Raw genomic sequence first — 144,179 nt, 5'->3', positions numbered from 1 at the left:
TTGTATAGATTAAGGGTAACAAGCGGCAATGGAATTATGTTAAAAGGCGAGTTCATTTGGCTCATGTAAAGACTGAGATATTTAACCTATTTTGTAATGTTTTTGTCCAGAGGCCATCACAGGAATTAAATTTAGCTTGTATCATGGTTGAACAATTCATTTCTATCCTTTATTTTAATTTAAATGTAACACAGCCTTTGTGGGTTCTGTCAGCCTCTTGGAGGTAATTACGTGTCAAAGTTTATAATTTTAAGAAAAATAATGTCCAACTGGAGGAGTGTTCATGGTTCTTTTTCTTTTCTTTAAATGTACTTTTAACATTCTAAAGTAACTTATAAGGTCATTAATTCAAGAGAAAGTAGATAAGTAAACATGTGAGTTTATCGCAGTCTATTCCAATTAGTTTAATAAATTGATTATTTAATTTCAATTGATGTGCAAGCTTCTATATTTATGAATTTCAGACTTAAATTTACGAGTGTTGAGTCTAGCCTGGAATGCTACAGGTTTTTGCATAAGCGTCTATCGACGAGTATTTTGTTTATTCACAGTGTTTATCATTTAATTTTCAACTAACCCATCTAATTAGTGGTCTATTTTTGCAAAACTTTTGAGTTTTATTTTTAATTTTAGCTAATTACCCTTTAAATCCAGTTTGTTTTTGTTTTCACTTAATCTTGCTATTGCAATTTTTGTTAATAAACCATATTTCATTCAATTTCGATTCAGTCTTGGGTAACTTTAATTGTAGATAGCTAGATCCGTTGTTATTTCATTTCCTCGCCCCTTTATTTTTGGCCCTACGACCATGAGGAAATCCATGGGACGTACCACACCCGAGGAATGTGTTTATGTGAGTGGTGAGTACTTTTACTTTCAGCAGCAGCCGGAGCAACAGTCTATCAAGAGGAAAACTGCCACACATGCTTTGAAAAGGGCAAAATATGCATTGATAAAATAAGATTTGTAAAATATAGTGCAGTTGTTGCTTGATTATTTTTTAACTTATCCCTTGTCCAATACTATTCCAAATCTTAACTTAGTACTGATGTTGAGTAACCAGTTTATGCAATCTTAACGAGTAGCAGTAATGTTAACTAACAAGTTTATGCAATACGTGTCGCCTACCTTCAAGGAGGTATAATTCGACAATTGTTGGACAACGCTGGGCAGTATGAATAAGAAAATTCCCAATAGAAGGTCGTACCAATGCGTGAAAAAAGCTAGGGCCCACCAAGGTCAGGTGGATTAGGAATAAATTTTATTACCGAGAAAATAAGTTACTACTGACTAAAATAAAACAGGTATTAAAACTCAAAGAACTTTAATGAAAACTAAGAAACAGAACAGACCAATTAAATAGTAAGTTCCAAATTAAATCAAAGGAAAACAAGAATTAAGTGAAATGGGACCATCAAAAATTAATAGTTTTGAAAAGATAGAAACTGTTTTCACCTTAAGGTACTTAAATTCAGTTATAAACTTTTCATTTAAGAAGAAAAGAAATAGGGCTAATTAATTTAAATCCTAAATTCAAGGCCTTGTTTCTATCCTGCAGTATGAGAGCGGAGCAGAGAAATGTTTCTTAATCACGGCTTTATAATAATCCGATAGGAATCACGAAAATCAGTATTAGTTCCAAAGTCCCACCAAGAACGAATCGGGAACCAATCAAAACACGAATGAAAAGTCAATTACAAGATAATCAGAGTTAAAACATCCCAGCAAAGTGTAATTAATACTTCCGAAAACTCAAAACACAGAGATACCCGAGAACGTTTTCAGTATTACACATCAAAACCCAAAACAAGCACATCCCAAATCAATTGACGTACGTCAGATGTTCACTAGAAACAGAGCATAGAAATGTCAAATGACAAACGTAGTGCAGAAAACACCCACCCATGTATAGAGAAGGTCGCCATGGAAACCGGGTCACACGACCAAAAAAATCAAAATGGCACCCCATCCAAAGGATAACTTTCAAAGGGAAAATTAGCCGTTAAAGAAACAATTTTCCACTCTTACTTTAATTTACCTTTACATTATAGTTCAACTAGTTAACAGAATTATCCCAAAAGAATAGATATGAGGAAAAACACAGGAGGTGTTATGATACACTTTCTTAAGTATCGTAGTAAAACATACTCTCTATGACAACACCTTTTAAGCCATAGCTTGGTTAAAGGAGACATTTCCAGAGTGATAGGTGGACAAACATAATTTCCTAAATTATTACAATACGCCCCTATAAGAATCTGATAATTAATCACATCCAAGGTAATTTTAACATAGTTACTTTGATAATAAAAATTCTCACTCACGGCGATGTTTAAATAACACCTAAGGAAATTCAGTCGAAGGTATACCGAACAACACAATTCAGTTCCACTACGTTTAGTGCTTCACATTTTCATGTACCTCCGGGTTGAATGAATTGAAAAGGCTACTCACAGTTTCTGCAGGAAATATTAAAATAAATTTCAACCAAACATTTTGTGGCCCACGCCACGCGGAGATCGGATCACCCCGTATCAAGGTGATACATCATCTTCTTTCTGCTTTAACTCAGGAATATAATTAAAAACCCAACAGTAACAGCAAGAGCTAACTTCTTCTTCCAATAATTTGTTCACAGCTCCGAGCTGACGATCGCTTATTACTGTTATCCACAGAGACAATCGCGTGTTGGTTTAGCTCAGCTAAACGCCGCAAGATTGTAGCACAACAGGTTCCCTGGAGGCTAGCGCTTATGGTAGACATCCGTAGAACTACTAGCGCATTACGGAGGCGATGTTTCAAATACTTTAAAGTGTTCAATTTCCATTATATACGAGAGGTAGAGATTTTTAGAAAAAAAAAGAACATTCAACAAACATTTTATAGTACGTCCTCTTCATAAATTTATGAACTGAAGGTGTTATTAAAACCAAGCCATTTGACATACAGTTTATTACCACGACAACGAATAACACGTTCTATTAAATAGTGATTAGGATGTTTTGTTTTCTGCAGCTCTTCGATGTAGAATCCTTTGATAGACTGTCCTGAAAGATCGAGAAGTAAATAGGTAAATGAATTAGTAAGCTTAACTTTGATGATTTGGAAAATTTCTGTGCTGCAGTGAGGGGTGTATCCTTTTGCGAAGACAGACTTTTATTTGCTGATGCGAACAAAATCACATTTTTGAAAGCGACGGCGACGTGGATCAGCTGTTTTGATTATGTGATGAATAGCGTGTAAGCGTGGTGTATTCTCGGTAACAAGACGGCTTTTTACCGATAGTGCGATGAGGCGTATCGTTTCAGGTAGACACAAGTCTAGGTAGGAGGTCAATCCAGCGATAAAAGCCTTGAGCTGTAAATTCTCACCACATCATAGTTTTGAGCGTACGATTAAAGCGTTCCACAATGCTAGCTTTGTGATTGTTGTATGTAGAACAGTGATGAATGCTGATTGACTTCAGATACCGTAAAATGAAAAACATTGTTGTAAAACTGTTTACCTTGATTAGTTTGAAGAAGCCGTGGGCAGCGTTTTCATTGTTGAGCGACACGTTGAAAAGCGTCTTTGAGATGAGGTGCTGTTTTAGAACGCACTAGTTGTGCAAAGCGAACTTAGAGTAAAAACCGATGACAGTAAGTAGCTACTTATACTGTTTATTGCTAGAGACATTCGGAATCATTTATACTAAGTCAGCTTGCCATTGTTCATCCTTTCCACTTGTAAAGACACGTCTGCGACGGTAGGTGCGTCGAGGTGGTGTATGTAGCTAGTGTGAGATGCTTACCTTTACGGACGAGGTCTTGCCTTGAGGAGCCATGACTCAATAATACCAGCAGGAAGTAATTCCTCTTCTATTTCTAGAATGTCTGATTCATGAACGGCATCTTGAGAATCTCTTAAAAGTTGCAAACCTTGTACGAATAAATTAGGATCGTTCCAGTACCTTACGTCTATATAGGGTAACAGAGGCTTGTAGACATTAAGACCACGTGCAGACAGCTTTTGCGAAAGGAACAGCTTAGAAATAAAATCGCGTACTTGATATTATATATATATATATATTATATATTTGTCAGGTATCCGAGAAATATGCGTTTTAAAAGACCTTTAATAGGTGTATAAACTACATCCTTTACTATGAGACTGTTAGCATCATTCTTTACATTTGCATTACCTATCGGAAAAAAGAAGTCTTCATAGCAACGAACAGTTTGGTGATGAGAGTTTTAGTAACAGTAATTATAAGTTCTCTATTTCAGTAAGCAGCATTACACATAAAAGGGTTATTGAATCTTCTTTCAAGATTGACTTTAAATCATAACCCAGTTCGATTGGACCGTTGCTCGGATTTTCAAGAGAAACAATATCGACTTACATCATGAGTCTGATCAACCTATAACAATTTTCGATGACCATCACGTAAGCATTGCTTGTAATATTATTACAGACTTGTGTATTAATGAACAAACTTTGCACGCCCTGCACGACTTTATCATTAAAGAAGAAGGTGGTTAAAGTATTTGTGAGAAACCGTCAGTTGTGCTTTATCATCCAGTGACTGTAAAACACATATGTAGCATAACCCTTAGACTTCTGAATTAACGTAACCAGCTCATTAATTTAGATCGTCACACGTTCGTAGCTTAAAAACTTGAGCTTAATTCGATAAGAAACAAATCTACAAAGCACGGTGTATATTCAGGAGACATGCCACATGTCTGGAGGAGTTTTCGAGTTAACAGATGTGCATAGCAAGGTTCTCTAAGACTTAGGTTATACGTTACTACAACAACATTATGGAAGAGATTTTACAAACAATGAACACAGTAGAAACTCAAGAAGGTGTTGTACGAAGTGACTTCCATTCTTATCAACCTTTTACGTTTGGACTTAATAACAATAATGAAATTTTATCTCTCTGCTCTGCTAGTTGCTTTACGTCGCACCGACACAGATAGGTCTTATGGCGACGATGGGACGGGAAATGGCTAGGAGTTGGAAGGAAGCGGCCGTGGCCTTAATTAAGGTACAGCCCCGGCATTTGCCTGGTGAAAATAGGAAACCATTTTCAGGGCTGCCGACAGTGGGATTCGAACCTACTATCTCCCGAATACTGGATACTGGCCGCACTTAAGCAGCTATCGAGCTCGGTCGCATGATTATCAATCATCAAGATGTATACATCCTCCCTCATGAAAACTATCCGTATATCGAAGGACGAATAGATAAGCAGATGGGAGTAGGTCGAGCACGTATCAACTAAACAACCATGGTCTACCTTTTCTTTTTTCGTTAGCGCGTTATGAACTAAATACTGTTGAAGTTGAGAGATCGAAGAATGTTGGTATTACAAATGGAATGAAACTCTACCCTTCTTTCAGTGTTGAAGAAAGTAATCTTTTACGGATGGCAGGATGGTGTAGAAAAGCTACCAACAACTGGATGATTAATGATGATGGTACTTTTATAGGTATGTTACAGGTATTGAAACATATTCTTGGCTTCGCTGAAGACAATAGACATATTATAATCAACGGAAAACGGGAGTTATCGTAGTGATTACAATGCTCCTAAAGCAGCAGCGATACATGTAGACCCAAAAATTACCCTTCAACGTATCCTGTGGAGGATTCCACATGTAACATTATGTGATCGAGAAAAACTTCGATTGCTCAAGTTTGTGGAAAATGGTACACCATTAACAGTATGGTTTCGAAGTTGGGAGCTGCATGAGTATCCTGTGTTACCACCTACAAACTAAAATAGTTGGACAGTAAAAAAATCACGTTTCGCTGAAAAACCTCTCTACATTATTTATGGATTCAAAACGGATCGTAAATTCAACCATGAAAAAGATAGCTCTGAGTTTGATTAGACTGTTCCTCAACGGAGTTAATTACCCCTACGAAAACATGGATATTAATTGCGAAAATAAATTTGGCTTGCTCTATGACATGATTTGTAAATTCCAATCATCATATCACCAGGAAAAGGATTGCCCGCTATTTTCTCCTGATGAATTTAAGAATAAAGCACCGATTGTTGTTATAGACTGCTCTTATTATGAACAGTCTATAAAAGAATCTCCTGTCGATATTCATCTAGAATTTGAGACAACTGAAATTATTCCTTCTAACACTACAGCCTACTGTTTCATTATTCACATGACTGATGTTATATAAAATCCAATATGGAATATCGTCACAAAACTATGAAAAGAATATTTTACTTCATTATTATAAGTGTTTGTGTGCTTCTACGTCGATGATCATGGATAGGTAAGATAAAGTAGAGACCATGAAGTAACAAAAACTTGTTTGTGCAAACCTTGCATTGAACTTAATGATACACTAGTAACTAAGGCTACCGAGCTCGATAGCTGCAATCGCTTAAGTGCGGCCAGTATCCAGTAATAGGGAGATAGCGGGTTCGAGCCTCACTGTCGGCAGCCCTGAAGATGGTTTTCCGTGGTTTCCCATTTTCACACCGGTTCCTTCCAATTCCTAGGCCTTTCCTATCCCATCGTCGCCATAAGACATATCTATGTCGGTGCGACGTAAAGCTAATAGTAGAAAAAAGTAACTAAGGCTATTACAGCCTTCTATAAACATAAACGCTTACGCTATATGCAGCAGCATTTCATTACGTATTTACCACCTGGTTTTCTATCAACGTACGCTTGCTTACCATATACTGTTCATTCCGCCTGGGGAATGCTACCTTTCCATTGTAAGACGTTATTAGAAGTAGCCGCATGCATATGCTGCCAGCAACTCCACAACAATCGAGGTACAAACGGCAATATCGATTGGGATGGATTAAATCCAATGATTAAGGACTGTAGACTGTGAATGCGTGAATTGAGCAATGTATTTTATAGCTGTATCTCAGATGTGTTAATATATATGTGATAAACTAAAGAAACGTTCTTTATTTTCTCAATAATTTCAATAAGCCTATCCCTTTATTCACCACTCCTAATATCGCAATCTACTTTCATCAATGAACATACGCACAGCTGTCCAGTATAATATTTTGCAACGTGCTACGGGTAAGTATTATTTATGTTCCAGTTACATGTCTTGAAAATGTCGTCAGTATATAACACGTAAGTCTTCACCTCTCTTGCTAAGTACCCGGTAAGTAGCGCAAAACAGTTTTCAGTTTTAAACACGAGGGTTTAGTCTCCGCTAATATTAACAATACGTTAGGCTACTCTACGTCTCTACAGTTCAAATCTATAAGCTCTAAGGTTCAAGTAAAAATTTGAGTGTTCCAGACACTAAAAAACTTCAGCAGAGGCACCTTATGTTTCCAAGTTCAGCTCCAAGCTCCCTTAAGTCGCTTTCGAACGTTAGGCTCTCCATGAATAAAGTACATTTATTAAGCCTTACACCATCTCCCTAGTCCCGTATACAGATGTCATCTTGTTCTTAGTTCAGCTCTGAGCCCCTGAAGTCACCCTCCGATATTACGGCCCTATAGTCTTATAACCGCCATCTTGATCCAAGTTCAGTTCCTAACTCCCTTAGTCACTTTCCAATGTTACGCCCATGTGAATAAAGCATACATATTAAGCCCTATAACCACCATCCTGTTCCAAGTTCAGCTCCAAGTCCTGGGAGGTTAGGTTAACTCCTGGTCAGTGTGAGCTTAAGCCTGCACAATTAACTAGGGTATAATGTTATGTCCAAGCTGGGGTACGGCAGGACAACTGGTTAGGTTAACGCCTGGTGAGCGTGAGGCTAAGCCTGCACAATCAGCTAGGGTGTATTGTTAGACACACGCTGGTGTTAGGAAGGGCAACCGGTTAGGTTAACGCCTGGTAAGCTTGAGCTTAAGCCTGTACTGTTAACCTCGGCATGGAACTTAGGTCTGTAAGTTTAACACCCTTAGACCTGGGGTCGAATCCGGAATCCGCGAGGTAAAGTCTAGACACGTCATGTTTGTTAGGTTAAGCTTACCCTCTTAGCCACAATAACGTTGGCTATTAGGGTAAGCTTGTACATTTTGGCATCGAACTTGGATCTGTAAGGTTAAGGCTCTTAAGCCTTGGGTCGAAACCGAGGTCTGTAAGGTCAAGCCTGGACATGTATCCAGCGTAAGTTCATGTAAGGTTACGAGCGCGCTCTTAGCCAACCGATCTAGTGAGGTCGTTTGGGGTTAAGCACGTACTCTTAGTCAGCACACTCAATGAGGGGGATGCCTCGTTCAGGGGGCTGGAGGTGGAGGTGGCCACGGAACTCTCAAAAAGTACACTACTCAAGAGATATTCGAAACTGTTGTCATAGACTTTATACGTTTTCAAACGAAGAGATAGCCAACAGCCATTTCACGAAAGGATGGGTCAACGTGTGTGATGCCATGACCACTGCTTCAAATGTCGGCACACATACGAGACGTTGTTCACATCCAATGTGGGGCCTGGTACCTGGAACATTAAATCACGGATAACGTTGTAACAGTGACAGATGTAATTAATTACGTAATTTTTCAGAAACGGTCTCCAGACCTTTGTATTTTAGGGGATTTTAACTTGTTTCATTGCGCTGTACACATTCCTGCACTTTGTAGTTCAAATTGTGAACCTCGCTCTATGATCCACGTTGATTGAAAGACTGTATTCTACATCATGTTACATAGCAATCACCACTTAACACTTAAAATTTTCTAGAAAATGAAAGACGATGTTCTGCAGCATCATTATTAATCACAGGTAAGAAATAATGTTAATGAAGGTGGAACTCGATGGGAAAAGGAGTAATAGATCATCTCATGATCGATTACTGAAGCACGGAAGAATATATTCATACAGTTTATAGGTTAGTTATATTTCCTGCTCTAATATTATATCGCACATTGTTAAGAGCGTGCTTGAAAATTTTGTAAAATATATGGCTGAGACTAAAAGAGAATTCAGTATTTCAATTCATTAAATTAACGAATCCACAACTCCGAGCAAAATGTCTGAGATTTGCTATGACTAATGACAGCATAATTATTTTAGACGACTTTTTGTATTAGAATTAGGGAGTGGTCCCTAATATTCTTGATAGATTTAGCAAGCTTTTATGTATTTATTTATTTATTTATTTATTTATTTATTTATTTATTTATTTATTTATTTATTTATTTATTTATTTATTTATTTATTTAATTTATTTATTTATTTATTTATTTATTTATTTATTTATTTATTTATTTATTTATTTATTTATTTATTTATTTATTTATTTATTTATTTATCAAATAATGGGGCCTGTGCACTGATGGGCAAAACGTGGAGTATGATTTGAAATAAAAGAACTTTCGCCATCCATTGCAATATGGCTCTGAAGTAACCAAAGTTACTCGGTGAAAATGATTTTATTAAAGAAATATATGGTATAGACCACTTTTTCCTCCGGGTACTCCGGTTTTCTCTGTCATCTTTCATTCGAGCAACACTCTCCATTAACATTTCAGAGGTGTACGATAGGCTTCGGCAGCCGGCACATTTCCTGTCCCCGTCGCTAGTTGGGGGCTTCATTCATTCATTCCATTATTGACCCGGTAGGATGACTGAAAACAGGCTGTGGATTTTAATTTCATTGTATAGGCCACTTTCACATATTTATGGAAAAAATTGTACGGTGCATATATCTAATTACAAAACAAGCGCTACAGTTGTATAAACAAGAATTTTAAAAACTGGGAGATTATTCACTATACTTTGAAATTCATCTAGCCAAAAAACTGTGTTAGATGCGTGAGAAAACTTTCAAAACTTGTTTTTATGAAGCACAAAATGATGATTCACGAGATTTGAAGAAAAGACCACAATTGGCTTTAAAAAGAATATAATATCATCCCCCGTTTCTCACACTTTGTTTAACAGCGCATCGGCACAGATGGGTCATAAATTGACGGGGAGTTGCCCTGGCTTTCATTAAGGTACCACCTCAGCATTCACTTGGTGTTAAAATGTGGCACAACGGAAAACCATTTTCAAGGTTGCCAACAGTGGGATTTGAACCCACTATCCCCCAAATGAAAATTGACAGCTACTTGATCCAAACAGTGTAGCCTCTCGATCGGTTTATCATCTCTTCATTTTTTAGAAAATATAGGAATAATATTCAATTCTTTAACAGAGTTGGATGACCTGTTAAGCGATCTTTCTACCGCTGATAAAATCATAACGAGAAGTAATGCAAGAAATTCATGTCATAAACCAAACTCAAACTCTGTTAAAATTACATGAATTTACATTATTTTCCAGTAACTAATAACAACCAAATTCAATCCATTAATGACAGACAGCTCTACAGAAGAAATCGATAGTGGAGGTATATTCGGTTTCCAGTTTCTCAGCTAGATGTGCTATAAACTCTCAAATACCAGCTGAGAAATGATATAAATTTCCGGATCTGTTTCAGTGCGCATGCAAAGTCATTTGCCAGTCAGAATATGATTCATATCGAAAACGAGCAGAGGTGCCAGAGAATTTAATTAAATTCTCAGTTCAATAATCACTTTCAAGTATGATCTCATTTTCCACACCAACTCCTCTAACTGCAGTTTCATTCCTTCACTGTCAGAGACATAATCTTCCTAGTATGATCATCTATAAAATTCATACTACGTACTGGAATGTCTAATAAGTAACATGGTGTCCACACAGCGTTAAAAAGTTTCAAAGATTTTTCAATATCAGGTATGCCAGGAAAATGAATTTTAATTAAAGTATGTTGGCATGAAATTAAGTACAGTTCACTAATAGTACTTCCGTTGAAGTCTCAGTTCTACGCATACTGATTGCCTTCATCCAATGACTAGTTACACACGAAATTTGGAGGCAACCGTGTCATTCGACACGTGTTCACCTTTACGAAAAATGAGCTGCCTGTGGTTGTGAGTTGCAGTCCATCAACATGTAACCAATGGGTTAATGTTAAACAGAACGCGTTATTATTTTAATGAATGAACTATGAAGAAAATCATCATATCCACTACTGTCTAGAGAATATATTGTATGTGTTCCCGGGTGGCCATCGATTACACGAATGCCACTGAACCAGATAAACTGCGGAACATTTACGTTTTATACAGATGGATTTTGTGAAATACTAACTCAATTGTGCCCTCAGAGCTCATGAATGGCTTGAGTCTGTAAAATTGCATCGGCGTAGGTCATTATAAATTGTTTAACCTCTTTAGTTCAAGAGCTATTTTGGACATTGTTATGTGTGCTAAGACATATCTAAAATACCATTTTCAGAAACATCTCATGATATGATACATATGTTAAATAGGCTGATATTTTGTTGGAGGATGCAATCACTGCATACCAGCTACCTGTTGTGGACGAATCGAGCAATGTACGAGACCCAAACGCTATGCTGCCCCAAGTCTATACACCATTTCTACACTGGTCGTTTGCAACGATGTTAGGTGGTCTTTACCTACACCCTCTCGTAAATCTGGACGAGAATCACACTGGATTATGAACTTGTTCTTGTCGGTGAACAGTTCGACTCTTCCCTGGTCCATTTTTTTGATGTTCTCCACATCACGTTCATGCAAAAGTGTTGTGCGTAGTGGTTAACATCACACAGTCCTACGTAGCACGTGAGTCGGCATTAAGAAAACCCTGAAACACTCGTGCCTGTGATTATTTAGTGAAGTTGTCTATTATACCCTGAATGATTGAGGTCGAAATAATGGCCATCTGGTTTATTTGGACTACTGATGAAGGACTGGCTGACACTTTCATTCTATAACAATTTCTTCTAGACACAGGAAATGAAACTACATAGTATCTGCTGGGCACCTCGGATCATCCGTTGATTCTTCCAGCCCTAGTACTTTCAATATTGGATTCTTGAAGATCAAACCAATTTGACGTCAAGAAGACTAGGCTAAATGGAACATTGTAATTCGTCGATTGTCACCATCCATCCATGACTGAGCGTCATAATGTTGCCTACTAAATCACCACTGTTGAAGTACCAAGTACTGTCACTAGAAATCATGGAAATCCTTGGCAGAGCCTTTATCATCTGAGGAGTGATTAAAATATTGGAGAATAACTTCACTATATAATATCTAATCTCGCTTGTAATGAGAAGTTTCTACTAATTCGCAACAATATATAATTTTAAAATTATGGAATTATTTTATCTCGAGTACTTCTGTTCATTTTGTACTTTTGTCACCAATGAGAAAGCATTTTGGCGATCGTTTTTCTAGCACCCAGAAGCATTCCACCAAATCGTATGTCGCTGACATTGTAGGCTCTGTTGAAATAGAATATTGCTGACATGCATATACACATTTTTTGCTATGTCGTCTGACTGGGAAAGAGTTTTCACACCTCTTCATATTGCCAATGATTTCTGCTTCGTTTTTCCTTCGTACGTTAGCATTTATGTCAAAACGACGCTTACTTCCACCTTTTGATAAACAATGGACTTGCTCACGAACCTGAAGGCTTTCTCCTTTGAGACTACTGACCAATAAAGGTCTTAAAATGTTATGAAACTTTATGAGGAGAAACTCTCTCTGAAAGCATCTCCCGAGCACATGTGGTAGGGTTTCATACTCACTACAGAGCCTGCCAGTGGCCTGTGCACGTGGAGTGTTTAGGTAGAGTGCGCAATGGGTGATAATTGCATTTTCAGCATGTCTCTTCATTCCAAGGATGAAATCCCTTTGCAGTTCACCACCCATGAGTTATATTTCTGCGAATAAGGAAACTCCACACTCTCTTTGTGCGGGTAGTTATTCCAACCATAAAATTACTACACTTCTTCGTATCTGTCAAAATGTTAACGGCTTTCTTTCATTGAGGAGCGTTGCAATTCTTAGTGAGGGCAACGAGTAATACATTTGATGAAGGAGTGAAAATTACTTCTCTAACCAAAAGTACAATATACATACATCGAAAAGAAATTTTATGCTTTGTCCAGAATTTATGGATAATAGTTCAATCAATGCAATAAAGGTTGCACTGGCATTAAAACAGCATTATATCAAACACCCCATATGTCTGAAGAAATACACTGACGACACCTCTCGGCCTAGGAAGTTGCAAAGAGATCTTTATCCTCGCTGTCAATCACGTATTATGTCACTTATAAAAGCAATGATTTCAAAAACATTTCTTCTTCAGATAATATCTAGAACACATTCGAACAACTTTAGAGCTCCGTTTCTAAAGAGGACTTACAAACGGTTGTCACTGAGCTAGATTACATCACTATATTAACACCCAACGGTCTCAATACAAAACTACTCTGTCATTAGGGCTGCCTACTTGGAAAGATTAAGGCGTATTCGGCTCACTCAGAAGAAAGTGTGTTCAATTCCCCGTCAGGTAAGAGATCTATTTAAAAGTGACTTCCATTCTTTTGAGAAGCACACGACCCTGGGTTTCACTCACATACAACAGAAGCGAATATCCGGTCAGTTCCTAAGGAGCGGACGGACATACTACAAACAACTCCATCTCACTATGCCGATGGTATGGACAGCGGAAGACTTTAGAATCTACTTCTTCAGTAGCTTTCAAGGCCGTAAAAGTTATAGACTTGCTTTTAATTAGGAATTAATAATATATTGTGTATTTATATAGTTCATGTGTGCTGCTCGTACCTTAAATTGATTAGTGATATGTTATGATTTATTTCAGTAAATATCTTTGTTAATGATGTACTGTACGCGTTCTTCTATATTATTCAACCAAAAAAGTCTTTATTACTTTGTAGTGTGTATACTGAATTATCATTATAATATATGTATATGTTTTTAAAGTTCTCATTATCGCCTTCTATATCTGCCTTATTCTGAGTGATATGTATTTTATTCAACATGTTAATTAGAAATTGTATTGGATGTTAAAACACAACATATTTCAGAGAAATACGAAACTAAAGCTTTACTCTTTGATATCGAGCCCCAGTGAATTTTGGAATGCCTTTACCTGAGATACATAATACCGTTTTCAGATCGCTATAATTCGTTTTAAATCCCAATAATGTTTACGAAGGTTTATGTACACACGTTCATTAAATGGATATGGTAAACATTATACTTAAAATTTAATCAATTAGCAATTTGCTCACTAGATATTTTCAATGTTATGCAAAGAATTCAATAGTAATTGTTTATAGTATTAAGATTCCAGGTTAGCATTTTCATGTCTATGTTATGTTTCCTATTATTCTTGACAATAATAACCATCATGCGTGTGATATTTCCAATTACATGAAAAGTAGAAGAAATAACAGTAAGTACCTTATCAAGTTAAAATCCTCGAATTACGTAAGTCGTGAAAATGTCCAAGATGCAAGCAGAGTTTGCATTTATAAACAACCACAATTCTTTTAGGAATTATTTTGGAAATGTTTTACTTTGTCGACTGGGAACAATGATGAAATATCCATGGTAATACACAGAATATTATTCCTCGTCAGTTTTCTTATGCAGAAGAACGTGGATATACACCATTCTAATCTCGGTGATTGACAGTAAGTTACAATCTCTCTCAAAGTCACAACTAGTATTTCTCAATAAGACCCCAAAATAATATTCTATAGACAATATAAGAAACGAATGACTTTTTCTACAGCTATGTATTTGACATGCAAAAGCTCTAGGTCTCATGAGCAATAAATGTATTCATCACAAAAAGAGAAATGCGAAGTATCAGGCCACTTTTAGTATAGTCTCATTATAACGTAGGCCTACAATAGAGGCCAGCTTTTCAGGGGTTATCAACCTGACTACAAGGAAAACTTAGGTCCCTGATGATTACGAAGAAATAGGCCAGCTTCCCTAGCGGGCGCTCCTAGTCAACGCCCAGCCAGTTGTAAAATGAGCACTGGAGAAACGTACACCAATGGACAGCTTCCCTTTGTTGTAAATGCATGCCTGAAAACATCACCCTTACCATCAATATGGGAATCTTCTACCATCCAAAGCTCAAGGGACTACCTTATCTGAGAGGATACCGATTGGGCGCAAGTTGAACTGTTACCTGCTTTATAGCGCCCAATTCTATGCAGGTTTAGTACGCGCGGGCATACCCCTCCACTTTCCTTCTCATTTTTGGAGACATAGGACTGCACTCCAAGGCCAAGAAGATTCTTTTTAAACATAGCTATCGTTTTCCGACTCGTTGGCTGAATGGTCAGCGTACTGGCCTTCGGTTCAGAGGGTGCCAGGTTCGATTCCCGGCAGGGCCGGGAATTTTCACCATCATTGGTTAACTTCCCTGGCACGGGGGACTGGGTGTATGTTTTGTGTTCATCATTTTCATCCTCATCACCACGCGCAGGTCGCCTACGGGATTCAAATAAAAAAGACCTGTACCTGGCGAGCCGAACCCGTCCTGGGATATCCCGGCACAAAAAGCCATACAACATTTCACATTTCATAGCTAGCGTTAATTTGCCGAGATAGTACTTACTGTTTCTGGAACCACATTTCTATATTCTTACTGAGAATAGCACCAAAGTGCTACTTTCGCTATTTAGAAGATACTCAGTTTCAATATTTTAAAATCATAAACAGCGTTAATCTGTAGAGATATTTATGGTTACCGGATCCACATTTTGATACTCTTATCACATTAGTGATTGTGAACAGAACCAAAGTGTTGCTTTCGCTGTTTGCAAGGCCGAGAATTAGGAAGAAAACATGTTCACGTTCACCTCCTCCTCAACTTCAGCGAGATACTATGTTTAACACTAGTATCTAGCAGAAGTGGAGTCTCTACCATGTTTCACCTTAGCATTAGTGAGGAAGGACTACCAATGTAATTAGTAATTCCCTTCACAGTTTCACTGGCAGAAATCAAGAGAGCATGCAATTTTGTTCAATACTCGCCTAACCGATTGTGTTTGGGATAGGCAAGTGTGCCCGCCATTATAAACAAATTTACTCATCTAAAATGTGACTGGCATTAGGTATAGTGGCCTTGCTATTAAAATGGAAACTCACCAACTCAGTGTTACTGTCATTAAGAAAAGGAGTCTGTCATTATACTGTAATTATAACTGCACAATTTACTTTTGGCTGGCAGTAGGGAAGGTGCCTGCTATTGTAATAAAAGCTTCTCACTGTAATATATATGAAAGTAGGAAAGGGTGCCTGCTATTGTAACGAAAACTCCCCAAATCGATTGCGACCGCGCAGTTGGTAATGGGGCCTCTCATTACAATGGAAACGTACCTATTCGATTGAGAATGGCAGTAGGCAAGTGAACCTGCCGTTATCATCACAACTTGTCAACTCGCACTCTACATTGGAAAGAACGTGTGGGAACCTCCCCCTGCTGCTTGTGGATAACGCTACGGGACATGCAATTAAAAACACCTTATTCACTGCATGCACAGTAATTTACTTCGATATCCTTATACAATATAGAATAAAGCAGCGAAGCACAGGTACACATTATAGTCTTGCCTTATAACCTTCCCAAAAGCCAGCCTGATAAAGCTTATAAGTACTAAGATACAAGTTGCGATCCCCTGAGGTAGCTTTCTAGGCTTAGGTCCATAAGAATAGTGTATAGCAGCCATCTTACCATAGACCTTGTCTCAGTTCCCAAAATTTAGATCGACAATACCCAATAGGAACTAAGTTGTAATTTTTGAGCCCCTGAGGTTGCTCTCTACATTTAGGCCCATAATAATAGTGTATAGCAGCCACCTTGCCTGGTTATGTTAAGCTTGCTCTCTTATGAAGTTAACCTGGGTGTCGAAATTTGAGTCTATCAGGTTGAGCTTGCACCCTTGTGTACCAAACATGGGTCTGCAAGGTTGGCAAGCCTGTTCAGCACCTGCGCTGTCGCCAAACTAGTTTTCAAATCGGCTGTCAGGTAGCAGCACCTGGCCCCGCACGCGCGTGCTTTCCTCGCACCCTCCTGAGATGCCCATTCCTGATCTAGAATGAATATAAGTTTCTACTGTTATATAATATTCTTCTTATGCTGTCATTACATAAGCTGCATATTTGGTCGAAAATCAGATGCTTTGGCATGTGAAATATCGTTTCCTGTTCATAAGAAGGGTTTCTAGGATGTCTACTCACGAAAACCATGTAACTCTCTGCGCTATTTATGTAATTTCTTCTCCTGTTGTCATAGTAGAGGTAGCATATTTAATCGGTCTGTCACAAGCATTACCCCATTCAGGGTGAGGACTCTTTCAAGCTCATAGTTATGAAAAAAATAGCCTGCAGTGTTGGTTGTTGTTAAACTTGTTAAGTCACCACCCTTCTATGGGAAAGTAGGCTACGTAGCAACAGGTTATCCTAAAAAGTAAGCTACTCATCTACGTTATGGTCATCTGCTCAAAATCTTTACGGCACATACTTTTGGGTCCTGGGAAAAGGCAAGCGTAACGGGTGACGGTATCATATTGCCACGGGATATCGGAGTTGTTTGCTTGTGGCCGCCAACTTCTGCATTAGTCCCTGTTCCTGCTCCTGTAGTGTTAGCCCCATAAGACCAATGTATAACAGCCATCCTATGCATTTGATACTGCGCCAGTTTACTGTGCGTTGTACCAAATACTTGCTCGCATGGCATCAAACGACTTTCTATCCATTTAAGAGATATCTGAGTGAAATTATATTGCCAAGACGGAGGCGTGTAAGATTTTGAAATTAAAAATCACATCCCTGTGGTTTGAATTCCATATGGTACAAGTGGAAATGGCGCATGTATTTTAGTGCCGGGAGTGTCCGAGAACATATTCGGCTCGCCAGGTGAAGGTATTTCGATTTGACTCCCGTAGATGACCTGCGCGTCGTGATGAGGATGAAATGATGATGAAGACGACACATACACCCATGCCCCTATGCTACCGAAATTAACCAATGATGGTTAAAATTTCCGATCCTGCCGGGAATCGAAATCGGGACCTTTGTGACCAAAGGCCAGCACACTAACCATTTACCCCTGGAGCCGGAAATAATGCTAGGAGATACCGTTGTTATGACTAAAATATCAAAATCATATAAAACTTCTTCGTTCTTCGTTTAAAGTCAGTGCTATTGTGTTTAACCTTTTGAAGAGGGTTTGGCTAGTCGAGGCGATAAATGCGTACTAAATTCACTTAGATGAAAGTGGGATCGATTTGCCGTCAGGAAGTCAAAAAATTAAGTAACGTGATTTCCACTTCCGGATGTGCACATGGCCTTGAGGCCCACTCAGACTGTAACAGGGAGCCGATGACCTTCGATGTTAGGCCCCTTAAAACAACAAGCATCATCATCATCAAGCCTGTACCAGGTTAATTCCTGTGAGCAAAGGCGGCCGGGTGTAGAGCTAATCACTCTACCCTACCAAGTGCCGAGATTATGGATAACGGAATCCTTTACCTTCTATTCCTCCAAGTGCCTTCATAGCCTGTAAGGAGATATTCTTGCTTTCCTTAAACTTTTCAATGTTAAATATTTTCAGAAGAACAAACAATAATGTTCTTAATTATTTTCATAACCGTGTTCTACGTGTACCACGTCATTGTCTTAAGGCCGAATGAACCTATTCACTCTTTAACTACTGGTTTACGTAACTCGATATTGTTTATAAAGTAACCTTTAACACACATTCACACATATTTATAGTATATTTGTATCTGTGTATAATAATTTTTGGTCATTTACTCATTTTCAAGTGGGTACGGTTGCAAAAGCAATTCGCTGCTGAAACCTGGCAAAAATGTGATTTTAAACTACTGGAAAAGTTGTCAAAGTCATCTTCCGGTTCTGAGTAGGATAATTGTTCAATTGGTCTGAAGGCAGATTATTAAAATATTATGTTGTTTGAACATTTATGCATACGTCAGCCATTTTGCACACCAATAAAATATTTATTTCTAAAGACCGTCACGAGACGCCTGGTTAAATATACTCCCAAATAATATCACCTCTACCTGCAATAGCTACAGTAAGTCCAGCTCCTTGGACTTAGTGTACCGACCCTCCATTCCGGCCGAGTAAGGGATTTTAACTCCGTATGGTTAATTTCTCAGGCTCGGGAAATGGATATTTGTGTTCGCATTCTCCTCATCTACACACAGTACACTATACCAACAGCCACCACAAAAGTAAACAATAGCGAATACATCCCTCCACGTAGAGTTTGTGTCAGGAAGGGAATCTGATCGTAAAAATAGGGCAATTCTACCGATTTCATTTAAATTGAGAAAAAGGCTAAGAAAAAGGGAGTAGAGGAACCAGCAATAGCTAAACAAGAACGTCGATGGTTATGAACATTTTCGTCAACAGTATTCTAAAGGTTAAGAAATGTGAATGAAAGCGAGAACGCGGCAAGAGGGGCTCAAGTTGTGACAATCAGCGGAAGTTGAATAAAACGCTCCTTTCGCTTTCACTTAAGGGTATCCCACTCCTCCCTTCTGTCCGACTACTTTTAGATGGCTCTTCATCTTTTCTGACCCTCTTTGCGAAGCGTACGGTACAGGTGCAATAGACAAGGAGGGTTATAATCTCACTCTCCCTGTTCCTCTCTTAAACTGAAGATTAATGCCAAGCTGATATCTAAATACAGACTTTGGAAGATTCTTTGCCAATTCTAACCACAAGGAATTACATTGCATTAGACTAGAGACAGCACAATCGCACAGATATCAGACAGATTTCGCTTTATATGAAGCGACCAAAATAATATTTAACAACGAACATTAATTTATCATGCCATGGTAAGATTCTATATCTTCATTCGAGACTCGATTCTATCTCTTCCGTGTTGTTCCAACGTTACTTGAGGACTTGTGTTCGGTCCGGTCCGGCTCCCTTCGCCTCTCTTTGACCATACTCAACACTCAGATATAAAGGGACTGTCTAAACTGCTAGCATTGATTGTGACTTCTGAAAGCTTGTACGCTGCTTAACCGAAAGTACTTTGAAATGTAAAATTATCTGGTCGGGAGTAAGTATAATGCAAGCTGCTCTGACTTCATCATTCCACCAAGGTGTTCGTTTTCTTCCGATCTTTACACGCTGATGTTCCTTAGCGTTCCCTTTCCGTTTCTACTACAGCATCCCAGTAAGCCACCGATTCTCTTTCTATACCCTGAGCCTGCTAACTGCCAATTCTTCGGAACGTTTCACAAATCATAACCGTGTATTTCCCTCTAAATTAGAAAACCTGAAAATGTTCGACACTTGTTCGTCTCTACGCATAACTTTTTCCTTCCTATGCCTAGTGATACCTTGATCAATGCAGACTGGGAAAGCATCTGTATCAACAGGAAACCCTCAGAGTACCCACACATTTCTAGGAGATATCCTGAATAAAAATTTGGTGTTGATATAGTCAAGTACCCCTACCCTCCCGGGGTGAATAGCCCAGTAACATAGCCAGGAGCGACCGATGGTGGGGGTTATAATATTACAAAATGATGATGGAACATAATGGTGTATGTGCGTGTGTAGTGCGTGTATGTGCGTGTGTAGGCCACTGATACAAGTGAATTATGTTAATACTCAGACAGCAGTACACTACAAAATCCTACATTAAAATACAGAACAATAACAATATGATGAATGTCAACAGTTTTGCAGCGAATGGTACGTTCAGATTACAATATAAAATCCAACTTTTGAGGCCTTAAGATAATTGATTCAAGAGATCTTTTGGTTTTACAATTATGTCTCCGCGAATGTTCAAAACAGCTAATCCATTGAGTCGACTTAAACTTGTTTATTAACAGTTCCTGTTTATTTTCTTTTGTAAAAATTCAATCGGGCTAGGGGTGGAGGGGGGCTAACCTTGGCAACCCCCCTGGAATAGACTTATGCTTGAAGAATGAATTAGTAACTGCTTATCCCATTCTAGCACAGAGGTCCAGTAAACACTTCTTATTCCTTTCTAGCTTCCGTACCTTCCTTACATTTACCCATTATATTATCGTATCCTTCAATGCTATTCCCAATTCTCGCACTGGTATCACTCTTTTTTCTTGCTAGTTGTTTTACGTCGTACCGACACAGATAGGTCTAATGGCGACGATGGGATAACAAAGGCCTAGGAGTTGGAAGGAAGCGGCAGTGGCCTTCATTAGGGTACAGCCCAAACATTTGCCTGGTGTGAAAAAGGGAAACGACGGAAAACCATCTTCAGGGCTACCGACAGTGGGATTCGAATCCACTATCTCCCGGATGCAAGCTCACAGCTGCGCTCCCCTAACCGCACGGCCAACTCGCCCGGTAGGTATCACTCATTAGCACTATCCTATCCTTACTGTTGACCCATACTACAATATCACCCAACGCTTCATAAGACTTGTCAACTTCATCCTTGTCTGTTCCCTCACATGGTGAATGTATGAAGATTACTCTCGAATTAATTCCTACGACAGATACATTTATCCACATTATTTTTTTCATATACATGCCTAACAGAAACTAGGTTGCGTGATATCGCTTTCCTAATGAACACTTCTATCCCACACTCTGTCCTTACTCGTTTGATATCTGTTAAGGACACCCTACAATCTCTTCCACAGCACATGCAGACGCATCCTCTCCACTGAATCTGCCTGTTTATTCTCTTTCTTCCATAATTCCCGTCAATAATGATAGTTACCCACTGAATTACATTGCTTTCGCGAAGTTGTCTCCAAAGAGTCCCTGGCCTGTCAAGTGGATGTGGGACTCAGTCACCCCCGAAGGCCCGAGACTTGCGTAAAACGTTATTCGCGTGCTCAGTAAATTTTCTGTGAAGTAGAATGCCAGCCTTCTTACACATAGTCCCAGTGAGAATTTATACTCTAATAGGTAGGCAACCTGCGCGTCGGGATGAGGATGAAATGATGATGAAGACGATATATACACCCAGCCCCCGTGCCAGCGAATTTAACCAATTAAGGTTAAAATTCCTGACCCTGCCGGGAATCGAACCCAGGACCACTGTGACCAAAAGCCAGCACGCTAACCATTTAGCCATGGAGCCGGACATAATAATAATAATAATAATAATAATAATAATAATAATAATAATAATAATAATAATAATAATAATAATAATAATAATAATAATAACAGTATGAAAGTGACAATAGTGGTTTCCCACTTCTCCTCCAGGCGAATGTAGGATGGTACCTAACTTAAGGCCACGGCCACTTCCTTCCCCCTTCCTTGTCTCACCCTATCTTCCCCTTCCCCCACAAGGCCGTTGTTCAGCATAGCAGGTGAGGCCGCCTGGGCGAGGTGTTAGGCCTCCTCCCCAGTTGTATCCCCCGACCCAAAGTCACACGCTCCAGGACACTGCCCTTGAAGAAGTGGAGGTGTGATCCCTCGCTGAGTTCGAGGGAATAACCAACGCTGGAGGGTAAACGGTAAACAGGTTAGGTACCACCGGTGAATTGTTTAGTGCCAGCCATCTGAACATAAGGATGGCCACGGCTCAGAATATGTCCGAGATTCCCACTCTTACTCTGTAGCAACTGGTATCCCGATTTCCATGACCACTTACTAGGCCACTTAGCCGTTGCCCATGGTTCACGAACTGGAAAGTGACAACAGCAACCTACACCACATATTAAGAACAGAAATTCTAGCGTCCTACATGTAACAAGAAATTATTAGGTCTATTTAGCAGTAAGCAAGAAGGAATCTACGGAATTCTCTAGCTAATTATTCCGTTCTCTTTTCTTCTGAAACAAGCCATCACAAGACTTGCGTGATCAGATGTAACTTGAACTGAAGTTATCTACCAAGGTTATTGAAACCCCTGCGGATAGGGACGATCAAATATATCTACAGCATCCCCTACCTGTCGTAAGAGACGGTTAAAAAGGGGGTCCCAGACACTCTCAACGTGCGAGAATGAACTGGCGACAACGGGGCCTTCCTGAGTCTGACATTATATCCTCTTACTTTCGGTACACTCCTCACTTTTATCTTTCCTATCTAGCCTCCCTTGGTCAACTCTTGTTCTCATCCTACCCTTGGGATGCCTAAGGAGCCTTTCATTTACGTGTTCTTTCTCTCAATTTTTTCCGATGCTCCAATTCTTGGAAGTGTCAAAATTTCTTCTTTGTTTCTTCTGATTGATGTTAAATGAGCATGGGAATTCATTTGTACTTCTTCTTAAAACAACAATCACTACCACCGCCACCAAGGTTAGGCTATTGAATGTCTAGAGCTGATCTTTGTGTAGAAGTCTCTTCCACAATATTTATTTCAAGTCATCCTCTTCTGACAGTAGAGTCATGAAAATTATATAAGTTCAAATAAACTGGCTTTACGTCGAACCGACACAGCTAGGTCTTATGGCAACGATGTGATAGGAATTGGCTAGGAGTTACAGCCCCAGCATTTGCCTCATGTGAGAAAAGGGAAACCACGGAAAACCATCTTCAAGGCTGCCGACAGAGGAGTTCGAACCCACTATCTCCCGAATGCAAGCTCACAGCTGCGAGCCCCTAACTGCACGGCCAACTCAGTCGGTTTATATAAATTCGAATGCACACTTCTTATATTATGACTAAAATGCAAAGCCATCTGTGTACAGGAGTGCAGGTCATGAAAGACTAGAACGTAAGAATTGCCACCACTTGTCACCTAGGCGTTAGAATTGGTAGTCCAATTCCTAAACCACCTTTGCCTCGTACTCGATTCCAGTGCAGTGATTCAGGTTAATGTTCCTTCCCAGAAGTGAAAGCCTCGTTTCCAAATGTCTCCACTCTCTGCTAAGGAAGCACACACACGTCCTTTCTATGAAACCTGGAACATTTTATCACCTCACAGAGGAAGGTTCCAACATCTTTGTGACCAGAGACTTTATTTAAATTTACTAATACATACTTTTCCTCAACAGAACTGAGGTAACCATGTACGACAGAAGTCCCCGATTCAAGGAACTGAAGACTGCAACTCCAGCAGGTGTTGGTCCCGGCACATATTTATTACCGTATACCATACGGTATGAAGACAGACGTAAGTACCTGTTTCTCTTAGTAGTAAGGTTTAAACAGTAGAATCCAACAAGAAGTACAGAACTCGAATCTTGAGCACAACCTAGTTATGTCCTCTGAAGTGATAAGATTTTCTTATTTCTACGATTCGCCTTCTGTGTGTGCTCGGTAAAATTGTAAAGCCGCGATCTCGTAATTGCGATCAACAGTATTCTGTAAGAAAATAATGAGCACTTGTAAGAAACTATTTTTACATCGATCTGTTTTCAGACTGATTTTGTCGCGCGGGAGTGAAAGCAAAGTTTGGGCTGGGGAAACTTGGGAGAAAGGAGACGAGCTGCTCGACTAAGGGGCATATTCCAAGCTGTAATTGGAAAGATGGCGTGTAGTGACATTAGTAGACGAATAAATCTGAGCTATGTTTCTTTCTAAAGTAGGGAAGATCGCAATATGAAAATAAAATCGGAATTCAAGAGGACAAATTTATAGAAAGAGGATTATGGTTTGCAATAAAGTACCGAAGGAGGTGTTCGATAAATTTCCAAATTCTTTGAAGATTAGGTAAAAAACTGATAGGGAATCTGCCACGTAGGGGAGTGCCTTACATGAAGATCAGTGGTGATTGATTAAAGCTCAGGATATCTTATTCATAATTTCGAAGTACCAGATGTGAACGTAGCGGGAATGATTGCTGCTGCAACCAAGTGAGGAAACTGGCAGGACGAAATTCGGAATGAGAAAATAAAGGTTAAATTGGGATTAATCTCAATGGATGAAGCAATAAACATAAACCAGCACTTTTTGGCCCAGCGAGGAAAGGTATCACAGCAGCACGATTGACCCTTTGGATAACAACTTTCATAGTATGGAGACGCACTAGTAGTGGTCTGAATACCACTATTCAGCACCACCCATACATTAGAAACTTCCATACTGTTACAGCCATAAATGAGACTTCAATAAAAGATCAATTTTGCTCTGGCATATGCTACGTTAATAATAATAATAATAATAATAATAATAATAATAATAATAATAATGAAAATGAAATGGCGTATGGATTTTAGTGCCGCGACTGTCCGAGGACAAGTTCGGCTCGCCAGATTCAGGTCTTCTGATTTGACTCCCGTAGGCGTCCTGCGCGTCGGGATTAGGATGAAATGATGATGAAGACGACAAGTACACCCAGCCCCCGTGCCAGCGAATATAACCAATTAAGGTTAAAATTCCCGACCCTGCCGGGAATCGAATCCGGGACCCCTGTGACCAAAGGCCAGCACGCTAACCATTTAGCCATGGAGCCGGACATAATAATAATAATAATAATAATAATAATAATAATAATAATAATAATAATAATAATAATAATAATAATAATAATAATAATAATAATAATAATGACCTTTGTGGTGGACGCCCGAAATTTGAAGAGTGGTACTGAGACTATTCCTAACTGTCTGACTAAATTTACCAACATATAAAACTGCTTTTATATTGAAAAATCTGAATATCTGCATTTAACATGAAAATTATGAAAATTAACATTCATTAAATAAAATACACAATCGTCGAACCCTAGACTCACACTTACATCTTACCTGCTTACTTACCCACACGTTATTTGAAGGGCGCCAGCTACCACTCAGTGCAGCAATAATAGAATGAGAATCTTGACTATCTCTAGGGTGTGGGGTAATGAGCTTACTTTTTGACAACATACCATATAAATTCTGGGAAAAGGAGATTGGCGTTCGGTTTCCCCATTAATTTTGAGGTTAAGATATTTTACTGTCATTGAAATAAAACTATGAATTCGTTTGATAGAACAAAATATATTCTTTAAATAATATATAAAAAATAGTGAGTCTTGTTGCGATAAAACAGCTGAGAATATGAAATTATGACATTGCAACTGAAAGAAACTAGGCATGAATTTGAATTCTTCTTGCCCGGACTTTTAAAAATTTATACGAAATATTTCCCTCACTGATTCACTTGACTGTACCTTCAATACTTTGAGTATAATTACGACGTAATCCTTTGATCTGGTGTTTACTGTAGATGTGTCACGCCTAACTTGGTGATACATCCTTGTGACTGCTTCTTCTCCATATCATCTGACTTCTTTGTAAGTCAATATGGTATTACCTCATAGCAGGTGGTATCCCTCTCTGACTCCATGGTAATCCCTTGCGTCCGTGTCTTCAACTAAGTAACCGACCAACCTTTGGCCTCACTCTCTCAATGACCAATAATTAATGGCACACTGAGTCTTCTCCATCTCTCGTTCACACTCGTTGACTGACCGACTGAGGCCTCTTCATCTCGTAGACTTCTTCACTGTTCAGCTTCCGTTTAACTAATGAATGTTCACTTATCCATTTTGGCTTCTTCACTGTACTGCTTCCGTTTAAATAATGACTGTTCACTTATCCATTTTGGCTTCTTCACTGTACTGCTTCCGTTTAAATAATGACTGTTCACTTATCCATTTTGGCTTCTTCACTGTACTGCTTCCGTTTAAATAATGACTGACGCTACAAGATGTATCCACCTTTTATAGACGTTGGTTGACACAGCTACGTAATCTCCAGAAATAACAATGACATACTCCCACAACGCCTCAAACTGTTGCATGTAATGGTGAAATCCCCTGGGGCGGCTGAGTCTCTGAGCGCATTACTAAAAGCTCACGATGACGTAGCCATGACGTAGCAATGACTTGGCAGAATCGCCAGCAATATTGCACAATGTAACGATGCCACATCCAACATCTGATATATAACAATTCTCACTGTACATGTATTGAATGTTATTTTACACACACGTATATATGCATACATCTAAGTACAATCCTGCAAGCGACAAGCATTGCAAAATTGAATTGAATAAGAATTATAACAAAATAATAGTAATCTCACAGATAAAATAATAACAATACGGTCATAATAATAATAATAATAATAATAATAATAATAATAATAAAAATAATAATAATACAGATATTATCTTGTAACGGGATTTGAACCGTTACAGTACGAAAACTGGAACGGGGTCCACTCATCCTCGGGGGTCAACTGAGTAGAGGGGGTTCTATTCACACCTCAGCCATCCTCGAAGTGGTTTCCCGTGGTTTCCTACTTCTCCTCCAGGCGAATGTCGGGATGGTACCTAACCTAAGGCCACAGCTACTTCCTTTCCCCTTCCTTGTCTATCCCTTCCAATTTTCCCATTCCCCCACAAAGACAGCATACCAAGTGAGGCCGCCTGGGTGAGGTGTTAGTCCTCCTCCCCAGTTGTATCCCACGACACAAAGTCACACGCTCCAGAACACTGCCCTTGAAGAAGTGGAGGTGGGATCCCTCGCTGAGTCCGTGGGAATAACCAACCCTGATGTGTAAACGGATTATGAAGAAAAGTAAGAAAGGTAATAATAATAATAATAATAATAATAATAATAATAATAATCACTTACAGACACAGTCTCTAAAGTGAAATTTCTGGGAAAGATATCACAGCCTTTCAAAATAAAAACTGGTGTACGACAAGGTGACGGACTATCCCCAATTCTTTTTAATTGTGTCCTAGAGAAAATAGTGAGAATTTGGAACGAAAAACTTATTGAACTCAACATTTCACCGATAAGGTTAGGAAGCGGAAACAAAAGGATCGAAATAAATTGTCTTGCATTTGCAGATGACTTTGCAATACTTTCTGAAAATGTGACATCTGCTATAACCCAAGTAAATGTCTTGGAAAGAATCGCCAGCAGAACTGGCTTAAGAATTTCTGCAGAAAAAACAAAATTTTTAACAAATATTTGGGATGCACCAAAATTTCTGAAAACAGATATTGGCCAAATAGAGATGGTAAAACAATTCAAATATCTAGGGGAAATAATCCAAGAAAATGGTTTAGAAAAATCTGCAGTAGAGGTGAGGGTACATAAAATGGAGAGACCTTATGGTGTCACCAAAGATATCTACAATAAAATATGCCTATCCAAAAATGCAAAAATAAGGCATTACAACACAGTAGTGAAGCCAGAATGCCTATATGCAAGCGAATGTCTGTCATTAAACTATATTTTAGATAAACTAGAAATACTAGAAAGGCGAATCATGAGGAAAATATTAGGCCCACAAAACACAGCAGAAGGTTGGAAATTACGAAGTAATGCTGAAATATATCAAAAAATAGAAAATATATCAGATGTAATGAGGAAAAGGAGACTTATGTTTTTTGTACATTTATATCGAATGCAAGATAGTAGATTAACCAGTAAGATTTTCAGATATTTGTGGGATAAGAAATCAACGACAAGCTGGGTCAATGAAGTAAGAAAGGATTTAGAAAAAACAATATAACAACAGAAGAAATAAATAATAGAGAAGGCTTTCGGGAAAAAGTATTGAAAATAGAAGGATTCCAAGGTAGGAAAGTAAAAAAGACTGGTTCAAAGTGGTCTGAAGACAGAAAGAAGAAACATAGTGAACAGATGAAAGCGTACTGGAAGAAAAGGAAAGAACAAAGAAGAAGGAATTGAAATTGGCACGTGGTCCTCTGGTGGCCCATTCGAAATAATAATAATAATAATAATAATAATAATAATAATAATAATAATAATAATAATAATAATAATAATAATCCAGGCAAGAAGTATAGTCTAAGATAGAGAAGATCACGGACACAATGCGTAAAGGCAGATATCGCTTCTACGGTCATATACAACGGATGATCGACTCTTGATGGACGAAACGTATCTTCAGTATATTTTACTCAAAAACAAAAAAAAAAAAAGGCAATGCCATTGTACGTTATTGTCAAGAAAGATCTTTAAGAATTGGGCCTGCAAGCAGAAGATGCACAAGACAGAAATCTTTTCAGAGGCGAAAAATGGGCAACTGATGGTAAATGGACAGAAGAACGTTGTGCTAAACACAGTGAGGTAATGAAGACGATGTGGATTAAGCGAAAAATAAACAAATGCCAGAATGTAAAGTGAGACTTATCGTGATCCCTAGTTGACCGATTAGCGAAGTTGAATAATAATAATAATAATAATAATAATAATAATAATAATAATAATAATAATAATAATAATAATAATAATAATAATAGATGCTCTTTGAATGGACTAGTACTAGAGTACAATGCTGCATATGACCTTGGAATGTATAACGAACGTTAGCTGGAGCAAGAAATTTAGTGTCCTATTCGCTACCTATTGTGGGGAATTTGCTTTATCTTGTGAGCAAGTAAAGCAGACTCCAAACGATTTGCCATCTGTTATAAAGAATGTTTCAAGACCAGAAAAGGATGACACTAATAACGATTGTCTGTTGCCAATAAGAAAGCTTTTTCATTCCTCAAGGCTGGACGATTTGGAGAGCAATGCTCTGTACAAAGTGCTCGCTTACCCTTACTTCTCGCACCATTAATTTGGCCGTGCTTCTTATCAGAACACTGCCTTGCGCGTGTGGATCTCAAGGAGACAGAGAGGAGATTAATGGTCTAATGCGAGATGGGCTGGCAGTTTGGCTCGCCTCAATTAAACTGCACATTCCACTGCTTGTTCAAGATTAATCATGGCTTCATTGAGTTAATTAACTTGGTGCAGTCAAAAGTGTTCCATACACTAGAGAGAAGGAGGTAGTGACACTCGTATAAGCGAGAGAGAGATGGAGGAATTGTAAAGATACCTCAGCTTGTTTATGTGGTCAGGGTAGACAGAGGTCGGTCGCCTTTCCACAAGAAGTCACGAGTGAGATGGCCTCGGTTGCCATAGAAACCAACTTGCAAGTGACAAGGGGTTAAGTATGGACCGCACAAACTACCATCATTTAAATGGCTGTCAAAAGAGAGGAAGCAGGAAGACGACAGACGTGAGAGCGAACGGCGAAGCACTATAGCTCAAAAGAATGCGCTGCGTGTCACATCTTTCTTTCTTGAGCTCCTGACGATCAAAGGAACCCATAGTAAGAATTACTGACCTCGTCACCTCAATAATCGAGTGGTAAGTCGGGATGGTTCTCCTATATGGATCTCTAATCTGGTCGTCCTGGAGTGGAGATGAGTGCTTCAACTCACTTTTCAGAAGCCACGTTCCTGGGTTTGATTCCAGTACAGTGTGTTGTTCTGTCGTTAAGAACATGTTTCGAGATAAAATTCCAACAGATTAGCATCTTCCAAAAATCATGAGGAATAAGAAGATAAATTTATTGAATATAATTTAGCTGGGATGGTTGTCTCAGACAGTAGCCCAAATTGCCGGGTTCAGTAGCAACTAAGTCCGGAAGTATATTGTGCTCAAATATACCGGATTCGTGTCTAAAAATATGCCGGTACGAGACTTAATTTCGGTCACTTCGATGATTTTGAAGAATATAGTGATACGTACTCCAAACAATATTATTATTATTATTATTAAATTGGTTCTTTTAGTCCGACTATTGACCGTGCGGGTCTTCACTTCGGTGGGCTTTCTTCCCATCTCACTACTCGCTCATCCTCGTGCTGTGAGAACCTTTTCGTTCTTGTGCCCTCACTCCAGGGCTCAGTGTTTGGCTATTAATGAAGGAAGAGAGTCTGTGGTTTTGATGAGCATTCTATACTTATCTCTGGTGTGGATCTAGCTGGGGGTCAATTTCTAGTGGCTCTATATTTTTTCTAACTAGTCTCATCCACTTGGCGATAGTATCTTTGCCTCTAGAGATGGCATAGCAGACTCTCGAGGTATTTCTCTGGTTGTCGCAGTATGTGATTAGAAAGGTACGTGCAGCTCACCTCCATGGTGGTGTGAAGAAAAAAGCTGCACCATCTCGAGGATAAGGAGACACGAGTTTACTTTCCCTAGTGTACTCGGAAGATTAATATTTAACAGTACTCTCTGGCTCGGCGAAGAAAGTTACACGTAACCGCCTCACTCCTCATTTCCCTCGGACGGTTCTTCTAGTGATGTCCAGGTTGTCTGTAACAGTTGATGGTGGGGCTTTTCAGGATACTAAACATACTCACACATACTGACATCTATTACTTGTGCTAGAAAACTGGAGAAGAATTCACAATAAACAGGTAACAACGTTCGTAATGCGTTTGTAACCCTTCACAATCCCCGTTAACAAAGTTGAAGTATAATCCAGAACATTTTCATCACTTTGATAATAAAGTGATGCACAAAACACGATTTTATTAATTGCTTGTTTCATTCTATTGGTACAAATATTTCACTAAGCTTACTTCTACAAGTATATGAATAAAAATTAATGCTTTTCTAATTCTCTCCTCGTCTTTGTACCGGTCATGTCTGAAGCCTGCCCCCTTGGTGTGAGTGGGTACTTTGGTGATGATCGGTGTGCTATGACAGTTAATCCCAGGATTTTGTCCGCCAGAATACTAGGTCTTTGATCGAAATCTGATGGCCAATCCCGCCACTTGTAATAACCGTGTCACGCAGGCTGACGTACCACGTTCGATCATCATAGTTTTGTAGATAAGCCGACGTCGTCATCCCAGTGACGTCAACCTATTGCAATTTGGTCGCTGCCTCACAGGTTCCCACCTGATAAATACCGATGTGTCCTTTAGAAACTACATTAATTTTCAAATCTATTACCACATTACTCGTCGTGCTGACCACACGACACCTCGTAATCTGCAGGCCTTCGGGCTGAGCAGCGGTCGCTTGGTAGGGCAAGGCCCTTCAAGGGCTGTAGTGCCGTGGGGTTTGGTTAGGTTTGGTTTGGTTTGGTTTGGTTTGGTTTGGTTTATTACCACATTAGAACTTATCTCTTCTGCTAGTCACAGTTAGTCGTAAAGTAAGGATAAATACCTTTACGAAAAGTCCGGCTTCATAGCTTAATGATAAGAGTAGTGGTCTTCGGGTCATATAGAGACCTGTGTTCTACTCCCCGTCAGGCTGGGGATTTCAGTCACGTTTGGTTCATTCCTCCAGCTCGGGTCTGGGTTTTTGTGATCATTTTAAAATATCTTCAATTACATACAACACATCACATTACCAACTTTCCGGCTCCATAGCTGAATGGTTAGCGTGCTGGCCTTTGGTCATAGGGATCCCGGGTTCGATTTCCGGCAGGGTCTAGAATTTCAACCATAATTGATTGATTCCCGTAGCATGGGGAATGGGTGCATGTGCCGTCTTCATCATCATTTCATACTCATCACGACGCGCAGGTCGCCTACGGGAGTCAAATAAAAAGACCTGCACCTGGTGAGCCGAAGTTCTCGGACACATCCCGACACTAAAAGTCACACGCCATTTCATTTTTACATTACCAACTACCACAGAAACACGCAATGGAAGTTAGAATAAGGCAAAGGTTGTGCACACACTGAATAAATGTATTACCATAATTAATTATTAAGTGAAATATTACGGAATGTAAATATTATATATTGAAATTACGTTATCGTAGTGTACAGCGCCCTTCATAAGACTGATTAATGAATAATAATCTGAAATCACACATGATTTCTCATCAGTTTCCTTAAACCTCTCTCTCTCATGTTCTAGAGAACCATGTTCCGTTTTTGTTCTCTGACTACATCGGGAAAAGCTTTGAATTATCCAAGCATGTCGCTGAGGAGCCGGGCCCTGCGAATTATTATCCACAAACACCAGCGAAACATATCCCGGTAAGTAAATCATGAACTTATAACTAACAGTATGCCGAAAATTCATATGCAATTAAACATTTTACCTTTTACAAAGTCTCAGTGACTGATACGTTTGTGTTAATGACAGAAAATGGAATAAGAATCAGAATTAGCCGAGAACATCCCATATAAGGCAAAGGTCCCTTTGAAATCCTGGAAGGTGGCTTGTTTAGCCATTATTGCAAGTGATAAATTTCATACTTCGGTTCCGTATTTTCTTATACAATTCTTTAAAAATATTATTATTGTATTACCCCACCTGTTCAACACAAGGTTGATACAAGCGACTTGTACACTCATGAAAACTAGTAAGACTAGGACTAGCTTAAAATTTTCTAAGGGAATGTGTGGATAAAAAACGTGATTTGATCGAAAAGCTTGATGTTCACATATTAAAATATGTTGATGTTTTATAACATGTTTTAAAAACAGTTGCACAGTTTGCGCTTTCTCAGTGCTCCCAATGTTCACTCACACTCACTTCCTCAGCTGACACAGTCTCACTCAACTATACTAAAAATTGTCTCTCCAGCCCTAACGGCCGCACAGTCCACTAACTTAAATCTAGCTTAGGAGGCATAAATGCACGGAAGAGGCTAGGATGCATTTTCTTGGCAAATGATAAGCAATAACAATTTTAAAAGATTTAATTACTCTTGTTAAAGCACATTTTATATTCCCGATAATAAAATAAATTCATACTAATGAAGCATTTAACACTCAATGAAGCCATGGAGATCCAACTGTCAAAATCAAATAAAATACTGAGTGCAACTTTCACGAGTGCAATTAACTGGATTAAAAAGTTCATTCGTTTCAATTATCACTTAGATTGTTGATGAAATTGTTCATTAATTTGTTAATTAAGTAATTGAGTCACTCTTCTTTCAATTATTAAATGTTGATCAACCCTCCTTTGAATTATTAATTGTTGAGTAAGAATTTAAAAATCCTATCATAAAAACATTCAAACACATCATCTATTTACACATAATTAACGATCTTGTCAATGCGAAGGTATTCCCCAGGAATATTCCCTATATACATAATCCAAACAACACTTATTTAATCTGGGAATAGTCTCAGAGTGGTCGCCTAATTTAAATATAACACAACTAAATTATACACAAAACGTGAAATGAAGAAAATCCAAAAATCACTTCCCGTATAATGACGTCACATAATCCAATAATAATAATAATAATAATAATAATAATAATAATAATAATAATAATAATAATAATAATAATAATAATAATAAACAGAACTAGGGTGAACCACATCTCACCACATATGATGACCAACAGTACAAGGTCGAGAGGGTCAGAACTTCTTCACATCAACAAACACTGCAAATGAATCTCACGAAGTCTTATTCAAAACAAAAGCAGCATTTACATAAAAAGTACATTGAAATCTATAACTCCTGAAAAATAATGGCATTTGACATAACCACTGGCTGTATTCTTGTAGTAAACACGTCGCTGTGCTATTGTAATCCTCATGTGCCCTGGGACTCGAACTAGTGGCCTCGATTTCACCATCAGTAGGGGATCCTGAAAATCCCTGGCTATCGCCTCAACAGGGGCAATAATTACTCTAACATTAATTTAATCATATCTTCGTTACTCAAATAAGGAAACCAAATATTAATGCCTCTTCTACAATAAGCTGAATTTGTGTGTAGAAACCCAGCATCGTATACAACATTGAGACTTCTATTCGCCTGACAATCCCTTTAAAAGCTAGCCCTCGTTAAAGGCCGAGCCGTAGCAACAAATCTTCGTCTGGACCGCACCCATGACAGAGAAGGTTCTTTCCTGCAAACCATGTTTCCCTACAAATAGATATATTCCCAGTGCATCTCTGCGGCTAATTACGAATATTTCAATACAATAACACTGACGTACACTCTCAATGCTCAAATCAACTTGTGCGTTCATTGCACTCTTCAAATATCTCAAAATATCTTGCCGCTATATCACTTTATTTCATCTCATATTCACACAAACCGTAAGACTGTGTCGGTGCGACGTAAAACAACTAGCAAAAAATATTCTCACAAATCCGGGGTTCAGACCCAACTCATGGTATCGGAGAATTCGCTACGGTTTCCTCTGCACACAAGCTAAAAATTATCATTACTTCAAACAAAAGATATGTAACTGTAAAAAAGCAAAGCATTTAATCTCAAATAATAATAAAACATGGGCCTATCTACAATTGGGAGGATAGTCTTTCGAATCCCAGGCACGTCGTTTTCTGCACACACTGGTTGTACCGCCATTTCTTACTCTAAACATGCAATCTAAACTACAAAATGTGTCATGCTATTCTGGCTCATATTGAATATTTAAGTTGGAAGAAGGCTACTACGTTAACACCAAAGCTATGCAATCACCCCTTTCTAAAGCATTCTCAACCACAAAATTATTAACACATGCTCATGCACTTAAATGAATCGGGCTAAAGTGTTTGAAATTATCCTCACTTGTTTCCATCCCAGATATCACACATACTTAAAATAAAATACTACTGACCACTCTAAGTTAATCTAATCTGACAATTTAATATTCATCAAATTATACTAATTCTATCCTGACTATATCTACATATTTACAATAAAGAATACCCACATTCACAAAATCACAAAATTTGTACTCAACACTGTCGGGTTGTCCATCGTTCGAACCTCGGAGGGCTCGCAGCGTAGTTTACTCCATGTTGAAGCTGCTGTTGACCATGGGTTCCAAGCGTCCTATGTCGACTCTTGAAGTCTTCATGGTCCTTGAATTCACGAACACTGGAACAATACTAACCACACCACGTTCACAGAGAATCCTTCTCCACACGTCACAGTTATATTTAGTCGAGACTGGGAATTCTACAATTGCATTTGCTCTCAGTAGGAGAATTAAATATTCATTAATATGGTTTCGGCAAAAGTATTCGTACTTTAATCAGACAACGTTAATCCACAATAGACACTGCTACGACACTGCTACAGTTTAAACAATTTTAAAAGAATTCGATAGTGGATTCCTATGTTCAAACTCTGTCTCGGATATCTGTTTTCTGCACACAAAGACTATCACTACGTGATATTTCAGTACAGTTTAAACTTCAAATTATAATCCTATTAATTTACATGGAATTTCCTACTTATCTACCCGCGTGTTTATCCGCATGATTTCACAGTTTATTCACGAGCACACCACGGGCTTCGATTCTATCACAAGGCATTGTCTAGAGAATAATTTCTCTCTCCCGATATACGATCTCGCGACACGAATGTACGGCACAGTCTGTTCATATGCGTCGCGAGCAGCCTGTAATTTGTACGGCACTACCGTTTCTTCAAAGTTTTGCACCGTTAATGTGCCATTAATGGTACTTATTTACCGCACTCCTGTTCACTTGCACGGTTTCACATACAAATAAAGCAAAGTCCGATCACAGATCGGTCGTGGAACCGTTCCAAAGACTTGTCGACGACTATCTTTCCACCCGCATAGGCGGATGCTTATATGGTTTCACCAAGGGTGGGAGGTGAACAGAGAGAAGGTTCCTACTCCAATGTTTAGATCTCATGATCTACAAGGTCTACGGTAATAGCGATGCGATAGATTGTGTGACCCTACAATCACTATTACTTGCTGTGACGCGGAACCCAAACCGATCGGTTGTTTAATTATAATTTGCAATCTAAATCAGGCCTCCAGCGGGGAATTTCATAAATAGTGTTATATTAATCTGACTTATAATTTTGCTAAGGGCCAAATATTCTCAATTTTACTTTGACGTGTGTTTTATATATAACTTAGATGACGTTTTACCAAATATTCTTCCAAAATCACCTTCTCACGTTGGCTCTACTGTGATCCGGCATTTGTTTTAGGGGCGGAGTTAACAAGATACATTCTTCTTCCTTGTCTTTCCTCGTCGTACGCTCTCACTTTGGGGGTTCCTTTAGCTACGCAACTCTTGAGTTCGGCGCCAGCCAGTCAGGTATTTTGCGCAAAATTATGCAACCTAGCTTCCGTACAGACAAAGAAGCTCGAAGCATGTCTTCTTCCCGTATATTCATTTCATAATAAATATTCATAACACAGATGCGGTCACAATATGCATTGTAAGTATTGGTAATCGGGCTCACTACGTATGGTATTGTTTTAGGATTATTGAATGTATAAAAGGAGTCTTCCAGCAGTTACAAATATTTATTGAGTGTGTTGTTATTTTGTATTTATTGTGTGTTGATGAAGTGCTAATGTACAGGTTATGGTTAGATTGAAGTATAGATACTTATTTTAAATTAGTGGAGAAGATATTGGAGAACCTAGGTGCAGTTCCTACCAGTTTAATCATTACGGGTTAGGTATAGCCCGAAGCAGATGTAACAGTAAGCAGCTATAAATACAAGCCCTGGCAGAGAGAATTATCATCCTTTATCAAAATTTGAGCGATACACTTAGGTGAACTCTGGCATCCAAATTCCTGACATTTCAATTAATTATTTCATTTAATTTATTTTATTCATTCCAAGGTTATTATGTTTATTTATATTCATTTAATATTGCAAATGGCACGCAACAGTAGGGCACAGTTTATTCATATTTTACATTATATATTTATTTATATAAATTACAAATGGCACCCAAAAGTAGGGCAATGGTTTTTAATAGTTATTTGTGTAACAATATTACTTAGTCCACACACTGTACTACTCGGGCTACGTACTGGGGGACTATGGGATTAAGGGTAGATTATTAAAATCAATCATAAGCATTTAACAATTGGGCTGCAGTGAGGACTGATGGTAGAATGAGTTCTTGGTTCAAGATAATTTTAGCTGTGAGACAAGGCTGTAATCGTTAAGCTTTGTTGTTCATAGCTTACACGAATCGTCTGCTGAAAGCCTAGAAGAGTACGACAGTCTTCGGCAGCCGGCAAAATTCCTACCCTCGCCGCTAGATGAGGCTTCATTCATTCCATTCCTGGCCAGAACGAATGACTGCAAACAGTCTGTGGAATTTCATCTGCTGAAAGGTGTAAAGGGGCAGGGAAGGATTCAGTTAGGTGACGATTTGATCTTAATGGCAGACTGTGCCGTTAACCTGCAGTTTAATATCTTCGAACTTCAAAAGAGGTGCAATGAGTGTGGAATGAAAATTAGCCTTTTCAAATCTAATTTGATGTCTGTAGGTCAGAAATCCAAGAGAATCGAATTTCAGATTGGGGTGTAATGCTGGTACAGGTAGATAATTTCAAGTATTTAGGATGTGTATTCTCCCAGGATGGTAGTATAGTACGAATAAGTGAGATTGAATCAAAGTGCAGTAAAGCTAATACATTGAACTCGCAGTTGTAATCAACAGTATTCTGTAAGGAGGAAGTCAGCTTCTGGACGAAAATATATTTACATCAGTCTGTTCTCAGGCCAACTTTGCTTTATGGGAGTGAAAGCTGAGTGGATTCAGGATACCTTATTCATAAAGTGAGGGGCTGCCTGGCCGAGGTGGTAAAGGCGTGCTCGGTTCGCCCAGAAGGACGTGGGTTCGAATCCCCGTCAAGAAGTCGTAAATTTTAAGAAACGAGATTTCCACTTCTGGAGGTGCATATGGCCTTGAGGTTCACTCAGCCTACACCAAAAATGAGTACCAGGTTCATTCCTGGGAGCAAAGGCGGCCGGGCGTACAGCTACCCATCAAGTACCGAGGTTACGGATAGCGGAAGCCTTTACCTTCTACCCCTCCAAGGGCCTTCATGGCCTGTACGGAGATGACTGCTTTTCTTAATTCATAAAGTAGAAGTAATAGACATGAAAGTAGCAAGAAAGAGTGCTGTACAGACAGGTGAGAAGAATGGAAGGATAAGTTGGGATGGATGAAGCTGTACGCATTAATCGGCTTCGGTGTTTGGGTCATGTGAGATGAATGGGGGAGGATAGGTTACCTAGGAGAATAATGGACTCTGTTATGGAGGCTGAGAGAAGTAAAGGGAGAGTAAGACGACGATGGTTAGACTCGGTTTCTAACGATTTTAAGATAAGATGCATAGACCTAAACGAGGCGACAGAACTGGTTACAAGTAGAGGATTAGTAAATTCACAGAGGCCTGAAGACAGAAAGCGGGCGAAAATATGCTGTACATTATTCTTTTTCTCCGGGCGGAAATATATATATGAGTGGGCGTGATCCGTTCGAACTTTGCGGTTTTACAGTACTAGCCGAGGAGGTACACAAATATGCTCATAAACGGCAGAAGTTGTTCCATTAGTTCTACCGATGAGGAAAATCTCCTCAGTATCTTGCAATACTTTTCGTCATGGTAATGAGAGTAGCATCACACACACACGTTGCGTGATGCAGTTTTATTGCGCGCGTACCTGTTACGTATTTTCGCGGTTTTCCGGTGGAATGGTGTAGCAGAAACAGATTAGTGATACAGATATAGTGTCAGTTTTGGATGATAAAGACAAAGAAATCTCGGATTTTAGTGTATGTTACAGTGAATTCGAAAATTGCATCTCGAGTTCATCTGAGAGCAACGACCACACAAGTGACACTGGCAGAGACAGAATGGATCTGACGTAATAATAGTCGCGGAACTTCGACAACTATTCCCGTTCGTAATACTGATGAAGAGCCAATGCTGCCGTCAAACTTTTATACTGAAACACACCCTATAGAGTATTTATTTATGTTATTTGAGTGAAGCGTGGATTCAAATTCTATGACAATTCTTTGACTAATTATTCCAATTTTTATGAACAATGAGACAAAACACGAAACCCAAACATCATTGAAAGTAGCTTTCTGTCCATATGTTTCTTAATAGTGGACCAACGTGTACCGAGCGGAGTAGCCCCGCTACGGCTCTGCATTCGAGAGATGCGTGAGTTCGAACCCTGCCGTCGGCTTTTCTAAGGATGATTTTCCGTGATTTCCACTTTTCACCTCCAGGAAATTGCCGAGACAGTTCCTATCTGTAGGCCAGAGCCATTTCATTCCAGCTAATTACCCAATTTCATTCACGATCATTCATTTCATTTTCAATAGCCCCTCAACTGAGGTTGACGTCGGGAAGGGCATCCGGTCGTATAAACGCCCATTAAAAATTCTTCTTACCTCATCCCCAACCCCGTTTCAGAAACTGGAAATAACGGTTACGCATTCAGAAAATAACGTGCACTTAAAATTAACCATTGTCAGATCATATAATGGGGTGTCCCTTGTGCCATTCTTCCATTACAAAAATGATGAAACAATATTTACTTTGTCTTCTGACCACTTCAGATTTAGATTTACACTCTTAAATAAGGTATACGGTTAATATTGGTATGTTTTCATCGTTTTAGTTAATTTTCCGAAATTGTCGTTGCAGTATTTGTTTTTCAACTTTTTCGTCGCCTACAGCCATTACTTGCCGCCGCCCGCGAATGGTGAACCGTCTATAATTAAGACGTATGTATTGCACCCGTAGGTGTCATTAAAGTACGGCGGAGAAACAAAACTGAATGCGTCCGTACCTCGCATAACAAAAGAAAATTGCCCCCGATTGCTCTGCGGCTCCTCCAAAACCGACATCATGGCTGCCATCTTATGGCACGGAATTTAAAAATCCACGTGCTTTTTTGACAGCTGCTATCTTTGAGCAGGTGGGCGTGGAATTCTAAGTATCTCTAACCTCAGTGCTGCCATCTTGACCGGGCTAAATCTCATTGCGGCCACCTTATGCATGTGGTGGCGGGAAATTTGAAATTCACGTGCTTTCTTGACAGCTGCTATCTTTAACCACGTGGGCATGGAGTTTAAACAGGCTAACCTGAGTAAATGTTTATGCTTTATTGAATTTGGGGGAGTAGGGGGCTTAAAAAGGTAGTCCTCTTTTCCCTATCTCCCCTTCCAAATAATTGGGATGGAGAGATGTGCTCTCTCCCTAGAGGTCTACCGCCTTGGTAGTCCTCTACCAAAAATTATTGCCCGGCTAAGGAGCTAGGCAAAGAATTTGCACTGTGCACCGCCTTTTTATTGCATCGGTAAGCGGATGGGAGGTGCGCAGATCGATGAGCAGTGGACAGGAGAGATGCGCGCGCACAAGCGATGGTTGCACACTCTGGTGGAAGAAGTTTAGTATGATAGTCGATGCATGCATATCGATAGGCAATGGATGCACACTCTGGTGGAAGATGTTTAGTACGATAGTTGATGCATGCATATCAATAGGCGATGGATGCACACTCTGGTGGAAGAAAATAAAAACTTATCTTACTGCTGCTTTCTTGGCGGGATTTTAAACGTGGCTAACGTCAGTGCTGCTGTTTTGACAGACCCTAACCATTTGCTGCTACCTTATGGCACTGAATTTAAAATCCACGTGCTTTTTTTTTACAACTGTCAAGGTGATAGCTGACATCTTTAACTACGTGGGTGTGGAATTTTAAGCATCGCTAACCTCAGTGCTGCTATCTTGACGGAGCTAAACCTCATTTCTGCAAACTTATGCACGTGGTGGCGGGCAATGTAAAATCCACGTGCTTTTTTGACAACTGTTAAGGTAACAGCTGCCATCTTTAACCACGTGGGTGCGGAATTTTATAGAAGTAAACATTGCTAACTTCATTACTGCTATCTTTATAGACCCTAACCTCATTGCTGCCACCTTATTCATGTAGTGGCGCACAATTTGAAATCGATGTGCTTTTTTGACAGCTGCCACTTTTGACAACGTGGGAATGGGCTTTAAACAAGTAAACATGGCTAACCTCAGTGCTGCTATTATAAAAAACCTAAACCTAACTCCTGCCACCTTCTGCATGTGGTGTGGCTGGCAATTTACAAAACTACATGCTTTTTTGACATCTGTCGAGATAACACCCGCCATCTTTAACCACGTGCAGTTGTTACGTGTCCTACTTCAGTGCTGCAATCGTGACGGTGCTAAACCTCACTGCTGCCACATTATGCACGAAGTGGAACGAAATTTAAATTGATTTTGACGGGACTTAGCGTCGCCGCGGAATTTTGAGGATATAGCTAAGGGGGTCTAACTAGAGGCAAGCTTCCCTTCTCAACATACCTTTCTCCTCCTCCTACTACTACTACTTATGCTTTTTGATTGAGGAGAGAGCGGTAGGAATATCTTTATTCGACATCACAAAACATGTTAACAATTAGTGTTGAGAACAGAAAAACGTATAACACAAAACATTATGCAATTAATCTCTGTTTGTTGATACAAACGCACTTATACGCAATTAGCGCGCACACATAGAAATGCAAATGTTGTATATCTCTATCTGACATACTTTTTTCCGTAATTACTGCAGATAAAATTATTACTACAGAGCAGGGGATATATTCATCCTAAGAAGATGGAGGGATCGGAAATTTATATTGTTAACTTACCTTGATTTTAGGGACAAGTACTTAGGCGAAACTCTTTCTTAGTCGACAGGTGTTTTAAATTCATGTAAATTCCAAGGATTTACTTTTACGAAGCGAATCCTTAGCTTTATAAACTATGACTGAATGCCGATACTTTCAACAGGTGTTTCGTGATTGAAAAACTGAATCACTAATTAAAGCGTGTTTGAATATATATTTAAACACTGGAGTTTATTTTATGGCCTACTGTAATGTTTAGAAGACTGGAATTGAACACTATAGTCGATGCCGACACCTACAACAGGTGTTTTGTGTTTAGAACAGTCAATAACTGATTGAAACATAATATAAATATAAATTTAAACACTGGAGTTATTTTAACGCCTACTGTAATGTTAACAAGACTAGAATCGAACACTATAGTAGATGCCGACACCTACAAGAGGTGTTTTGTGTTTAGAACACTGATTGTCTGATTGTAACATGTTATGAATATAGATTTTAGAGTTATTTTGGGGCCTACTGTATTGTTAACAAGACTAGAATCGATGTTGTACCACGTAGTATTTGACGTTTAAACAATAATCACCACTAAAGTATGAAGGCTTTCACGGCCGCTGTCAAAATAATAAAAATCTTCCGGGCTAGGACGAAGTGAGAAGAGTGGACCACGGCATAATAGCCCGGAAGATTTTTATTATATAATAATCACCACTACTACATAGTTTGGTTGGAGGGCTGTGTATGAATCGAACTCCCGATGTCACACGCGGTTTTACATTTGTAAAACAACAATCACTACTACTCCTAAGTGTACCTGCTGGCACATCGCTTGCTGCTTGCCGGAAGTTAACAGGTCAGCATACTGTACACGCGTAGTACTATATTATTATTATTATTATTATTATTATTATTATTATTATTATTATTATTATTATTTTAGAGAAGACTCCGCAGCAGCGCACCGCCTTCTTACCGCTGGATAGCGCAGTTTAAATCCCGGTTACTTCATGTTAGATTTGTTATAGTCGATAGATGTATGCACGAGTCGAACCCACAGCCTCACGAACTAGGTTATAGTAGGACTGTATCGATTATTATTTTCGTTACTGCTGAGCAGTGGTAGTTAATGTGAATATCTATTATCGCTAACTCCCTCCCGACGCACTAAAGTACAGAGCTTCCTCTCCTGGCTGCCTATTAGTCGACACTTACATCACGTGTTTTCTGTTTAGAAGACTGAATGTTTGATTGTAACACTTTAAACCTTATAAATTTGTGCACTAGAACCTTATAAATTTGTGCAGTAGAAACACTTAATTGTCTACTGAATGTTCAAATCACTAGAAGCGAACACTATAGTTGAACAAAGAAAAATAAGGGATTTACTTCTTCTAACGACACAATAAAAATACACAGCATGCAACCGCTAGCTATGTACAACTACTACAGTCGTGTGCAATGAGAAAATCGGTTTGCATGCTGGTGTTTAGTGATAAAAACCCCCGAGTTCGATTCCCGACATTGTCTTGCAAATGCACACATTAGATATTACTTTTTCAAAAAATGTGAAAACACGGAAAATTATAGTAACAACAGTACAGCACCCGCACACAAAAATATAAATTTAAATGTAGAATAAGCAAAATGCCGTGAGTTTACGCGCAAGTTCCCGAGTTCGATTCCCGACATTTTCTTGCAAATGCACACAGATAATACTTTCTGAAAAATGTGAAACGACGGAAAATTATAGTAGCAACAGTACAGCACACGCATACAAAAATATAAAATTGATTTTCGAACAAGCAAAATGCTGTGAGCTTACGCGCACGTTCCCGAGTTCGATTCCCGACATTGTCTTGCAAATGTATACATTAGAAAATACTTTCTGAAGTAATGTGAATCCACGGAAAATTATAGTAGCAACAGTACAGCACACTCACACAAAAAATATGAAATTGAATGTATAACAAGCAAAATGCTGTGAGCTTACGCGCACACGAGTTTTAAATTCTCTGCACACACACTTGATTCACAGATGTAGCAATTATTTTTATAAATATTTATTACCTAAAATTCTTACATGTCAAAAGGGGAGAGAAAAATCATATATTAAAATTTGATGCATGTTCTCTGCTTGATGCGTTAGAAGTGAACGAGGTGACGTGTTCGATTCTACTCGCCCGGATGTGCGAGGCAAATCTGCCGACGCGAAGCTTTACTCTGACCTTGACAGGGAACATGGGTTTTCTAAGTACAGTACAGGTGCTCCATATAGTGTGACCTCAAATAATAATAATAATAATAATAATAATAATAATAATAATAATAATAATAATAATAATAATAATAATAATAATAATAATAATCTTCCGCCTGATGTAAAAAACGGATTATCATGAACCCAGGCATTCGGGAGTGGTAGCTAATCCCGCTAACCACTACACTACAGAGGCAGACTGGGAGTATCCTATTCTATAAATTTTGTAGAGTATTTCTCTAAGATGTTTGGAAATATTCAGGACGACCTATCTGTAAGAGAAATATTGTACACTGATAAAACGCCTTAAGAACAAAAGACAAAACGATTAACTCATTCTCAACTGCAGGACTGATTATGTTTAGCATCTCGTTGGACATCACTGAACTTCTGTGTAACACTGAATCCCAAAAATCTTATGAACCTCGCAAGGGTTCTAAAACTTATTTATTCATAATAGAATAGAAAGTCCGCCTATGTAGTATAATGGTCAGCATAATTAGCTGCTACCCCCCTCCCCGGAGGCCCGGGTTCGATTACCAGGCTAGAAATCGATTAGCTGCCACCCCCTAAGGGCCCGGGTTCGATTTCCGGCTCTGCTACGAAATTTTTAAAGTAGTACGAGGGATAGAACGGGGCTACACAGCCTCGAGAGGTTTACTGAGTAGAGGTGGGTTCGATTCCTACCTCAGCTATCCTCGAAGTAGTTTTCTGTGGTTTCTTACTCCTATTCCAGACAAATGCCGGAATAGTACCTAACTTAAGCCCACGGTCTTAAGCCATTGTCTGACTCTGCTCATGGAAGCACGCAAGTAAATCGGCTCTCCGTTTAAGCGAATTTTGTAGGTGAACGGAAGCAGTGTGTGGTGTGTAAAAGTGCAGATCTGTGGAACGTGTGCCAGGGTTCAAGTTGAGACCAGTTTTTAATCGATATCGTTGTGTATATCAGCATAATATTAAAAATGGGCCGTCATCCTAATAAAGCTAGCAGCGGTAGTGCCAGCAGTGGTGCCAACGAAATCGAACAGGCGGTGAGAAAGGTACTGGACGAGGCCGTGCTCTCCGAACGCTTCGTGGAAAGTACTGTAAGTGCAGTGGCAAGACAGGTGACGGAAATTGTGGTGAAAGAACTTGAGCGTAGTCTCCAGTTCAATGCTGAATTGGTGAATGACCTAAACAAAAAACTCGAGTGCCGCGAAAGAGAAATAAAACATCTCAAAGAAGAAGTTGAGGCGAAGTGCGACTTCCTGGAACAGTACCAAAGGAGGTCAAGTTTACGTCTGTTTGGTATTGATGAAAGTGAGGCTGAGAACACAGACGACATTGTTGTGAGCCTCTGCAATAAACTGGACGCCAAGGTAACCAAAACTGACATTGACAGGAGCCACAGAGTAGGACCGAAGGTGCCAGGAAAACCTCGACCCATCATTGTGAAGTTCACGTCCTTCCGCTCCAGGCAAGAGGTTTTCACACGGAAGCGCCAACTGAAAGGAACACCTACCACGATACGAGAAGACTTGACTGCAACTCGTCTAGCAATTCTGAAGGCAGCCATCACTGTTCATGGACTAAGGAACACTTGGACTGATCACGGGGATATCATAATTAAGTTGGCAGATGGTACAAGGCGTCGTATCAACCGCATGTGTGATATTCCTAGATTGTAATCTGCAAACATCACCACATCAGTACAGAACTACATTCGCTTTTAATGTGAGTACCGAAATATTGTCTTCCCTTGCTTTCATAGTAGGAATTCACTACAGTTAAGTTTCACTTTCTCTTTCTCCTCTCTCTCTCTCTCTCTCTCTCTCTCTCTCTCCTCTTCCTCCCTCCCATTCATCAATCTCCCATAACACACTTCCTATCACATCTTTTACTATATCAGGTATCTGTTTTCCAAGTATAACATAGCTAGTTAGAACCCTCTAATTTAAAATTAGATTCATTTGTGTGATTTACCTTGTATAATCTGTTTTTAGTGTGTTCTGTCATTGTTATTAGCCTTGCACTGTCTTTTATTTCTCCAGTGATCAGTATTGCTTGAACTGTACTTAACCGTAGTTCTCCCGTTGGTACTGTTTTAGTTTTAATTTTCTGTTCCGAAGTTGGCATACCATTTAACACAACAAGGGCATGCTTCTGACGACAGCAGGTCTAAGCGCATTCCTTTAATTTCATCCCCTTGCTCCCCTCTTCCGTTAACCGCTCCCTTCACTCACATAGGTGCTACAGCAAACCCAGGTCCTATTTCAGCCGCTACTATCTTGAAGGAAACCGTGGACCAATTTCCAAGAGCTCTTAATGTTTGCCACTGTAATGTGCAGTCTTTGCTCTCCCAAACGCGCATGGATGAAATGCATAACCTGTTTTCTACGCGCCAGTTCCATGCAATTCTTATGTCTGAAACGTGGCTGAGCAGCAAATGCCCCAGTTCAGCTGTTGACATAGACGGGTACGTCCTTCTACGAAATGACCGCGAGGGGAAAGGCGGTGGGGGGGTGGCTGCTTATGTTGCCAGAGACCTCAACCCTCAAGTAATTAGCCATTCACCTTCACAGTATGAACGTAAACCAGAGTTTTTGTTTATAGAGATAACACTGTCTAGAACGAAATGCTTGCTAGGAGTAGTTTACAAGCCTCCGAAAGTAGGGTATTTGACCGACCTTGAGACTGAAATACTAAACCTTCTGCCAGACTATGAACACGTTATTGTAATGGGCGACTTCAACACAAATTTGTTAGACAGTACCGCAGCTTCAACTCGACAGTTTCGTAACATTTTCGAAGCATGTAACATGACAATTTTACCTCTCGGACCAACCCACCACACTAATAGCAGTCACACCCTTCTCGATCTAATAATAACAAACAATTCAGCGAAAGTCCTGCAACATGGACAGACATCAGCCCCGGGGCTATCTGGACATGACATAATCTACCTGTCCTACCAATTACAAACTCCGAAACCAAGGTCGAAAATATTATCATTCAGGGACCTCAGACGAATTGACGCAGATAAATTAGAAGAAGATGCTCTTTCCGCGCCGTGGATGGAGATAAATCGCGCCAATAATCTACAGGAAATGGTCTCAACATTTAATAACCTAGTAACGCAACTCTACGATCGGCACGCCCCAGTGCGTACGGGAAAAGGTTCCAGAGCTCCTAAGCCGTGGATAAATGACGAAATTCGCCACTTAATGGCTAAACGAGACGCTGCTCATAGACGATACAAGCACTACCCAACGGAAGTGAACCACCAGACTTATAAAACACTGCGTAATAAAACGACCTCTAAAATTCGAAGCGCTAGACTACGTTACGCCCATAACTTGATTAGACCTGACGTACGCCCTGCGACGATGTGGAAATCTATGAAATATTTTGGTATCAATAACCAGAAATCTAACGATGAACTAAATGTTAACGTAGATGAATTAAACGACCATTTCATCTCGCCAACGGGAATTAATCCGGTCGTAAAGGAGAAAACTATTAATACATATGATAATACGCCATCTCCACAAAGAGATCAATTTTACTTCAGTCACCTCATACCGCAAGAAGTGATTGACTCAGTAAAACGCATCAAGACCAGGGCTAGGGGCGTAGATAATATAGGCCATGAAATGCTCATGAAAATTCTCCACCACATCATTTATCCATTGGTGAATATTTTTAATTACTCACTGCAACAGGGGACTTATCCGGAAATATGGAAAATGGCCATAGTTCGCCCGCTTCCGAAAATAAGACTTGCGAAGGACGTCGGTGACTATCGGCCGATTAGCATCTTATGCATATTGTCAAAAGCTTTAGAATTCATAGTTCACAAGCAAATTACCGACTATCTTATTCAACACAATCTTCTTGATATCCACCAGTCCGGCTTTAGACCGAAACACAGCACCTGCAGTGCATTAACACATGTGACTGATGACATAAGGCAAGCTATGGACAACAAACAACTGACAGTTCTAGCGTTATTGGACTTTAGTAAAGCTTTCGACACTGTTGACAGGGACATACTTATATCCAAATTAAATAGTTTAAATTTTTCCGCGAGTGCACTCCAGTGGATCAGATCCTATCTCACCGGTCGCCAGCAGTGTGTACTTAATAACAACAATGAATATTCAAATTGGCGTACGGTCGACGTAGGAATACAACAAGGATCTGTACTGGGTCCCCTATTTTTCTCTTTGTATATAAATGGCATATCTTCCGGATTAAAACACTGTAAATACCACTTATACGCTGATGACCTACAGATATACAGGGTGTTAGGTGTATACGTGCAGATATTTATTGTAGTAATAGAGAACGATGTGACGAACCACTATATATCAAACTTTTAGTAATCCTCGGAAGTTATTTTCGAGAGCAAAGGGGTACGATGTTTTTAGAATAGGTAGTATGCCTTGTTCTTGTGAATGAATAGCTTTCCTTTGATAACAGGCAAGTCACGCGCCATCCCTGCCAAACTGGTTTCTGTTCTGTTTATGTTTAAGAGCAAATGTACTACTGTGACAGCTGAGCGCTCCCTACTCAATGCCACGAGATGTTACGTAATATACTTGCCAAACTGGTTTTATGTTTACGAGCAACTGACCTACGGTAACAGCTGAAGGCTACCAGTCTACAACATGTTACGTTATATTATCGCCAGACTGGTTTGTTGTTGTTAGTATTTAGTTTCCGTCTTAGGGGTTTCAGACAACACTAGTTATCGGTTTCGGACCCTGGAGATGTATTGAATTCTCAGCGTTAATACTGGTTCATTTGCTGTTACGTCCTTTAGGGGATAGGGATATCTGTGGTCGTCAGCCCTGTGGTCTAGTGAGTATGGAAATGACCTGAAAACCTGTGTCGGTGCGCGACCTGTACGAGCGTGTGATATAATTATTGGTTGGGATACGCACGCCGGGACGTGAAATGCGGTACGATCCCCGTTGTGCATTGCGTAAAGGTAGAAGAAGGAAGACAGTTCCTTGCGCCAACGAACAAATGCATGGCATAGGATATCCATATGAGTAGAATCAGAATTGAATTATCGAAGCACATCGAACGTTTTGTTTCAAACGAAAAATGGACATATTATACAACTAAGTAAATTAAACGTACCTACATTTCGTGCTTCCTGCCTGGTTGAGTGGCTAAAACGGTTGAGGAGCCAGCCTTTTGACTCCAACTTCGCATGTTCGAACCTGGCCCCGTGCAGTGGTATTTGAAGGTGCTCAAATACGTCAGCCTCGTGTCGGTATATTTACTGGTACACCGAGCTCGATAGCTGCAGTCGCTTAAGTGCTACCAGTATCCAGTATTCGGGAGATAGTGGGTTCATACCCCACTGTCGGTAGCCCTGAAGATGGTTTTCCGTGGTTTCCCATGTTCACACGAGGCAAATGCTGGGGCTGTACCTTAATTAAGGCCATGGTTGCTTCCTTCCCACTCCTAACCCTTACCTGCCCCGTCATCGCTATAATACCTATCTGTGTCGGTGCGACGTAAAGCAACTTGTCATTCGAGCCAAGACACCACTGTGGTTCAGAATATCCTCTGGTGCTTAAACATACGTTCACGGAGGTCATCCGAAGTGGTTACCTCAGTTCGGTATACTTTGTTTCTCATGTCCCCCCAGGCATAACAATCCACTGGAATAAGGGCTGGCCAATTGATAGTTCCACATCGTCCTGTCTACCGTTGAGGAAATGTCTGCACCATCGTGTAAAATCCACGTGGTTCGGCGTAGTCGAAGCGACACGTCCTCTGAAAGCTCCAGTAACGTACTGTATCTACTGTACAGGAGCAAGATAACATTAATACAAAGATGTAACCGACCTCCAACTACACCCATCTTGATATTAATTAGAAGCGGTGCTGGAAACTGCCTTGTCCTATTGAATGGGGATATTCCACAGCTCATGCGTGGGATATAGTGGGTTCCAACCCCTCTGTCGGCAGCCCTAAAGGTGGTTTACCGTGGTTTTCCATGTTCACACCAGGCAAATGCTGGGGCTGTAACGCCATGAATGCCACGATCGCTTCCTTTCCGATACTAGCCCTTTCCCGTCCCATCGTCACCATAAGGAAAGCTACACCGATCAAATTTATGCAAGTAAGGTGATTGGTACCGGTCTGAGTGTCTGAGACCGTTGAGGTCCTTATCTTCCGACCTCCAACTTGGCAGGTTCAATCTTGGCTCAGTCTGATGATATTTGATGGGGCACACATACGTCAGTCTCGTGTCGTAGAAATACTGGCACGTAAATGAACTCCTGCGATATGAAATTTCGTCACCTCAGCGTCTCAGAAAACGGTATAAATAGTATGTGGGACGTAAAGCAAAATAACGCTAATAAAAAGACGATTGGTCAAAGAGACAGACTTCCCACTGCATCCATCCAGATATTAATTGAGAGCCGGTGCTAGAGGTTGCCTTGGTATACTAAATATTAAACACTCCTTCTATAAAAATTGCCTCATGTGTCACTAATACACTTGACAGAAATTCTGGATTGAGTGCTTGATCAATTAACCAGCGGCAGAAATCCACTCTTAAATCATCACCGAGCTTGATAGTAGCAGTCGCTAAAGTTCGAACAGTATCCAATATTCGGGATGTACTGGCTTCGAATCCCTCTGTCGGCAGCTTTAAAGATGATTTTCCGTGGTTTTTCATGTTCACACCAGGAAAATGCTAGGGCTGTACTTTAATTAAGACCACGGTTGCTTCCTTCCCGATCCTAGTCCTTAGTTATATCTGTCGCCATAAAACCTATCTGTGTCGGTGCGACGCACCGACACAGATAGGTCTTATAGGACGATAGGATAGCAAAGGCCTAGGAGTTGGAAGGAGGCGGCCGTGGCCTTAATTAAGGTACAGCCCTAGCATTTGCCTGGTGTGAAAATGGGAAACCACGGAAAACCATCTTCTGGACTGCCGACAGTGGGATTCGAACCCATTATCTCCGGGATGCAAGCTCTCAGCCATGCGTCTCTAACCGCACGGCCAACTCGCCCGGTAATAATAATAATAATAATAATAATAATAATAATAATAATAATAATAATAATAATAATATTTTTTGCTGCCGGGCAGAGTGGCTCAGACGGTTGAGGCGCTGGCCTTCTGACCCCAACTTGGCAGGCTCGATCTTGGCTCAGTCCGATGGTATTCGAAGATGCTCAAATAAGTCAGCCTCGTGTCGGTAGATTTACTGGCGCGTAAAAAGAACTCCTGCGGGACTAAATTACAGTACCTCAGCGCCTCCAGAAACAGTAAGAGTAGTTAGTGGGACGTAAAGCAAATAACATTACCGGTATTATTATTAACAAGTCATTAGGAGCTGAAAGGCAGGGAAGAAAATAGTAAAATATGCGTGGTGTAGGAGGAAACAAGATGAAATGTACTTCACCCATGCCTACATCGCTCGCAGTAGTTTACTACAGGATAGTATGCGTAAGACCAGAACCAGGTCTCTTTGCGATGAGTCAGGTGTATCTTCGTATTGTGGTTAGCACTAGAGGACGAAGTGTGACAAACAGGTTTTGTGTATAAACATCAAACATGCATATCAACAGACACACACACGCAATGTACCCAAACCAGTACAGTGTAGAATGAAGAACTGCCATGCTGTGTTCAAGGTCAATATCTAGCGTTTTAACAAGCACGTCTTCCGTGTGTTGTGTTCAGCTTGCGCCACGTACAAGGCAATCGCGAACTGAAACTCTAGATTTATAATTTTTGTTACCGGTACTTCAATGTTTCTGCTCGGATTTATGAGAATATCGAACTATCGAGACTCAAAATACTACATCGATTGAGAACTGAACTCCCAACTCAATACGCTGCAGAAATGGTGTAACATCTGACATACCAATGTGAAACACGTAGCAATTGTTCAAGTGACCTCCCTTTACTACTCTGCAGGCTTCACTTCTCCGTACCCGGCGAGTTGGCCATGCAGTTAGGAGCGCACAGCTGTGAGCTCGCATCCGGGAGATTGGGGCTTCGAACCCCAATGTCGGCAGCCCTGAAGATGGTTTTCCGTGGTTTCCCAAGTTCACACCAGGCATTGCGGGGGTTGAACCTTAATTAAGGCCACGACCACTTTCTTACCATTCCTAGGCCTTTCTTGTCCGATTGTTGCCATAAGACCTCTCTGTGTTGGTGCGACGTAAAGCAACTAAGAAAAGAAAATCACTTCTCCGAACCCAGTCTTCCGTAATATCCATTGGAGATCTGGAGGGCCAATTGATGGGTCCATGTTGTCCTATTCGCCATAGACCAAAGGACTGATCCAAATGATCACGCAGTAAGCGGCTTATATCACGTGGTGGACCATCGTGTAAAAACCTCATGTTTCGGCGTAGTCGAAACGGAGCGTCCTCTGAAAGCTCTAATAACGTACCTATGAGGAACTCCAGGTAAGATACCCCTATGAACTGTGCAGGTAAGATGATGATAATAATGTCATTGGCTTTACGTCCCACTAACTACTTTTCACGGTTTTCGGAGACGCGGATTTGCCGGAATTTAGTACCATAGGAGTTCTTCACGTACCAGTAAATCTACTGACACAAGGCTGACGTATTTGAGCACCTTGTCAAGACTGGACTCAGAAGGCCAGTGCCTCAACCGTCTGAGCCACTCAGCCCGGCAAGATGATTGGTGCAGCACTGCGTAAAGTGCTGGCCTTCTGAACCCAACTTGGGAGGCTTGGTCTTGGCTCAGTCCGGTGGTATTTGAAGGTGCTCAAATACGTCAGTCTCGTGTCTGTAGATTTATTTGCATTAAAAAATACTGCGATAAAAAAATTCTGGCATTTCAGCGTCTCCGAAAACCGTGAAAATTAGTTAGTGGAACGTAAAGATATTATTAGTAGTAGTAGTAGTAGTAGTAGTAGTAGTAGTAATATTATTTTTACGGAAGTTCTAATTAAACGGGTCCATTACAGTCATCATTTTACCTATCGGTACTTACTGTTCAGTAATAAGCCTTCCGTCCGCCTCTGTGGTGCAGTGGTTAGTGTGATTAGCTGCCACCCCCGAAGCTCGGGTTCGATTTTCAGCTCTGACAAGAAATTTGAAAAGTGGTACGAGGGCTGGAACGGGGTCCACTTAGCCTCGGGAGGTCAAATGAGTAGAGGTGGTCCGATTCCCACCTCAGCCATCCTGAAAGTTGTTTCCCGTAGTTCCCCCTTCTCCAGGCAAATGCCGGGATGGTACCTAACATAAGGCCACGGCCGCTTCCTTCCCTCTTCCTTGTCTATCCTTTCCAATCTTCCAATACCCCCGCAAGGCCCCTGTTCAGCATAGCAGGTGAGGCCTCCTGGGTGAGGTACTGATCATTCTCTCCAGTTGTATCCCCGATCCAATGTCTCACGCTCCAGGACACTACCCTTGAGGCGGTAGAGGTGGGATCCCTTGCTGAGTCCCATGAAAAACCAACCCTGGAGGGTAAACAGATTAGGAAAAAGAAGAATAAGCCTTCTATTAGAAATGCCCGGCGGCAATTCCACAGTAGGTCTTTTTACTTCGAGCAATGTTCATGATGGATGCAACTACGGTTTTTGAAATTTGTCTCATTAATAACAATTTCACTGAATACTTATAGCCTTTTCTTTCAGTGTCCACCGTCCTTTCAATGACCTAAAAAGTTTATGAATAAGCATAGACAACCCGCATTGTCTATTGTCAGAAATTCATCGTAGACTGTCGCAATAACAGCACAGAAATGTTGCGCCCATATTTCATTTACTTATTAACCATTTCCTTTCATTTTGTCAGCTTGGATCACTGAGTAATGCCATTGACGTCTTAAAAATCGCACACAAATACACAACACTTGATTCGCGCGTATGTGCTTGTACGGATCTTCGACGTCACTGTAAGGATTCTGTGTACTTTTCACACAGAGTACCCTACACCGGTTTTCGAGTACAGCAAGTGACCTGGCACGTGAGTCATCCTCTTCTACTTGCCAAGCCTTTAGGGGAAGTGCACAACAACATGTGTTGGCCTGCGATAAGAAACAGGTTCAACAAGCCCTATACTCGGCTACTGTACTTCCGCTACGCGTGGACAGAATGACATCACCGGCGTATCCTGCTACGGCCGTTCAAAACACATTAGGTCCTGAAATATTTGGCTCAGTTATGGGCAAACTAATAGGACAAGGTAAAAAGTACATAGCATATATTATGAGATGTATTTTTCTTAGCCGACTAGCTTAATATCTGCACGTATACACCTAACACCCTGTATATACACAGCAAACCCGAAAACCTACACTCAGAAACACGTCACCTGAATGAAGACTTGATGACCATAGATATATGGGCCAGAAATCACGGATTAAAATTAAACCCATCAAAATCCCAGGCAATAATTATTGGTTACCCTAAATTACTTTGCAAGCTCAATCGAACAGCGTTACCACAGTTGTCCATAAGTGGTACTCCCATACAGTATAGCCAAAATGTAAGAAATCTTGGCATAATATTTGATGAACATCTGTCCTGGTCTGCCCAAACTATATCTGTGTATAGGAAAATATACGGAACGCTACGCTATCTCAGTAAATTCAAATTCACTTTCCCTTTTAAACTAAAGAAAATTCTTGTTGAATCACTTGCATTACCTCATTTTGATTTTTGCGACATAGTTTACAACAACCTAGGAGTAGACTGGTGAAGGAAATTACAGTGCGCTCAGAATGCCTGTGTAAGATTTATCTGTGGACTTCGTTACGCTGACCATGTCACACCGTCTTTCACGCGGCTCGGGTGGCTTCGCCTGCAAGAACGACGCACACTTCATACTCTTTGCTTCTTGCATACTATTCTTAAAAGTTCTCAACCAGCCTATCTCCGTGATCGAATGAAGCTCCTCTCCACAGACCATAACAAAAATACCCGATCCTGCAGCACCATGTGTTTATCCCTCCCTGTACACAGAACAGCAATCTACACGAAATCATTCACCGTTACCGCAGCCCGACAATGGAATCTCTTACCAGTGGACGTCAGAAGCATGTCCAGCAGCTTAGCTTTTACACATGCCTGTGTCGAAATACTAGGTAAACATGCATGAATCATCAAATTATGACCTGAAAACACCTACTCCTACCGCCTCTTCATCATCATTTCCCTCTTCCTTTCACAGATATTCTTCTTCTTCCTCTTCTTCTACTTCTTACTAATCCTTCTCTTCACCTCTCAACTGAAGGCGATATTTCGGTGTACTGTAGAAATGTATATATTTTCTAAACTTTTTCTTAAGTAGTTGATATAGTACTCATTATTCATAATGATATTCTTAGTACTCATTATTCATAGTTATATTCTTAGTACTCATTATTCATAATTATACTCTTAGTACTCATTATTCATAATTATATTCTGCACTTTACGTACGATTTATATTATATAGATGATATGATCTTTTTTTTTAAAGTGTGGTTACTTTTGTTAATGGTATTACTGTTACTATTGTCCATATTATCATATTATTGTCATCAGTAGTTATTATTAAGTGTTCTAGGTTAAGACTGGTTAAGTGTAAGAAAGGGAGTACATCCCTAACTTTGCCAGGATAAATAAAACATATTACTTACTTACTTAGACGGTCACTTCCTTCTCTGTTCCTTGCCTGTCCCTTCTAATCTTCCTATCCCTTTATAAGGCCCAAGTTGAGTAAAGCATTTAATGTGCCACACAATAGAACATGTGTCATTTTCTCTTGTTGCAATATTTAGCTCGTATCCACAAAATCTTTCTTCACGAGATGTATAATTCAATGAAATTTCCGCACTGCAATCAACATGTGCACAGTCCAATTCCTCTTCTCATATGCCCTATTTTGGAAACACTTTCATTGTTGTCTACTAGGCGCGCCGTACTGAATTCAGAACAACCAGCCAAGATCTTCTCCCACAGTCACAATTGCGAGGATGTATGTGTCCTTTTCTATGTCGATCAAAATGCATTTCGTCAGCGCATTGCCTATATCTACATCACAAACTCTCAATCACGTTTGAAACATCGCAACCCACATCATGATATTACAGTGGTCCATAACAATTTCCTTTCATTTATAGTTGCATCCAGAAACGTAGTTGATCTTCAAAAAATACTGCAGGTGAGCAATTACCATGTCACGAAGTTCGCTCGCACCCCGTTCTACTGCTCCAGATTTTTCCATTCATAATTCATGATTAAACATAAAAATTGTATGACGTTGGGCCGTATATGATTTTGATAATTCTTAGAAGTTTTAGATTTAATTATAACCAAGTTTTTCCCTGCATATGTGAAACCTTTGCAGAAGCTTCCGAATAAAATAGATTAATACTTGTTCACTCCAGTTCCAAAGAATATTACATGTTTTTCACCTCCACTTGTATATCTCTTTTATCCAATGACCTTTACTTGGGATCAATCCTCGCATGCGAAAAACAGCAGTATGTATGTATGTATGTATGTATGTATGTATGTATGTATGTATGTATGTATGTATGTATGTATGTACGTATTGTAATGGTTCAAATCCCTTACAAATATTTCTCTGTGTTATTATTATTATTATTTTATTTGTATTACTGTCATCATTATTTGTATTATTATTGTTTCATTACTATTGTTGTGTTTGAGTCATCAGTCCATAGACTGGTTTGATTATTACTATTATTGTAACTATTATTATTGTTTGATTCAATTTTATAATCTGATTTCGCTTTGTAGTAATCAATTATCGCTTGCTTTATTGCATTTAATTTATTGTGTATGTATGTGTGTGTTAGCATCCAAATCATGTAGAGTGAGACTTGCTGCCTAATATCAGATGTGGATATATTATTTGTGATAATACTTTTAAAACATTGCAACAAATGGTGTAATACTGTTACAGTAACTGTTGAGTCATCGCTCTTTCATTGTATGCTTTTAGGGATTAGGTAATATTTAGGGAGTTCCTAATTCGCCTGAGCCTATTTCAACACAATATGTAATATTTGTAGCTGGGTGGGAGTGACATCATGTCTGTTTTTAACTCTGACTTGAGTGAAATACCATGTGAGAGCTAATGTCTAAATAAAGGGCTGTATCTATAGCAGCTAGTCAATTGGAGTCAGTTGGAAGGAGAGTGAGGCCACAGTTGGTTGGATGAAGTTAAATGGAGAGGCTTGCCATGAAGTGTTGTAGTCAGATGGATGGAGCCTTGGTCGATGGATATTCATAGGCAGAGTGAGGCCACAGTTGGTCAGTCAGTTGAAGAGAGAGAGCAGTGATATGGATACGTAATCGTCAGTGACCAAATGGATTATATGTTCAGAGTGTGTTTCGTGTGTCTGTTCGGTCGGGCTCTTAGGTCATTTCGGTGACAGCCGAATATTGAGTCATCGTAATGCAGATTAACAGTTATCAGCGAATTACCTGTAAAGTTGATTGTGAAGTGTGATATATCTCGTTTGTGACACTAAAATCATACATCACCAAATTGGGTTTGAGATACCTACAGCCGATACCAATTCAAAGGAATACGTCGTAATAACACTCAAAGTGTTCAAGGTACCATTAAGTGAACCAGCGAGGGTTAATTTCTTGTACAACTTTCAAATGGCTGGTCAAGACGATTTCAAATGTAATGCCTAGAGTTTCTTTCAGTCGTAATTTCAGAATTTTATATTGTCATCTATATTATCGCAACAAGTCTTGCCATTTCAATTATAAATTTAAAGTACATATTTTGTTTAGTATAAAATACAATTAATTGTTTTATTTCAATAGTAGATCAGATAACCTCAAATTCTAGTGGGGAAACCAAACTTCAATGTCCTTTCCCAGAACCTATATGTTATGCTGTCAAAGTAAGCGTATTACCTCACACCCTAGAGTTATTCAAGATTCTCATTTATAACATGCATTTGTGACCTAATCACAGTATGTATTGTACCCATTAGACGAATATGGATGGATGGATGGATGGATGGATGGATGGATGGATGGATGGATGGATGGATGGATGGATGGATGTAATTATTTCAACAGCGTGAGGGAAGTTTTTTGTACTTTAAGTGGTAGCCCAGCACTTGGGTACTGTATAGTGCAGTAGGTCGTACAAATGTCCAATACATTTTTGACTTATTTTTTCACAAACGTTTGAAAATTCAACCGCTCCATATCATTTTATGGTACGTTTGCCTTTTCTTAAGTCTTCATGTTCCTAGCGAACTCTTGTATCTATGAACTATTACTCTTTCCCATCATGTGTTGTTACCACTATGTAATCTTTCCTTATTCATCTCATACGTTAGCATAGGTCAAAGCATTCCTTTTGTGCTCCGTCTTCTTGGGTTGTCTTTCTGGTTGTTGGGTGTGGAGATTTTTTTACTTGAGAAGATGGAAGGATTTGATTTCCAAATCGCCTTTGTGGCATATAAAAGATATTTCAACAGATTCAAGATGTCTGTACATATCTCGGCCTTTCGAGAATGTTAATTGCTTATGTAATTGAGGCATTTATTTTCTTTAATCTTCTCTTGGTTTTATTATTGCTTCGTTCTGTGCTCACCATGGTTTGGTTAGAAAGGCTATCCTCATTACATATGTTTCTAATTTATTTGTGTGTTTACTTTTACACGCTTCTTTCGGTATTTTCGTTTACCGATCCACTATGTTTATTTTGAGAACAGAAGGTGACGCGGATTCATGTGTGTGTGTATAAGATTGTTTGCTGTGTGTGGCCGAGATCTTTTACTCATGTCGCTTCATTAACATTCCACTTGAGCTCATGTTGTATTATTTTATCGCGTGTTCTGTATAATTCATGTCCATTTCATAGACATGGTATGAATTCAAGCTAACTACGCGATTTGCCTGCTTCTGTGTGTTTTGGTGTTGGAGACACTCCGTCTCTTTAAGATGGACTACTTTCTGGTTCATACTGTCTGAGCTCGAGAGCGGTTGTTTATTTTGTTATGTGCTGTGTGTTGACGTTCTTATACGTCTCTCTATTCGGCGACGTAACGTCTCGGTCTATGTGAGAGCGTGGGGGTTCTGACGTTTTAGTCCGTGGAACCTTTTGTGTGTAATTATTTATTGTTCGTTTCACATTGCCGTCATTGGCTTTCTTTACCTGTTTTCTACTTTAATTTGTTTTGTTCTTTGCTGGGCGCCTTCTGTGTTGTTTTAGTTCTTGTGCGTGAAACCGTGGTAACTGCCCCTTTTCCCTTTTTCTCTCTGCTTGAATTTTATGAGCTCGGTGCACCCTTCCCTCTTCTCCTATTTTAAGCTCTTTTACTTAAGGATATTGTATTCCCGGGGGGACGTGATTTTTATTGTTATGCGTTTCATGTCTTATCTGGGGAATTGAAAGCGAGAATGTTATGATTAGGTGCTGTTACTCCCTAAACTTATAACTGTTTAGACCCGATGTGCTACAAAGAAATATTTTTTACCCACCTGAATTCATATTCTTCAATTAATTAATATAGATGCCATGTCCTTATACCAAACTTTTCGTCACGTCTTTTATGAAGGTAAACGTGTATGCAGGTTCTGTAATCAATGAGTCTGGTGTATTTTGATTATGGGCCACATTAATAATTAATTATTAATATTACCTATTTGATTTTGGCCCCCTTGTTTTACCTATGCAACCATTTTTAATTTCCTCTCCATAATAAATTTATGTTCTTGCCCTTATTACTGTTACATTTTTATTTTTTGCTTCTCTTATATGTTTGTTGTCTGTAAGAGGCCAGTTTCTGGTAGTTTTTTGCTAGTTTAAACCAAATCCACCGCAGTGGGTCTTCGTCGTGTTCCTAGTGTCAGTTCAAAATGTAGAAATGATAGAAAATATTTTTATTACTTACGCTCTAACTAGCTAGTATATCAGTACAAAGAATGTCACGTTTTCCGATAAATGTTTAGTTTCCAAAGAAATTCGAATACACAAAATATTCTTGTCATTAAAACTTTTCTCAGGCATTGATTACTGATCCCTTTCATAGATAGTGCATGACAGTGTAAATGTCTAGTACTTCATCAGAACATTACAGCATTGCGAAATCTTGTTTCAGGGTGGAAGCGCAATGAAGAATACAGCCACCAGGTTCCGATATGAACCCGATGAACCTGAGGTCCTACAAATAAAAGTAAGGGAACCTCACAAGTTACCAGGAAAGGTGAGTACAGCATTTGTTGAACTGAGAGAAAATGCAAGTAGAAAATATGCATGTTTAGTTCTTAAGTGATCCGTTAGGGTATTACATATTACTAATCCCTCTGCAGATCAGTGGTGGATGTCCGTCTCTCAATCTTATGTTCTTGGGTTCAAACCCAGTAGTGAGTCGAATTTTTGACGATCAGAAAAAATCCTTTCGACGCTCTAAGCCGTACGATGTTTGCATGTAACAGATCTCAGCTGGCATAACTGACATTTACCTGAAAACGTAGTTAAAATCTCAGTTATAGTTCGCTTAAGAGAAATACGTGTTATTCTGTTATCTGGCTTAGTAAAACGGAACGTTGATACCGACATGAAATCAGCCTAGATGATGCTAAATTTAAATGCCTGAACCAGATCGGAGAGATCCTATGAAAGTTATTATTATTATTATTATTATTATTATTATTATTATTATTATTATTATTATTATTATTATTATTATTATTATTATTATTATTATAATTATTATTACGAATTTGTGTTTTACAGTATTCTTGACTCGTTGTGCCCAACTAAGGAAGCATATTTGTACTTATTTAGTACAATATATGTTCTTTTCTTCCCACTGTCTCGTTATTCGTTCACTTAGTTCTTTTCTGCCTTCTTCTATCAATCCTGTATATTTTGTTTTAGTTTTCTCTGCAAACTTATGTATGCTTGCCAAGCTTCTTAACTTCGCTTTATCGTGAATGGTTTCTCCGGTAATACCAATTTCTTGTAGATCTTCGTTTATTTCAACTGAACTCTTGTTGCGATTTTTCAGCGATTGTGCAATGTTTAGAAGTTTCTTTCCCAGCCATGTTCATCCATTTCTTGTACTTATAAGTATATCGTTAATAGCAGTTTTCTAATTGTATCTATGGTTCCTTTTTTTACCATATTTCACTTACATATTCTGATCCTAAGTTTTTCCAGAGATTTTTCTCATTTATATATTTCGATATCTTTTAATTATTACCTACCCCTAGTTAACGGGTTTTTGAATGCATAAAGTGTCTGATTTCATCGTATGTAGTGCCGTGTTTTTGGACTTCTGATATGGATTTCTTTTTGTACCTTTTTCAGTTGATTTTGTAAGCTCTTTTCAATTTACCAGATATTTCTTTGTTTGATTCCTGATATATCCTACCTGGTTGAATAATTTAGAATAGATACTTGAATTTATCAACATGGAAGATTTTTATCGAATTTGGTGATTATTCATTGTCGTATCTTGATTTAGTTCCTTTCATATACTGCATTTTTGAAAGGAAATTTCGAGTCCGAACTTTGCTGTTATTTCATGAAGTGTAGGCCTATCCATGGACTGATTATTTTCCTCTCTGCAGTTGGAAAGAATTGCAAAGCCATTATCAGAAGTTAAGTTTCCCTTAAGGAGTCTGCCAAGCATAAGATTATTCGCAGCTACAACTGGGATGGTAGGGGCATCAGATCCATAATCGACTGTGTAATAGTTGACTTTGAATTCAGGAAATCTGTGAGGACTGTGCGGGTATTCCGAGTATTTTTCGAAGATACAGCCTACTATTTGATCTGTAGTGAACTAGCTCTATGTCTAGAACAGAGAAAGTGAATATATGCAGGCGAATAAGGGTAGAAGAAGATCTCGAGGAAGAGGTAACTGGACACAAGTACATGGATATGATTAGTGAAACGTACCAAACAATAAGCAAGGTCAGGCTATAGAAAGAGAATGGGTTGCATACGGGGGATGCAGTAGTAGAAACAGCAAGGGAATATCTAGGAACAGCTGTGTGCAAAGGCCGGGAAAATCAAACATTTCGGCTGAATGCTGACATGAAGGCAGTTTGTAGCCGTAAAAGAAATGCGTATCAAAAATAGCTCCAAAAAGGACTGGTATAGTCAGTGAATTGTAAACATAAGAAAGAAATAGAGAAAAAAATTAAAACCAAGAAGTCGTGGGAAGATTTCGGTAAAAACATGGAAAGCTAGGTCAAGCGAAGGGCAAATTTTCTGAACAGTAGTTAAGGCATTGGAAAGGGAGGTGAAAAAGGAACTGAATAGTGTTTTTGGGTCAATCGAAAGGACTCTTTGTAGATCCCAGGTGAAGGAAAATTTAGAAAATCTTCTCAACGTAAGAGTAAATCCTTCTGTTGACGTCTTGAACAACCTAGTTCATAGGACAATGGCCCCAGTGAAAATTGTGCCTTAGGAAGTGGATAGAATAGTCTATCGTCATAAAGCACAAGGAATAGATTAATTTACACATGAAATTGTGAAATATAGTGGCATGTCGGGGATTAAATGGCTTCGTAGGGTAGTACGGTTAGCATGAAATATTAGTAATGTATCTTGTGATTGGATAAAAGCAGTAACTGAACCTATATATACGCGAGGTAACGAAAAGGATTCCAAAAACTATCGAGGTATTTCATTGAGCTGTATACCAGTCAAGATGTTCAGTGGTATTTTGGAAGGGAGGGTGCGATCAGTGTTTGAGAGTAAGTTGGATGAAAACCAGTGTGGTTTCAGACCACAGAGGGGCTGTCAGTATCAGATTTTGAGTATGCGCACGGTAATTTAAAAATGCTACGAGAGGAATATACAGTTATGCTTTTTAAATCTAGACAAGGCATATGATAGAGAAACCAGGGAAATTATGTTAAGCGTACTCTGCAGTTATGGTATTAAAAGTATATTACTGTATTAAAACCAATCAAGGATATTTGTGTTGACAGTTGGGATGCAGTAAGAATGGATGATAGAATGGGTGCTTGGTTCAAAGAACAGGTTAGACAAGGCTGTAGTCTTTCACTTTTTTGATCTTATATCACATGTTCGCTGGTATTCTGGAAGGGAGGACGCGATCAGTAGTTGAGAGTAAGTTGGATGAAAATCAGTTTGGTTTCAGACCACAGAGGGGCTGTCAGAATCAGATTTTCAGTATGCGCCAGGTAATTGCAAAAATGCTACGAGAGGAATAGACAGTTACGTTTTTAAAACTAGAAAAGGCGTATGATAGAGAATCCAGGTAAATGATGTTAACAGTACTCGGGGGTTATGGGATTAAAAGTGTATTATTACAATCAATCAAAGGTATTTATGTTGGCAATTGGGATGCAGAAAGAATGGATGATATAAGGAGTTCTTGGTTCAAGGAAAAGATTAGACACGGCTGTAGTTTTCACTTTTTTGATCTTATATCACATGTTCACTGGTATTCTGGAAGGGAGGATGCGATCGGCGGTTGGGAGTAAGTTGGATAAAAAACAGTGTGGTTTCAGACCACAGAGGATCTGTCAGGATCAGATGTTATAAAAAACAGTGTGGTTTCAGACCACAGAGGATCTGTCAGGATCAGATGTCCATTATGTGCCAGGTAATTGAAAAATGCTACGAGAGGAATAGACAAGGAATAAGCCTAAGAGAAGTGAATGCCAGGTTTAGAATATGAAACTGCAAACGGTAGACCATTTCAATTTCAGGTATTTAGGATTAGGATGTATATATTCCCACGATAGTGAGCGAGATTGAATCAAGGTGCTGCAGATCTAATGCAGTGAGCTCGCAGTTGCTATCAGCAGTATTCCATAAGAAATAAGTCAGCTCCCGGACGAAACTATCTTCACACCGGTGTGTTTTCAGACAAATTTGCTTTAGAAAGTGAAAGCTGGACTGACTCAGCATACCTTATTCGTAAGTTAGAAGTAACAGACTTCAAAGTAGCGAGAATGATCGCTGTTACAAACAGACGGGGGCAGTAGCAGGAGAGTAAGCTACTGGGAATGCGGAGATAAAGGATAAGTTAGGAATAAACTCGGTTGATGAAGCTTTACGCATAAACCAGCTTCGGTGGTGGAGTCATGTGAGGCGAGTGGAAGAGGATAGGTTGCCTAGGAGCATAGTGGACTCTTCTTCTTCTTTGGAGGGAGACCAAGACGGCGATGGATAAACTCAGTTTCTAAGTTAAATACAAGATATACGGATTTAAACGAGGCTCAGAGTTAGTGACAAACAGAGGATAGTGGTGGTGTTTAGTAAATTCACAGAGGCCCGCAGACTGAAATCTGAAAGGCATAAGGGCTATAATGAAGGTGTATGTATGCATGCATGTATGTACGTAAGCCAATATTTAACCCCTTAGGCTCTTTTTTCCATCCAAGAAACAATGTTACCAAAACTAGATTGAATATCAGTGGGGATAATCCATCTCCTTGTCAGACACTGGTTCTGATTTCGAGTGGTTCAGAAATTTATCCGATAAATTTAACGTTTGATATTGTGTTGGCTAGAGTTTGTTTGATCACTTCCTTTGTTTTCCTATCGATCTTGAATTCCACCAGCGTGGTGAACAGTGTCCGTCTATCAATGGAGTCATACGCTCTTTCGAAGTACATTATTATTATTATTATTATTATTATTATTATTATTATTATTATTATTATTATTATTATTATTATTATTATTAATATTATTCTTATTATTATTATTATTATTATTATTATTATTATTATTATTATTATTATTATTATTATTATTATTATTATTATTATTATACTTCTAGTCCGGCTGAATGGTTTGAGTATTGGCCATCGGTTCAGAGGGTCCCGGGTTCGGTTTCAGGCTGGGCCGGGGACTTTAACCGTTTCTGGTTAATACTTGTAAATCGATGAGTGAGTACTTGTGATAGTCTTAACACAGACATTTTCATTTTAAACAACACACCACTTTGTCAACCTTGCAGAAACACCTAATTGTTGAATAGTTCCCTCAAAAGAATTTTGACGTTAGGAAGGGATTTGGGACTTAGAAGTAAGTCGAGTTCACGTGTATGACACAGATTTCACCAACAAATCCTCTAGGATGTGGGAAAATAAATTTAAACCATTATTAATGAGAGTCAGAAAGTATTAAACCGCATTTGAATATGGATTGAGTGAGAGAGTTGTTGGAGGGTCAGTTGGCAGAACAGTACATTTATATTTTAAAACGAATGAGTGTTAAAAGGTATGAGGAATATTCCAGGAGATCTACCGAGTATTTTTATTCGAAAATAATTTAGTGTTTATGCTAGTAAAACATAGAAAGCTGTAGCTTCACGTGACTAGTTCCAGGACATAGGCATGGAATCTCTAGTTTCGCGTGGAGTCCAACCAGTGGGACTCGTACCTGTTTGTATTACTGCGTCTGGTGTTAGCTGAAGAAGCGTACAGTACATAAGACCTGTTGACATCTTTAAAGAACTAGGGCAGGTAATTGACTAAACTTGACAACAACTCCGCAATCTACTTGACGTGACCGAACGACTTCGGAAATCAGTGCGGGGAAAAGTACAGTATTGTGTCCAGGTGTAAGGATTGCGTTTTGAGCACCTCCTGTAACAGATAAGAATTTAGAGTACTGTTTTGTACCACATAACATCGTCCTTGTTCAAAGCTGTATTTTAGACATTGTTTTTTATAAAAGCAATTTTCAGCGACATGTAAGGACAGTATTTGTGACGGTTAAAAGAAAGGATTCATGACACGCTTAGGGAGCAAAATCTTCAAATACTTGTAGAATAAAATAAATAGAAAGAAAAAGAATGAAATAAAAAATAAAACAAATCATAAAATTCTTAGCCAAGAGGTACAATCCTCCCCCTCACCTCCTTCCCCATCACATCTCCTTAACCCACCCGCATATCTTGACCAGAAAGAGGCTGTTGCCCTTTGGGTGGCCTGCCCCACCCCATTATGGTTGGGAATAAAAGCTTTTAAAAAATTATAAAGGTGCCTATTTGTATAAGCAATGATATCAGTGACGGAGCATCAACATACTTTCGTCATTATATCATGAACGGTTCAATTGCGATCCCATGTTTTGCGAGGCGATTTTACTTCCTCTATCGTGTACGTTCCAATGCATTACTTTGTGCCACCTCTTCTGGTACAGTACACACTATTAATTCAAGAAACTATGTCAGATTATGGTGCCTTCTGACTTAGTTTAAGGTACGAGTTAAAGAAAAAACTGAGGGAAGGAGGGGGCGGGGTAGTTACTATGTAAGAGGATTATTGCTGTAGACATGCTTTCAAATAGAGATGAATTTCACTGTGGCCTGCAAAAATATTCATGTTATAAAGGTTAACACAATGATAATTCACAGTAACAGTACTCAGGAGGCAAAATAAATGTATTAATGACGAACTCATTGTTGTTCTTTTTTCCTGCTGTTATCTTTCCTTACCGTCGTTGGAGATATCGTTGCTGTTTTGTTTTTTTCAATTTGCTTATAACGTCACACCGACACAGATAGGTCTTATGGCGACGATGGAACAGGGAACGGCTAGGAGTAGAAAGGAAGCATCCGTGATCTTGATTAAGGTAAAGCCGCTGCACTTGCCTGGTGTGAAAATGGGAAACCACGGAAAGCCATCTTCAGGGCTGCCAACAGTGGAGATCGAACCCACTACCTCCCGAATGCAAGCTGATAGCTACGTGACCCAATAATCACAGCCACTTGATCGTTCGTTGTTGTTTCATGCACGGGCGTAAAGGAAAGGGTTCATCAAACTTACTTTCTGGAAGTTTTCTGCGTTAACCAGTATGACTGTGGTACGTGAGATAGGACTGGAGAGGAGAAGTCCGTGCTCAATACCTTTGCACCACTGCGGCATTCACCTGGAAGAGAAGATGCAGAAATACTTCCAAATTACACAAGGGTGAGGAAGAATGCACAATGTTCTGATTGAGTTTAATGTCACACCGATATAATTAGAGTGTAAGATTGCACAAATGATCCGATTAAAATGAAGCAATGAGGAAATATTATTAACTAATAATTAACGACAATTAGTTCCGAATTGCTTCTTGACATATTGGAGTATATTTCCCTACAAATTAAACTATACGGAAATGTAGTTCAATTCTTGTTTGCTAGTGTGTGTTTTTAATTATTTTTACAATTTGCTTTACCTCGCACCGACACAGATAGGTCATTTTATGGCAACGATGGGACAGGAAAAGCCGGCCCCGTGGTATAGGGGCAGCATGGCTGCCTCTTACCCGGAAACTGCGGGTTCGATTCCCGGCCAGGTCAGAGATTTTTACCTGGACCTGAGGGTTTATCCACCCGAACAGGAGTTTGATATTTCCGAGAAGTTTCGCGTATCCTGGCATTAGGAACTGTACGCCCCGAAACTGTACATCCATTATGTACTTCTACTTGTTCGTTACGGATTTTATTTGGAAGCTCTTGGTGAAGGAGTGGCGAAAAATATTAAAACTAAAAGAGATTTTGAAGAACTGAAGGCCTCTTCTCGTATGCGATCCTGATTTCATGTAACTGTCTCCGAAATGAAAAAAATACATTGTCATTCTAATAAATATCCGGTGCACCGTGAATGTTTTCATAAACTGCAGCATTTCTGGACGCCTATGAAGTCCGGCAGGAAAAGAAAACTCTCCGAGAATGAGTCCCAGTAGTGCTCGGCGGCTGACTCTTTCCGGTCTAACTGCGAGCAGCGGCAGAACGCGCTGCGGGCATAGCCCGTAGTAAGGTTTGACAATTCGTTAAAAATCGAGAACGAGCTATGCACGCATTCTGGTGGTTACATCGTGTTTCCTAATGTATTAGTTACGAGAATATTTAAGCACATGGCAGTATTATATGTCTAAGTCAGAGAATTTACGATATATTTGAACAGCATGCGGCAAACATGTGCTTGACGAAAGTGATATTTTCGATATTTTATGATATATTATAAGTTTATGCGCAAATGAACATATTATTGACATATGAATTCGAAACAACTTCTTGCTTTTCATTATGATTGGAATTCGTTTTACGGCCTAACTCATGTTCCCGCGTATTTCATATTTGCGCGAATACGTAAGATTGTCTACATATTAGTAAAGTTGTCTGTTTAGAAGACTGTATTTTCTCTTTCTCAGAAGTCTTTTATGGAATAATATTTTTACATTTGAGTAACTTTTAACAAAATTTATCAATTAAAATAAAATTTCGTAAGAGCACCCATTTTCATTATTGTAATTATTACTATTATTATTATTATTATTATTATTATTATTATTATTATTATTATTATTATTATTATAGAAAAATTATTATTTTTATATCGTACTTATTATCGTTGTTGTTTTGTAATTGCAATGCACATTTTATATTAGCGAAATAGGGTAAATATTACTGTATTTCAGAAAAATGTACTTGCTTCGTTATCCGTCAGACCTTTCCTCCATTCGCAAAACATAGTATAATATACAAACAGTTTTAAAATCTCAAGTAATAGTTGACATGATACAAAGAGCGCTTTTGAAAATTATATACTCAAACAAGCATCATGCCAATATCTCCTACAGGTACAGAGATATAATGTTTTAAAGATCCTTAAAAATGCCCAGTCCAGAACGTTTGTTAGGGATATTAAGGCCCAGACTGGAATGGGTTAAGCTCGGAACTTCTTAATTCTTTCGTGATTTTATTTCTGTGTTTACTTTTGAGAACGAAATATTTTTAAAAACTAGAATATATATATTGGAACCTTTCCCACCGTCCCCCATGACTCATGGGACCATGTGACAATAAATCAACCCTTTCGGGTAACGAACACATGGGACCATGCTCCACGGAAGCCGATAGTCAAGGGATCTTTTTGGCCTGTGCCGATTTCTCCTCATTGGGATTGTATATTTAATCCACTCACATGAGAGGTTATCGGCCATACGACTCAGCTAGATCAAAGCTACTCTCCCGTTCCTGAGGTCTGCACACGGACTCCTCAGGGCCGAAGACCGTTCGCGGCATATAGAGGCTATCAAACATAAACTATCTTAAAGGCCTACAATGAACGGAAGAGGATTCTGGATGTATGTTTTTCGGTATAAATAGGCACGAAATAGTTTAGAACAATTTTCTATTCACTCGGTGAAATATACAAAATTTACATACACTCTTGATACTTATTACACAATTGATGTAAGCAATCACTTATTTTAGCAACGGAAAATCCGTGCTGCCATTGACGTCAGCTGTTACCTCCACAATCCACAGACAAAATCTATGTGGACGGCAACGTTAGCTGATACTGTCTCTACTCCAATAAATTTTCCTTTTTGACACAGACGTTAATATCCATATCCCTCTCTACCAAAACAGAGAATAACCGAGAGGTTGTTAATATGATCTCACTTTTTCACATACTATCACTTTGAATTGCCTGTGTCCTACATTGCTTACATAACTACTACATTGGTTTGGATGTATGCTACACAGATTGTTTTGTGTATTATCGAGCTTGTTTTGTGCGTGCTATCATCCGGTTTACCATAAACCACTGAGTACGACATACACAATAAAATGACCCTACCATATTCACAAAAACAAACAAGCCATGTTCCCCCCAATGCGAGTATTCCATGGGACTGAATCCCGTATTACGCGTTAAAATCTATTTACACAAAAGTAAAATGTACGCTTTTTGAATGGTCGGCTAACTTAAAGTATCAATAAAGTGTATATTAAACAGGATTAATCTGAACATATCCGAAATCCATCACTAAATCACAGAAAAGAAAAATAAATGGTCTCAAGTCTTCCATAAAATTAAACACAGACTTGAACAACGAACTATCACTTGCAATCACTACCAGTGGATTTTCACGAAGTCTAGATTCAAAACGACATCGATTACAAGTAAACAAAAAAAAACACATCCTGGAAAAGAAATATCAAACACATGTATCAATAAATACAATGGCTGTAGTTAATCCGTTGTAACCCGCTATCTTAGCGAGCTGTTGATCCCTGCTGTGCTCACACGAGGTTTGAACCTGAGACTCTGGTCGTCTCCATCCAGGGCGCTGGAATGCAAAACCCTAAGTAAGCTAATCATGTCTCGTACAGTAGTTACTCTCTACATTGTTTTCCGGATCAAGGCTAATGGACAGTGTGTAGTAGTTACATAGATTTTGTGTCTTATTCCACACAGTAGAACGCAACATTCTACCAGAAACGTTTTCTTAACAAGGCGAGTTCTCTTTCAGCTCTGGCTATAAATCCTGACCCCAGTCCATCCCCCTCTCGCACCACGGCGAGACTAATTCACCACATTCACAGGCGGCCTTCACGGAGTCAATAGCATCATTCAATTTAGCTAATGCAGGGTCACCTGCTCAAATTAGCTCAATACGATAATTATTTATTTTTATTACTCAGCCAGATTATATCAAAAACTCCCTCATTATATTAGCAGTTGGGATTTAACCCTTACACTTCCAATCGTATCCTCACTCACACTTCCAATCGTATCCTCACTCACACTTCCAATCGCCTTTCCTCGAAAGACAACGTCTCCTAATTCCACCCGTGTGGGTATAGATTGTGTACCTGGCATAATATTAACTTGCCATTTAAAATAGATCGGCATGAAATCATCGATCAAAATATGAAAGGGAAGTAATAATAATAAAAATAATAATAATAATAAAAATCAAAATTAATTTAAGTTATTAAATCCTGCCAAACCACTAACAGACCTACTACGTGTAACCCCACTAGTGTAGTGGAGGACAGGGGTTCAAACCTCGGCACTTCATTCCTCGAACCTCATCAGTTATAGCCAAAACTTATATTACCATGCAACAAACTCTATCTTTACGAACATAGTGCTGATTCTAGCCCAAGCCTTTCCTTTTATACGGGCACTTGTTGATGACTCTGTCACCTCGCTACCCCTGCGTAACTTAGGCAATCGCTCAGATGAGATCTACATCATTACTCTACATAGCATTCTACTCCTTTTCCCCCTCAATTCCTTCTCAGCACTAAATAAACAAAATATGATAACATGCAAATATAGCCACTAAAAAGGGGTCCCATATTCTATACACTAACATAGGATCACACCCTTCCCATATCTAATTAATTAAAACCAAAATGAATAAAAGGATTCCCGACCATTCTTAGGTGGATTTAGCCTATTTAATCATGTTACTTATAACCCTATACTTCATGACTGTTATTTACAAAGGGAAATACTAGCATTGGAATAGAAACAAAACTTTGTACTCAACGGTTGATGTCTTCGGTCCCATCCGAAGGTTTCGGAGGCCTACCCATGTTGGATTACTCCATGGCGCCGGATCCTGGAGTCCTGGAGTTCAGAAGTTCCATATCTTGTCTCGCGTAATCCATTTTAGTAGCACACGGATCACTGAAATTAGATTGTAATTTACACAATTTATCGATTTCTTGCTCACGTGTCACCATTCACTCCTACTACTTCTTCGTCTACCCACTGACAGTTACATGGAGATGATTATACCCGCTACTTTCAGCTAGTCTACCCCAATTGCACTGTTACGCCGGGCATTCCCAGCATCCGCATGGTGCAGAATTTTCTGTCCCTATCTTCTGTATGTTTTAATAGTTCAGGAACACTTCTCACTGCCTGTTAATCAGTTAATAATCTGACCTGCGCTTTGTTCAGAAAACCGCGTAGATTTATACAGTTCTTTGCCTCTACCCTACCTATCTCGAAAAGGTCTTCGAATACTGTGATTCTGTCCCTCTCACTAGTTCATTCTTACGGCCAGAGCGTTCTCCTACAGAAGTTCTGCGTACAATTATGTACTCGTTGCTATACAAAATCCTACTTCATATTTCACGAAGTCTTAGTCTACTTTGCAACCGATATCTTAAGTACGTCTCATTACCATAATCTTCTGTTGCCTATCACAAATTATAAGCGAAAGAACTGAAAAATTTCACGCCCGCTTTGTTCACATAGTACACAAAGGAGCGGTAATTCGATAGCGAACCGGCCGTCGTTTCCCGTCGAAAGCTCCTCACCGAGTGCTCCAGCTCCTTAGGAAGTGCAAAAACTTATACTGGACCCGGCAGTAGGGGCGGCTAACGAGATCATCCCCCTCTCTTATTTCGACTGCTCCTGGATAAACCAGCCTGTCGAAATTAGCAATACGCTAGACTGTGTGACTTGGTTATGCACAAGTGCGCTATGACATGCGGAGTTGAATATGTTCGGCGGATCCGCAGTAATTAATTAATCAGCTTGGAGGGGAAGTAGGGAATCCCCGAAGGCATCTGGCTTTCCACTAGGCGTACGTACGCTAACGCAGTTATATAAGTTGTTTACCAACGCCTCTCTCTTGGAGAGTATTTTCCATCCGAACTCCTGACTTTATAATTCCACCAAAATTCAGCACACTGCTCTGATGGGTGCAGTTTTGTTAATCAAGCCTTATTTACGCCGAAAATACATTAAATTTGGCCCGATCGTTTTGGCATCGCTGTACGCTGGCATTTGTTTTCCAATATGGAGTCGCTAAATAGTGTTCTTCTGCTGCTTCTTCTATGACGTGTGCCTAGTTCGGGGATTCTTTAAGCCACCCGGTGGGCGGGTGAAAGCGTCTCTCTGGCGGCCGTCCTGTTGCACAACCTGAAGCCACTCCCAACATCCACACAAAGAAAGCTTACTGCCTGCTTCCTTACCAAGCATATCCCTTGAAATAAATATTAATTGTGCCGATACGGTCACAATATATATATATATAATGAAAAGACTTTCACTTCCTGAAGCCTTGGCAATAAGCAGGATAGAGTGGTTAGTTCCCGATGACCATTGTCCCCAGGAAATTACCTGGTACTCATTTCGGATGTAACTGAGCGAATCCTAGAGACACGAGCCTCCCTCGTTTCAACACTATTTGACTTCCTGATCGGGAATCGAACTCACGTTCTTTTGGGTGAACAGCTGGTTAATTAATTTTTTGTTAATATGCATTTTTAAGGTCTGTAATTACTAATAATAATAATAATAATAATAAATAATAATAATAATAATGTCCCCCTCCGCGGTGTAGGGGTGAGTGAGATTAGCTGCCAAAGCCAGAGGCCGGGTTCGACTCCCGGGTCTGCCACGAAATTTGGGCAGTGGTGCGAGGGCTGGAACGGGGTCCACTCAGCCTCGGGATATCAAGTGAGTGGAGGAGGGCTCGATTCCTACCTCATCCATCTTTGAAGTGGTTTTCCGTGGTTTCCCAATTCTCCTCCAGGCAACTGCCGCGATGGAACCTAACTTAAGGCCACGACCGCTTCCTTACCTCTTCCCTCCCTATCCCTTCCAATCTTCCCATCCCCTTACAAGGTCCCTGTTCAGTATAGCAGATGAGGCCGCCTGGACGAGGTACTGATCCTCTTTCTCAGTTTAATCGCCCGACCCAATGTCTCACGCTCCAGGACACTGCTCTTGAGGCAATAGAGGTGGGATCCCTCGCTGAGTCCGATGGAAAAACCAACCCTGGAGGGTAAACGGATTAAGAAAAAGAAAATGTAACTGCTCGCATGTTGAAAGAGATGAGGTATTGAGAGAAACTTAAACAGTAATGGGGGAATACTGTCTAAATGTGTATAGTTTTATTGTAGACTAGCATATCTACCCGTTCTCCGCACGGGAATTGGTAATCGATTTCATGAATCCTTAATGAATTTATTTGAAGTTACATGCCTGTATTCAAACGTTTAATACGGCATATTAAACTGATATTCTTCTTCGAAAGCACATGGCAGTAACGTGAAGTACAATAAAGCTGAACAAATTGGAAATAAAATAGGGTAGATCACAGAGTTTATTGAACGATGCAGTTGCTGGTCCGAAGTTGTGCGTAATTCTCCCTACATCTCGGTTACATATTGTTGTTCATCTGAAACCGGGAGTGGCCCTGTGGCTGAAGAATCATAAAACCAATCGTTCACGATAACCTCCCTTATTATGTATTCCTTCGAAAGGAGTAAACTGGCTCTTTAGTCAAAAACTATTTATCCTACCTTGAAATGAAATGACAGCCTGTAAAACAATCCATTAATGATAACTGCCTTGTTTTCCTCCTACTGAAAAGGTGCAAATGAGATTTTTTTCTTTTTTTAGAAGGCTGGTAGTTATCCATTAAGGTTTGTCATGTATATTTTGTGGGAGAGTAAAAGCACTGTTTCGACTTCCAATAAATCCCCAAAGCAATCCAGGATTTAGAAATAATATTGACCCCAATACCTACCCAAGGGCAGATATAAAGTTTGGTAGAAATATGTACAGCAGTTATAAGAACTCATCAAACGTACGAACAAACAAATCGACAAGAAAGCTAAAAGAAAAGTCCGCTCGAAGTTAGGCTGATAAACGGTTCGTTAATGATATCTTCTTTATTAATCCTCGTATTGAAATGATGCACATGAGAAAAAAGTTTCAGAAGTTGATTTCCATTAAGGCAGGAAAATGTAAATTAAGTTTATTTGTCTATATTTTGAGGGAGCGCAAAATCACGGTTTCGGTTTCGTATTAACCCTAGTTAATTCAGGTATTTAGAAATAATATTGGCCCTAAAACCAACAGAGGAACAGGTGGATTCTAAATATGAATTCTGGTAGAAATATATCCAGTAGTTTTCAGGTTATAAGAACTCAGACAAACAAACAGACAGATACCAAAGCTAAAGACATGCAGATGATCATCATTACACCTGAATCGGAAAATTGAATGAAAATTACGCCAAAATAGTCAGTGTACAGACACACGGTCATTACGATTTATTAATACAGATTAAATGTTAGTCCTCCCCCTAAAGTACCATTAGCCTGGATGGTAGTGCCTCAATCCTCGACTTAACATACAATTTTCATTCAGTTCTCTTCAGTCATCACTCCCTCTTGTCTTTTAATTTTTTAAAATCATCTTCACAATCTCCCTTTTCTATATGGACCGATGACCATGCGGTTTTTAACACCTTAAAACAATCATGCCGACAACCATTGCCAGTGAACACGACTGAACATATTTCCATGTTAGCAATGCTCGGCATTGATATGGAATAAGCAACAGAGGTCAAAATTCAAGAATTCTATTATCATAGTCAGTACGGTAAAACTGTATAAGACATAAATGATCGGAAATTGTTTTCCCTCTTTGTTATGTAGTACAGTACTTTTCGACAGCACCAATACCCATTATTTGCATGTCATCTCCTCCACAGAGAGTAAGTTGTATGTGTATGAAGTTTGCTTGAAAGCTATGCTTGAGCATACACGCATGTATCCATAATCTTGGTCAGATTGGACATTTCTACTGGGGCTGAACTATGACTTAAACGGCATCCAGATTGTCACAGTTGCTCTCGGGGGCCTTGAAAACTATGGACTAGACATTAATATCTGGATGCTAGGGATGTCTTTCCCCCACAGTCTTCTTTTTTCAGATAGTAAGTCGTATGTGTACCAAGTTTGATTGAGAGCTATGCTGGAACATACATACAGTACTTTCATCCGTAATCTTGATCATTTTGGACATATTCTTTTCCACCTCTTCTCACAGCCGTGCCAATGGTGCTGATCTTGAACTTAAATTATATCTGGAGTGTGGCTATTCACCTCAGTGAACCCCAAAAACTATGGATTCTACATTTATATTGGTCGTTTTCTTATTTTTTTCCTTTCTTTCGATTTGGCCAGCTGTGGACAACGTTTAACTCGATTTCAGCTGCTTCTGGGCTTTGATCTGCGCCCAGTAATCCATCATTCTTTCACTCTGCAACCTTCTTCTCTCTTCCCTCCATGGCGTTTTGGTCCGCAGGTTAACTTTTTTCTTGGAAACTCTTTGTGTTCTTTATTTTCGACTTGTAAGTTTCCCTGTTGCTTATTTCCGATCCTTGTATTCCCATTTCTATCAGGTCCTTCTTCACTTCCTGATGCCAGCGTACCACAGTTTTCCTGGTCTCAAGAAACCTTACTATCTGGTTGGTCTGTCTTCCCGGGTCCATTCTGTAGATGTGTTCAAAGAACATGGCTCTCCTCTTGCGGTTGGTGTCTGAGATCTTTTGTATATCCTGTATGATCCATCCTCTGTTCTTTGGACTCCCAGTACCTTCCTTAGAATTTTTCGATCCACCAGTTCTAACTTCTTGACCAATCCTACCTTTTAGGTCGTTTTCTATTATTTTTATACTTCACCCCCTTTCCACATCCATCCAAAGGAGTCCTATGAGTGCCTTATTTACACAAAAGTATATTTTATCCAGATAGTAAGCCACACGTGTACCAATTTTGATTGGCAGCTGTACCCAGACGTACATGCATAATCTCGCTGCTGTAGAATCCGGGAGCTGACGTTGGCGTGGATACCGCAGTTCATTTCTTTAGACGATTCCTAGAGCAGGAGTAATGTGGTGCCAATATCTCCATAACGGTTGGTTTTAGGGCCTTAAAACATGGTTTTTGGGCCAATACCGAGTTTCGTTCATTGCGTCAAGAGGCTTAAAATGAGCTTTGTCTCATCCTTGTACGACAAATTGAATATTTCGCCTATATTAGTCTATGTTAATGTGCCGAAGGGCCTAAATATAGGGAATGGAGAGGAATGTTAAAAATTCCTGTAGATGGGGTTACCCACATGGTCCTAAGAGTTAAGTACACAAAATTTGCTTCAAATTGGTGGAACAGTATGGATTTTTACAAGGTACAGACAGACAGATAGACAGACATTCTGCTTTATACATATAGATTAGGCCTACGTATCAGTTCTTAAAGACGTAGGTTTATGACTTACAAATGTGTATATGTGATTTCAGATACGTAAAGATCGTGTTTCCTTTTCATCCGGACCTTCTGGAGTGTCAGTACCACAGTGTTATGGTTACTATGGTTATACGAAGAAACAAGATGACACATGGGTAAAAGTGAAGGGTCCAGAAGAAGATCACACTCTGGGACCAGCATTCTACCATATAAAACCGGTGAGTTCCAGTTTGTTCACCTCCCACTACCGTTACCATTGGTGGAGTTTCCTTACATCAAGCTTGAACATGGATATGACGTAAGGCACATTGTGACCAAATAAATATTCTTCTATTGGCGGCTCTTAATGCCTTTGCATGTGGCTCCAGATGCAGTTTAGGAAATACATTAATTTGATTTCTTTTTCTATTAAACTGGTATGTACGTAGGCCGAGTCATAAGTCATGGCAACTACTTTTTTTTTTCTCGCGAACAGGAGACAACACGGAAAATCTAAGATATGCATTTGGAAACGTACGATATGTACTTGCATGTGATGCCACTAGATGGTGTATTTAAATAACAGTGTGCGTCTAAGCATGCCCCCAAGTTTTTTTTGCTAGTTGTTTTACGTCGCACCGACACAGATAGGTGTTACGGTGACGATGGAACAGGAAAGGGTTAGGAGTGGGAAGGAAGCGGCCGTGGCCTTAATTAAGGTACAGCCCCAGCATTTGCCTGCTGTTAAAATGGGAAACCACGGAAAACCATTTTCAGGGCTGCCGACAGTGGCGTTTGAACCTACTATCTCCCGAATACTGGATACTGGCCGCACTTAAGCGACTGCAGCTATCGACCTCGGTGCCCCCAAGTTTAGTGCGTGAGTGAAAGCGTCACAAAATGGAAGTCAAGAAGCAGGAGCAACGATCGTATATTAAAATAGCAGTTCTCCGGGGCAGAAATGCACGCCAATGCCAAGCAGAGCTGCGCGAAGCCTTGGGTGTGCATGTCATGCCCTGTAGAAGAGTAGCGATACACATGCAGCGAATGGTATTCAGCGCCTGCCCCACCGCTGGCAACGCACAGTAGAAACCTTGGGTGATTATTTCAAAGGTATGTAACCAATGGAAACCTGTCCTTTGTACGTAGTTTTGTGTATTTGCTGTCTATACCATAATAAAACAATCTTTACTAATGGCCTGTGTTCTGTCGCTTTCCTACGAGAATCTCCTGAAGTCAGAATTTGTATTCAGGCACAATGCATAAGTACATGCCCTATTTTTCCAAATCTTAGATTTTCCGTGTTGTCTCCTGTTCGCGAAAAAATGAAATGGTTGCCATAACTTATGACTCGACCCTCGTCCGAAACAACTGGATCCGAATATGTGAAGTTGGAGCTTTGACCATACTGTTATATTTAATCTGAAATAAATACGTCGATATCTCGCACCGTTGTTATTTTATGGACTACTGAAGTGCGCCAATCAGATCGCTTCGCGGGTGAATTCAAATGGGCTTTGCGAAGAGGTGTTGCTAAATCTGCACGTGGCTTGGTTGGGCTTGAGAAATGAGCATCAAACACTAACACACTGCGAGTTTCCACCAATGCCACCGTATGTGCTAGCTATGGGACGAGCCTATCAGCAGGGAGGTCCTGGTTGAAGTGCCTCCCCTGGAGCAGTTTTTCTTCTATTGGCGCTCTCAAGCACTCATAAGCCACGTGCATATTTGGCAACACCGCCATTTTTTCCAATTATATATCAGTATGACCAACCCTCTAACGCTCATATACCCGGTTCACACTGTCTCCGACCGGGCGAGTTGGCCGTGCGGTTAGGTGCGCGCAGGTGTGAGCTTGCATCCAGAAGATAGTGGGTAGCCCTGAAGATGATTTTCCCATGTTCACACCAGGAAACTGCTGGGACTGTGCCTTAATTAAGGTCACGGCTGCTACTTTCCCACTCCTAGGCCTTTCCCATCCCATAGTCACCATAAGACTTATTTATGTCGGTGTGACGTAAATCAAATTGATAAAAAAATATGTTGTTTCCGTAATACGTATATATAAAGGGTGTTTGGTAGATAAGTACAAAAATATTTTCTACTGGTTATTGGTGTTTATTTGAAAATTAGAGCTTTATAGCGCAGGTGGCATTTAATGGTGAACTACTTAGGACTTTGCTGGCATACATTACAATACTTGCTAGTATGGAAATGTTGGCTTCTTTTAAGTAGAACGTTATCATATAACGTACGGTCGGACTCGTTGGCAGAATGGTCAGCGAACTGGCCTTCGGTTCAGAGGGTCCCGGGTTCGATTCCCCGCCGGGTCGAAAATTTTAACCTTCATTGGTTAATTCCAATGGTTCGGGGGCTGGGTTTGTGCTGTCCCCAGCATCCCTGCAACTCACGCACCACACATAACATTATGCTCCACCACAATAACACGCAGCTACCTACACATGGCAGACGCCGCTCACCCTCATCGGAGAGTCTGCCTTACAAGGGCTACACCCGGCCAGAAATAGCCATACGAAATTATTATTATTATATATAATTTACGCATACAAACTACCTGAAGCTGCAGTGCAGTGGTGCACTTAGTATTACGCATGCGAACATCCTGAAGCTGCAGCGAACTTATGTTTACCGCTGCGGTGTAGTGATCTCTTTAGAAATACTTCTTACACAAAACGTATGCAGAATACGTCCTGAATAAGCAGTAAAGTGATGCGAACCGCTGCAGTGCAGTGATGCACTCAAATTTGCTACTTACACATTACACATGTATACTACCTGAAACATGGTACGGTGGGGCTTCGGGCTCTTTCTCCGGACAAATCATTTGCTAAATTAAGTTCCGGACATTCATCCTTACCTTCTGTAAGGTTACTTGTACTTATATCCCAAACACCGGACGTGTTTATATATTATTGCGGAAGAAACTGCAAGCTCTGATTTGACGCTGGGGATAGGGTTGCCAGATTTCCGGATGGCAAATAAGGAACGCTCACTCGATTCCAGATAGCAAATAAGAAACACTTCCATTTCCTTGTCATATAGCGCTAAATTAAGGCACCACAGCCATGATTAAGAGAAGAGATCAGTATTATATTAAGAAATAAATACCGGTACCGGTAAAAATATAACAGCGTCAGCGTGAAATATGTAGGTACTTAATTTATTAAAATTATTTATTATTACAAACTAATAATGCGTTATTCTTTACATTGAAATGAACATTTCACAAGTACTTGTCATTTGAAGATGCAATTTGTAATAGTTTCTTATTCAACAAAACTTTCTTGAGAAATTCCTTACAATTCTCATTATAGTTCAAGTACACAAGAAGTTCATTGTTATTAAAACTACTGAGCATCTGTTTGTGTCATCTCTGTATTTTATTGCCATTACTGAAAATACTCTTTCAGTATGTGCCTACTGGTACCGCTAGCACACTACCAGAGACACTGTTCTCAAATGTAACGACTGATCATTGATCAGAATACAGAATATTTTGATCATAACCGCGCACTTTTTCGGTTCCTGCTATACTACTGTTTAAACCGCGATATTTAAAAAACGGAACATTGGGCGTACGGTTTAAAGGGTGCACCGTACGTGGAACAAAATGAGGAAAAACCGTATTGTTCCGGGCAAAACCGTACATCTGGCAACACTAGCTGGGGATAACGAAACATAACAGGTCGATTTGATTTCGCAGTCAATTATAAAACAAACGAACCTGTGTTGGAATTCTTTGTACCTTAGCATTAGCCGCTCATCGTTCTATCCCTTCGTTAGGTGGAATACAGTGAAAATAATCAAGAAATTATGGTTCCGTTTAACACCAAATTCAAATAATTAGAAGAAGTAGAATGCATCATCCAGCTACTACTTGGAGCTAACATCGAAGAACAAGGTCATTCATGCCACCTTACGTAATTTGCAAGATGACGTGTTTTTCTAAACTATGCAAGATTAGGTATAAGTGATTTCTTTACAGTTTGTTTTACATCGCACCAGCACAGACAAGTCTTATGGCGGCGATGAGGTAGGAAAGGGCTAGGACTGGGAAGGAAGCAACCGTGTCCTTAATTAAGGTACAGCCCGAGCATTTATTTGCCTGGTGTGAAAACGAACTTCAGGGCTGTTGACAGTGCGGTTCGAACCCACTATTACTCTAATGAAAGCCGATACCTACGTGACCCAAACCGTGCAGCCACTTCCTCTGTTTATTAGAGTTTTCCACATTTTCTTTTTCACATCAACGCATTGTAGGTTTGAGGTTCCGACTGCAAATGCAACACATCGCCCCAAGTTTTCAGTTTGTTAAACCTTCAAAGCAAGTTAAATTTTATGGTACGTAACTTTTATAATGCATCAATAAGAGGACCTGTGCTGTTCCGCAGTAATCGTTATAAATAGGTCAAATAAAGCGCCTTGCTTCATGCGTTGCACGGGTAATTCATCAATGTTTACTTTTAGGATATCTATTACCTGTTAATTATGTTTCAAGTGATTTTTTGTAGATGTATTTATTGTGATGATGATTGATATTTCACGAACTAATTTGTAGTTTTACAGTTATCGTTGTATGTTTATATATTATTGCGGAAGAAACTGCAAGCTCTGATTTGACGCTGGGGATAACGAAACATAACAGGTCGATTTGATTTCACAGTCAATTATAAAACAAACGAACCTATGTTGGAATTCTTTGTACCTTAGCATTATCCGCTCATTATTTTGTTGTGGCCCATATTGTCTGGGAAGTAGACCATACTTTCGGAAAAATGAAAACATGAGGGAAAATTGTATGCATTTAGTTCACTATAAATATGATGTATACAATTCCAACTGTCACTGTGGATTCAAAACTAATCTCCATCATTTTCGATATTGTCTTTTCCAACCCATCTGACCTCCATACCAACGGAGGCTGAACTTGGTCCCCAGTAGCATACAGAGTATCACAATTCATGTCAGCTACCCAGAAAAGTAGGGATTCGACACTAATATTGGTAGTTTCAGACTATTCTTTCCATGTCACTCCCTCCTAACACCCAACCGTACAGATCTAGTGGTATCTTACTGCCACAGTAATTTTCTACAGATGTTAAGTCATATGTGTAGCAAGTTTGGTCGAGTGCTATGCTGAAAAATACACACATACATCCACAATCTCGTACTTATAAATGCAATTTTCAGGAATATTTATTTGTCTATCAGGAAACGGAGCTAGGAGGTGAAAACTGGTTTAAGGGGTAGATATACCTACGTTGATTTCTCTATACAGAAACGATCACATATAACTCAGCAATGTGTATCAAATTGTTTCAGGGTGAGTTGAACTTCACTACGCTCTCCTACAAAGGAATTGTCTTCGCAAACAAATCTTTCAGAAAAACTGGAATGCAGCCTAAGGAAGGTCCAGGACCTGCTGCGTACGACATTCGGGACAAGCAACCTTCTTTGGCCGAGAGACAGAATGAACAGATACGGTTTTGGAAGCGTAGCACTTGCAGAGTTCTGCGCTATACTGAACAAATCGAACGAACAAATCTCAGAGAGGTTAGTTAACGCATATTTGCCCATAGTTCCATTTTAGGAACATTAAAATTACTTACCTTAATTTTGAATGTTTTCTTGTATCGCGAAAAATGGCATTATCATTGGGGCTCCCGAAATCATCAAATGAAGTAACGTTGTAAGTCACTTATCACAAAGCACAAAACAAAGTTATTTCATACCTACATTGTTGCATATTATTGAATACCATGAGGCTTTTATTACTGAAGTGGTGGTGGTGATTATTGTTTTAAGAGGAAGTACAACCAGGCAACCATTCTCTGTATAACACTAATGAGAGAGAAAAAGTGGAAGGGATCTGACAGTTGAAAAAAGGAAGACATCGGCCAAAGAAATGCAAGGGCCACGAAGGGTGTGAAAATGAAAGACTCCCTAGACCTCTGGACGGTCGGGGTCGGAAAAAAACAAGAGTTGACCCAGAGAGGTCGGATAGGATAGATGAAAGTGAGGAGCCTGGCACAGGTAAGTGGAAGCAATACCAGGACGCAGCTAAGGACCACGTGGTCGCCAAACCACGCTCCTAAGTTCAGAGACCCTGGGCCCCTTTCAGTCGCCTTTTACGACAGGCAGGGGATACTGTGGTTGTTATTCTACCGCCCCCACCCGCAGGGGAATTAGTGCTGGGAGTGTCCGAGGACATGCTTGGTTCGCCTGATATTCTTTCTGTTTGACACCTATATGTGTCCTGCGCGTCTCGATGATGAGAACTATGATGATAATAATGAGGTAGCGAGAGGTTGAAACGCCTAGTGTACTTCTGTCGAATAGCATGGGGTCTGCTCAAGGCTTGACGTCACCATCAACAGCATCACATGCTGTCAACCCATATGAACACTATGAAGAGGTTTGTATTTGAATACAGGATACTGGCATCCAATCTAGGGAGTTGGATTCGAATGCTCAGTACCATTGAGATAATGTATTAACAAGAACACCAACAATATTCGAAATATCCTCAGCATTCCCTCTCCCATTCTTATGTCCATCTTCCTGCACAAAACAGAAAGTGAGTAATTTGTAAACTCTGGTATTAACGAAGTACAAATTACACTGGTCAAGAATCGTTTTGCATATTTCAAGATTCAGTATTTCTGGACCAAATAATCATAATACAATGTTAGCCTATAAAAGTATACAGTACAAACAAACCACTTTATCTTAGAGGTAACACACGAGGTAACGTGCAAAAAAGAATGTTTCGTCGTACAGCAATATAAGAACCTCAAATAATCCTTAAACGAAAATTAAAGTGAATTTTCTGTGTAATTAGTAATGTGACCTCCGTGAGCCCTGCGACATTCTTGGAGGTGTGGCATGTTCAATACCAGGGTATCCAGTACATCTTGAGGAATATTGTCCCATTCATCTATGGCAGCAGAGATATACCACGGTAGTTGCCACATGTACTGTGATACTGGACCCTGTACCGCCGTAGCATAAAGAAACTTCAATGTTTTTATCAATAGAAACTTCGTTTAACCTTAAATATCAAATGGGAGAACCATATCTTAAATCCTGCACATCTTGAAAAAGCATGCATGAACAGTGTAGAATCAGTTCTTGCTCCCTTTGACCATTTATCGGATGGGGTATATCAAGCGGTTTGAGGATGGTTTCTTCCACCAACTACAAGGCACTACCTTACCGGAATGATATACTTCACGAATACTATCGAGAACTTATTAAATAATTATCACATTATTATTGGCCGTTCTGACATTCAACGTGATGGACCAAGATACTAGTAAGTCTTTCAGTTCCATGTTTTATGAGCACATAAATTCAGCACTTTAATGCACACGTGAATACATAATTATAATGTCGAAAATCTCAAGGTGATTTATATTTTATTCCCTTACAGCTCGATGAGATGGCATTTATATATGGGATAGCAAAGGCATTATAGTGTATACGTCAAACAGTACTCTACGGCTCAATGGTCCTGTCTAGAAATGGGACAGGCCAGAAAACCTACTTTATTCGGCACAAATGTTAGTGGAACCGCCCAGTATTTCAATTCAGTGTCTAGCGGTGAAAGACCGACGATTGACCACCTGAGCCAAAGATTTATTAGTAGGCCTACGCATAGTGTAATCCTCAAGTCCTTGTTAATGCAAATCAATAAGGATTAATTTTAAAATAGCATAGAAAGGACACGTAAACTCATTGATCCAATAAGAAGCGTATATATCCCAAAAATAACAATTAATAATTGTAAACATTTATATTATATTATATTATATTATATTATATTATATTATATTATATTATATTATATTATATTATATTATATTATATTATATTATATTATATTATATTATATTATATTATATGGTCTAAACTTAAGGCAATGTAACGGTTTTCTTTCGCAGAATACTCCGGGCCCTAACCACTATTCATATCCACTCGTCAAACCGAGGAAGCCGAAAGGAAAGGTCAAGGGTGCATTCTGGTCATCACAATCGGTAAGTAGTTCATATGTATTACTTGAGTAATTTAACAGAGCGAGTTGGCCTTGCGGTTAGGGTCAAAGTAGCTGCGAGCCTGCATTTGGAAGATGGTTGGTTCGAATCCCACCCTCGGCTTTGCCGTGGCTTCCCATTTTCAGAACAAGCAAATTCTGGGCCTGCGCCTTAATTAATGCAACGGGAATTTCCCTCCCAATGTTCGCCCTTTCCCATTCCGCCGTCGCCAAAAATCTTTAGTGCGTTAATGTGAAGTTAAACCAACAAAAACCAAATCAGTACCGTACGTTACGGTTACGTAACAACTAGCTTTGCATGGTAACACTTATGAATTTAAGGTGATAGGTTACTTTTAACCGAGATCTTAAAACATTCACTTGTGTACGACAATAGTCTTTTTACCTCCAGTGACGAACACGAAATGATTTTATTTTGATATACCGATAACACGCGAAAGGGACATGTAAAGCTTTCTATGAGAAAATCATTCTCCACTGAGATCAACTCCGGACACGCTGAGCATCTTGCACTGTGCTTTGTTTATTGTCATGCAAAAGCAGACATTTCCCGATATTCGGATTCGTTTGATATAAAAATGGCGGTAAAGAACGTGTGAAAGTGCTGCTCCGGAAAATTGGTGATTTCTGCAGGTGTGACCAATGGTTTGGACGTCATTACTGATGTCAAGGTACCATGCGGTGATAAATCTTATGTATAATTGACGGTGAGTGGAGAATGAAGTGAACAACTACTCAACCTATGTGCAGTTATGCTGAGGTATGGTAGAATCCCATCAGTGTGGTTAGACAAAGCCTCCAGCAAATCGCACATTTCGACAGGGAACTGTACAACGTAGGCGCAAAATAAAAATGAAATGGTAGTCGTTATGTTTTTGTGTGTAGGGACGTTCAGCGATAGATGCACGCTGTTCAACGTACAAGAGCAACGACGCCAAACACGTCTAAAATCCAACTCACGTAGAACTGAAATATATTTAAATAGTGCTAAATGTACTGACACAACCTGGTATGTGATCAAAGTAAACTGATTGCGATGTCTAAATGCCAACATGTGCTAACCAGGCTTCAATTTCAGATAAACTTTGCAGTGGTAATTATTGTTGAATATTCCGGAAGTGATAGATGTATCAGTGGCTACTTTATTCTGCGAATGTGGACTGTTAGTCGTCGCCGGCAGTTACGATACGGTTAGTACCTACAGGCAAGGTGTCCGAAGAAAACTGCAAAGACGTCAGATAATTCCAAAATTAATTTAAAATGTCTTCCATAAGTCAGAGAAAACACTTTGCTGCGGTAGGTGTAAGGTCAAGTACAAAGTAAGACAACGAAGGAAGACCAACTGCAGACCACACACTTAGACCAAAACACCACGTCCGTGAATATTTGTTACTAACAAGAATTAAGGATCTCGGCCAGGAATAGGTAACCTTTCACGCCTAAAACGATAACGTGTAGCATATACCAAAGCTCCACGAGAAGACAACAAGGATGAAAAGATCATCTCTCGAAACGCCCAAACCACGAGCAAGACAACATGCCACCCAAAACACAGCCCGTAACAAAAAAAAAAAAAAACAGACACGAAAAGGTTATCAATAAAATGCATATCTCGGAAATCTCTGAAGAAGAGGACCCCGTAGTCAACTTTCAAGACCAAGGAAATGATATTAAAGATATGTTGGCTGAAATACTATTAGAATTAAGAAATCTGAGAAAAGAAAGTGAAGACTTCCAAGAGGAAACAAGATAAGAAATTTTACGCATAAAGAACGAAACTGGAAAAAGAGATGAATACAATGAAAAAGCAAACGATGCCTTAGAACAAAAATATCACCAATGCAAACAATAAAGCACAAGAAAAGCACACTAGCCGAAAGAATAAATATCCTACAAGAACGAGAAGAACAGAGGGAGAAAAGAGAAAAGAGAAATAATATAGTGATCGAAAGCAAAGAACTATCTTATGAAGAAGACAAAAGACGAACTGAAGGACAAAATCAATAAAATACTAGACAAAGTAGAAGCGGGAGTGACAGCAAGTAATACAATCTACGTCAGCAAGGACAAAATCAATAGAGGGATAGTGAAAGCTAGTTTTGAAAACTTCTCTGAACAATTAAAAATTATCAGAAACAAACACAGGCTAAGGGGACAAGATATCTACATAGTTGATGACCTAACCAGAAATGAGAGAGCAATGCAGGTATCACTCAGGCAGAAAGCTAAGGAAGAAAGGAACAAGGGTAACAATGATGTGACCGGGCGAGTTGGCCGTGCGCGTAGAGGCGCGCGGCTGTGAGCTTGTATCCGGGAGATAGTAGGTTCGAATCCCACTATCGGCAGCCCTGAAGATGGTTTTCCGTGGTTTCCCATTTTCACACCAGGCAAATGCTGGGGCTGTATCTTAATTAAGGCCACGGCCGCTTCCTTCCAACTCCTAGGCCTTTCCTATCCCATCGTCGCCATAAGACCTATCTGTGTCGGTGCGACGTAAAGCTCCTAGCAAAAAAATGATGTGAGAGTGGGTTACCAGAAAATAATGCTGAACGGCCAATGGATACACTGGAATGACATGAATAAAAACAATGGAAGAAAGAAAAATGGCAAACCTCAGAGCACAAACAATCAACACGCAACCAGAACAAATTAATACTAGCTAAATTAAACGTTAGAACCCTAAGAATGGAAGAAAGGAACTGGAACTCCAAAATGCATGGAAAAACATAAAATTCTATATACAAGGCCTCAGCGAAGTCAGACAATATGGCGAAGATGTCATAGAAGAAGAAAATGGCAACATTTTTAGCTACGTAGAAGAAACAAGAGGACAAAAATGCGTAGGTTTCATAATTAAAAGCCATTTAAAACAGAATATACAGGAATTACGAGGAATCTCACAGATGATCATGGTATTAACCCTAAAAAATTAAAAACATCATAATCACAATAATCCAGGTATAGGCCTACGTACCTGCAGAGGCAAGCACAGAAGAAGAGATCGAAGACTTCTACACGCTCCTAGAAAACATACTAACCACTCTCTTCTCTCCTTTAAATGTAATTCTGTTTTTTTATCTTCGTCAATTGAATGAATTCCGAGAACCTTAAATTATCAGAAGAATGACATGTTATACACTACTCCCACGTTCCCAACGCATGCTTAAGATCCATGATGATTCAGACAATTTTAATTTCTCTTTTTCGACTCCCATCGTAGTAAGCATGCTTTTATATTGTGCTTAGGCAAGTAAATGTATTTTACCTTTAATAGTGTTGGTTTTTATTGACAACTGGAAGCAACTTAACTTACTTTACTAGCAGAATAATTAGAATAGCTGTTTTTGTATGTCACAAGAGAGGTAAGGAGTACTTACTAGTCGAGCTCTGACAATAGAGTCCGGATTACGTCACAAATTACAGACAATAGTATCTCTGTTTCCACGTTCCACACAAAAAAGATTAGATTTTGAAAATGTTATCTTGAATTTTCATCAGTTAATGTCAGTGAATACGTTGCTACGAAACATACAAATATTTTTACTTCTTTTTTTTTCTAATGAATTACACTGTCTTACAATATTGTATACAAATATTATGAATTATGCAGGAAATATTATGGAAAAGTAAACTGAAAATGAGATATTCTGTTAACTGCTTGGGGAGACCGATTACCTCAGGCCGAGGAGGGTCACATCGTTCGCCTTGATAAACTGCCAGAAATTTACGAATTGCAGGAGGGCTGGCATGTGGTTGAAATGGTGCATGCAGCTCACCTCCATTGGGAGTGTGCCTGAAAAGAGCTGCACCACCTCGGTATTAAGACTCGAGTTTACTTTACTTATTATACTGATTGCATTCGAAATATCGGCACCTCGTACATACAGCAAGGTACATAAAACAACGAGACGGTCAAAATTGAAAAAGAAATTTAATAGTAGGTTAACAGACACTTGAAGTTTCATCTATTTTATAACGTATGCTTCTTTTGTTAGAGATTTGCAAAACGGAGGAGAGAGAAGAGACCTGGACCAGCCGACTACTTAGGACAACGAAGCCCAGTTATCACTAAACCAGGATCCGTGCTAGATGCTCCATTTCTCAATATGGCACCACGCTTCCCACTACGTATGGAGGAGTCGACTCCAGGTTTGTATTATTAATATTAGTATTATTGTTAATATTATTATACAAAAGTCAATGCCATTGTAGAATTTTGAGAAGATATAGGCAAGAAAGCAAGTCGAATGACTTAGCATCAAGACATCATCATTATTCATGTTTAAAAATTAAATGCCAGTGTTAATTGATTAAGAGCTCAGCACTTACGCTCAAGTTCAGGTGGTCGAATCTCTGTGCAGTCGTTTGGCAATTTATGAGCGCTTAAATGGAAGAGATCGAATACTCATCGCAGCGGTCTCCTGAACTTCAGAGCCTGTATTTCATATAAAAGAAAATTATATACTGACTTACTTTGCTAGATTCTCCTGAAGAGCTAATATTACAGGAGAATTATTTATTCTGGGTAAAAATGATTCGAATATTCATTTTCATATTCAAACGCAGCTTTGAAAAAAGAGTCGTGACAACCTAGTGCTATAGCAACCGGTTTTTCCCCAAGGCGGCGTGGTTTTAATCTTGGCTGAATGCACGTATTATTTTTTAAATGAAATTCACGTCCTGTTAGTTGAAAGTCTACGTACAATTGGAGGTCCTGTGTATGAGATCACGATATGGCACGTAAAATTATAAGTTTGCTTTCTGCTGATTAAAATGAAGCTCATCGTTTTAAAGAGAAATATATTTCAGTGCCTGTATTTGATAATAATGGAAATGACACTGAAATGTTATTTCATTGCGTTGGTGCAGTCTTGTTCAAAATGTGTACCATCACGTGCCACACATCGTTCATAACGTTTCTGAAGATTATTGAGCAAGTCGAAGAACGAAGATTCTAATAAGAACGTTATCTTTGCATAATTCGGGAATATCTGCCTGTAAAACTTACTCTGTCAATATGAACCATATGTAGGCATCTGGGGCCGTGAGATCCGAGAAGCAAAAAGAGTACGGGAATTGAGGTCCACTAGAAATTAAGCGAATTCTAAAGTGTCGTGGTGTAATGGTACCGGTATTGACTCTCTCGCGGCGTGGGCTGTTGCTCTGTCTCGCTCCACCCGTTGTCGTTGGAGGGGCAAGTTTGTGCCTCGACGAAAATGGTGCAAATTCACCACGAATGGGCTAATAATGAGGGCTCTGTAGACTGCCTAGTCCACTGTTCTTGGATTCCGTCCAGCATTCTCGACGAAATGATGCCCCAATACTTGATGACCGGACACATAACACCTGTTGGAAAAGTCGCCCATGATTCACCCCTGTGGTGACTGTTCTTGGGCGCCCTGTTGACCCCTTCCTTGATAGAATACTATTCCAGTATGACGGAACTGGTGAACGACTGTTAATACTGTTCGTTATTCGGAGCCTCCTTTTTAAATCGCTCCTCATACTGTACTTTAAGGTGAAACAAAGTCCTCCGTGTAACCAGAAATAATGTTCAACGATAGAACACCTTATCCTGTGTTGTGGAAACCATTAGATATCAACATAACATTGAATTCACCGATCAAGTTGCTGCGCGTTTGGCGTTGCGTAGCTATCAGCTTAAATTTAGAAGATAGTAGGTTCGAACCTCGCTGTCGGCAGTCCTGAAGATGGTTTTCAGTGGTTTCCCATTTTTACACAAGGCAAATTCAGGAACTGTACCTTATTAAGGCTATGGTTGTTCCCTTTCCACTCCTAGCCCCTTCCTTTCCTGTCATCGCACCCGTCTGCAACGATTGGACGTAAAGCAAATTGTAAAAAAAAGGAACCACAAATAATTGAATGCACAATATGTCAAACAATTTATACAATGAATACTTCGTTGCTAGGGAAATGTGGATAGCAGACGAGCAATGATTTCAGTGTAGTTTGTTTTGTCGCATACCGTGTAAACTAGTACACTAGGCTTTCCTAACGACTCAGCTAATACCGTAGGGAAGTAAATAGGTAAAACTTGAAAATAATTGCTGAATAGATATTCTAAGGATTAAATAATACCTTTCAATACGTAAATTACCAAGACAAGAATATCAAACAGTTCTGTACAACTAAGGAAGTAGTTACCTTGACCAACAGTATGGCTTCCGACTGAGACAGCAAGAAACTCAATCGTCAAGAGTTTCACCCCAGTGTGGAGTGGTTTCATCAGTTGGATACTGCACCTTCCCAATAGACAGTGGCCGACTAGCACGCCGGTAGCGACACCGCTGCAAGCTCATCCTGTGATTAACCTAGCATGACCAAAACTATGGATTCCGATTGAGATATCTAAATGGAATTCGAAAAAGTCAATCGTCAAACTTTGCTAGTGTTTCGCCCCAGTGCAGCGTGGGCTCATCAGTTTGATACCAGAACTTCCCAAGACACAGGCACATATTGTTAAGCCACGGGATTAAGAGGCAGGAATCTCAAAGGCAACATCCCCCACCTCGCATGTCCTAAGATGATATACTGGGAAAACCTTAAAAAGAAGTTTTGGGGGCGTAAAAACAATACGATGATACCAGTAAAAAATAACACACTGCACACACACAAACGTACACTACAAATAGTATGATTTATATGATGTATATGTTACAACTCCCTTCAACTCCCAGGGACACAAGTGAGGAAAGGATTGACAGAAGCACCCCATGACAAAGATAGCATTGCTGGATGATAACGGACATATCAATCCATCTCAGCCTTCCGACAGCGACGTGGGAGCGGAAACTCAGCCCGTGCCCTACCAAGAAAATATTTTCATAAATGATTTGCCTAAACATGTAAAAGATTCCAATTGTCTCCTTTATGCCGATGACTTCAAAATATTCAGACCGGTTAGCTCAACACAAGACTGCCTCTTACTACAAAAGGACCTTGATGGTATTCTGATGTGGAGACATATGAACAAATGAAAATGTTACGTCTCGAAATGTGCAACAATGTCATTCAATCAGAAAAAGAATAAAACTCTCTTTCCATACAAGCTGGATCCAAACGCTCTGCAGGAAGTTGGCCAAGTCCGGCTTGACAAGGGTCTTACTTTCACAGCTCATGTAATCGAAGTGACAGGAAAGTCCTACCGGGCATTGGGATTTATCATACGGAATACAAATCTGTTCAGGAAGACGTATTTCATAATAGCACTCTAATAATGCCTTTGTACGAACTAAATTGGAATATGCTAGCGTTGTATGGAATCCAAGGTTCGATAAATGTATTAAGTTGATAGAAAGAGTGCAAAAACGTTTTGTAAGATTCCTACATCACCAAACGCATAGCTTGTACCCATTTATGGTGCCATACAAAAATTTACTAACCAGTGTCGGAATTACCAGCCTCGAAAATCAGATAAAAATATAATCGATGTCAAGTACCTGCATAAATGATTAAAAATAGATAATATGTATTTACTGTCGTTAGTGAATTTTCGCGTATCTCGCTTGCACTCAAGAGAACGCAGCACGTTTAGGACTGAAAGAGCTCTGACGACCGCCCACAACCATTCACCACTCTATAGGTTATGTAACAACTATAATGAAGCTGTTGACATAGACAGTAACTTGGACTTCAACATGTCAATATCCAAATTCATAAAACGTTTTGCAGCTACACTGCCGCAACACCAAGAATTAACAATCCACTAAAGCTGTCAGAAAATTATTGAAGGTTCTGAATAATTTATTTATTAAGAATTTTAACCTTACCTAATAAAATCTAAGACTTGTATCAATGTAATTTAATGAATAAGTTAGTTATTAAGAAGTGTAGTTTGAGTTATTAAGATTTAAGATATATCTTTATAATATTAAAAAAGGAAGTGTTTGTCTGTCTGTCTGTCTGTCTGTCTGTGTGTCTGTGCGCGATGCCCAGCAAAATCTACAGCACGTAGAGATCTGAAATTTTGAACATAGGTAGATGGAAAGGGGTCCGAATGCACCTCGAAGCCGGAATTTTCATTTTCGCTTTCGTTGGTGAGTTATGAACGAAAAACCATCGGAAAACGTGCATTGTGATATGACAATCCAACGTGCTGTCACCAAGATGAAATGCATAGAGTCGCTGTCGCTAGGCAACGTACATAGAGATAGGTAGAAAACACAATATTCAAGGAGCCATTTTACGTCCAGGACGTAGGAAGCTGTTTTTGGTCTTATATGGTGTGAGGACATATGACGGTGTTGATGATGATTCGTCCGTCGGATCGGGACGTTAAGTCTTGAGCTATTCGAGAGGAGTGGCATATGTGCCGGCGCCGGGTTACATCCTCTTCATTCTTGCTATCATATATCATGCCATTCATTTCTTTCAACAAGCAACTTTTACAAGAATTACCCGATGTTCTACACATTTACAAGTCAATCGACTACAAGGCAGAGCTTCGAAAGACTTGGAGTCACCAGGAGTACCCTCGAACATCTTAGAGCGGACGATTGTGGCACCAATTATCCTTCTTAAGAATAAGAATCCTGCCCTCTGCAATGAACACGACTCTGAAACTGATGACTAATATTATTGAAGACATTCTCATGATTGGGCATGCCGCGAGCGAAGTCTTGAGCTATTCGAGAGGAGTGGCATATGTGCCGGCGCCGGGTTTCATCCTCTTCATTCTTGCTATCATATATCATGCCATTCATTTCTTTCAACAAGCAACTTTTATAAGAATTACCCGATGTTCTACACATTTACAAGTCAATCGACTACACGGCAGAGCTTCGAAAGACTTGGAATCACCTAGAGTACCCTCGAACATCTTAGAGCGGACGATTGTGGCACCAATTATCCTTCTTAAGAATAAGAATCCTGCCCTCTGCAATGAACACGACTCTGAAACTGATGACTAATATTATTGAAGCCATTCTCATGATTGGGCATGCCGCGAGCGAAGTAATATTCATTCCTCGGATTCGAATAATTTCTTCGGATATACAGTTTAAGTTTAGATCTCTGCAGTGTTCAAAACAAAATATCTCTGTGTAATAATAAAGCAAGCATAATCTTCTTCTTCTTACTAAATATAAAAATGGATTATGCATATGTGTGTGTGTGTGTGTGTGTGTGTGTGTGTAAATGACACATCTCCTCCTAAACCACTGCAGCAATTTCATCCAAACTTGATACACTTATGACATTTTATCTGGAGACGAGCACTGTGGGGGTAAGCCATCCGTAGCTCCCTTAGGGGAGGGGGGTCAGGGGGGGCAAGGTATAAAAATAATCGAAAATCCACAGTTTTCGGGGTCGCTGAGATGAACAGTGACACTCCCCATTTTTCAAATGTCAAGTTCAGCTCCCTTTCGCATGGGGGCGGGGGGGGGAGTGATATATAAAATTAAACGAAAATAGTGTCGAATACATAGTTTTAAGGGGTCGCCGAAGTGAATTGTATACGCTGGATTTTTAGTATCAGGAGACAAACAACGTGAGGGTAAGACAGCCCAGGAACCCTTAGGGGCAGGTGGGGCGAGGGGCTGAGATATAAAAATCATCGAAAATAGTGTCGAATCCATACTTTTCGGGGTCGCTGAGATGAACAGTGACACTCCGGAATTTTTTAAAGTACAAGTTCAGCTCCCTTTCGCTTGGGGCGGAGGGGGGAGTGATATATAAAATTAAACGAAAATAATGTCGAATACATAGTTTTCGGGGGTCGCCGAAGTGAATTGTATACTCTGGATTTTTAGGATCCTGAGACAAACGACGTGGGGGTAAGAAAGCCCAGGAACCCTTAGGGGCGGGGGGGGGCGAGGGGGGTCAGATAAACAGATTAACGAAAATACTGTCGAATCCATACTTTTTGGGGTCGCTGAGATGAATATTGACACTCCGGAATTTTCTTTAAAGTTCAAGTTCAACCCCCTTTGGGGTGGGGGCGAGGGGGAGTGATATAGAAAATTAAACGAGAATAGTGTCGAATACATAGTTTTCGGGGTCACCGAGGAGAATTGTACACTCCGGATTTTTAGTATCAGGAGACAAACCACGTGGGGGTAAGACAGCCCTGGAACCCTTAGTGGCAGGGAGGGGGGCGAGGGGCTGAGATATAAAAAACATCGAAAATAGTGTCGAATCCATACTTTTCGGGGCGCCTAGATGAACAGTGACACTCCGGAATTTTTTGAAGTCCAAGTTCAGCCCCCTTCGTGGTGGGGGGCTTTGGGAGAGTTATATGTAGAAATAATAATGATATATAGAAATAATAGTGTCGAATACATAGTCGCTGAGATGAATAGTAACATTCCGATTTTTTTTAACTCAAAGTTTAACCCCCTTTAGGGTAGGGGAAGGGGGAGTGAGATATAATAGTAATCGAATATACTGCCGAATCCATAGTTTTCCGGGTCGTTGAGATGAATAGTAACATTCCGGATGTTTAAAGTCGAACTTCAGCCCCCTTTGGCGTAGGGGGTGAGAAAGGGTGAAAAAATAAATGGTTAGAAATGACCGAGATAATGGACGTGTGTATGTTCCAGTATGACTTTCAAGTATGACTTACTACCTGGAAAACGTACTGTGGGAGTAAGACGCCCCTAGAACCACTAGGGAAGCGGGTAAAATATTATCCACACTAATAAATGGAAGTCTGTTTGGCGCGATCTATATATACTGTACTATATATATATATACATAAATTAAGGCATAAATATGAAACCAGACGTAAATTAGTGACACCATTCTAGGCATCTTAGAAATTTAAAACTTGGTACCAGACAACCTGATGACTTCAGGATCCCTAGAAAAATCTCAAATTCTCATAATTCTCTGAGGGGTACATGCTGGGAGTTTCAAACCTGCATAAGAACACAGTCGGTGATATTTATCCAGGACCTACAGGTTTTATGGGCTTAAAAGCTTCCTTAAAGTCCTGATTTTTAACCCATTCCCCCATATCAATATAGCAGCACAATCTCCCAGACAAGTTAGATAATTGAAATTTGGCAAAATTATAGCTTTTAGCATGTAACCGACGGAAAATTTACGAGATGTTTAAAAATTTTATTTTTTACCCCCGAAAAAAATATCGAAATATGGAGGCAATTTTAATGGCCAAGAACGCCGCCATCAGTGATGCTACCATCAGAATTGAAGTCAGTCCAACCTGCTATCCGGCACTATATTCCATGTTACGCCTCGTGGGCCTGCCTCTACCGTGCCAACGACCTATCGTTACCCGGTACAATTCTGTCGAAATCCCCATGTCAGCACTCACTCACTTAACAACCTTCCTCTTCGCTTGCACGATTACAACTGGACTAATTTACCAAGGGGGATGTTCAATAACTTTCAAAATTCTTTGCAATTATTTAAGCAAACACTAGGTAAACAACAGATAGGGGATCTGCCACCTGGGCGACTGCTCTAAATGCAGATCAGTGCTGATTGTTTGACTATTATTGTGATTATTATTATTATTATTGTTTAATAGTAAAAGTAGTCGTGATCGTAGTACAGTACATATCTCCAGTATGTCTCTCCTAATGTTAACTAGCAATCTCTTTGACTGTTCAGGTCCTGCAAGTTACGATGTAGGATTTCCCGATGCTCCCAAAGGTCCTTCGAAATGGGCCACCTGGTGCGCCGCATTTGACTCCTCTGCGCCGCGGAAATTCAGTTTCCTTGAGAGAGGAACTAAGACACCAGCACCTAATGAGTATTATATCAAGGTTAGTGACAGTTAAATAATGACATCTAGTTTAACCCCTAGATGTCGGAGTTCGGGGACCTTTCATAATAATAATAATAATAATAATAATAATAATAATAATAATAATAATAATAATAATAATAATAATAATAATAATAATAATAATAATAATATGGTGGCGAGAGAGCTGAGTGGTCTAACTGGCTTCACATAGAGTTGATGAGGTTTGAGTCCCGGCCAATGCATGTGAGATATTTTAAACAAAAATGTAAATCTGAAGGTCCCGTGGCTATGATCACGATATCAATTCTCACGTGAAACTGCACGATTAGTATTTTAAATAATACCTAGAGGACCTGTGCTGTTCCACAGCATTCGCCATAAATAAGTCAGATAACTTGCCTTGATATGAAATTGCTCCATGTGCTGGCTGGGTACTTTTTTAATGTTTATTTTAGAATTCGTATTACCCGTTAATTATGCGTCAAGTGTTCCTTTCTAGATTTCTTTGGTGTAACGTGGAGTGGCATTTTAAGTATTAGATATACTGTTGTGTTTTTATTTAAAGTGTTTGATTGTTTCGCGTGGACCTTTGTCCTTGCTGTTGCCCGTATTTTCTGGGAAGTTGTTGATCTTTTGAAATAAATAATAAAATAAGTGTTAAGTGTATGTATGCGTCACGCTATAAATAGGATGTACACTATTCTAACTGGCATTATGAATGTTACTAATTAGCCTGGTGAACCGAAAAATGTGGAATCAACACTAATCTCGGTCATTTTGAACATTATCATTTTCACCCCTTCTGACCCTCCATGCGATGGAGGGTGAACTGAGAATTGAACGGCATCCAGAGTGTCAATCCGGGAAATGTGGATTCGACTCTAATATTGGTTGTTTCCGACAATTCTTACATGTCGTTCCCTCCCAACCCCCAGCCGTAGGGCTGCTAGGGGTGTCTTACCTCACAGTATTTTTCGCCAGATAATAAATCATAAAATATGTACCAAGTTTGGTTGAGAATATGTACATTCATATCTCGTTCACTGTGGAAATGTCCTTTTTCATTCCTTTTCACTCCCATGCCGAAGGAGAATTAAAAAGGTATCTGGAATGTCACTATTCATCTCAGCGACCCCCAAAATATCTTTACACGCCACTTCCTCCTAACCTCCAACCGTAGGGGTGCTAGAAATTCTCTCCAGACAGTCGTCACACGTGTACCAAGTTGAGAACTATGCTAGAACATACACACACACACGCACACACACACACTCACACACACAGGCCTATATCCATCATCTCGGTCGTTTTTTATATTTTATTTTTCATCCCTTCTCACCCCCATTCAGATGGTGGCTGAAATTATTATTATTATTATTATTATTATTATTATTATTATTATTTTATTATTATTGGTATTAATAATAATAATAATAATAATAATAATAATAATAATAATAATAATTTTCCACATATTGTAGATACAATCCAGGGAGGGTGCATGGAGAAAGAGTATAGCCCCACATACACGAATGTGCCTCCATCCCCACTTAAACTTACGATATTAAAAATTTACAATTATAGTCTACAGGAAGTGCGTATACACAGTTACCTTATTTACACAGACATGTTATTTACATAATATTCACAAGACCTGTTCAACATTCAAGTAATTCTACCCCTCACAAACACACACATACACTTGAATCCCCATACATACTTTAGCTAGGCTGGCTCATTCATACCCACATGCAATCTCACTCACTCGGGATCACAAACTTTCATCCGTCCTCCCACCCATACTAAATCTTCACTCAGTAGAAAATGATGTTATGTGCAGAAGGTTTCGTTATGTATACGTTACTTTTACCTCTTTACAAAATGTTTCAGCAGGTAGTTCTTTTTGTCTGTTGTGAGAATTCATTCCATAGCCAAGCAGAATGAACAAAGAAGCCACTTTGATATGATGCTGTTCTTGCAAATGGAGGCAAAAGGGACACACCTCGACCTCTTTGAAGGGAACGGTAGTTCAGATGAAAGCAGTTGAAAGGGTTGATGTGAATGTTACCTGAGAGGGATTTTTTCAGAAAAGCAATATTTATTTGTTTAGAGAGAGCTGTTATGAGTTGGGTGGGAGGGGGGGGGGGAGGGTACGTGACGTGGCTATGTTTAAATGAGCGTGTTGAGCAATTAGTAGTTCCACAGTGTCACTATTTGTCTCAGCGACCACGAAAACTATGGATTCGCCACTAAGATAGGATGTTTTCGATTATTTATATATGTCACTCACTCCCCACTCCACACCTATGAGTCAGAGGGATGTCTTACCATCACAGTATTTCTCTTCAGAAGTCATATTTGTACCATGTTCAGTTGAAATTGCAGGTTTGCCAATAGATACCTTCCATTCTTAATCGTTCAGCTTCCTCGTTATCTTTACGTAACTGTATTTCTCCTTAAATGTGTGTAACCCGCTATGCACAGAATGTATTGCGGGCTATGTCAGCCTTCGCCTGCAACATTATTGGAGTGCTCATTTAGTACTGTAATTTGATTGTAGAATCACTCGACGTTCACTGAACTTAGAGAGCCTATTAACGCCTGATGATTCACCGAAAGTTAATTCCGGATAGAATAAAAAAGAATGAAGCAAATGGGTCCAGAGGAACGGCAAGACGGACTGGGCAAAGCTGTTTTAGTAAAAGTTTTAATGTGTAAATAATAATAAAAATAATAATAATAAAATAGTTTTTATCCCTTTTACCACTTGAAGGTGCCAGAACTTGTCCAGTAGGAGTTCTTCTATGTGCCAGTAAATCTACCGACATAGAACATGCGTATTTGAACTCATTTAAATACCACCGCTCTGAACCGTGATTGAACACCTCAACATGTGCTCTGAAGAACAGCACTCAACCATTTTAGACACTCAGCCAGCGTACAATAATAATTAAATGCAAAAAAATCTCATGATGTTACAACGCTGATAGAATTTCGTGTATCAAGAGACCACTGCTCAGTAAAAAAGACTGAATATAATGAGGTGACGTATGATTAGCGTAACGAATACTCTCATTTATTATTCTTGGCTTTCTAGAACGGGGCCGTTATATTACTGTTTATAGTCCCTTAATTGTTCCCAAGTAAGCTGAATAGTCCTTGAACCAGCCTTCAGGTCCAGGTAAAGATCTCTGACCTGGCCGTGAATCGAACCGAGGGCCTCTGGATAAGAAACAGGCTCGCTAACCCTAGACTGCGGAACCGATGTTTACTACTACTACTACTACTACTACTAATAATAATAATAATAATAATAATAATTATAATAGTATTAGTCCTTTCTGGTAGATATTGCGTCAAATGTGATACCACTGGGCGAGTTGGCCTTGCGTGTAGAGGCGCGCGGCTGTGAGCTTGCATCCGGGAGATAGTAGGTTCGAATCCCACTATCGGCAGCCCTGAAAATGGTTTTCCGTGGTTTCCCATTTTCACACCAGGCAAATGCTGGGGCTGTACCTTAATTAAGGCCACGCCGCTTCCTTCCAACTCCTAGGCCTTTCCTATCCCATCGTCGCCATAAGATCTATCTGTGTCGTGCGACGTAAATCCCCTAGCAAAAAAAAATCTGATACCATGGTCTGACACCATCAGAATGTTGGCCGGCAGGGTAGGTGAGGTGGTGATATGCAAATTGCAATCACTAGATTGCATTTCGAAATCTTGGATTCAATTCCGGAACCTCTCTGCAGTGTTCATATGTAGTGAGGGCTTATAACGCTGTTGATGGTGACTTGTGTTTCTAATAATTTCTCTATGATTGTGTTGTCTATACCATGGTAAACTTGATTAGCTTTTCCAATTCTGTTGTTTATTTCTGCCTTAATTTTCCATCCTCTCTGAAGATGGTTCCCAGGTACTCAATTTGTTCTACTTGCTCCATATCCCCATTGTTCCACTTGATCTGAAGCTGTACTTTTTCTCCTTTGGTGAATTGCATGACCTTGATTTTGCTCGCATTCACTTCCATCAAACGGTCCTGGAAGGCATAAGACCATACAGTAGGAGATTATTGAAGATCCTCCTCTTTCCTAGCCAAAATCAGATTGTCGTCTGCGTAGACCAAGGATTGGACATATATTGGTTTCATGTTCCAGTTGCCAACCTTAATTCTTTTAGTTTTCTTTTACACTGCTTAATGACTTGGTTCATGAAGAAGATCACAAAGAGAAGAGGGCTCTAGATGTCACCCTGCTTTACTCCCTTTGCCATTTCAAATTCCCTAGAGCATTCACCAGCTATTCTCAAGCGTATATCATGTCGTGTACCTGCCAACCCTCCTGTATGGTGCAGAGAGCTGGACAGTGCATTGCAAACGGGAGAGTGGTTTGGTCGCCGGTAAGATGAGATATTTACGGAAAGTAGCCGGGAAAACCCAAAAAGACCATAATAGAAACACCACAGTGAGAGATGAGCTTCATCAGGAACCAGTAATGGATGTCATTGAGGAGAGGATTGGGATGGATTGGTCACCTAGAAAGAATAGAAGATGAAAGGAAAGCGAATCACGTGTGGCGAGCCAGACCAACACGAAGAAGAACACGAGGGGGGCCAAGAATTGAAGGGGAGGAGTATATCTCGGGACTGATCAGGAAGCGAGGGAAGACCCTGGGTGAGGTTCAGAGAATTGCGCACGACAGAAGAAACTTTAATAAATGACTGAAATGCCCCGACGTCTAACGGCATAAAGGGAAAGAAGAAGAAGATGTTGATTTTTCCTTCGGATGGAGACGTTAAGACTTGAACAAATCCGTTAGTGCTATTCGACAGGGGTAGGTTACGCGAGGGCACCGTGTTTCACCCTCTCATTTCCTACTACCATATATCACGTAATTCATTTCACCTCATTATTTCCTCTAATGAGATTTATCAGGAAAACCTAGTGATGAAGATTCATCTCACTTCATACCCGACCCTGAAAAAGAAACGAGTCAAGGGGTGGACATACTAAATAAAAACAATAGTGATATACCAAGTGAGTTGACTACGCGGTACGAATAGTGTGGGTGAAGGCTAACATTCAGGAGATGGTGGGTCTGATCGTCATGATAAACAACTCCGAAGATAGAATTCCGTGATTTACTATTTTTACATCAGACAAATACCGATTTATTTTTACACCTCCCTGTGAACTATCATGCACGTACAGACATTCCACTCTACCAAAATGTCGCTTGTATGTGGTATGTACCTTGAACGATCTATTTTACCCTGATCGGAATGTAGGCTGCTTCATTCAATCATTGATTAAGGAATAGCTTACAGATACGCTAAGCATAAAATATTATACATTGTGCAGGCCAGTCCGTAAGGAGTTGGGACATAACATATAGACTTCTATCTCCATTGGGACTAAGAAATACTAGGAAATACAATGGACAGCAGAAATAGTGCACCAAAAAGTCTTATCAAGATTGAACGAGAATACTGTAGGTGTTCCCGAACCAAGGTGGAAACTGACACAGGCTAAGGGCCGGGTTATACAAAGAAGAAGGACAAAACAGCGCAGGAGTTCTAGCAAATTACGTCACGGAAATTCCAACGCCGGGAGGCGTGTCAAGAAGGCTGCAGTTGGCAAGATGAGATACTAGGGCAATATTTCAAATTCCCGCTTAGCTATGGGCCAATTACAAAATTCGCCAGAGAATTGCGTCAGGGGAAATCATGCCCACGTAATTTTGTGGGAGGCGCTATAAAGATAAACGTCGCAGATAACATCAATCAATGAAAACTGAGTACAGATTCAGAATGAGGAAGAATTTAGAAGCATGACCTGCCATTGTTCCCATCTGTTTGTACCAACAATCATTCTTGCTACTTTCATGTCTGTTACTTCTAACTTATGAATAAGATATCCTGAGTCCACCCAGCTTTCGTTCCCGTAAAGCAAAGTTGGTCTGAAAACAGACCGACGTAAAGATAGTTTCTTCTGCGAGCTGACTTCCTTCTTACAGAATACTGCTGATCGCAACTGCGAACTCACTGCATTAGCTTTACTACACCTTGATTCAATCTCACTTAGTATATTACCATCCTGGGAGAACACAACCTAAATACTTGAAATTATCGACCTGTTCTAGCTTTGTATCACCAATCTGACATTCAATTCTGTTGAATTTCTTACTTACTGGCATCAATTTAGTCTTCGAGAAGCTAATTTTCATACCATACTCATTGCACCTATTTTCAAGTTCCAAAATATTAGACTGCAGGCTTTCGGCACAGTCTGCCATTAAGACCAAGACGTCAGCATAGACCAAACTGCTTACTACATTTCCACCTAACTGAATCCCTCCCTGCCATTTTATACCTTTCAGCAGATGATCCATGTAAACTACGAACAGAAAAGGTGAAAGATTACAGCCTTGTCTAACCCCTGTAAGTACCCTGAACCAAGAACTCATTCTACCATCAATTCTCACTGAAGCCCAATTGTCAACATAGATGGTTTTGATTGATTTTAATAATCTATCTTTAATTCCATAGTCCCCCAGTATGGCGAACATCTTTTCCCTCGGTACCCTGTCATATGCTTTCTCTAGATCTACGAAACATAAACACAACTGCCTATTCCTCTCGTAGCATTTTTCAATTACCTGGCGCATACTGAAAATCTGATCCTGACAGCCTCTCTGTGGTCTGAAACCACACTGGTTTTCATCCAACTTCCTCTCAACCACTGATCGCACCCTCCCTTCCAAGATGCCAGTGAATACTTTGCCTGGTATACTAATCAATGCGATACCTCGATAGTTGTTGCAATCCTTCCTGTTCCCTTGCTTATAGATAGGTGCAATTACTGCTTTTGTCCAATCTGAAGGTACCTTACCAACACTCAACGCTAATTTTACTACTCTGTGAAGCCATTTCATCCCTGCCTTCCCACTATACTTCACCATTTCAGGTCTAATTTCATCTATTCCTGCTGCCTTATGACAATGGAGTTTATTTACTATCCTTTCCACTTCCTCAAGCATAATTTCACCAACATCACTTTCCTCCTCCCCATGAGTTTGGCTGTTTGCAACACCACAATGATGATTTCCTTTTACATTGAGAAGATGTTCAAAATATTCCCTCCACCTCTCCAGTGATTCCCTGGGATCTATTATGAGTTCACCTGAATTACTCAAAACACTATTCATTTCCTATTTCCCTCCCTTCCTAAGATTCTTTATTACTGTCCAGAAAGGTTTCCCTGCTGCTTGACCTAGCCTTTCCAGGTTATTACCAAAATCTTCCCATGACTTCTTTTTGGATTCAACAACAATTTGTTTCGCTCTGTTTCTTTCATCTACGTACAAATCCCTGTCTGCCTCTGCCCTTGTTTGGAGCCATTTCCGATAAGCCTTCCTTTTACGTTTACAGGCTGCTCTCACTTCATCATTCCACCAAGATGTTCGCCTTTTCCCATCTTTACACACAGTTGTTCCTAGGCATTCCCTTGCTGTTTCTACTACAGCATCCCTGTATGCCACCCATTCACTTTCTATATCCTGAACCTGCTTACTGTCTACTGTTCGAAACTTCTCACTAACCATATCCATGTACTTCTGTCTAATTTCCTCGTCCTGGAGATTTTCTACCCTTATTCGTTTGCAGACAGATTTCACTTTGTCTACCCTAGGCCTAGAGATACTTAGTTCACTACAGATCAGATAGTGGTCTGTATCATCGAAAAATCCCCGAAAAACTCGTACATTCCTAATAGATTTCCTGAATTCAAAGTCTGTTAAGATATAGTCTATTATGGATCTGTTACCCCTAGCCTCCCATGTGTAGCGCTGAATAGCCTTATGCTTGAAGAATGTATTCGTAACAGCTAAACCCAGACTAGCACAGAAGTCCAGCAAACGCTTCCCATTCCCATTAGCTTCCATATCTTCCCCACATTTACCAATCACCCTTTCGTATTCTTCAGTTCTATTCCCAACTCTCGCATTGAAATCGCCCATTAGCACTATTCTATCCTTGCTGTTGACCCTGACCACGATGTCACTCAATGCTTCATAAAACTTGTCAACTTCATCCCCAGCTGCACCCTCACATGGTGATTACACGGACACAATTTTTGTCCTAATTCCTCCCACTGACAAATCTACCCACATCATTCGCTCATTTACGTGCCTAACGGAAACTATGTTGCGTGCAGTGGTATTCCTGATAAAGAGCCCTACCCCAGACTCTGATCTTCCCTTTCTAACACCCGTCAAGTACACTTTATAATCTCCTTTCTCTTCCTCGTTATCTTCCCTTACCCGAATATCACTTACTCCTAGCACATCCAGATGCATCCTCTTTGCTGACTCAGCCAGTTCTACTTTATTTCTTCCATAAGCCACATTAATATTGATAGCTCACCATCGAATTCCATTTCGTTCGCCAAGTTGTTTCCAAGGAGTCCCTCGCCTGTCAAATGGGAGTGGGACTCCATTACTCCCATAGATCCGAGGCTTGCTTAAAATGTTCTGAGCTCGGTAAATTCATGAAGCAGGATGCTGCCCTACTTGCACATAGTCCAAGTGAGGATCTCTTCTCTAACGGGTTATGGACCACCGGTGAATTGTATAGTCCTAGCCGCCTGAGCACAAGGAGGGCCACGACTCAGAATATGTCCGAGATGCCCACTCCCATTCCATAGCAACTGGTATCCCGACTCTCAGGACCACTTACTAGGCCACTCAGCCGTTGCCCATGGTTCACGAAGTAGGACGTGACTACAGTAACCGACAAACATGAACCATTTATGTAAATTTATATTGGTAATTCTCGGAAATCAGTGGAGCTATTCTCTGATTGGCTGAAAGCAAGGGACGCTACAAATGGCGCGAACTTGCTCGCCACCAACACATGCGATGTATCTGAATTCAAATTTCACACAAAGGCAGGAAATTATTAATCACACATGTGGACCATGACGTGAAGCCACAGGCAGATCTAGGTGTAGCCAAATGGGAGAGCTGGAGTTCCTCACTCTAACGTAACCTTCCATGGACCCGGAAAAGGAGTGAAAATAGTATATAAAGAGGGGCGTGCAGCACACAACATCACTCTGGAAAGTTTATTCGGGTCGTCACCACGGTTTTTAAGACAGTAATTCAGTACATGGAATACTACGCGTTGCGCACTTGAACACTGAGCAGTATCACGAGTTCGAATACCGGAGAAAGTTACAAGTAGTTGCCTACCGACAAATCCATAGAAATGCATAAACATTTATGGAAGTAATTAAATATAAACCTATGGGTAGGAGTGAAATAAGATATCTTTCATTGCTATTCGCTTTACGTCGCACCGACAGAGATAGGTCTTATGGCGACGATGGGATAGGAAATTGGAAACCACGGAAAACCATTTCAGGACTGTGACAGTGGGGTTCGAACCCACTATTTCCCGGATGCAAGCTCACAGCTGCGCGCCCCTATCAGCACGGCCAACTCGCCCGATTAGTATATCTTAGGAACAGTGCATATTTCTCGAGAACGGTCGTGGTTGTTCGGCATAATTAGACGTGAGTGAACAGTCGATTCCAAACTGATACCCGATCAGCCACGTGGACACAACCCGGCAGGAACGCGAACATTTACGGATGTGCCGGGTTCAAAATTCAATTGCGCGCCGGGCCGCTGAAGGTGATATCGTTGCATCACGAGTTCATTCGTGCCGAGAAGGAACGAAGAATGTATGTGTAAATTAAGTGGGCCAGATAAAAGGCCAGATGTGTAAAAATTTCGTTGTTAATACTAGAGAATGAGTCCGCCTCTGTGGTGTAGTGGTTAGTGTAATTAGCTGCCACCCCCGGGGGCCCGGGTTCGATTCCCGGCTCTGCCAAGAAATTTGAATAGTGGTACGAGGGCTGGAACGGGATCCACTCAGCCTCGGGAGGTCAAGTGAGTAGAGGTGGGTTCGATTCCCACCTCAGCCATCCTGGAAGTGGTCTTCCGTGGTTTCCCACTTCTCCGCCAGGCAAATGCCACGCCCGCATCCTTCCCTCTTCCTTGTCTATCCCTTCCAATCTCCCCATGCCCCCGCAAGGCCCCTGTTCAGCATAGCAGGTGAGGCTACCTGGGCGGGGTACTGGTCATTCTCCCCAGTTGTATCCCCCGACCCAGAGTCTGAAGCTCCAGGACACTGCCCTTGAGGCGGTAGAGTTGGGATCCCTGGCTAATTCCGAAGGAAAAACCAACCCTGGAGGGTAAACAGATTAAGAAGAAGAAGAATATTATAGAATGAAATTTCTCTAGTGTTATTTTCTTTTTAACAAGTTAAAACGTGTAAATTTTAAAAATGTAAAGGATTACCTCTACATGCTGGCATGGAGACCAACGGGATGACGTGCAAACTGGATGGGCCATGTGCTCCTCGTCCGGTTTAGCAAATTACAGACAGAAATGAGTACCATATCAATGTAATTATGCAGATTTTCTAACGCTAACGGGGGTAATTATATTATTTAATTAGGGTAACGTTACGTTAAGCGACCCGCTTCCCGGGTCGTCCAATTCAGGTATAGGTGGGCAAAAATACAAATTAATACGAGTATGTAAATAATTATATCAAGCCTTCTTTATATTCTTGTTTGTTTTATTAGAGTGGTTTAGGGTGTTTTGTTTCTCAAGTGATAGAATTTGTTTATTCGTTTATTGTGAAGAAGCATGATTCATTTAAAATAATTTGAGATTTATGTTATGATTGTTCCAGATGTGTTTGACTGACTTATGTCAGGTTTTCGTGGATGGGTGGTCTCTAAAGTGTAAAATGTATTTGTGGTTAATTTACGGGAATGTTTTTGCCAGGTTAATGGGCTAATAAGGGTCAACAAAGTTTGTTTTTGTTCCAGATATAATTTTGAATAAATGCTCCTCAAGTATTTGCAAAGGAAACAGTTCCAAGTTCTTGTTTTTGTAGACACTAGTAAACCCTTGGTGACCGTTTAATATTTCCGTCCCTTTTTCATAGGACGCAGCCTCCCATTTTCCCTTTTGATTTGTTTTAGTGTAATTAATTTGTTTTTATTATGAGCCTTAACATTGATAATTTGCGTGCCCGGTTCAACCTAGTATTACTCATTTCATTGCGCCTATATATAAACTGGAGATTCCGTATCTTCGTATTTTGCGTTTATTTGTTTATTTGTTTGATTGTTTGTTTGTTTGTTTGTTTGTTTGTTTGTTTGTTTGTTTGTTTGTTTGTTTGTTTGTTTGTTTGTTTGTTTGTTTGTTTGTTTGTTTGTTTGTTTGTTTGTTTGTTTGTTTGTTTGCGCCATACATCGAACTGTAACACCTCTGTGATAATTACTGGTTGGGACTCAGGCTTGGGTGGATGCACCTTTAACTCTTAATTGCAACTCTGTTCGGCAAAGGACCTCTATAGAAGGCAGGCGGCTATATGAAAACTCCTGTGCAAACCGTCTGCCAGATTTGGCTGCATTCGGACCAGATTCTACATAAATTAAAATTATGTCTATGCATTCGCCGTTACTGAAAACACCAGCCAGTGTCGATATGTTGACAACAACTAAAGTGCCACTCTACCAAATACCAGCCTACTACTGAGCGTTCGAAAACGAGGCTTATTAACGCAAGGGGGCGCATTGGACGGGTAACGCTCAGGAAAACACAGCGAGCGGCCACCCGGTTATTATCTCTTTATATTCCGACGTAAATAACCCGCATGCATCAATGCCCCCGTAAAAATCAATTATTAGGCATCCCATTCAACAATAGTGCATGCGGGAATCTTATAAGTAGAAAGTACGGCGCTGGCTGGCCACCTGGTATATTAGATATCTTTCTACAACACTTGCAGGCTGCCACAGGGACAAAGGGTACCATAACTAATAGATATTATTTCACAAAGGTTTTTTTAATACTTAAATTGAAACAAGGTCGATAGGTGTGGCTATCGACACCTTCAATGCGGCTATCACAATTGAGTGGAGAAGGTTGGCACTTACTCCAAATCTTTTCAAAAATTCGCGAGTAGTCGGGGAATGGTCACTCGAGCACCGATCAAGAGGCCAGTAATGCTAACGGACTCAAGCTTGTTTTTGTCTTTATAGTGCAATTGCTATTTAAGTACTGAAGTTTATACAGTTACATTCAAATTGTTTAACGTCATGTCTTGACTTTAAAAACTGAGCTGATTTTTTTTTTTTTTTTTACTTTTGTGTGCCTAATCTAAGATAAGAATGAAGCACAGAGCAAAAATTCAAAACTTGCAGATTAAAGTACAATACTATGGTATATACTAAACAATAAAACACCTATAACGAAAATAAAGAGTGGTCTTGATAACTATGGCAGTGTGTCCATGGCGAAGTAACAGATATTCAAGATGACATAATATCGCAGCCAGTCAGAACTCACTTAAATTATATTGTAGATCTCATGGCTTATGGCCTCAGATTAATAGTCACGAGAAATGTAGGTTTACAGTTATGATTATTATTATTATTATTATTATTATTATTATTATTATTATTATTATTATTATTATTATTATTATTATTATTATTATTACCGTATCATAATATTTTTAATTAATTTGTGTGTACATCAATCAAGTTCCCTGTTACTGGAACAATACTGTTTTTATCTTTTGTTCGGGTTTCAGTACCATTCATGTCAAGACAACCGAAGGAGTGCCGTTTTCAAATCAGCTTGTAAAAGGTTTGAAGCTCCAAGGAAAGAAGTAAGTACATAGATTGCATTATTACATGGTTTTGCTAGTGATTTAATACCTCCATTTCAGATGACGTACATAGAAATGAATTACTATTACTACTACTGTTACGAAATGGTTTCATTCCTCCCCTGATGAGGGAGGTGGGCCTCCCACATGGTGACGTAGTCTCTCAGGCAGGAGGTTTGTATTGAAGAAGGATATTTTTGGTGAAGGTAAGAGAAGTGCTGGCCGCGGCCTATACTAGGAACTATTCCAGCACAGCAGAACGAAAAACCTCGGATAACCATCACAGGACAGCCAACGGTAGGGACCAGCCCTCTCCGTCTCACGAAAGCAGAGGCGTAGAGCCACTGTAAATCCGTGGCCACCGTTCCTCTGCTCGGTTGGTCGCTCGGAAAGCAGAGTTGTCAGACCATGGACCAGCCGTGGTCATTTGTAGGCCGAAGCCTACTCTGCAACCACTGACGTAGTATTTTTTTTTTTTTTTTTTTACAAGCTGCTTTCCGTTGCACCGGCACAGATAGGTCTTATGGCGACGATTGGACAGGAAAGAGCTAGGAGTGGAAAGGAAGCGGCCTTGGCATTAATTTATGTACAGTCCCAGCCTTTGCCTAGTGTGAAAATGGAAAACCACGGAAAACCGTCTAAAAGGCTGCCGATAGTGGGGTTAGAAGCCACTATCTCCACTATATGGGATACTGGTCGGACTTAAGCGACTGCATCTATCGAGCTCAGTACCTAAACATTAATGGACAAAATATGTTATGTATGGCCCTGCAGTTGAATTGGAAAGAGTCCAATAAGCAGTTCTAGGAAAAGTCCGCGTATGTTGCATGTGAACCAAGTATATGAACATTTTTGCACAAAATTCAACCAACCCTGACGTTTGATGTTATTGTCCGATTCACTTAAGTGGTACTTTGCAAGATGTCTTTGTTTAGAAACCATTCAGTCCGCCTCTGTGGTGTAATGGTTAGTGTGATTAGCTGCCACCCCCGGAGGCCCAGGTTCGATTCCCGGCTCCGCCACGAAATTTGAAAAGTGGTATGAGGGCTGGAACGGGGTTCACTCAGCCTCGGGAGGTCAACTGAGTAGAGGTGGATTCGACTCCCACCTCAGCCATCCCGGAAGTGGTTTTGCGCAGTTTCCCACTTTTCCTCTGAGCAAATACCGGGATGGTACCTAACCTAAGGCCACAGTCGCTTCCTTCCCCCTTCCTTGTCTATCCCTTCAAATCTTCCCATCCTCCCACAAGGTCCCTGTTCAGCGTAGCAGGTGAGGCCACCTGGACGAGGTACTGATCGTCCTCCCCAGTTGAATCCCCAGACCCAGAGTCTGAAGCTCCAGGACACTGCCCTTGAGGTGGTAGAGGTGGGATCCCTCGCTGAGTTCGAGGGAAAAACCGACCCTGGAGGGTAAACAGATAATGAAGAAGAAGAAGAAGAAGAAGAAAAAGTAGAAGAAAAAGTAGAAGAAAGAAACCATTCATATCACAATAGCTCTGTTAATTCTTCCATTAAATTTCCTTGGTGTTGTTTTAAACTCTTATTGACGCAGCTTCAGGTCGATAACGGGCTCATTTCCATTATACCGAATAGGTATAAGTTACGTTGCCTTACATATACAGTAACTTCCTGTAATAATTTTGCTTTTTAAGGCAGGATTTTTCTTGCTGGTGAATTTTGTCGGTATTATATAAGGTATTACATATGAATAGTCAAGGGAATGCATCTTTAACGTCCATAAGCAGCTATTTGGAGAGCCATTTAACTTTAAAACTTCGAAATATTCTAATCAAATTTTCTGTTTTTATTGGTTTTTCTTTCGCAAGTCCCAAAAACTCCAATAAGCTACTAGAAACTATTTCAAAATAATATATATACTGTATATGTATTACACAATCTCGAAAATATCAAAATAACCTCAAGATGATTTGATTCTGAGCTCAGAACTGTCTTCTTGAGTATTTATGCCTTCCAAAACAATTTCTTACAATGGCAGCGTTCGCTTACGTCATCGGACTGAAGACATATTTTTTTCATAACATAGCTGAATGTTTCTGTTTTTACTCTCGCCTACATTCTTCATTTTTCCACTGAAGTACCATCATCTGAATTCATGGCTGACTAAACACACGCCTTGTTAATGAGCATTAACTACTACGAGAAATAATACACAGCTAAAGTTTGTCCAATGTGGCGTTTTGATACTGGAGCGCAGTGATAGCTCCGTCAGCTGTTATTTCACGCGTTTTTCTACTTGATTCTGTCGCTTTTCTGTTTGCAGTAGAAGTGTACATTGAGTACCTGAGTCTTTCATTTAGCCCACTATTATGATCGTATTATTTTAAAAAATGTATGTATGATTGTTGTTATTTCCGTTTATTCGTGTCTTATAAATTTCATCTCAGTGCTCTAAGTAGTTCAGTTTAATATTTAATTTATAAGGTTTAGTATTGGATTGATTTTTGGTCTGACTCGTTGGCTGAATAGTCAGTGTACTGGCCTTCGGTTCAGAGGGTCCCTGGGCCAATTCCCGGCCGGGTCGGAGATTTTAATCGCTTCTGATTAATCCTTCTGGCTCGGGGATTGGGTATTTGTGCCCTTCCCAACACTCTCCTCTTCATATTCAGACAACATACCACACTACCAACCACATAAACATAAACATAAACATAAACATAAACATAAACATAAACATGCAATAGTGACTAAGTACATCAGTCCACATAGGGTTGGCGTCAGGAAGGGCATCCGACCGTAAAACAGGGCCAAATCAACATGTTCGTCGCAGTTCTCACCCGCGACTTCACAGCTGTGGAAGCGGTAGGATAAGAAGAATAAGAAGTATTGAAGTGATTTTTCTTAAGTGTCATGGTAGGTTTATTATTATTACTATTATTTTTATTTTATATTTTAAGTTTTATGTTGTATTATTTCTCTCTCTCTCTCTCTCTGTGTGTGTTGTTTTCACGTATTTGAACCATGAGTTCTAAGAAGCCGGAGGGAACTCCAAAGGACAAAACAGGCCAGAGAACAGAATGGAAAAAATCATAGATTTTTAGAGCGGGAAATCTACTCGTGTTGCCTCTGCTGGCAGGACCTAGTGTTTACAGTGCACTGTGTCTTCTGGTATGGGCTGCAGTAATTTTGTTACTTTCATTGATCTGTCTCTGTCTTATACATGGCTTTAACAATATGAAAGTGACGGAGGCATGAGCGATGCTAGTAATGCCATTCCTTCTGCAGCCAGTCCGTGCTATGAATGGTGTGAAAATGTTGCTCATAGGGTCGGTTGATGCATGCATTTCGGTGGGCTTGGCAGACTGATATGTAATAGCAACGTCTGGCTCGGTGAGGAAAGCAACGGGAAACTACCTCACTCCTCATTTCCCAAGTATGCCTCGTCAGTGATGCCTAGGCCATCTATGACAGCTGATGGCAGAGCTGTTGAGGATCCAACCAGCCTTAGGGCTGAAGACTGAACATACATACATACGTACACTGACTGACAGAGCAAATGCAACACCAAGAAGGAGTGGTTCGAAAGGGATGAAACTTGGGGAAAAAACAGAGACGGCACGGACGAATAATTGATGTTTATTTCAAACCGATATGCAGGTTACACAATGCGCACGGCATCGACTCAGTAGGATGAAGGACCACCGCGAGCGGCGATGCACGCAGAAACACGTCAAGGTACAGAGTCAATAAGAGTGCGGATGGTGTCCTGAGGGATGGTTCTCCATTCTCTGTCAACCATTTGCCACAGTTGGTCGTCCGGTGTTCGATTGATGAGAGATCCGGAGAGTATGCTGGCCACGGAAGCATCTGTACACTTCGTAGAGCCTGTTGGGAGATGCGAGCAGTGTGTGGGCGGGCATTATCCTGCTGAAACAGAGCATTGGGCAGCCCCTGAAGGTACGGGAGTGCCACCGGCCGCAGCACATGCTGCACGTAGCGGTGGGCATTTAACGTGCCTTGAATACGCACTAGAGTTGACGTGGAATCATACGCAATAGCGCCCCAAACCATGATGCCGCGTTGTCTAGCGGTAGGGCGCTCCACAGTTACTGCCGGATTTGACCTTTCTCCACGCCGACGCCACACTCGTCTGCGGTGACTATCACTGACAGAACAGAAGCGTGACTCATCGGAGAACACGACGTTCCGCCATTCCCTCATCCAAGTCGCTCTAGCCCGGCACCATGCCAGGCGTGCACGTCTATGCTGTGGAGTCAATGGTAGTCTTCTGAGCGGACGCCGGGAGTGCGGGCCTCCTTCAACCAATCGACGGGAAATTGTTCTGGTCGATATTGGAACAGCCAGGGTGTCTTGTACATGCTGAAGAATGGCGGTTGACGTGGCGTGCGGGGCTGCCACCGCTAGGCGGCGGATGCGCCGATCCTCGCGTGCTGACGTCACTCGGGCTGCGCCTGGACCCCTCGCACGTGCCACATGTCCCTGCGCCAACCATCTTCGCCACAGGCGCTGCACCGTGGACACATCCCTATGGGTATCGGCTGCGATTTGACGAAGCGACCAACCTGCCCTTCTCAGCCCGATCACCATACCCCTCGTAAAGTCGTCTGTCTGCTGGAAATGCCTCCGTTGACGGCGGCCTGGCATTCTTAGCTATACACGTGTCCTGTGGCACATGACAACACGTTCTACAATGACTGTCGGCTGAGAAATCACGGTACGAAGTGGGCCATTCGCCAACGCCGTGTCCCATTTATCGTTCGCTACGTGCGCAGCACAGCGGCGCATTTCACATCATGAGCATACCTCAGTGACGTCAGTCTACCCTGCAATTGGCATAAAGTTCTGACCACTCCTTCTTGGTGTTGCATTTGCTCTGTCAGTCAGTGTAATAAATAAAAATGAACGGACTTTATATCATTTTTAAAGACCGGAAGCTGGAATCGTCTCTCCTACAGTGCTTTAAGTACGACGATTTAGCTCTTCCACTAGCGTTCCACTTTATGAATAGCGTTGGTAACCCTGGTGTTTTCTGCCAGAGTACAGCTAAAACAGGTATCACGTGGCAGATAAAGACTGTTGTGTGCATCATGCGAATAAGATGATCCCAGATTAAATGTATTTCCTTCGTTATATCTTTATATCTTTATGTTTTCCCCTACCCTATCAACCATCATCTAGATGCTGTAAGCAAGCAAGCTATTTGGTCCATAATTACATAGCTCTGCCATCTGTTGGTAATATTATTAAGTATTATGAAGCTTTTATTGAGTGAGTGAGATACTGTGAACGAAGTCGCTGCTGAACGACATACTCAGCAGCTTCATCAGGCTTGATTACTTCATGAACTACTTCATGAACGAACTAATTCATTTGAACGGTTCACAGTAAAGAGTGTGAATGAGTGAAGTAGTTCATAGGAATGAACTGGTTCGACCCATCGCTACACCCAGGGAATGAATGAAGTGACACCTCATGACTGGCGGAAAGGTATACGGCACGTGGCTAGCGAAATTTCAGATAGTCAGGAACGCGAAGGATTAATTTACACCGCTGTGGACAATATGGTCATTCGTCTTGGGAGTTCACGTTCACGAACAAGCTCATCATGTGACGAAAGTGCGAAAGAGAACAATGGTGTACGTACTGGGATGAGTAAAAGTTTGTACTACTTTATGACAGACACTGTGCTTTGGCGGATGTTATTCAGCCTATGAGTTATGAATTGTATTTGTATGCTGCTTGATGTGGTCTTTAATTCGAAATTTGGCTGATATCTGTGGTTATAAACTGCCGTCATTCCGTGAACAGGCCTACATGCATTATTGCTTGTCATTTCAATGTTCGTGATTGTTGTATGTATCGTATATAATGCAGGAATGTTATGTATGACCGTTAAAGTGCCTTGGTTGGGTGTTTTCTTTGTGTGGACATCAGAGGGGTTTAAACTGAGTTTTAGAGTACGGGTGCTATAAGCTAAGAATACATGCTGTCGGTAGGTCAAATCTCGTAGCTTAGGGAACAATTTTGACCTGTCTAAAGCATTTGATAGGGTGGATCATGGGAGACTACTAGCAAAAATGAGTGCAATTGGACTAGACAAAAGAGTGACTGAATGGGTTGCTATATTTCTAGGAAATAGATCTCAGAGAATTAGAGTATTCGAAGCTTTATCTGACCCTGTAATAATTTAGAGGGGAATTGCTCAGGGCAGTGTTATTGGACCTTTATGATTTCTTATAGGCCTATACGGTATATAAATGATATGATTAAAGAAGTGGAATCAGAGATAAGGCTTTTTGTAGATGATGTTATTCTCTATAGAGTATTAAATGAGTTACAAGATTGTGAGCAACTGCAACGTGACCTCGATAATGTTGTGAGATGGACAGCAGGCAATGGTATGTTGATAAACGGGGTTAAAAGTCAGGTTTGAGTTTCACAAATAGGAAAAGTCCTCTCAGTTTTAATTACTGCGTTGATGGGGTGAAGGTTCCTTTTGGGGATCATTGTAAGTATCTAGGTGTTAATATAAGGAAAGATATATATATTTTTTTGCTAGGGGCTTTACGTCGCACCGACACAGATAGGTCTTATGGCGACGATGGGATAGGAAAGGACTAGGAGTTGGAAGGAAGCGGCCGTGGCCTTACTTAAGGTACAGCCCCAGCATTTGCCTGGTGTGAAAATGGGAAACCACGGAAAAACCATCTTCAGGGCTGCCGATAGTGGGATTCGAACCTTTTATCTCCCGGATGCAAGCTCACAGCCGCGCGCCTCTACGCCCACGGCCAACTCGCCCGGTAGGAAAGATCTTCATTGGGGTAATCACATAAATGGGATTTTAAATAAAGGCTACAGATCTCTGCACAAAGTTATGAGGGTGTTTAGGGGTTGTAGTAAGGCTTTAAAGGAGAGGTCATATAAGTCTCTGGTAAGACCCCAACTAGAGAATGGTTCCAGTGTATGGGACCCTCACCAGGATTACCTGATTCAAGAACTGGAAAAAATCCAATGCTTTAGACAGGACAGCTCGATTTGTTCTGGGTGATTTCCGACAAAAGAGTAGCGTTACAAAAATGTTGCAAAGTTTGGACTGGGAAGAACTGGAAGGAAGAAGACGAGCTGCTCTACTGAGAGATATGTTCCTAGCTGTCAGTGGTCCGACTCGTTGGCTGAACGGTCAGCGTACTGGCCTTCGGTTCAGAGGGTCTCGGGATCGATTCCCGGCCGGGTCGGGGATTTTAACCTTAATTGGTTAATTCCAGTGGCACGGGGGCTGGGTATATGTGTTGTCTTCATCATCATTTCATCCTCATCATGACGCGCAGGTCGCCTACGGGAGTCAACTCGAAAGACCTGCACCTGGCGAGCCGAACATGTCTTCGGACACTCCCGGCACTAAACGCCATACGCCATTTCTTTTCATTTTTAGCTGTCAGTGGAGAGATGGCGTGGAATTACATTAGTAGACAAATAAGTTTGAGTGGCGTTTTAAAAAGTAGGAAAGATCACAACATGAAGATAAAGTTGGAATTCAAGAGGACAAATTGGGTCAAATATTCATTTATAGGTAGGAGAGTTAGGGATTGGAGTAACTTACCAAGGGAAATGTTCAATAAATTTCCAATTCCTTTGAAATCATTTAAGAAAAGGCCAGGAAAACAACAGATAAGGAATCTGCCACCTGGGCGACTGCCCTAAATGCAGATCAGTATTGATTGATTGATTGATTGATTGATTGATTGATTGATTGATTGATTGATTGATTGATTGAACATAAGAAATGAAAGAAACGTTTTATGTCGGAAATGATGCTGAAATACCATTTGGAGATCCAGTGACAAATCAGCTGATGGGTGTCACGCAACGCAGCACGCCGTGCTTCTCTCCATAGTTCTCGTCACGCCGCACATATGAAAAACCATTTCTTATTTGACAGCCTGTAAAGCAGAGCTTCAATAGTCATAGTTACAACAATCATTCAATTTCACTCGAAGGGAAAGGCAATAATCACACCATAACGATTTGCTAGCATGTGTACCGTTCAAATGTGCTGGGAAACGATAGAAATGTTAAATTAGTAAGCAAAGGACTAAGCTTCAAGCAGAATTATATATAGCAATGTCCTAATCGTAAGGCTTTACTCAGTACTCTAGCGTGCTTATTGAAGCAAGATCAGATAGCTTATCGGCAATGTTTATGTTTCGGACAGCAGAGAACCGCAGTGGATTACTAAGACGGGAAAGGTGGGTCAGGCAAACTGGAGCTGAGCAAATGTAACAGGGGTCAGGTCTTCTTTATGATAATATCAATATGCCGAAGTAATGAATTGCTAACACCACGAGGGCTATTTTCTCTCAAAAAGGAATATCTTCTTCTTCTTAATCTGTTTATCCTCCAGGGTCGGTTTTTCCCTCGGACTCAGCGAGGGATCCCACCTCGACCGCCTCAAGGGCAGTGTCCTGGAGCTTCAGACTCTTGGTCGGGGGATACAACTGGGGAGAATGACCAGTACCTCGCCCAGGCGGTCTCACCTGTTATGCTGAACAGGGGCCTTGTGGAGGGATGGGACGATTGGTTGGGACAGGCAAGGAAGAGGGAAGGAAGCGGCCGTGGCCTTAAGTTAGGTACCATCCCGGCATTTGCCAGGAGGAGAAGTGGGAAACCACGGAAAAACACTTCCAGGAAGGCTGAGGTGGGAGTCGAACCCACCTCTACTCAGTTGACCTCCCGAGACTGAGTGGACCCCGTTCCAGCCCTCGTACCACTTTTCAAATTTCGTGGCAGAGCCGGGAATCGAACCCGGACCTCCGGAGGTGGCAGCTAATCACGCTAACCACTACACTACAGAGGAATATAATGTAACAAATATTCCCCGGTATTAATAATGCATAAATTGCCTCTTAAAACAATCTGTTTTCGCAAGTTTATTTATTTATTTATTTATTTATTTATTTATTTATTTACTTATTTATTTATTTATTTATTTATTTATTTATTTATTTATTTATTTATTTATTTATTTATTTATTTATTTATTTATTTATTTATTTATTTATTTATTTATTTATTTGTCATAAGTCTGTACAGAGTTCTCCTCCATATTCAACAGACACTATGCATGAACTGAATAACTGAATGGCTACATGAATGAATGAATGAATGAATTAATTAATTAATTAATTAATTAATTAATTAATTAATTAATTAATTAATGATTGCGTTACTGAATTGTATTCATGCATGCTTAAATGAATAAACACTTCTCTCCCAATCACGGATAACCACCAACTGAGGAGAGAACATCCGAAATTGAATGAATCGATGGATGAATCCATGGATGGATTTATGAATGAATGCATGAATGGATAAAATAAATGCACTCGGCCTATGGCTACGAACCACCAGCAGCTACGGAGAGACTATCCCATTCAGAATGAATGAATGGCATTCAGGCATGCATGCAAATCAAAGGAAACGCTTCACTCCCAGTAACTGTGGAGCTAATTACTGAATGAATGAATGAATGAATGAATGAATGAATGAATGAATGAATGAATGAATGAATGAGTGAATGGATGGATGGGGTAATAAATGAATGAATGATGAATGAGTGAGTGAGTGAATGTTCTCATCCTACAGCTACGGAGCACCAGCAGATGAGGAAGAAATATTCCTACCGGGCAAGTTGGCCGTGCGGTTAGGGGCGCGCCGCTGTGAGCTTGTATCCGGGAGATAGTGAGTTCGAATCCCACTTTCGGCAGCCTTGAAGATGGTTTTCTGTGGATTCCCATTTTCACACCAGCCAAATGCTGGGGCTGTACCCTAATTAAGGCCACGGCCGCTTCCTTCGCACTCCTAGGCCTTTCCTCTCCCGTCGTCGCCATAAGACCTGTCTGTGTCGGTGTGACGTAAGCAAACTGTAAAAAAAAAAAATACATTCCATCTTTTGTACCCTGGCCCATTATATGCAATTTAACAATTAATTACATTATGGAGTACTCACAACAACGACAGTACAATGATACTAATATTCACTATACTAATTACCACTATTGACAGATTCATAACTCAATCATCTATCTATCCTTTCACCTGCTGTACCCGCATTACTGGATCTTGCAACTTCTATATAACCGCTAGGGTTTCTTTACAGGATTTCAGCATGTGAAATTCTTTTCTATGCTCACTACAGAGAAGGCACCTTACTGTATCCTTCCCCCCAATCCATCCGTTATTCTTATAAATTCCCATCATCCACCATATCAAACCTCGGGTTTCTCTTCTATTTACATTCACAATATTTATGCTCGAACCCTGCCTTATCCAATTGAACTCTGAGAGGGTCACTGTGCTCCTACTTTCGGATACTAACCACTGTCTTTGGATATCTCTAAGTCACCCTATACTCGACGATACCTCCAACCTCTCGAGGTCCTTCTCCCAATAATTTCCGAATACCAACCTGTCCAGTATACTTTTAACTTTAGTTAGCCAGTGATCTCCCTGAATATTTTCTCTCTGACGTTGGTATGCAATTTGCAGAAGCTCACCACCTTCTCTTCTTTTCAATCTTAACAAATATTTCAAAATTCTCTTAAGAATATCTACTTGAATACTTTCTTATATTAATCTTACTCCACAGTTTGCCGTACAATTTGACAACCCCATTATAATTTTACTAAACTTACTTATTACTTGATTCAGCATCTCACACTCTTTCTGTACTCCCCATAGTTCAGCTCCATATAACATTCGATTTTTCACTACAGCTTGCAGAACATTTTTCAGAATCTTATAATCTTATTATTACTTTTCTAGCGCTTTTTCGCACACCTGTGGGAGTCGCTGGTGCGAACTGCGTCACACACATGGGATTTGGCCTTGTTTCACGGCCGAATGCCCTTCCTGACGCCATCCTATATGGAGGAATGTAATTACTATTGCATGTTTCTGTAGTGGTTGGTAGTGTGGTGTGTTGTGTGAATATGAGAAGGAGAGTGTTGGGACATACACATACACCAAGTCCTCGAGTCAGAAGAATTGATCAGAAGCGACTAAAATCCCCAACCCGGCCGGTAATCGAATCCGGAACCCTCTGAACCCAAAGACAGTAAGCTGACCATTCAGTCAACGAGTCAGACTGAATCTTATAATCTATATGTGGGAATTTATTTTCAAGAATTCGAATTGCTGATAATGCTCTCCATTTTGCTTATTTTATCTGGTGAACCCATTTCCCGTTGTTTGTTATATATATTCCTAAGTACTCTAATCTAATCGTGAGCTCCACTTGACATCCATCTATTGTCCACTGTTCATGCTTCGCTCGCTAACAGCCCTTTTTTACAAATCAGTACTTTCGTCTTGGAGATGTTAATTTTTAATGACCATTTTTTGGAAACTCTGCCACAGCACAGATACTCTTTTGCATGCCTCCGGCCGTTAACGTCATCAGCAGGACATTGCAAAAATTAGGCCTGATATTTAATGGTTTACTAAAACTGAACTAGCCCACTTACCTCCTCCATGTCCAACTAATATATCATTGATTATTATTTATTTATCGTATGTCATATATACATATATACAGAAAACAAGAAAGCAAGTACATTATATTTTAATGTCCAAAGTTGTTATCCATTCTAGAGCCTCTGTATTGGCCTCTAGAAAATCAAACCAGTCTCCAGGTTAGGCTCTTCTGCTACACTCCTTTACAATGTGTTCGATGGTTTGAAAAGGAGCACCACAGTCACACTCGGGGGAATGTATTTTTCCCCATTTATACAGGGACGCAGCACAGACACCATGACCACATCGAATCCTATTCAGGATGGTCCAAGTATACTGTTGCTTCACGTCCGTAGGTTAAACCTTAAAAAGCCCTACACGTGACCCCTGGGTGGTGCTAAGGAAGCAACAACATTGGCTGCTGGACCTACCTTCTAAAGATCTCCCAGCAAATATGCAAACTGTACAAAGTATATCATTGATAAATAACAAAAACAAAATAAACTGCCTCTCTGCCAAAACCACTAAACAATTTCATGATAACCAAATTAGCGAGAGGACGAAGATCTCAAGTTCTCAAAGCTACGACAGGTTTTAGAACAACAAATGACTACCATACATGGCAGTTTCCCAACCCATCTTGTCCATCGAAGCAACCGCTTAAGTCGGCACACAGTTTACTTGTCTCACAGAGCACACTAGATGCAAAACGAGAGTCCAGCGGTGTACCGGCACCACTTATATTGAAGATGGAGTAGTCCAATATTACTGCTGGAGGCGTGGAGGTCAGAGACGTGCGAGCCAACGAGGGTCGTAGTAGCGAAGTGTTGCTGCCAGTTTCACATAGAGAGCTGTAGCATAGAAAGTATCTTCATGCGTCGTATCGGAACTCCGTAGAAGCAGGATTTGTAGTTCGGGGTCAGTGGCACCGACTTTGGGGAGCAAGGAGCTTTCTCCCCCGCCCCCCCCCCCCCAAGTGATCTTAGGGTGGCAAGTGCAATTTCGCCCCCCCAAAATTATCTCCTCCAAGATGTTAAGTCCCTTTAAAACGTAGAGGTTGTTAGTCTTCGGAGGCTACTAAGGCGTTAAATCTCGGGAAGGTGGTAGACTGTTTTATATCAAGAAATGAGATTAGAAAGCGGGAATTGCTTCAGAGAAGGACATTTCCCAATTCACACTGTTCAAGCGGTACATCTGTTGGTAGAGCTTTTCACATTATTTCGTGTCATGAAATGCATAATATACAGTGAGAATGAAATGTCGTATGGCTTTTATTGCCGGGAAATCCCAGGACGGTTCGGCTCGCCAGGTGAAGGTCTTTCTATTTGACGCATGTAGGCGACCTGCGCTTCGTGATGAGGATGAAATGATGAAGACAACACATACACCCAGCCCCCGTGTCATTGGAATTAACCAATTAAGGTTAAAAATCCCCGACCCGGCCGGGAATCGAACCCGGGACCCTCTGAACCGAAGGCCAGTACGCTGACCGTTCATCCAACGAGTCCGACATAATATACAGTAATAGACATTTATTAAAAAAATATATTTATGAAGCAAGTTCGAACTTTGTTTATTTGTAATTATTTTTGATAGCTTCGTACATAAAATAGTCCTTCAAAATATTTATTTATGAATCAAGTTCTATTTTTCTGTTTACCTTGAATATTATTGAAAACTCTGTACATATGACTCGTTCAAAAATGTATTTGAGAAACAAGCTCTATTATTGTTCTGTTTATTCTGTTTGTTTGTGAACATTTTTATTATGTATGAATGTTTGCATTAATTGTTTTTCCTCATTTCACTTGCCTGTGTTCATCTTAATCATTACCCGAAGTCGGCGCGACTAGTTCGAGGTAGTATAAAGCTGAGGTGAGAACAGCCGCGGGTGAGTGATTATTACAACGCAGATGTGCTAGGACTAAGCCCAGTAATCGGGAATATGGACATCGTCTGGACTTGCCAGAGTGAAACATGAAAAATGGCTACATGTGCGGTTTTGCCACCACTGCCTTGTTTTATTGCTCAAGGTCTGGCAGTCATCCTATTAATTCTATCTTATGTGTATTATTGTTGTTGTTTTTATGAAAATAAGCGCAGTAAAAAACATTGATTTCAGTAATATACGTGTTACATTTTCCTCATTTTTTTTCTCTCTTTTGCTAGTTGCTTTACGTCGCATCGACACAGATAGGTCTTATGGCGACGCAGGAAAGGGCTAGGAGTGGGAAGGAAGTGGCCGTGGCCTTAATTAAGGTACAGCCCCAGCATTTGCCTGGTGTGAAAATGGGAAACCGCGGAAAACCATCATCAGGGCTGCCGACAGTGGGGTTCGAACCCACTCTCTCCCGAATACTGGATACTGACCGCACGTAAGCGACTGCAGCTATCGAGTTCGACTTTACCTCCCTGGGCAATTTTAGTGGGGGGGGGGGATCTTTGAGATAAAATCATCGGGAGGGATTATTGCTCGTAAGCCAAAGTGCAAAGTGATTCTGTGGAGAACCGTTCCGATTACTGCCAAACTACTAAATAAAAACGGGAAGCATAACGAATTAATATCTGTAATTTTATTTCATATTATGGTAGATAACTTTGGAGCTCCAGAATATTAAGAACAAATTGAAGGAATCGCGGGAAGGCATTCACAATGCTGTTGAAGGAGCTTCGTGACATCTAGCGGATTTAACATTCAACTTTACGCTTTGTACAGTCAGACCAACACGAGAAACCATATTATTCAATCGACGTGCACACTTGTGTTCAAATAGGCAGTCCCAAATAAATCAGCAAAGCATCTCCTTTTATGTACAAATCCCAGTATAGAATTAATTCCTATATTTGTTTTCATTATGAACACTGGCGTAGCAGTTTGCTTGCATTACATTGGTAGCCGTGGTTAAGTCAGCATTGCTCTCTAGAGGCGCGTATTGTAACATATCGGTTGGGCTAGGCGCCACTAGATTGCGCATCGTGTAAATCGATAACGCTGCTTGGAGGTGCTGCTCACAGCGGGCTCGGTGGAACTCCTTGAATGTGGTGTATATTCTTTCAGGAGGGTATTGTTGTTTCATCTCAGTGCGAGGGACTTTTGATCATTACTCCTCCTGTATCCGTAAAAGCTGACTGATAGGCCGTCGTATTGCTGTACCTATTGCAGAACGTATAAGTTGCAATATTAAGAGTAGGGTAAGGCAAAGCCTTAGGACTAGAAACAACGTCACGTCAATACACGTGAAAAGAATCTTGGTAATACCGCATGACATAGCTATGATCACTAGAAGGACCAGGATTCGAACTTCAAACCCTTTCCTTCCTTATCCCACCCTTGTTTCTCTTTCTCTTTTCTGACACTTTTATATCTTCTTTTGCCTAGCTACCTTCTTCGCCTATCTTTTCCTTCTTTTTCCTCTTTTTAAATATTAAAAGAAATTTCATTGTCCCACTCATTGCCTGAATGGTCAGCGTTGTGGCCTTCGATTCAAAGGGTCCCGGGTTCGATTCCCGGCTGCGTTGTGGATTTTAATCGTGTTGGATTAATTCTTCTGGCTTGGGGACTGGGTGTCTGTCTTTGTTTCAACACTTTCCCCTTTCACATTCAGTCAACACACTACACTACCAACCACCACAGAAACACGCAATAGTGATTACATCCTTCCATATAAGACCGGCGTCAGAAAGAGGGCATCCGGTCGTAAAACAGGGCCAAATCCACATGTGCGACACGGTTCGCACCCGCGATCCCACATAGAAGAAAAAGACGAAGAAGAAAAGTTAGAAACTTTTTAAATATCAGAATGCTCGAAATGTAACGTACAGACCAAGAAGCATGTTTGAGTTAAGTATACATTAACATGTGTTTGGTGTGAAAGGGTTTAGTATTATTTATTTACCACAATTCTACCACAATATGGAAGTTGTAGAGAGAAAGGGCGAGCTTCAAGAACATATAAGATATTTGCTAGGTAGACACAAGTTAATAAGAAACTCTTGCTCAATTCTGTAAGTGAATTCTTTTTTAAATACAACATTAGGTGTGGGATCATTTTAGGGGACTCCTTTCGAACGTAATTTCTATGATTTACGGTCCAATATTTTAAGTCACGGCGAATAGTGTACAGCTAAGGAAACATGAAACTTTATTCGGCTTATTCCAAAATTATATCTGGGATCGCTGTAGCCTTCCGGGCTCATTTTAGGTTTTGGGTAGGAGTGTAAATTTGAACCTATGATTCACTGGGATTCGAATATCAACGCTGTAGGTGTGAAGCCAGCAGCTAAGCCACTGCGGTAATAGCTCTCCTTCTCCCTCTACACAACCAAGGAAACATACAGTAACGAAAATAATCAAAACTGTTCTTGGAGGATAATGCAGTAAAACTCTATCCTGTTCAACCTCCACCGACTTCATTCGTTTGGTCATAGTCCTTTTGTTAAAGATAGGCCTACTGGATTCGATCATGGCTCAATATGATGGAGTTCTAGATGTTTCAATCTGATAACTCTGAGGCTCAATACTAATAATAATAATAATAATAAAAGACACTTAGATACAGTCGTAAAACCAGAAAGTATTTTATGAAGGTGGGAAAGCTGGTCTGGAAGACATTAGAAAGAAGGGAAGGTAGGTAGGAAGGAATGAAGGAAGGAAAGAAGATGCTCTGGAATTTGTTTTGCCTAGATATGTAAATTTGCTCCTAATTTTGAAATTTGTGTAGGGGTGTAAATTCCAGCCCATGATCCATTGGGATTCGAATATCAACGCTCTAGTTGGGAATTCAGCAGCAGCAGGTGTTGCAGCTCTCTTCTGGCAGCCCCCCCCCCCGGTTGATGTGAGCAGGTTGTATCTATTTAACCACATACCGACCCTCCTGCCAATCTTGAATTTCTGACAGTATCGGGAATCGTACCCGCGCCCCCAGGGATTGTAGCTAATAACACTAATCGTTGCACTACGAAAGTATACAGTTCAAAAATGAAAAACGGGGTTGAGGAGACTCAGATCTAACAAAGAATTGTATGAGAATATAGTGCATATGGTTCAAAACTGATGGGGAAAAGACCAGCATGGTTCCATGGACTCTTAATGAAGAAAGGAATTTTTGAATGTTTGAGAGAATGGAACGATGAGTCCAAATGGCTTCGGAAAGTGAAAACTGACTTAGGCCAGATTGAGGTGAAGGAAGTAGACATAGTGGGCAAAGAACGATTGAGACAACAAATAGAGCAGTTCAGAGGTTTCCAGGAGACAGAGAAGAAGTCAGGGAAGAAGAAAATATCCTGTACAAGAACAGAAGAAAGATGTAGCAGAAGGAGTGAAAAGATACTGGTAGAATGTGAAGGCAAAGATGGTGATATATACAATAAATACTGTGAAGCGTGGTCCACCGATGGCCGAAATCAAGAAGAAGAAATCATCTGTTAAGTACTGGGCATTCCGGGAGCGAGTATCAAAGCAGATGCAGCCTTCTCACTATCAAGGGAAGCCACCGAATTACTACACTCAAATCTTAATGAAACTCAATAGGACGTCGTGGAGAATGTACGTTGCTAAACTGAAACTATATCGGCCCAAATTAATTTCCGGTGGCAATATTATAATATGAATCGTTTGGAAAGCAGGCGAGCGCGATGAAGAAAGCGGAGCAGAAAATTAATACAAATCGTCAACTACAAGAAATGTGTGTTATTATGGAGTCAAACCTTACAACACACGTTTAATACTTGTTAAATGTACGCGCAAAGTTACCTGTTATTCCGTTTTCGTACAAGATGTATGACACCGATCGATATATGGAACAGAACAGAATATAATATTTTTCGTTCTCAGTCACGGCTGACTAGGGAGGGAGTATTCATTTTTTTTTTTTTTTTTTTTTTTTTTGCTGGTTGCTTTACGTCGGCACGACACAGATAGGTCTTATTTGCGTGTTTTCTTTACCAAAAAAACGGGCAGAAACTTATGCATACACCTGGTACTCACCGAATCAAAAGCTTTCTCTAAATCCATTGCCGTGATAATTATACAGTTCGCCTCTGTTATATTCTTCATGTATTTATCCATTTTTGTTTTAACAGTCATTATGTTATTATTTGTCCTTTCTTAATCCTGGTTGGAGTCTCGACTGATCAAGCAACCCTCTCCCAGTTTCATTACTTTTTCTGCCAGTATCCTTGCATAAATATTATTTAGGAATCTGGTAACGTTATTCCTCTCTAGTTACTTGGGTTTGATCTCTCACCCCGTTTTTTGAATAAATAATAGTTTCGCATGGCTATTTCTAGCCGAGTGCAGCCCTTGTAAGGCAGACCCTCCGATGAGGGTGGACGGCATCTGCCATGTGTAGTGGCGGAGGATAGTGTTATGTGTGAGTTGCAGGGATGTTGGGGACAGCACAAACACCCAGCCCTCGGGTCACTGGAATTAACCAATGAAGGTTAAAATACCCGACCTGGCCGGGAATCGAACCCCGGACCCTCTGAACCAAAGGCCAATACGCTGACCATTTAGCCAATGAGTCGGACGTTTCGTGAATGATATGTACAGTGATGTATGTTGTATGCGGCTTTCGAACGGCAAAGAAGACCAAACCTCGTCGACGGTTTGTACTCACTGCTTGTTTTATTTCCTTCGTCGTGCTGGCCTTGACGCGCGCCTGCTTTTCACACGATTCATATTTATACCAGAACTGGAAATTATTTTATACCGATATGGTTTTTACTTCAACTGAGTACAACAGAAAAATTGCCCGGCAAAGTAACATTTAATTTTATACTTTCTCGAAACGCGAGGGTATTCTTACACTGTGGATAGCAAGTGGCGCTGAAGAGAAGAGGAATTCTACCACCTACACAACATGTTCATCCTATTTCAAACAAGAGGATTTCGAAAGAAGTCATTTTCTGCGACGGCCAATTTTTGTGCGGTTGAGTGCAGGCTACTGTACATCCTCTCCGCTGCCCCTCTACTGTACCCATCCCGGGCATATCAGGGCAACATAATTCGGCTTCACAAACAAATGTATAAATGGAATTGCCGGATAATAACCTTCGGAAATCACTTCCTGGGCTCGAAGTCCCATCCTCCCTACCTTCATTGCGTCAACGGCTAAAGCTCAGAAGCATACGGGTAATGGAATGTTCGTAAAAAAAATGGGCACTACATAAAATAAAACGAAAGTAGGGTTTTCCATAATGTAAGAGAAATACATCAATATTATAAAATGAGAAGAATATTTGTTAAGAATATTTACTAAACGTTTTATTAAACTGATAGAATCACACGATAAGTACATGAGATCATGCCATATTATTACATATAAACAAAGAAATAATCAACTGAAAAGCAATCATTTGTGTACAGTATGCCTTAAAGTCCTTTCAGTTTATTCACAGTTGTGGTTGTCGCTTGGCACACTTTAAATCACTTTATTAACGCGCACTGATACTATGTACACATTTCACGTATGCAAATTTATATATTTCTAAATAATGATACTCGATGATATCTGTTATCTGAATGGACTGATCAGAAGTCATGATGACATTCTCTCATTAAATCATATTATTAGTTAACTGTCATGGTTGTGGAATTTATGCATTTTATTAATACATTATTTTCTCACGCACGAGATTGCATCGCCGTATATCAAACACATGGTCTATTTGACAACATCAATTACATATACTGAATACATACGCGTATTCTAGGTTTACCTAACCCTGTTATATTCAAAGTAAATCAACCAACGCTGATGTCTAACCCATCACCATAAACACTTGCCAATAATGAAATACATAAATACATTACATAGGAAATTATCAAACAAATAGCAAAGAATATATCTTGAAGATATGGCCTCGTCAAGCCAGATAGTATCAGGTTAAATCCATCATTCTGGCGCGGGTCAAACCACGTTCTCCAGCTTACGAGGTAGAAAATCTGAAACACCTATCACGAGGTAATTTGATATATAAAAATGGGGAGGAATGTGTCCTTCGCAGAATCATAAAATTATTAACGCGACTCATAATGTATCATTAGCATGGGATTGATATTGCGTTTATGAATGAAAGAAAGCCTACAGGCAAATGTTTAAGACTCTTGGAGACAACAGAGTCCCCCTCGGACCGTTCAAATCCTTACATCGTAAATCCGTCTTCCTCTAGTAATGGGCAAGTGTGCTGCCCTGCGGCAGCAAAGACACTTTCTATTCTTTCTTTCTTTCTTTCTTTCTTTCTCCTCATCTTGGCTCGTTCCCAATTACACGTTTATTTAAGGGCCACCAATTCGTATTACTTATTATTCCGGCTGTATATACAGCCTAATTTAATACATCACGATAGCTGTCATTATTACATTTTTTGTCATTCCAGCATCTCAAACATTTCACAAGCCTCATCCTTTCCACAGCACACCACTGCATCTCAAATCCATTTTGTTTATTTATAGAGAAGACTGTATTCTCACAGGTTATTTAACTGATTCAATTTCACTCGCGTATCTATGTAATTCAATTTACACCTCGGTTTGAACATCTTCAATGATCATATATTTATTATATGGGATTTATAAAATACCTGAATCACCCTGTGAAGCGAACACATAGTCTTTTTTTTTTTTGCTAGGGGCTTTACGTCGCACCGACACAGATAGGTCTTATGGCGACGATTGGATAGGAAAGGCCTAGGAGTTGGAAGGAAGCGGCCGTGGCCTTAATTAAGGTACAGCCCCAGCATTTGCCTGGTGTGAAAATGGGAAACCACGGAAAACCATCTTCAGGGCTGCCGATAGTGGGATTCGAACCTACTATCTCCCGGATGCAAGCTAACAGCCGCGCGCCTCTACGCGCACGGCCAACTCGCCCGGTAAACACACATAGTCTATATTCAAATTACTATGAAAATCCTTACCAGTTAATAACATTAAGAAGAAATTATAAATTTAGCTTAAGGGCTATTCTCCTCAAATATGTGCTTCACACTCACTAAGAAGTTATGGGCTCTATATACTAATTCATGCAAATAAGCCCACTGGAATATTAGTGATTATCCCTAAATCACAGAAGAAATCCTAATTAAATGAATAAAATAATCTTTCCCAGTCACACGCGTATAGTGTTCCCTACATTTAGTATTATTAATTACGACATTTTTATTTACAAATAAAAGTTAATACTAGCATGCAAATCTCTTGGTTTAATATATTAAAAATGTACTTATCGAATACTGTTTGTGGTTTGCTGCCATCTCGAGGGTACATCTGGGATTTTTTTAGACCTTCATATCGACAGGTCCACTCTTAAATAGTCCTTGGTTCTTCTTCCTCCTCACAACATCCATGTCCCGAATTGTGGTCTTCCGTTTTTGGAATTTCTAGACGTTCATTGAAGAGATTAATGCAGGCACTTAGGCGCGATTCTCGTTGATTCCAATTCTTAGGTTCGATGATCACTCACGAACGTACAGGCAGAAATGGGAAAATTAGTTAATAAACACTGTTTATGTGTTTTCACAGAATCTACTGGTGATTAGATCCACTTATAACAATAAATGGACTGACCCGAATAGTGGTAAGTTTCTATACATCTATTCATTTCCCCATTTAATCACACAGTCTGACTAATTGTTACCGTGAGCGTCCATGGAGTATACAACATTCTTCCTATTATGAATACTGTTATTTTAATTTTACTGAGCGTCACTCACTGTTTAAATGCTTTTAAATCAGCCACTATTAATTACTGAATATAATCGGCTGTCTCACTTCTTCTAAACAACGTGATGCGTTTGCCCTTTCTCTGATGATTGCACATAAGCCGACACTGACTGTCGTCTACATTTAAAGGATTAATCTATATATATAAAATAACTTGTCCTGACTGACTGACTGACTGATTCATCATCGCCCAGCCAAAACTACTGGACATAAAGAAATGAAATTTTGGGCATAGATTCATATTAAGATGTAGGTGCTCGCTAAGAGAGGATTTTTGGATATTCCTTAGCTGAGGGGGTGAAAAGGGGGTTGCAATTTTAAAATGAGTGTATCTATATCTCAAAACTTTAAAAGTTTGCAGATGTAAAAATTGGTATTTAGAATCTTCTTTAAAAATAAGGAAACACGTATTTATTTGTTTTCCGAAAATACCAATAGGAGGGGTGAACACGGTGAAAAAGTGGTTGAATGCCTTTAATCAGGATACCAGTACTTATATCTCAGAAACTGAAGATATTACAGACCTGAACCTGAAAATTGGTACTTTTGATCTCTTTTAAAAATAAAGAAACACGTATTTTTTTGTTTTTGGAAAATCCAATTAATGGGAGGGTGAAAAGGGGGTGAATTTTTAAAATGAGTGCATCTATATCTCAAACCTTTTAAAGTTTACAGATGTAAAAATTGGTATTTAGAATCTTAATTAAAAATAACGAGACACTTTTTTGCTTTCGGAAAATCTCAATAGGAGGGGTGAAAAGGGGTGAAAATGGGTTGAATGCCTTTAATAAGAATACGTATATCTCAGAAACTGAAGATATTGCAGACCTGAAAATTGATACTTGTGATCTCTTTTAAAAATAAAGAAACACGTATTTTTTGTTTTTGGAAAATCTAATTAATGGAGGGTGGGGGTAACTAGGGGGTTAATTTTTAAAATGAGTGCATCTATATATCAAACTTTTAAAGTTTACAGATATAAAAATAGGTATTTAGAATCTTCATTAAAAATAAAGAAACACGTATTGTTTGTTTTCGGAAAATCCCAATAGGAGGGGTGAAAAGGGGTAAAAAGGGGTTGAATGCCTTTAATGAGGCTACTTATACTTCAGAACCTGAAGACATTACAGACCTGAAAATTGGTGTTTGGGATCTCCTTTAAAAATAATGAAACGTGTTTTTTTTGTTTTTGGAAAATCCAATTAATGGGGTGTGAAGAGGGGGTGAATTTTTAAAAAGAGTGTATCTATATCTCAAAACATTTAAAGTTTATAGATGTAAAAACTGGTATTTAGAATCTCCTTTAAAAATAAAGAAACACGTATTTTTTTAATATTGATAAATATTTTTTGTTTTCGGAAACTCTAAATGGGAAGGGTGGAAAAGGGTGAAATAGTGGTTGAATGCCTTTAATGAGGCTACTCAATTTCAGAACCTGAAGATATTATAGACCTGAAAATTGGTATTTGGGATCTACTTTAAAAATAAAGAAGCAGGTATTTTTTCGTTTTTGGAAAATCCAAATAATGGGGGATGAAAAGGGGGGGTGAATTTTTAAAATGAGTGTGTCTACATCTTAAAACTTTAAAAGTTTACAGATATAAAAATTGGTATTTAGAATCTCTTTTAAAAATAAAGGAACACGTATTTGGTGTTTTCTGTAAATCCCAATAGCAGGGTGTAAAAGGGTGAAAAACGGTTTGAATGCCTTTAATGAGGATACATATATCTCAGAAACTGAAGATTTTACAGAAATTAAAATTTTATATGGGATCTCTCTTAAAAATAAAGAAACACGTATTTTTTGGAAAATCCAATTAATGGCGGTTAAACAGGAGTGACAAATTAGGGTAAATTTTTCGAAAGAATATGTCTACAGAATATCTGAGAAACGTAAAATGTTATAGACGTAAAAGGTGGGTATTTGGAATTTCCTGTAAATGTAAAGAAACATAGGTGATTTGTTTTTGGAAACTCCCCTTAAGGGCAAATAAAAAGGGGTAACATTTTAAAATGAGAATTTCTACAGTATATCTCAAAGAACTTAACATGTTACAGAAGTGAAAAATTATTTTTTATCTCTATTAAAAATCAAGAAAAGTGTATTTTTAGTTTTCGGAAATACCACTTGGGTGGAGAGGGGGGATAAAAGTGACTGAAAATTGTGTTGATTTCTTTTCATCAGGCTACTAATATCTCAAAAATGAAGATGTTACAGACGTGAAATTTTATATTTGGAATCTGCTTTAAAAGTAAAGAAACACGTATTTTATGAAAATCTAATGAAGGGGGGGGGGTTAAATAATTGAAAAATTTATTGACTTAATTGTATGAGAATGCATACATCTAATAAAAATAAAGTTGTTACAAACGTGAAAATTGGTATTTGGATTTCCTTTAAAAACAAAGAAAAACGCGTTTTGGGGGGATACCATCTTACGGGGCGGGAATGAAAAGGAGTTGAATTCCTTTCACGAGGACACATAAATCAAAAACTGAAGAAGTTAGAGTCGTGATACGAGTAGTTGGTATTTAGAAGATCCTTTACTATTAAAGAAACAAATAATTCTTTGCCGGAAAATTCACTACCGGTGGTGGGGGGTGGAGTGTGAAAGGAAGTGAAAAGAAGTAAATTATTTTTATGGGGATACTTATATCTCAAAACTGAAGGTAACAGACGTGAACATTTGTGTTTGGAATCTCCTTTAAACATAAAGAATCACGCCTACTTTTAATTCTTTTTTTGGGGGGGTAAATAAACTTAACGGCGGTAGGGTGTAAAAGGAGGTGATACCAATTGATTTTACTGTTTATAATGTACTTATAAGGAGCCAGTTATTATTATTATTATTATTATTATTATTATTATTATTATTATTATTATTATCTGAACCGTCGTCAAATTATGCGGACCGCGCTGGAAACGGGTCCTGGCCTGGTAATGACTAACAATACAGTCCGCCCGCGGGTTCAGTACCGCCAAGGAACCCAAGACGACACCACGCCGGAGATCCTTCAGGATTTGATCCATACTCAAAATGCTTATAGGAAAAGATGGCAAAGATTTAGGGACCCAACTGACCGCGAGGAATACCTGGACCTAGCCCGGGAAGTACGAAATCGATTGCTGGAATGAAAGATTAAAAAATGTGGGGAACTTTGCCGTAATCTCGCAGAAAACGAGCCAGATCGCGAATTTTGGCGGATTCTCTCAGAAAACGAGTCAGATCGCGAATTTCGGAGGATTATATATAAAACGTTAAGCATTCAATTATAAATTTCAGTATAATACCGTAGCGAAGCACGGGTATCTTGCTAGTGTTAAAATAAGACTTCTATTCAACACCACTGTTTTTTATCTCGTACAACACGGCTTATTTCGCGATATTTACACCCCACTGATATGTTTTTCCTTGACACAGCACTTCATACACCGATATCCATAGTTCATTACTGACACGTAAGTACTGTAGATGCACAAATTACAATGGAATATTGCATCTAGGTCCGGGTTTTATTTATAGTATCTGGGCTGAGTGGTTTGGGAGGTGCTAGAACACGCCCCTGATTGAGGTTGAGCTTCGGTAAACGGAATCTTTCAGCGACGTGAAAGCAATCAAATTATAGCTCGTGACCCCTGTTTTATACTGATCCAATTTTAAATATCAATACGTTCAGCGGGTCATTCACAATCTCAAAAGGGTCCTTTTAGAAATTCACGCGTCATAGTTCATCTCGCAAGACCTCCCACGTTTTTCTTCACGTTGCCAGATCCTGACAGTCATCTTTAGTCTGCGTAACACTATATGACATGCATCATTACGGATCCACTATTAAAGTATTGCGTTTATATGCATCAATAATTAGTATTAAATACGTCGGTTCGAATGAGACCTGACATACATTTCGATAGATTATCTCAGACAAAGGTGTCCTTTTTCTTCTTTTTAGTTAGTTATGGTGAATTGGCACCAATGAATGCGGTGTTGAATCAGTAAGGATTTTTATTTCTTGGGGGTTAACACACCTTAATTCAGCCCACTCTCACAACCTACATTTCCAAGCGTAGAGTCATCTCTCCTCCTCTCTCGCACGAAGTGAGAGCGAGATCTCAAGGTTCCGCGGTAATACGCTATCATTTTCTCGGTTCAGCGCAGAAAACTGCTCTCTTCGGGTCTGCGTATCACAACTCATATCCCGGTTCGGCACGTAAACTGCTAATTACGACATTATATTTCGCAGAATTTTGCGGAAAACGGCATATGTGATTGAATAAACCTCCTAACATGCCTATGGCATAGTGATGAACGGTTACACTACCGAGTTCGAGATTCGAGATTCAAGTGTTGTACCTCGATTACTTCCGTACATATTTGTTGGATTCAACAGTACTACGTCAAAGAATTTTAAGAGGTGAGTAGAAAATTACTCAGTTGTCCGGCCCTCCGGCTGAATGGGCTTTAGTTCAGAGGGCTCCTGGTTCGATTCCCTGTCTGGCAGGAGATTTTAACTGCTTAGGTTTAATTCCTACGGCGCAGGGACGGGATGTTTGTGTTTGAACCAACACTTTCCTCTTCATATTATTCGCATAACACACCACACTACGTCTCACCACAGAAACATTAAATAGGGAATACACTGAAGAAAATGGAAATTGCAACACCCAGAAGGAGTGGTGCTACACTGTAGTAACTGAACATGCAGGACGAGTGTTTTGTTGTTATTCGATGATTACACTTTCAGGTCTCTCTGACCACAAGTTTGAACAACAATCAATACAGGATATGCCCACCACGAGCTGCAATACATTGATGAATTCGTCGAGGCATGGAGTCAATAAGGCCCTGGATCGCTTCGTGAGGAATTGTGGCCCATGCTTGCTGCACTTCAAGGGTCAGTTGTTCCACAGTTGTGGGTGGCTGAGGACGGTTGACCAGTTGTCGACCCATCATGTCCCACACATGCCCAATAGGACTGAAGTCCGGGGATCTGGCGGGCCATTCTCAGGTTGTGATGTCGTGGAGAGCTTCTCTGGAGATGCGTGCGTTGTGAACCCGGGCATTGTCCTGCTGAAACATCCCATTAGCAATGTTCGCCATCATAGGGACAATCACTGGATTGAGTACCCTATCAACGTACTGTCGAGCAGTCATAGTGCCCACAACAAGGACTAATTGTGATTTCACATTAAAGCCAATAGCTCCCCAGACCATAATGCTTGGTGTTGAGCCTGTGTGCCTCTCAACAATAAGATATGGGCGGCCCCTCTCCCCGGTACGTCAGCGCACACGATTCCGGCGATCCCTGCGGGCAGGACAGAAGCGCGATTCATCACTAAAGACGACCCTATGCCATTCGTCGACCCACGTCGATCTTTCTCGACGCCAGGCCAGCCTTTCACGTCGCTGTTGTGGGGTCAATGGAACACCTTCTGCATGGACACGGGCTCGTAAGCCAGCTGCACGCAGGCGATTAACAACTGTTTGTTGTGTAACGAGGGGTGCCACAGCTGCTCGAATCTGCACTGCTGTTGCATGGGGTTCCATCCGAGCCATCCGAATGATGCGGCGATCCCCTCTCACAGTTGTCTGTCGCGCTGGGCCTGTACCAGGTCTACGATTGTGGGTACCTTCATTTAACCACTGCTGAAATACACGTTATACAGTAGATGCCTGTCGGCCAACACGTGCAGCGACAGTCCTTAGCGATAATCCAGCCTCACACAGCCCAATTATCCGAGCCCTCTCAAACGGCGACAGTTGTTGATAGCATGCTCCTCTCTGTCGTCGAGGCATGTTTAACGGGGAATACTTCACTGCGCAGACTGCAAGTCAACTACGCTACACTAGAGTCGGTATACTGGAGTTGATTCCTCCGCGACCAATCACGTGGGTAGACCTGTAGCAACAATCCAATGGGTCTGAAACTTTGATCGTTTACATACCTACACGGTATCGTTCCATATCTTGAAAATCAACACAAACGACTAATGCCTTCATGGTGTTGCAATTTCCATTTTCTTAAGTGTACATCCCTCCACGTACGGTTGGCGTCAGGAAGGGCATCCTGCCGTAAAACTGAGCAAGATCCACATGAGCTATAAAGTTCGCGTCCGCGGCCCCGCCAGTGTGGAAAAAGTGGAACAACAAGTAGGATTATTTAGTTGCATTTGCACGGTTTCTCGAAGATGATGCGGAGATAGGTGCTCAAATTTAGAGCCAATGTCAGACAACGTGGTGCTAGTCGTATAGCTGTAAGTTTGCATTTGGGAGTTAGTGGGTTCGAGCCCCACCCTCGGCAGTCTTGAAAATGTATTCCCGTAGTTTTTCCTTTTGTTTTACGTCGCACAGTCATCTCCAGGTCTTATGGTGACGATGGGATAGGACAGGGCTAGGATTGTGAAGGAACCGAGAGTTGCCTTAATTAAGGTGCAACCCCAGCATTTTCTTGATGGGAAAATCGTAAACCAGAGAAAACCATCTTCAGGGCTTCCGACAAAGGGTTTCGAACCCACTATCACCTCAATGCAAGCTCACAATTCCGTGAACAAAACCTTGCAGCCAACTCGCTCGGTCATTTTCAAACATGTCAAATATTAGCGATGTACTGCGAGGCCAAGGTCTATACCTCCCTGGATGTAGTCATTTTCTATCCCAGCGCCGCTGAAAACAGCCATGTGCTAGTGCGATGTTAAATTACTTGCAAAAATAACATTTAAAAATTGAAAAAGATACTGTTGTAACTTACACATAGCAAATACAGAATTTAAAAATATAACTCCTAGGTAAAATGAAGTGAACACAGTATAATATAGTGGTCGCCTCTGTTATGTAGTGATTAGTGTGATTAGCTGCCACCTCCGGAGGCACGCGTTCGATTCCCGGCTCTGCAACGAAATTTGAAAAGTGGCACGAGGGGTGGAGCAGGGTCCACATAGCCTCGGGAGATCAACTGAGTAGAGGGGTGTTCGATTTTCTCCTCAGTCATCCTTAAAGTGGTTTTCAGTGGTTCCCCACTTCTCCTCCATCAAATGCCGGGACGGTACCTAACTAAAGGCCACGGCCGCTTCCTCCTCTCTCCTTGTCTATCCCTTCCAATTTTCCATCCTCTACAAGGCCCCCTTATCAGCACAGCAGGTGAGACTGCCTGGACGAGGTACTGGTCCTCGTTCCCAGTTGAACCCCCGACCCAGTATCTCACGCTCCACAACACTGCTTTTGAGGCGGTGGAGGTGGGATCCCTCGGTGAGTCCGAGGAAAAAACCAACCCTGGAGTGAAAATGGATTAAGAAAGAAAGAATGAAAGAAATATATTATATATAGTAGTAATATACAGGCCGGCCCCTTGGTGTAGGGGTAGCGTGCCTGCCTCTTACCCGGAGGTCCCGGGTTCGATTTCTGACTCTGTCACACAATTTGTAAAGTGGTACGAGTGCTGGAATGGAGTCCACTCAGACTCGGGAGGTCAACTGAGTAGAGGGGTTTCGATTTCCATCTCAGCCATCCTCGAAGTGGTTTTCCCTGGTTTTCTACTTCTCCTCCAGGCAAATGCGTATTGCACCTGTAACTTAAAGTCACGGCCGCTTCCTTCTATCTTCCTTGTCTATCCCTTCCGATCCTCCCATCCTCCCACACGGCCCCGTTTCAGCATAGCAGGTGAGACCATCTGGGCGAGTTACTGGTCCTTATTCCCAGTTGTATCCCCCTGACCCAATGTCTAATGCTCCCAGACATTGTCCTCGATGTGTGAGGGGCAGACGTCGGATCCCTCGCTGAGTCCCAAGAAAAAAGCAAACCTGGAGGTTAAATGGATTGAGAAAGGAGGAAAACGTAGTATATGTACTGAATTTCCCGTCTTGCCGGGCTGAGTGGCTCAGACGGTTGAGGCGCTGGCCTTCTGACCCCAACTTAGTAGGTTCGATCCTGGCTCAGTCCGGTGGTATTTGAAGGTGCTTAAATGCGTCAGCATCGTGTCGGTAGATTTACTGGCGCGTAAAAGAACTCCTGCGGGACTAAATTATGGTACCTCGGCGTCTCCAAAAACCGTAAAAGTGGTTAGTGGGACATAAAGCAAATAACATTATTATTAGTCTCCATCTCGTACGCAGAATGGTTAGTATCCAAGGTTCGGGAGATAGTGGGTTCGAACCCCACGGCCGGCAGCCCTGTTTTCCTTGGTTTCCCATTTTCATACCAGGAAAATGCTGGGGCTGTACCTTAATTAAGGCCACGGCCGCTTCTTTCCCACTCCTAGGCTTTTCCTGTCCCATCGTCGCCATAAAACCTATCTGTACAGGTGCGACGTAAAGCAACTTGCAAAAACAATGGTCACCGTGCTGGCGTTCGGCTCAGGAGGCTCCGTCTGAGATTACCGGCCGGGCTGAAGATTTAATTGCGTATGGTTAATTCCTCTGGCTCGGGGAATGAGTGTTAGCATTCGCCTCAATACACTTCACATCATCTACAAACAAAACACCACGGTACCAACATGCACAGACACATGCAATTGTGAACACGTCCCTATTAATAGGGTTGGAACCATGAAGGGCATACGGCCGTGAAACTGGGCCAACTGCCGATCAAGCGCTGATCTCAAATAATAGGGGGAGAAGGTCATTAGTAATATTAAGAATGAGAAGAACAGGAACAAACTTAATATACTGTAGTAGCATTTAAATATCTGTAGACTAACTGGTTGGGCAGCAGTTGTCTCTTAATATGTTCAATGTACAATAGGTATTTTAAAAATCAATGTACTAATAGTGCGTATTATTTGCTGAATATGTAATCTACCACCAAACAAGTGGCCGCGCGGATATCCGAATCCGTGCAGGGCTTTAGTTATATTATCAAAAAAAGCTGTAACTTCCTTCGTAGTGTGCTGTAACAGATACGATACCGCAAAACTTGGCACCTGTGTAAACCACAAACGCGAGCAAATTGACCCGGTATCAAGGGAAATGGAAATCAAGCAAGTTGCTTTACGTCGCACCGACACAGATAAATCTTATGGCGACGATGGGATAGGAAAGGCCTAGGAAGTGGAAGGAAGCGGCCGTGGCCTTAATTAAGGTACAGCCTCGCCATTTGCCTGGTGTGAAAATGGGAAACCACGAAAAACCATCTTCAGGGCTGCCGTCAGTGGGCTCGAACCCACTATCTCCCGATTACTGGATACTGGCCGCACTTAAGCGACTGCAGCTATCGAGCTCGGTCAAAATGTTTTCAATCTAAAAACTAATGTGTTTCATGTTCTTGTCATGTCTTGTGTTTTTTTTTTTTTTTTTTTTCCGTCTAGACAATACTGTCCGTCACTTTTGTAAAAATTTAAATAAGCGGAATTTGTAGTGGCCTTTTAAACTTTCTTTTTTATGTGAAAATGTAAATAATATTATAACGGGAATTAAATAAGTATTGCAGGCGTCACAATTCTGTATGTTATTATCAGGAAGAGCAATCTCCATGCACGTTGATATCAAAAAGAGCAATATCCACGAAAATCGTTCGGTTTGTATCAAATTTTAGAAATAACATTTAAAATATTTAATTAACTATCAATTATATGCTTGGTTCTCTTTGATTATTCGCATACAACCAGTTTTCCGTATACATAAGACCAAAAACCATTCAGGTGGAATGAATAGAAATGTGTTCGATGAAAAATTACTCCTACTGTAAAATGCAGAAAGGTGGGAGACTGCTCCTTTTGATGCCAATAGCCTCATTTATGACCTCCTTAATTGAACCAATTAAGTTCTTTCCATATCAACAGCTACAGTGATCCCCGTGCGCTACTTCCATCTCGTCAACACATTAATTAAAACTGAGAGGAGTTTTCCTTATAATATAACCTGACTTTTCGTCCCGTTTACCATCACATCACTGCCCGCTGTTCATCTCGCAACATTGTCGAAGTCTTTCCGCAGTCGTTCACAATCCTCTAGATTATTTACTAGGTACTCTACAGAGTATAAAAGGATCTGCAAAAATCCTTATCTGTGATTCCAGTTCTGTACTCATATAATTTATATAGAATAATTATATTAGTACCGAGCTCGATAGCTGCAGTCGCTTAAGTACGGCCAGTATCCAGTATTCGGGAGATAGTAGGTTCGAACCCCACTGTTGGCAGCCCTGAAAATGGTTTTCCGTGGTTTCCCATTTTCACATCAGGCACACCTTAATCAAGGCCACGGCCGCTTCCCTCCCACTCCTAGCCCTTCTTTGTCCCATCGTCGCCATAAGACCTATCTGTGTCGGTGCGACGTAAAGCAACTAGCAAAAAAAAAAGAAGAAAAAAAAGAGCATTAGTACCCGTTCTTCGCACGGGAATTTGCAGTGGATTACATGTTACCTTCAGAAATGTATGCGAAGCAACAGGGCTGTATGCTCTAAGCGACATGTTAAAATGATATTTTCCTACGAAACCGTGCGGCAGTAATGTGAAATATGATGAAGCTCGACAAAGTCGAGAGAGAATGATGACGATTTCCGAATTTATTGTACGGTACAGTTCCTGGTCCAAAATTTTGCGAAATTTTCCATGGTTTTCAGGTTGCATATTGTATTTCTGACCACTGTTGTGGAGCTCTGGCATTGATGATACCTCCCTTAATATCTGTCCTGTCGAAAAGAGTAAAATGGCTCTTTAATTTTCCCGTTGCCCACCTTGAAGTGACATGCATGACATGTCCCACGGGACTTGGACTAAAAATTCACTTTATCGAGCTCGATAGCTGCAGTCGCTTAATTGCGGCCAGTATCCAGTATTCGGGAGATCGTGGGTTCGAACCCCACTGTCGGCAGCCCTGAAGATGGTTTTCCGTGGTTTCCCATTTTCACACCTGGCAAATGCTGGGGCTGTACCTTAATTAAGGCCACGGCCGCTTCCTCCCACTCCTAGCCCTACCCTGTCCCATCGTCGCCATAAGACCTATCTGTGTCGGTGCGACGTAAAGCAAATAACAAAAAAAAAAAAAAAAATTCACTTTTTCGTAATCATCTGCGTTATTATTCGTCGTATGATAAATACGTACATGGCATAAAGGAACGGAAATAACATATTCTTAAACGTTTGTGTGATACAATCTTTTGATAGACCTAATGTTAACAAACATGTTTAAGTTTAATCTTCCTATAAATACCAAATCCATGTGATTGCCATGACATCATATGCACCTGATAACACAATCCTGAGTGAGGAGATTCCAAATAAATAGTTTAGTTGAAGTAAGTCCAGCATTTTTCCACTTTTAAGAATATACAAACAGACAGACACCAAAGGGAAAAGTTCTACCTCATTTTACCTCGATGTTAAGATACATTAGGTGGAGGTAATTTTAAAGCCGAGAGAAATATGATGCATCCTCTTATTTTATCCTGTCATCGATCCTTCAAATAACTGTACAACTGCGAGGGTGTCCGCCATTGGCTGCAGCGCATGAAGCCCGTAGAAAATAGTAATTTTCTCCGTCATTTGAAGTGTAAGCGAAATTATGCACACCAAGATTTAAAATGAAGGGGCGTTTCACATATAGTCTACAGATTTTACATATGATCAATAGTGTAAGCTTTTTGCTATTGGCTTTACGTCGCACCGACACAGATAGGTCTTATGGCGACGATGGGACAGGAAAGGCCTAGGTGTTGGAAGGAAGCGGCCGTGGCCTTAATTAAGGTACAGACCCAGCATTTGCCTGGTGTGAAAATGGGAAACCACGGAAAACCATATTCAGGGCTGCCAACAGTGGGATTCGAACCCACTATCTTCTGAATGCAAGCTCACAGCCCCGTGCCTCTAACCGTACGGCCAACTCGCCCGGCCAATAGTGTAAGAGAAAAATTGAACAACCTCTTCTGGTCTTCCTATAAACTCTCAGTCTATTCAGCGATTTTTAAATGATATGCATATCTAAGCCTGCTCCTAGATGAGTAGATTCTAGATATGAAGTTTAGCCGGGATATAACTAATAGTGTAAGAGAAAATTTAAAAGACTCTTCTAGTCTTCCTATAAACTACAGCCTGCCCAGTGATTTTTAAATGATATGCATATCTAAGCCTGCTCCTGGATGAGTAAACTCTTAATATGGAGTTTCGTCGATATATATGTGAAGTTTGGCCGAGATATTATTAATAGTGTAAGAGAAAATTTAAACACTCTTCTAGTCTTCCTAAAACCCCAGCCTGTTCTGTGATTTCTAACTGATATGCATATTGAAACCTGCTCCTGAATGAGTAGACTCTTAATATGAAATTTGGTCGACATATATTCAATAGTGTAAGAGAAAATTGAAAAAAAGTCTCTTGTGGTCTTCTTATAAACTCCCAGTCTATTGAGCGATTTTCAAATGATATGCATATCGAAACCTGCTCCTGGATAAGTAGACTCTAAATATGAAGTTTGGTCGAGATCTGTTCAGCCGTTTACCCGTGAGGGTGAAACAAACGAACAAACAAACGAACACGAAAGCTAAATCTACTGACACGGTCTTGAATTGACATGAAACGGATAAATACATCAAAATTTGGCGAAATAAATGACATTGCAGACAACGGACCCCTAGAATGTTATTTTTAATATTACAATTATATATTGTTAACTGTCTAAGCGCCTCCACAATCTACTTTCAACCATCTAGTTGACAATCAGATTGGTGTTGTATTAATAGTCATTAGACAAAATTTCACTGCTTAGGATTCGCGTAATAGCCTGACCCGATCTGCTGCTGAAAGGAAGATTCAGTGGAGTGCAAATGGAGTTCCAGATTTGCTGCTTGGGAGAATTTACAACAGAAGAATCGATGAACACAATCAATAATAATTGAAGAGTTCGTCCGTGAGTTTCGTTTCGGTTCGGTTCACCCATCTGCATCAGATCACTCTATATAAGCGTGAATGAGGACAGCTTATGACGCATTTCATTTCATGAATATTAATCGAATAAAGACAGAGACCCATACTTTTCCTTAGGCTGACTTCGATATGGTCACCAGTGACGCTAATGCACGGACATGTCAACCGAGGAACGTATTTATTTGTCTTCTCTTGAACTGTTATTGTAAATGCTTAAAATACATTCCTGGGAAGAGGTTTTAGAAGCCCAACTGGTGATCGGAAAACAGAAAATCACCAATGCTGTTAACGCCCTAGACGTAAGTGTTATTTCAGAAACATAGCCAAGTTAAGCATGGGATGAGGGTGTTGAAATCAAGACCAGAATAGCCATTGCAAAAAGTGTGATTCTAAAGCTAAAAGGTGTTATGTGCAGCGAGCCCTCCGCTTCTAAACTCTTGATGTGTCGTGAAGTGTTATGTCTTTGTATTACCGTTGCTACTTTACTATGCTGAGAGTTGGGAACTAAAAGCTTCGTCATTTAATACTCTGCAG

The sequence above is a fragment of the Anabrus simplex genome, chromosome 1 (assembly GCF_040414725.1).
Source record: "Anabrus simplex isolate iqAnaSimp1 chromosome 1, ASM4041472v1, whole genome shotgun sequence".
Classification (NCBI taxonomy): Eukaryota; Metazoa; Arthropoda; class Insecta; order Orthoptera; family Tettigoniidae; genus Anabrus; species Anabrus simplex.
Note: the sequence above shows the minus strand (reverse complement) of the source record.